The 144,179-nt window shown below is 41.3% G+C and overlaps 1 protein-coding gene across 1 annotated transcript; it reads right to left on the minus strand.

The window, feature by feature from the left end:
• Positions 1–38,194: 38,194 nt before the first annotated feature.
• On the minus strand, positions 38,195–81,684 carry LOC124621925 (molybdenum cofactor biosynthesis protein 1-like). The gene is made up of 4 exons (XM_047147431.1): positions 81,475–81,684; positions 72,130–72,275; positions 60,513–60,598; positions 38,195–38,250 (listed from the first exon to the last, which is right to left on the minus strand). Exons 1-4 carry the CDS (start codon positions 81,682–81,684, stop codon positions 38,195–38,197), a joined length of 498 nt encoding a protein of 165 aa, XP_047003387.1.
• Between the last annotated feature and the right edge of the window lie 62,495 nt (positions 81,685–144,179).

A 144,179-nucleotide genomic window follows, 5' to 3' on the forward strand; every position in this document is an offset into this window, starting at 1 on the left:
GAAATTGCATCGGGATTGAATACAAAAGGCACAATGCCGACTTAAGTACAAGAAGAGTGAATCTTCTAAGGGTTTGTGGTTTGAGCGACTCATGGGAGACCAGTATTAGATTCCGATGCACCAGTGCTGGTTTACTGTATCGGTTGGTCCTTCACATTAACCATGAAACACAGAAATTGCATCGGGATTGAATAGAAAAGGGACAGCCTACTTATGTACAAGAAGAGTTAATCATCTAAGAGTTTGTGTTTTGAACAGCTCCTAGGAGACCAGTATTAGTTTCCGATGCACCAGTGCAGGTTTACTGTATCCCTTGGACCTTCACATTGACCATGAAACACAGAAATTGCATCGGGATTGAATACAAAAGGACAATGGCGACTTAAGAACAAGAAGAGTGAATAATCTAAGGGATTGTGCTTTGAGCGTCTCCTGGCAGACCAGTATTAGATTCCGATGCACCAGTGCAGGTTTACTGTATCAATTGGACGTTCACATTGACCATGAAACACAGAAACAGCATCAGGATTGAATACAAGATACACAATATTAAACTATAGTACAAGAAGAGTGAATTTTCTAAGAGTTAGTGATTTGAGCGCCTCCTCGGAGACCAGTGTTCTAATCCAATGCACCAGTGCAGGTTTACTGTATCCCTTGGACCTTCACATTGACCATGAAACACAGAAATAGCATCGGGATTGAATACAAAAGGGTTATAACGACATAAGTACAAGAAGAGTGAATCCTCTAAGAGTTAGGGATTTGAGCGGTTCCTGAGTGTCCAGTATTAGATTACGATGCACCTGTGCAGTTTAACTGTATCCCTTGGACCTTCACATTGACCATGAAACAAAGAAATCGCATCGGGGATGAATACAATATGCACAATGCCGATTTAAGTACAAGGAGAGTGAATCTTCTAAGGGTTTGTGGTTTGAGCGGATTATAGGAGACCAGTAATAGATTCCGATGCATCAGTGCGGGTTTACTGTATCCCATGGACCTTCACATTGAACATGAAACAGAGAAATTTCATCGGGATTGAATACAAAAGGGTCAAGCTGACGAAAGTAGAAGAACAGTGTATCATCTAATTGTTTGAGCTTTGAGCGGCACTTGGTTGTCCAGTATTACATTAACTATATCCCTTGGACCCTTGGACCTCCACATTGCCCATGAAACGCAGAAATCGAATCAAGATTGAATTCTTGAGGGACACGCCGACTGAAGTACAAGAAGAGTGAATCTTCTAAGAGTTTGAGCTTTGAGCGGCTCCTGGGTGTCCAGTATTAGATTCCGATGCACCTGTGCAGGTTTACTGTATCCCTTGGAGCTTCACATTGACCATGAAACACAGAAATTGTATCGGGATTGATTACAAAATGGACTGCCGACTTAAGTGCAAGAAGAGTTAATCATCAAAGTGTTTGTGCTTTGAGCGGCTCCTGGGAGACCAGTATTAGATTCCGATGCACCTGCGCAGGTTTTTTGCATCCCTTCGACATCCACATTGCCCATGAAACGAAGAAATCGAATCGGGATTGAATTCTTAAGGGACACGACGACTGAAGTACAAGAAGAGTGAATCTTCTAAGAGTTTGAGCTTTGCGCGGCTCCTGGGTGTCCAGTATTTGATTCCGATGCACCTGTGCAGGTCTACTGTATCCCTACGACCTTCATATTGACCATGAAACACAGAAATTGCATCGGGATTGAATACAAAAGAGACAATAACCACATAAGTACAAGAAGAGTGAATCTTCTAAGGGTTTGTGCTTTGAGCGGCTCATGGGAGACCGGTTTTAGATTCCGATGCACCTGTGCAGGTTGCTGTATCCCTTGGACCTTCAATTTGACCATGAAACACAGAAATTGCATCGGGATTGAATATTGAACGCACAATGCCAACTTAAGTGCAAGATGACTGAATTTTCTAAGAGTTTGTGCTTTGAGCGGATCCTTGGAGACCAGTTTTAGATTCCGATGCACCAGTGCAGGTTTACCGTATCCCTTGGACCTTCACATTGGCCATGAATCACAGAAATTGCGTCAGGATGAAATACATAAGGGACAATGCCGACCGAAGTACAAGAAGAGTGAATTTTGTAAGAGTTTGTGCTTTGAGCGGCTCCAGGAAGACCAGTATTAGATTCCGATGCACCAGCGCAGTTTCACTCTATCCCTTCGACCTTCACATTCACCATGAAACACAGAAATTGCATCGGGATTGAATACAAAAGTGACAATAACCACATAAGTACCAGAAGAGCGAATCTTCTAAGTGTTTGTGTTTGAGCGGCTCCTGGGAGATCAGTATTAGTTTCCGATGCACCAGTGCAGGTTTACTGTATCCGTTGGACCTTCAATTTGACCATGAAACACAGAATTTTCATCGGAGTTGATTACAAAATTCACAATGCCAACTTAAGTACAAGAAGAGTGAATTTTCTAAGAATTTGTGCTTTGAGCGACTCATTGGAGACCACTGTTCGAATCCGATGCACCAGTGTAGGTTCACTGCATCTTTTGGACCTTCATATTGACCATGAAACACAGAAATTGCATCGGGATGGAATACATAAGGGACAATGCCGACTGAAGTACAAGAAGAGTGAATCTTTTAAGAGTTTGAGTTTTGAGCGGCTCCTGGGTGTCCAGTATTAGATTCCGATGCACCTGTGCAGGTTTACTGTATCCCTTCGACCTTCACATTGACCATGAAACACAGAAATTGCTCGGGATTGAATACAAGATGGACAATGCCGACTTAAGTACAAGAACAGTGATTCTTCGAAGGGCTTGTGCTTTGAAAGGCTCCTGCGAGACCAGTATTGGATTCCGATGCACCAGTGCAGGTTTACTGTATCTGTTGGACCTTCACTTTGACCATGAAACGTAGAAATTGCATCGGGATTGAATACAAAATGCACGATGCCGACTTAAGTGCATGAAGAGTGAATCTTCTAAGAGTTTGTGCTTTGAGCGGCTCCTGGGAGACCAGTATTAGATGCCGATGCACCAGTGCAGGTTTACTGTATCCCTTGGACCTCCACATTGACCATGAAACATAGAAATCGAATCGGGATTGAATACAAAGGGAACAATGCAGACTTAAGTACAAGAAGAGTGAATCTTCTTTGAGTTTGTGCTTTTAGCGGCTCCTGGGAGACCAGTATTAGATTCAGATGCACCTGTGCAAGTTTGCTGTATCCCTTGGACCTTCACATTGACCATGAAACACAGAAATTGCTCGGGATTGAATATAAGATGGACAATGCCGACTTAAGTACAAGAACAGTGAATCTTCGAAGGGCTTGTGCTTTGAGCGGCTCCTGGGTGACCAGTATTCGATTCCGATGCACCAGTGCAGGTTTACTGTATCCGTTGGACCTTCACATTAACCATGAAACACAGAAATTGCATCGATATTGGAAACAAACGGGAATATGCCGACTTCAGTACAAAGAGAGTGATATTTCTAAGAGGTTGTGGGTTGAGCAGCTCCAGGGAGACCAGTATTAGATTCCGATGATCCAGTGCTGGTGTACTGTATCCCTTGGACTTTCAAATTGCCCATGAAACTCAGAAATTGCACCGGGAATGAACACAAAAGGGACAATGCCGACTTAAGTACCATAAGAGCGAGTCTTCTAAGATTTTTTGTCTTTTCAGCGGCTCCTGGGAGACCAGTATTAGATTCCGATTACCAGTGCAGGTTTACTGTATCCCTTCGGCCTTCACATTGACCATGAAACACAGAAATTGCATCGGGATTGAATACAAAAGGGACATTGCCGGCTTAAGTACAAAAAGAGGTGATCTTCTAAGGGTTTGTGCTTTGAGCGGCTCCTGGGAGGCCAGTATTACATTTCGATGCACCAGTGCAGGTTTACTGTAGCCATTGGACCTTCCCATTGACCATGAAACACAGAAATTGCATCGGGATTGAATACAAAATACACAATGCCAACTTAAGTACAAGAAGTGTGTATTTTCTAAGAGTTTGTGCTTTGAGCGGCTCCTCGGAGACCAGTGTTCGATTTCGTTGCACCAGTGAAGGTTTACTGTATCCCTTGGACCATCACATTGACCTTGAAACACAGAAATTGCATCGGGATGGAATACATAAGGGACAATGCCGACTGAAGTACCAGAAGAGTGAATCTTCTAAGTGTTTGAGCTTTGAGCGGCTCCTGGGTGTCCAGTATTGGATTCCGATGCACCTGTGCAGATTTACTGTATATCTTGGACCCTCTCATTGACCATGAAACACAGAAATAGCTCGTTATTGAATACAATAGGGACAATGCCGACTTAAGTACAAGAAGAGTGAATCTTCGGAGGGTTTGTGCTTTGAGCGGGTTCTGGGAGACCAGTATTAGATTCCGATGCACCAGCGCAGGTTTACTGTATCCCTTCGACCTTCACATTGACCATGAAACACAGAAATTGCATCGAGATTAAATACAAACGGGTCAATGCCGACTTAAGTACCAGAAGAGCGATTCCTCTAAGAGTTTGCGTTTGAACTGCTCCTGGGAGATCAGTATTAGATTCCGATGCACCAGTGCAGGTTTACTGTATCCCTTGGACCTTCAATTTGACCATGAAACAAAGAATTTTCGTCGGGATTGATTACAAAACACACAATGCCAACTTAAGTACAAGAAGAGTGAATTTTCTACGAATTTGTGCTTTGAGCGACTCCTTGGAGACCACTGTTCGATTCGGATGCACCAGTGCAGGTTTACTGTATCCCTTGGACCTTCACAATGACCATGAAACATAGAAATTGCATCGGGATGGAATACATAAGGGACAATGCCGCCTGAAGTACATGAAGAGCGAATCTTCTAAGAGTTTGAGATTTGAGCAGCTCCTGGGAGTCCAGTATTAGATTCCGATGATCCTGTGCAGGTTTACTGTATCCCTTGGACCTTCACATTGACCATGAAACACAGAAATTGCATCGAGATTGACTACATACGGGACAATGCCGACTTAAGTACTAGAACAGCGAATCTTCTAGGAGTTTGTGTTTTAACGGCTCCTGGTGATCAGTATTACATTCCGATGCACCAGTGCAGGTTTACTGTATGCCTTGGACCTCCAATTTGACAATCAAACACAGAATTTTCATCGGGATTGATTACAAAATACACAATGCCAACTTAGGTACAAGAAGAGTGAATTTTCTAAGAATTTGTGCTTTGAGCGACTCCTTGGAGACCACTGTTCGATTCCGATGCATCAGTGCAGGTTTACTGTATCCCTTGCACCTTCACATTAATTATGAAACACAGAAATTGCATCGATATTGAAAACAAACGGGAATATGCCGACTTAAGTACAAGGAGTGTGATATTTCTAAGAGGTTGTTGGTTGAGCAGCTCCAGGAAGACCAGTATTAGATTCCGATGATCCAGTGCAGGTTTACTGTATCCCTTGGACTTTCACATTGCCAATGAAACTCAGAAATTGCACCGGGATTGAATACAAAAGGGACAATGCCGACTTAAGTACCAGAAGAGCGAGTCTACTAAGGGTTTGTGCTTTCAGCGGCTCCTGGGAGACCAGTATTATATTCCGATGCACCAGTGCAGGTTTACTGTATCCCTTGGACCTTTACATTGACCATGAAACACAGAAATTGCATCGGGATTGAATATAAAATGCACAATGCCAACTTAAGTGCAAAAAGAGTGAATTTTCTTAGGGTTTGTGCTCTCAGCGGCTCCTCGGAGACGAGTATTAGATTCCGATGCACCAGTGCAGGTTTACCGTATCCCTTGGACCTTCACACACAGAAACACAGAAATTGCATCAGGATGGAATACATAAGGGACAATGCCAACTCAAGTACAAGAAGAGTGAATTTTGTAAGAGTATGTGCTTTGAGCGGCTCCAGGGAGACCAGTATTAAAATCCGATTCACCAGTGCAGGATAACTGTATCCCTTTGACCTTCACATTGACCAAGACACACAGAAATCGCATTGGGATTGAATACAAAATGGAAAATGCCGACTTAATAACAAGAAGTGTGAGTCTCCTAAGAGTTTGTGCGTTGAGCGGCACATGGGAGACCAGTATAAGATTCCGATGCACCAGTGCAGGTTTACTGTATCCCTTGGACTTTCACATTGCCCATGAAACACAGAAATTGCATGGGGACCAATACAAAAGAACCAATGCCGACTTAAGTACAAGAAGAGTGAATCATCTACAAGTTTGTGTTTGAGCGGTTCCTGGGAAACCGGTATTAGATTCCGATGCACTAGTGCAAGTTTACTGTATCTTTTGGACCTTCACATTGACCATGAAACACAGAAATTGCTTCGGGAATGAATACAAAAGGGACAACGCCGACTTAAGTACCAGAAGACCGAGTCTACTAAGGGTTTGTGCTTTCAGCGGCTCCTGGGAGACCAGTATTATATTCCGATGCACCAGTGCAGGTTTACTGTATCCCTTGGACCTTCACATTCACCATAAAACACAGAAATTGCATCATGATTTAATACATAAGGGACAATACCGTCTGAAGTAGAAGAAGAGTGAATCTTTCAGGATGTTTGAGCTTTGCGCGGCTCCTGGGTGTCCAGTATTAGATTCTGATGCACCTGTGCAGGTTTACTGTATCCCCTGGACTTTCACGATGACCATGAAACACAGTAATTGCTCGGGATTGAATTCAAGAGGGACAATGCCGACGTAAGTACAAGAAGAGCGAATCTTCGACGGGGTTGTGCTTTGAACGGCTCCTGGGAGACCAGTATTAGATTCCGATGCCCCAGTGCAGGTTTGCTGTATCCCTTGGACCTTCACATTGACCATGAAACACTGAAATTGCATCGGGATAGAATAAAAAGGCACAATGCCAAACTAAGTACAAGAAGAGTGAATCTTATAGAGTTTCTGGTTTGAGCGGCTCCTGGGAGACCAGTATTACATTCCGATGCACCAGTGCAGGTTTACTGTATCCCTTGGACCTTCCCATTGACCATGAAACTCAGAAATTGCATCGGGATTGAATACAAGACGGACAATGCTGACTTAAGTACAAGAAGAGTGAATCTTTCAAGAGTTTGAGCATTGAGCGGCTCCTGGGAGTCCAGTATTAGATTACGATGCACCTGTGCAGGTTTACTGTATCCCTTGGACCTTCACATTGACCATGAAACACAGAAATTGCTCGGGATTGAATACAAGACGGACAATGCAGACTTAAGTACAAGAAGAGTAAATCTTCGACGGGTTTGTGCTTTGAGCGGTTCCTGGTAGACCACTTTAAGATTCCGATGCACCAGTGTAGGTTTACTGTATGACTTGGACCTTCCCATTGACCATGAAAATCAGAAATTGCATCGGGATTGAATACAAGACGGACTGCCGACTTTAGTACAAGAGGAGTGAATCTTCTAAGAGTTTGTGCTTTGAGCGGCTCCTGGGAGACCAGTATTAGATTCCGATGCACCAGTACAGGTTTAGTGTATCCCTTGGACCTTCTCACTGACAATGAAACACAGAAATTGCATGGGGACCAATACGAAAGATACAATGTCGACTTAAGTACAAGAAGAGTGAATCTTCCCTGAGTTAGTGTTTTGAGCGGCTCCTGGGAGACCAGTATTAAATTCTGATGCACCAGTGCAGGTTTACTGTAGCCATTGTATCTTCACATTGACCATGAAACACAGAAATTTCATCGGGATTGAATACAAAATGGAGAATGCCGACATAAGTACAAGATGAGAGAATTTTTTAAGTGTCTGTGCTTTGAGCTGCTCCTGGGAGACCAGTATTAGATTCCGATGAACCAGTGCCGGTTTATTGTATCTCTTGGACATTCACAATGACCATGAAACACAGAAATCGCATCGGGATTGAATACTAAAGGCACAATGCCGACTTGAGTGCAAGAAGAGTGAATCTTCTAAGGTTTTGTGCTTTGAGCGGCTCCAGGGAGACCAGTATTAGATTTCGATGCACCAGTGCAGGTTTACTGTATCCCTTGGACCATCACATTGACGATGAAACACGGAAAATTCATCGGGATTAAATACAAAATGGAGAATGCCGACATAAGTACAAGATGAGAGAATTTTCTAAGAGTATGTGCTTTGAGCGGCTCCAGGGTGACCAGTATTAAATTCCGCTTCACCAGTGCAGGATAACTGTATCCCTTTGACCTCCACATCGACCAAGACACACAGAAATCGCATCGGGATTGAATACAAAACGGAAAATGCCGACTTAATAACAGGAAGTGTGAGTCTCCTAAGAGTTTGTGCGCTGAGCGGCACATGGGAGACCAGTATAAGATTCCGATGCACCAGTGCAGGTTTACTGTATCCCTTGGACCTTCACATTGACCATGAAACACAGAAATTGCATGGGGACCAATACAAAAGATACAATGCCTACCTAAGTACAAGAAGAGTGAATCATCTACAAGTTTGTGTTTGACCAGTTCCTGGGAAACCGGTATTAGATTCCGATGCACTAGTGCAGGTTTACTGTATCTTTTGGACCTTCACATTGACAATGCAACACAGAAATTGCATCGGGATAGAATACAAGAGGGACAATGCCGATTTAAGTACCAGAAGAGCGAATCTACTAAGAGTTTGTGCTTTGAGCGGCTCCAGGAAGTCCAGTATTAGATTCCGATGCACCAGTGCAGGTTTACAGTATCCCTTCGACCTTCACATTGACCATGAATCACAGATATTTGCATCGAGATTGAATACAAACGGGACAATGCCGACTTAAGTTCAAGACGAGTGAATTCTCTTAGAGTTTATGGGTTGAGCAGCTCCTGGGAGACCAGTATTAGAATCCGATGCACTAGTGCAGGTTTACTGAATCCCTTGGACCTTCAATTTGACCATGAAACACAGAAATTGCATCGGAATTGAATACAAAATACACTATGCCAACTTAAGTACAAGAAGAGTGAATTTTCTAAGAGTTTGTGCTTTGAGCAGCTCCTCAGAGACCTGTGTTCGATTCCGATGCACCAGTGCAGGTTTACTGTATCCCTTGGACCTTCACATTCACCATGAAACACAGATATTGCATCATGATATAATACATAAGGGACAATACCGTCTGAAGTACAAGAAAAGTGAATCTTTCAGGATGTTTGAGACTTGAGCGGCTCCTGGGTGTCCAGTATTAGATTCCGATGCACCTGTGCAGGTTTACTGTATCCCTTGGACTTTCACGTTGACCATGAAACACAGTAATTGCTCGGGATTGAATTCAAGAGTGTCAATGCCGACGTAAGTACAAGAAGAGTGAATCTTCGACGGGGTTGTGCTTTGAGCGGCTCCTGGGAGACCAGTATTAGATTCCGATGCCCCAGTGGAGGTTTACTGTATCCCTTGGACCTTCACATTGACCATGAAACACAGAAATTGTATCGGGATTGAATATAAAAGGCACAATGCCAAACTAAGTACAAGAAGAGTGAATCTTCTAATAGTTTGTGATTTGAGCGCCTCCTCAGAGACCAGTATTAAATTCCAATGCACCAGTGCAGGTTTACTGTATCCCTTGGACCGCCACATTCACCATGAAATTCAGAAATCGAATTGGGATAGAACACAAAGGGAACAATGCCGTCTTAAGTACAAGAATAGTGAATCTTCTAAGAGTTTGTGCTTTGCGCGGCTCCTGGGAGACCAGTATTAGATTCCAATGCACCAGTGCAGGTTTACTGTATCCCTCGGACCTTCACATTAACCATGAAACACAGAAATTGCATCGGGATTGAATACAAACGGGCAATGCCGACTTAAGTACAAGACGAGTGAATTTTCTAAGAGTTTATGGGTTGAGCAGCTCCTGGGAGACCAGTATTAGATTCCGATGCACTAGTGCAGGTTTTCTGAATCCCTTGGACCTTCAATTTGACCATGAAACACAGAAAATGCATTGGAATTGAATACAAAATACAATATGCCAACTAAAGTACAAGAAGATTGAATTTTCTAACAGTTCGTGCTTTGAGCGGCTCCTCAGAGACCTGTGTTCGATTCCGATGCACCAGTGCAGGTTTACTTTATCCCTTGGACCTTCACATTGACCAGGAAACACAGTAATTGCATCGGTATGGAATACATAAGGGACAATGCCGACTGAAGTACAAGAAGAGTGAATCTTTCAAGAGTTTGAGCATTAAGCGGCTCCTGGGTGTCAGTATTAGATTCCGATGCACCTGTGCAGGTTTACTGTATCCCTTGGACCTTCACATTGACCATGAAACACAGAAATTGCTCGGGATTGAATACAAGACGGACAATGCTGACTTAAGTACAAGAAGAGTGAATCTTCGACGGGTTTGTGCTTTGAGCGGTTCCTGGGAGACCAGTTTAAGATTCCGATGCACCAGTGCAGGTTTACTGTATCCCTTGGACCTTCCCATTGACCATGAAGCTCAGAAATTGCATCGGGATTGAATACAAAAGGGACTGCCGACTTTAGTACAAGAAGAGTTAATCTTCTATGAGTTTGTGTTTTGAGCGGCTCCTGGGAGACCTGAATTACGTTCCGATGCACCAGTGCAGGTTTACTGTATCCCTTCGACCTTCAGATTGACCAGGAAACACAGAAATTGCATCGGGATGAAATACATAAGGGACAATGCCGACTGAAGCACAAGAAGAGTGAATCTTTCAAGAGTTTGAGCATTGAGCGGCTCCTGGGAGTCCAGTATTAGATTCCGATGCACCTGTGCAGGTTCACTGTATCCCTTGGACCTTCACATTGACCATGAAACACAGAAATTGCTCGGGATTGAATACAAGACGGACAATGCTGACTTAAGTACAAGAAGAGTGAATCTTCGACGGGTTTGTGCTTTGAGCGGCTCCTGGGAGACCAGTATTAGATTCCGATGCACCAGTACAGGTTTACTGTATCCCTTGGACCTTCACATTGACAATGAAACACAGAAATTGCATGGGGACCAATACGAAAGATACAATGTCGACTTAAGTACAAGAATAGTGAATCTTCCCTGAGTTAGTGTTTTGAGCTTCTCCTGGGAGACCAGTAATAGACTCCGATGCACCAGTGCGGGTTTACAGTATCCCTTGGACCTTCACATTGACCATGAAACACAGAAATTGCATCGGGATTGAATACAAAATGGACAATGCCGACATAAGTACAAGATGAGAGAATTTTTTAAAAGTTTGTGGATTGAGCTGCTCCTGCGAGACCAGTATCAGATTCCGATGAACCACTGCAGGTTTATTGTATCCCTTGGACTTTCTCATTGACCATGAAACACAGAAATCGCATCGTGATTGAATACTAAAGGCACAATGCCGACTTGAGTACAAGAGTAATGAATCTTCTAAGGGATTGTGTTTTGTGCGGCTCCTGGGGGACAAGTATTAGATTCCGATGCACCAGTGCAGGTTTACTGTATCCCTTGGACCTGCACATTGACCATGAAACACAGAAATTTCATCGGGATTGAATACAAAATGGAGAATGCTGACATTAGTACAAGATGAGGGAATTTTCGAAGGGTTTGTGGTTTGAGCTGCTCCTAAGAGACCAGTATTACATTCCGATGAACCAGTGCAGGTTTATTGAATCACTTGGACCTTCACATTGGCCATGAAACACTGAGATCGCATCGGGATTGAATAAAAACGCACAATGTATAAGAGGAGAGAATGTTCTAAAAGTTTGTGCTTTGAGCGGCACCTGGGAGACCAGTATTAGATTCCGATGCACCAGTACAAGTTCACTGTACCCCTTAGATCTTCTTATTGACCATGAAACACAGAAATTGCATGGGGACCAATACAAAAGATACAATGTCGACTTAAGTACAAGAAGAGTGAATCTTATAAGAGTTTGTGCTTTGAGCGGCTCCTGGGAGACCAGTATTAGATTCCGCTGCACCACCATAGATTTACTGTATCCGTTCGACGTTCACATTGACCGTGAAACACAGAAATTGCATCGAGATTGAATATAAACGGAACAATGCCGACTTTGGTACAAGAAGAGTGAATATTCTGAGAAGCTGTTTGTTGAGGAGCTCCAGGGAGACCAGTATTAGATTCCGATGCACCAGTGCTAGTTTACTATATCCCTTGGAGCTTCACATTGCCCATGAAACACAGAAATTGCATCGGGATTAAATACAAGAGGGACATTGCCGACTTAAGTACCAGAAGAGCGAATCTTCTAAGAGTTTGTGCTTTAAGCGGCTCTTCGGAGACCAGTGTTCGATTCCGATGCACCAGTGGGGGTTTACTGTATCCCTTGGACCTTCACATTGACCATGAAAAACAGAAATTGCATCGGGAGTGAATACAAAAGTGTCAATAACGACATACGTACAAGAAGAGTGAAATTTCTAAGCGTTTGTGCTTTGAGCGGCTCCTGGGAGACCAGTATTAGATTCCGATGTACCAGTGCAGGTTTACTGTATCCCCTGGACCTTCAATTTGACCATGAAACACAGAAATTGCATCAGGATTGAATACAAAATATACAATGCAACTTAAGTACAGGAAGAGTGAATTTTCTAAGAGTTTGTGCTTTGAGCGGCTCCTCCGAGACCAGTGTTCGATTCCGATGCACCAGTGCGAGTTTACTGTATCCCCTGGACTTTCAATTTGACCATGAAACACAGAAATTGCATCGGAATTGAATACAAAATACACTATGCCAACTTAAGTACAAGATGAGTGAATTTTTTAAGAGTTTGTGCTTTGAGCGGCTCCTCAGAGACCTGTGTTCGTTTCCGATGCACCAGTGCAGGTTTACTGTATCCCTTGGACCTTCACATTCACCATGAAACACAGAAATTGCATCATGATTTAATACATAAGGGACAATACCGTCTGAAGTACAAGAAGAGTGAATCTTTCAGGATGTTTGAGCTTTGAGCGGCTCCTGGGTGTCCAGTATTAGATTCTGATGCACCTGTGCAGGAGTTACTGTATCCCTTGGACTTTCACGTTGACCATGAAACACAGTAATTGCTCGCGATTGAATTCAAGAGGGACAATGCCGACGTAAGTACAAGAAGAGTGAATCTTCGACGGGGTTGTGCTTTGAGCAGCTCCTGGGAGACCAGTATTAGATTCCGGTGCACCAGTGCAGGTTTACTGAATCCCTTGGACCTTTAATTTGACCATGAGACACAGAAATTCCATCGGGATATAATACAAATTACACAATGCCCACTTAAGTACAAAAAAAGTGAATTTTTTAAGAGTTTGTACTTTGAGCGGCTCCTCGTAGACCTGTGTTCGATTCCGATGCACCAGTGCAGGTTTACTGTATCCCTTGGACCTTCACATGACCAGGAAACACAGTAATTGCAACGGGATGGAATACATGAGAGACAATGCCGACTGAAGTAGAAGAAGAGTGAATCTTTCAAGAGTTTGAGCATTAAGCGCCTCCTGGGTGTCAGTATTAGATTCCGATGCACCTGTGCAGGTTGACTGTATCCCTTGGACCTTCAATTTGACCATGAAACACAGAAATTGCATCGGGATGAATACAATAGGGACTGCCGACTTAAGTACAAGAAGAGTGAATTTTCTAAGGGTTTGTGGGTTGAGCAGCTCCTGGGAGACCAGTATTAGATTCCGGTGCACCAGTGCAGGTTTACTGAATCCCTTGGACCTTTAATTTGACCATGAGACACAGAATTTCCATCGGGATATAATACAAATTACACAATGCCCACTTAAGTACAAAAAAGTGAATTTTCTAAGAGTTTGTACTTTGAGCGGCTCCTCGTAGACCTGTGTTCGATTCCGATGCACCAGTGCAGGTTTACTGTATCCCTTCGACCTTCACATTGACAAGGAAACACAGAAATTGCATCGGGATGGAATACGTAAGGGACAATGCCGACTGAAGTACAAGAAGAGTGAATCTTTCAAGAGTTTGAGCATTGAGCGGCTCCTGGGAGTCCAGTATTAGATTCCGATGCACCTGTGCAGGTTTACTGTATCCCTTGGACCTTCACATTGACCATGAAACACAGAAATTGCTCGGGATTGAATACAAGACGGACAATGCTGACTTAAGTACAAAAAGAGTGAATCTTCGACGTGTTTGTGCTTTGAGCGGTTCCTGGTAGACCACTTTCAGATTCCGATGCACCAGTGCAGGTTTACTGTATCCCTTGGACCTTCCCATTGACCATGAAAATCAGAATTTGCATCGGGATTGAATACAAGAGGGACTGCCGACTTTAGTACAAGTGGAGTGAATTTTCTAAGAGTTTGTGCTTTGAGCGGCTCCTGGGAGACCAGTATTAGATTCCGATGCACCAGTACAGGTTTACTGTATCCCTTGGACCTTCACATTGACAATGAAACACAGAAATTGCCTGGGGACCAATACGAAAGATACAATGTCCACTTGAATACAAGAAGAGTGAATCTTCCCTGAGTTAGTGTTTTGAGCGGCTCCTGGGAGACCAGTATTAAATTCTGATGCACCAGTGCAGGTTTACTGTAGCCATTGTGTCTTCACATTGATCATGAAACACAGAAATTGCATTGGGATTGAATACGAAAAGGACAATGGCGACGTAAGCACAAGAAAAGTGAATCTTCTAAGAGTTTGTGCTTTGAGCGGCACCTGGGAGACCAGTATTAGATTCCGATGCACCAGTACAGGATCACTGTACCCCTTAGATCTTCTTATTGACCATGAAACACAGAAATTGCATGGGGACCAATACAAAAGATACAATGTCGACTTAAGTACAAGAAGACTGAATCTTAAAAGAGTTTGTGCTTTGAGCGGCACCTGGGAGACCAGTATTAGATTCCGATGCACCAGCGTAGGTTTACTGTATCCGTTCGACGTTCACATTGACCGTGAAACACAGAAATTGCATCGAGATTGAATACAAACGGGACAATGCCGACTTTAGTACAAGAAGAGTGAATTTTCTGAGAAGTTGTTTGTTGAGGAGCTCCAGGGAGACCAGTATTAGATTCCGATGCACCAGTGCTAGTTTACTATATCCCTTGGAGCTTCACATTGCCCATGAAACACAGAAATTGCATCGGGATTGAATACAAGAGAGACAATGCCGTCTTAAGTACCAGAAGAGCGAATCTTCTAAGAGTTTGTGCTTTGAGCGGCTCTTCGGAGACCAGTGTTCGATTCCGATGCACCAGTGCGGGTTTACTGTATCCCTTGGACCTTCACATTGACCATGAAACACGGAAACTGCATCGGTATTCAATACAAAAGGGACTGCCGTCTTAAGTACAAGAAGAGGTAATCATCTAAGAGATTGTGCTTTGAGCGCCTCCTCGCAGACCAGTATTAGATTCTGATGCACCAGTGCAGGTTTACTGTATCCCTTCGACCTTCACATTGACCATGAAACACATAATTTGCATCCGGATTAAATACAAAAGGGATAATGCCGACTTATGTACAAGAAGAGTGAATCTTCTAAGAGTTTAAGCTTTGAGCGGCTCCTGGGTGTCCAGTATTAGCTTCCGATGCACCTGTGCTGGTTTACTGTATCCCTTGGACCTTCACATTGACCATGAAACACAGAAATTGCATCGGGAGTGAATACAAAAGTGTCAATATCGACATACGTACAAGAAGAGTGAATTTTCAAAGGGTTTGTGCTTTGAGCGGCTCCTGGGAGACCAGTATTAGATTCCGATGTACCAGTGCAGGTTTACTGTATCCCCTGGACCTTCAATTTGACCATGAAACACAGAAATTGCATGGGGTTTGAATACAAAATATACAATGCCAACTTAAGTACAGGAAGAGTGAATTTTCTAAGAGTTTGTGCTTTGAGCGGCTCCTCAGAGACCAGTGTTCGATCCCGATGCACCAGTGCAGGTTTACTGTATCCCTTGGACCTTCACATTGACCATGAAACACAGAAATTGCATCGGGATGGAATACATAAGGGACAATGCTGACTGAAGTACAGGAAGAGTGTATCATTCAAGAGTTGGGGCTTTGAGCGGCTCCTGGGTGTCCAGTAACAGATTCCGATGCACCTGCGCAGGTTTACTGTATCCCTTGGACCTTAACATTGACCATGAAACACAGAAATTGCTCGGGATTGAATACAAGAGGGACAATGACGACTTAAGTAGAAGAAGGGTGAATCTTCGACGGGTTTGTGTTTGAGCGGCTCCTGGGAGACCAGTGTTAGATTTCGATGCACCAGTGCAGTTTTACCGTATCCCTTGGATCTTCACATTGACCATGAAACTCAGAAATTGCATTGGGATTGAAGACAAATGGGACTGCCGACTAAAGTACAAGAAGAGTTAATCTTTCAAGAGTTTGTGCTTTGAGCGGCTCCTGGGAGATTAGTATTAGATTCCGATGAACCACTACAGGTTTAATGTATCCCTTCGACCTTCGCATTGACCATGAAACACAGATATTGCATCGGGATTGAACACAAAAGGGAAAATGCCGACTAAAGTACAAGAAGAGTTAATCTTCTAGGGGTTTGTGCTTTGAGCGGCTCCTTGGAGACCAGTATTAGATTCTGATGCACCAGTGCAGGTTTACTGTAGCCATTGGACCTTCACATTGATAATGAAACACAGAAATTGCATCGGGATTCAATACAAAAAGCACAATGCCGACGTAACTACATGAAGAGTGAATCTTCTAAGAGTTTGTGCTTTTAGCGTCTCCTGGGAGACCAGTATTAGATTGCGATGCACCAGTGCATGTTTACTGTATCCCTTGGACCATCACATTGACGATGAAACACAGAAAATTCATCGGGATTAAATACAAAATGGAGAATGCCGACATAAGTACAAGATGAGAGAATTTTCTAAGAGTCTGTGGTTTGAGCTGCTCCTGGGAGACCAGTATTAGATTCCGACGAACCAGTGCAGGTTTATTGTATCTCTTGGACATTCACAATGACCATGAAACACAGAAATCGCATCGGGATTGAATACAAAAGGCACAATGCCGACTTGAGTACAAGAAGACCGAATCTTCTAAGGGTTTGTGCTTTGAGCGGCTCCTGGGAGACCAGTATTAGATTCCGCTGCACCAGTACAGGTTTACTGTATCCCTTGGCCCTTCAATTTGACCATGATAAAAAGAAATTGCATCGGGATTGGATACAAAACTCACAATGCCAACATAAGTACAAGGTGAGTGAATCTTCGAAGAGTTTGTGGTTTGAGCGTTTCGTGGAAGACCTGTATTAGATTCCGATGTACCAGTGCTGGTTGACTGTATCATTTGGAAGTTCACATTGACCATGAAACACAGAAATTGCATCGGGATTGAATACAAAATGGACAATGCTGACATAAGTACAAGAAGAATGATTCTTCTAGGAGTTTGTGCTTTCAGCGGATCCTTGGAGACCAGTATTAGATTCCGATGCACCAAAGGAGGTTTACTGTATCCCTTGACCTTCACATTGTCCATGAAGCACAGAAATTGCATAGGGATTGAATACCAAAGGCACAATGCCGACTTAAGTACAAGAAGAGTGATTCATCTAAGAGTTTGTGCTTTGAACGGCACCTGGGGGCAAATGTGCGATTCCGATGCACCAGTGCAGGCTTACTGTATCCCTTGCCCTTCACATTGACCATGAAACACAGAAATTGCATCGGGATTGAATACAAAAGGCACAATGCCAAATTAAGTACAAGATGAGTGAATCATATAGAGTTTCTGGTTTGAGCGGCTCCTGGGCGACCAGTATTACATTCCGATGCACCAGTGTAGGTTTACTGTATCCCTTGGACATTCACATTGACCATGAAACACAGAAATTGCATCGGGATTGAATACAAAAGGGACTGCCGACTTAAGTACAAGAAGAGTTAATCATCTAAGAGTTTGTGTTTTGAGTGGCCCCTGGGAGACCAGTATTAGATTCCGATGCACCAGTGCTGGTTTACTGTATCCCTTGGCACTTCACATTGACCATGAATCGCAGAAATTGCATTGGGACTAAATACAAAATGCACAATGCCGACTTAAGTACAAGAAGAGAGAATCTTTCAAGAGTTTGTGCTTTGAACTGCTCCTGGGAGACCAGTATTAGGTTCTGATGCACCAGTATAGGTTTACTGTATCCCGTGGTCCTTCACATTGGCCATGAAACACAGATATTGCGTCGAGATTGAATACAAAAGGGACAATGCCAACTTAAGTACAAGAAGAGTGAATCTCTTCAGAGTTTGTGTTTTGAGCGGCTATTGGGATATCAGTATCAGATTCCGATGCACCTGTGCTGGTTTACTGTATCCCTTGGACCTTGACAATGACCTTGAAACACATAAATTGCATCGGAATAAAATGCAAAAGGCACAATGCCGTCTTTAGTACAAGAAGAGTGAATCTTCTTAGATATTGTGCTTTGAGCGGCTCCTGGGAGACCTGTATTAGATTCCGATGCACCTGTGCTGGTTTAATGTATCCCTTGGACCTTCACATGGACCATCAAACACAGATATTGCATCGGGATTGAAAACAAAATGCACAATGCCCACTTAAGTATAAGAAGAGTGATTCTTGTAAGAGTTTGTGCTTTGAGCGGGTCCTGGGAGACCAGTATTAGATTCCGATGCACCAGTGCAGGTTTACTGTATCCCTTGGTCCTTCACATTGACCATGAAACACAGAAATTGCATCGGGATTGAATACAAATGGGGGTGCCGACTTAAGTACAAGAAGAGTTAATCTTCTAAGTGTTTGTGCTTTGAGCGGCTCCTGGGAAACCAGTATTAGATTCCGATGCTCCTGTGCAGGTGTACCGTATCCCTTGGACCCTCCCATTGACCATGAAACGCAGAATTTGCATCTGGATTGAATACAAAATGCACAATGCCGACGTACGTACAAGAAGAGTAAATCTGCTAAGAGTTTGTGCTTTGAGCGGCTCATGGGAGACCAGTATTACATTCCGATGCACCAGTGATGGTTTACTGTATCCCTTCGACCTTCACACTGATCATGAAACACAGAAATTGCATCGGGATTAAATACAAATGGGACAAAGCCAACTTAAGTACAAGAAGTGTGAATCTTACAAGTGTTTGAGCTTTAAGTGGCTCCTAGGTGTCCAGCATTAAATTTCGATGCACCTGTGCAGATTTACTGTATCCCTTGGACCTTCACATTGACCATGAAACACAGAAATTTCATTGGGATTGAATACAAAATGCACAATGCCGACTTACGTACAAGAAGAGTAAAACTTCTAAGAGTCTGAGCTTTGAGCGGCTCATGGGAGACCAGTATTAGATTCCGATGCACCAGTGCAGGTTCACTGTATCCCTTGGTCCTTCACATTGACCATGAAACACAGATATTGCATCGGGATTGAATTCAAAAAGAACAATGCCGACTTAAGTACAAGAATAGTGAATCACTTCAGAGTTTGTGCTGTGAGCGGCTCCTGGGATACCAGTATTAGATTCCGATGCACCTGTGCAGGTTTACTGTATCCCTTGGACCTTCACAATGACCATGAATCACAGAAATTGCATCGGGATTGAATACAAAAGGCGCAATGCCGTCTTAAGTACAAGAAGAGTGAATCTTCTTCGTGATTGTGCTTTGAGCGGTTCCTGGGAGACCAGCATTAGATACCGATGCACCAGTGCAGGTTTACTCTATACCTTGGAGCCTCAAATTGACCATGAGACACAGAAACCTCATCGGGATTGAATACAAAAGGACAATGCCGACTTAAGTAACAGAAGAGTGAATCTTCTAAGAGTTTGTGCTTTAAGCGTCTCCTGGGAGACCAGTATTAGATTCTGATGCACCAGTGCAAGTTTACTGTATCCGTTGGACCTTCTCATTGACCATGAAACACAGAAATTACATCGGGATTGACTACAGGGACTACCGACTTAAGTAGAAGAAGAGTTAATCATCTAAGAGTTTGTGCTTTGAGCGGCTCCTGAGAGACCAGTATTAGATTCCGATGCTCCAGTGCAGGTGTACTGTATATGTTGGACCTTCACATTGAAGATGAAACGCAGAAATTGCACCGGGATTGATTGCAAAAGGGACTTCCGACTTAAGTACAAGAAGAGTTAATCATCTAAGAGTTTGTGATTTGAGCGGCTCCTATGGGACCAGTATTAGATTCCAATGCAGCGGCGTGGGTTTACTGTATCCCTTGGACTTTATCATTGCCCATGAAACACAGAAATTGCATCGGGATTGAATACAAAAGGGACTGCCGACTTAAGTGTAAGAGGAGTTAATCATCTAAGAGTTTGTGCTTTGAGCGGCTCCTGGGAGACCAGTATTAGATTCCGATGCTCAAGTGCAGGTTTACTGTATCCCTTGGACCTTCACATTGACCATGAAACACAGAAATTGCAACGGGATTGAATTCAAAAGGGACTGCCGACTTAAGTACAAGAAGAGTTAATCATCTAAGAGGTTGTGTTTTGAGTGGCCCCTGGGAGACCAGTATTAGATTCCGATGCTCCAGTGCAGATTTACTGTATCCCTTGGGCCTTCACATTGACCATGAATCACAGAAATTTCATCGGGATTGAATACAAAATTGACAATGCCGACATAAGTACAAGTAGAGAGAGTTTTCTAAGAGTTTATGGTTTGAGCTGCTGCTGGGACACCAGTATTAGATTCCGATGAACCAGTGGAGGTTTATTGTATCCCTTGGACCTTCGCATTGACCATGAAACACAGAAATCGCATCGGGATTGAATACAAAAGGCACAATGCCGACGTAAGTACAAGAAGAGTGAATCTTCTAAGAGTTCGTGCTTTGAGCGGCTCCTGGGAGACCAGTATTAGATTCCGATGCACCACTGCATGTCTACTGTATCCCTTGGACATTCACATTGACCATGAAACACAGATATTGCATGGGGACCAATACAAAAGAAACAATGTCGACTTAAGTCTAGAAGAGTGAATCTTCTAATAGTTTGTGATTTGAGCGGCTCCTGGGAGACCAGTATTAAATTCCGATGCACCAGTGCAGGTTTACTGTATCCCTTGGATCTTCAATTTGACTATGACAAACAGAAATTGCATCGGGATTGGATACAAAACACACAATGCCAACTTAAGTACAAGATGAGTGAATCTTCGAAGAGTTTGTGCTTTGAGCATCTCGTGGGAGACCTGTATTAGATTCCGAAGTACCAGTGCACGAATACTGTATCCCTTTGACCTTCACATTGACAATGAAACACAGAAATTGCATCAGGATTGAATACAAAAGGGACAATGCCGACTTAAGTACAAGAAGTTGATTTTTCTAAGAGTTTGTGGTTTGCGCGGGTGCTGGGAGACCAGTATTAGATACCGATGCACCAATGCAGGTTTACTATATCCCTTGGACCATCACATTGACCATGAAACACAGAAATCGCATCGGGATTAAATACAAGAGGCACAATGCCGACTTAAGTACAAAAAGAGTGAATCTTCTAAGAGCTTGTGGTTTGAGCTGCTCAAGACAGGCCAGTATTCGATTCCGATGAACCAGTGCAGGTTTTCTGTATCCCTTGGACATTCTCATTGACCATGCAACATAGAGTTTGCTTCGGGATTGATTACAAAACGCACAATACCGACTTAAGTTCAAGAAGAGTGAATCTTCTAAGAATTTGTGCTTTGAGCGGCTCCTGGGACACCAGTATTAGATTCCGATGCACCAGGGCAGGTTTACTGTATCCCTTGGACCTTAACATTGACCATGAAACACAGATATTGCATGGGGACCAATACAAAAGATACAATGTCGACTTAAGTACAAGAAGAGTGAATCTTCTAATAGTTTGTGATTTGAGAGCTCCTGGGAGACCACTATTAAATTCCAATCCACCATTGCAGGTTTACTGTATCCCATGGACCGCCACATTCACCATGAAATTCAGAAATAGAATTGGGATTGAATACAAAGGGAACAATGCCGTCTTAAGTACAAGAATAGTGAATCTTCTAAGACTTTGTGCTTTGAGCGGCTCCTGGGAGACCAGTATTAGATTCTGATGCACCAGTGCAGGTTTACTGTAACCCTCAGACCTTCACATTGACCATGAAACACAGATATTGCAACGGGATTGAATACAAAAGGCACAATGCCGTCATAAGTACAAGAAGAGTTAATCTTCTAACAGTTTGTGCTTTGAGCGGCGCCTGGGAGACAAGTATTAGATTCCGATGCTCCAGTGCACGTTTACTGTATCCCTTGGACCTTCACATTGACCATGAAACACAGAAATCGCATCGGGATTGAATACAAAAGACACAATGCCGACTTGAGTACAAGAAGACCGAATCTTCTAAGGGTTTGTGCTTTGAGCGGCTCCTGGGAGACCAGTTTTAGATTCCGATGCACCAGTACAGGTTTACTGTATCCCTTGGACATTCACATTGACCATGAAACACAGATATTGCATGGGGACCAATACAAAAGAAACAATGTCGACTTAAGTCTAGAAGAGTGAATCTTCCAATAGTTTGTGATTTGAGCGGCTCCTGGGAGACCAGTATTAAATTCCGATGCACCAGTGCAGGTTTACTGTATCCCTTGGACCTTCAATTTGACTATGATATACAGAAATTGCATCGGGATTGGATACAAAACACACAATGCCAACTTAAGTACAAGATGAGTGAATCTTCGAAGAGTTTGTGCTTTGAACGCCTCGTGGGAGACCTGTATTAGATTCCGAAGCACCAGTGCACGATTACTGTATCCCTTTGACCTTCACATTGACAATGAAACACAGAAATTGCATCAGGATTGAATACAAAAGGGACAATGCCGACTTAAGTACAAGTAGTTGAATTTTCTAAGAGTTTGTGGTTTGCGCGGCTGCTGGGAGACCAGTATTGGATTCCGATGCACCAATGCAGGTTTTCTGTATCTCTTGGACCATCACATTGGCCATGAAACACAGAAATCGCATCGAGATTGAATACAAGAGGCACAATGCCGACTTAAGTACAAGAAGAGTGAATCTTCTAAGAGTTTGTGGTTTGAGCGGGACAAGGGAGGCCAGTATTCGATTCCGATGAACCAGTGCAGGTTTTCTGTATCCCTTGGACATTCTCATTGACCATATAAAATAGAGTTTGCTTCGGGATTGATTACAAAACGCACAATACCGACTTAAGTTCAAGAAGAGTGAATCTTCTAAGAATTTGTGCTTTGAGCGGCTCCTGGGAGCCCAGTATTAGATTCCGATGCACCAGTGCTGGTTGACTGTATCATTTGGACCTTCACATTGACCACGAAACACAGAAATTGCATCGGGATTGAATACAAAAGGGACAATGCTGACTTAAGTACAAGAAGAATGATTCTTCTAGGAGTTTGTGCTTTCAGCGGCTCCTGGGAGACCAGTTTTAGATTCCGATGCACCAGTGCAGGTTTACTGTATCCCTTGGACCTTAAATTGAGCATGAAACACAGATATTGCACTGGGACCAATACAAAAGATACAATGTCGACTTAAGTACAAGAAGAGTGAATCTTCTAATAAATTGTGATTCGAGCGGCTCCTGGGAGACCAGTATTGAATTCCAATGCACCATTGCAAGTTTACTGTATCCCTTGGACCGCCACATTCACCATGAAATTCAGAAATCGAATCGGGATTGAATACAAAGGGAACAAAGCCGTCTTAAGTACAAGAATAGTGAATCTTCTAAGACTTTGTGCTTTGAGCGGCTCCTGGAAGACCAGTATTAGATTCTGATGCACCAGTGCAGGTTTACTGTAACCCTCGGACCTTCACATTGACCATGAAACACAGATATTGCATCGGGATTGAATACAAAAGGCACAATGCCGTCATAAGTACAAGAAGAGTTAATCTTCTAACAGTTTGTGATTAGAGCGGCGCCTGGGAGACCAGTATTAGATTCCGATGCTCCAGCGCACGTTTACTGTATCCCTTGGAACTTCACATTGACCATGAAACACAGATATTGCATCGGGATTGAATACAAAAGGGACTGCCGACGTAAGTACAAGAACAGTTAATCATCTAAGAGTTTGTATTTTGAGTGGCCCCTGGGAGACCAGTATTGGATTCCGATGCACCAGTGCAGGTTTACTGCATACCTTGGCCCTTCACATTGACCATGAATCGCAGAAATTGCATCGGCATTAAATACAAAATGCACAAAGCCGACTTAAGTACAAGAAAAGTGAATCTTCTAAGAGTTTGTGCTTTGAGCTGCTCCTGGGAGACCAGTATTAGGGTCCGATGTACCAGTACAGGTTTACTGTATCCCGTGGTCCTTCACATTGGCCATGAAACACAGACATTGTGTCGAGATTGAATACAAAAGAGACAATGACAACTTAAGTACAAGAAGAGTGAATCTCTTCAGAGTTTGTGCTTTGAGCGGCTCCTGGGAGGCCAGTATTGGAATCCGATGCTCCAGTGCAGGTGTACTGTATCTTTTCGACCTTCACATTGACAATGAAACGCAGAAATTGCATCGGGATTGAATACAAAATGCACAATGCCGACTTACGTACAAGAAGAGTAAATCTTGTAAGAGTTTGTGCTTTGAGCGGCTCATGGGAGACCAGTATTTGATTCCGATACACCAGAGCAGGTTTACTGCATCCCCTCAACCTTCACATTGACCATAAAACACAGAAATTGCATCGGGATTGAATTCAAAAGGGACAATGCCAACTTAAGTACAACAAGAGTAAATCTTACAAGAGTTTGAGCTTTTAGCGGCTCCTGGGTGTCCAGTATTAGATTTCGATGCACCTGCGCAGGTTAACTGTATCCCTTGGACCTTCACATTGACCATGAAACACAGAAATTGCATCGGGATTGAATACAAAAGGGACAATAGCTACATACGTACAAGAAGAGTGAATCTTCTAAGGGTTTGTGCATTGAGCGGCTCCTGGGAGACCAGTATTACATTCCGATGTACCAGTGTATCGGTACTGTATCCCTTGGACCTTCACATTGACCATGAAACACAGAAATTGCATCGGGATTGAATACAAAATGCACAATGCCAACTTAAGTGCAAAATGAGTGAATTTTCTAAAAGTTTGTGATTTGAGAGGCTCTTCGGAGACCAGTAATAGATTCCGATGCACCAGTGCAGGTTTACCGTATCCCTTGGATCTTCACATTGACCATGAAACACCGAAATTGCTTCAGGAGGGAATACATAAGGGACAATGACGACTCAAGTAGAAGAAGGGTGAATTTTTAAGAGTTTGTGATTTGGGCGGCTCCTGGGAGACCAGTATTAAATTCCGATGCACCAGTGCAGGTGTACTGTATCCCTTGGACCTTCCCAATGACCATGAAACACAGGAATAGTATTGGCATTGAATGCAAAAGGGACTACCGACTTAAGTACAAGAAGAGTTAATCATCTAAGAGTTTGTGCTCTGAGCGGCTCCTGAGAGACCAGTACTTGATTCCGATGCAACAGTGCAGGTTTACTCTATCCCTTGGACCTTCACATTGACCATGAAACACAGAAACTTCGTCGGGATTGCATACAAATTGGACAATGCCGACATAAGTACAAGATGAGAGAATTTTCTAAGAGTTTGTGGTTTGAGCTGCTCCTGGGAGACCAGTATTAGATTCCGATGAACCAGTGCAGGTTTATTGTATCCCTTGGACCTTCACATTGACCAAGAATACACGGAAATCGCATCGGGATTGAATACAAAATGCACAATGCCGACTTGGGTACAAGAAGAGCGAATCTTCTAGGAGTTTGTGCTTTCAGCGACTCCTGGGAGACCAGTATTAGATTCCGATGCACCAGTACAGGTTTACTGTATCCCTTGGACCTTCACATTCACCATGAAACACACAAATTGCATTCGGACCAATACAAAAGATACAATGTCGACTTAAGTACAAGAAGACTGATTCTTCTAATAGTTTGTGCTTTGAGTGGCTCATGGGAGACCAGTATAAGATTCCGATGCACCAGTACTGGTAAACTGTATCCCTTGGCCCTTCACATTGACCATGAAACACAGAAATTGCATCGGGATTAGAACATAAGGCACAGTGCTGTTTTAAGTACAAGAAGAGTGAATCTTCTAAGAGTTTCTGCTCTGAGCGGCCCCTGGAAGACCAGTATTAGATTCCGTTGCACCAGTGCAGGTTTCCTCTATCCCTTGGACCTTCACATTGACCATGAAACACAGAAACTGCATTGGGGGATGAATCCAAAGAGGACAATGCCGACCTAAGTACAATAAGAGTTTTTTTCTAAGAGTTTGTGGTTTGAGCGGCTCGTGGTGGGCCAGTGATAGATACCATGGCACCAGTGCAGGTTTACTATATCCCTTGGACCTTCACATTGACCATGAAACACAGAGATTGCATCGGGATTGAATACAAAAGGGACAATGCCGACTTAAGTACAAGATGGGTGATTCTTATAAGAGATTGTGCTTTGAGCGGCTCCTGGGAGACGAGTATAAAATTCCGATGCACAAGTACTAGTTAACTGTAGTCCTTGGACCTCCACATTGACCATGAAACACAGAAATTGCATCAGGATTGAATACAAAAGAGACAATGCCGACTTAAGCACAAGAAGCCTGAATCTTCTAAGAGTTTGTGCTTTGAGCGGCTCCTGTGGGACCAGTATTAGGTTCCAAAGCACCGGTGAGGTTTTACCGTATCCCTTGGTCCTTCACATTGACGATGAAACACAGATATTGCATCGGGATTGAATACAAAAGGGACAATGCCGACGTAAGTTCAAGAAGAGTGAATCACTTCAGAGTTTGTGCTTTGAGCGGCCCCTGGGATACCAGTATTAGATTCCGATGCACAAGTGCAGGTTTACTGTATCCCTTGGAACTTCACATTGACCATGAAACACAGAAATTGCATCGGGATTTAATACAAAAGGGACTGCCGACTTAAGTACAAGAAGAGTTATTCATCTAAGAGTTTGTACTTTGAGCGGCTCTTGGGAGACCAGTATTAGATTCCGATGCACCAGTGCAGGTTTAGTGCATCCCTTGGCCCTCAACATTGACCATGTAACACAGAAATTGCATCGGGATTGAATACAAAATGCACAATGCCGATAAGTACAAGAAGAGTGAATCTTCTAATAGTTTGTGATTTGGGCGGCTCCTGGGAGACTAGTATTAAATTCCAATGCACCAGTGAAGGTATACTGTATTCCTTGGACCGCCACATTCACCATGAAATTCAGAATTCGAATCAGGAATGAATACAAGGGGAACAATGCCGTCTTAAGTACTAGAAGAGTGAATCTTCTAAGAGTTTGTGATTTGCGCGGCTCCTGGGAGACCAGTATTAGATTCCGATGCACCAGTGCAGGTTTACTGTATCCCTCGGACCTTCACAATGACCATCAAACTCAGATATTGCATCGGGATAGAATACAAAAGGCACAATTCCGCCTTAAGTACAAGAGGAGTTAATCTTCTAACAGTTTGTGCTTTCAGTGGCGCCTGGGAGACCAGTATCAGATTCCGATGCTCCAGTGTAGGTTTACTGTATCCCTTGGACCTTCACATAGACCATGAAACACAGAAATTGCAACGGGATTAAATACAATAGGCACAATGCCGTCTTTAGTACAAGAAGAGTGAATCTTCTAAGATATTGTGCTTTGAGCGGCTCCTAGGAGACCTGTATTAGATTCCGATGCACCTGTGTTGATTTGTTGTATCCCTTGGACCCTCACATGGACCATCAAACACAGATATTGCATCGGGATTGAAAACAAAATGCACAATGCCCACTTAAGTATAAGAAGAGTGAATCTTGTAAGAGTTTGTGCTTTGAGCGGGTCCTGGGGGACCAGTAGTAGATTCCGAAACACCAGTGCAGGGCTACTGTATCCCTTGAACCTTCACATTGACCATGAAACACAGAAATTGCATCGGGATTGAATACAAAAGGGACAATGCCGACTTAAGTACAAGAAAAGTTAATCATCTAAGAGTTTGTGCTTTGAGCGGCTCCTGGGAGACCAGTATTAGATTCCGATGCTCCAGTGCAGGTGTACCGTATCCCTTGGACCTTCACATTGACCATGAAACGCAGAAATCGCATCGGGATTGAATACAAAATGCACAATGCCGACTTACGTACAAGAAGAGTAAATCATCTAAGAGTTTGTGCTTTGAGCGGCTCATGGGAGACCAGTATTAGATTCCGATGCACCAGGGCAGGTTTACTGTATCCCTTCGACATTCACATTGACCATGAAACACAGAAATTGCATCGGGATTGAATTCAAATGGGACAATGCCGACTTAAGTACAAGAAGAGTGAATCTTACAAGAGTTTAAGATTTGAGTGGCTCCTGGGTGTCCAGTATTAGATTTTGATGCACCTGTGCAGATTTACTGTATCCCTTACACCTTCACATTGACCATGAAACACAGCAATTGCATTGGGATTGAATACAAAGGGAACAATAACTACATAAGTACAAGAAGAGTGAATCTTGTAAGGGTTTGTGCTTTGAGCGGCTCCTGGGAGACCAGTATTACATTCCGATGTACCAGTGCAGGTTTACTGTATCCCTTGGACCTTCACATTGACCATGAAACACAGAAATTGCATCGGGATTGAATACAAAAGAGACAATGCCGACTTAAGTACAAGAGGAGAGAATCTTATAAGAGTTTGTGGATTGAGCGGCCGCCGGGAGACCAGTACTAGATTCCGATGCACCAATGCAAGTTTACCGTGTCACGTGGACCTTCACATTGACCATGAAACACAGAAATTGCATCGGGATTGAATACAAAAGGCACAATGCCTACATAAGTACAAGGAGAGTGATTCTTCTAAGAGTTTGTGCTTTGAGCGGCTCATGGGAGACCAGTATTAGTTTCTGATGCACCAGTGCAGGTTTACTGTACCCCTTCGACATTCACATTGACAATGAAACACAGAAATTGCATCGGGATTGAATTCAAATGGGACAATGCCGACTTAAGTACAAGAAGAGTGAATTTTACAAGTATATAAGATTTGTGTGGCTCCTGGGCGTCCAGTATTAGATTTCGATGCACCTGTGCAGATTTACTGTATCCCTTAGACCTTCACATTGACCATGAAACACAGAAATTGCATTGGGATTGAATACAAAGGGAACAATAACTACATAAGTACAAGAAGAGTGAATCTTGTAAGGGTTTGTGCTTCGAGCGGCTCGTGGGAGACCAGTATTACATTCCAATGTACCAGTGCAGGTTTACTGTATCCCGTGGACCTTCACATTGACCATGAAACACAGAAATTGCATCGGGATTGATTACAAAATGCACAATGCCCATTACGTACAAGAAGAGTAAATCTTCTAAGAGTTTGTGCTTTAGCGACTCTTGGGAGACCTGTATTAGATTCCGATGCACTAGTGCTGGTTTACCGTATCCTTTGGACCTTCACATTGACCATGAAACACCGAAATTGCTTCGGGAGGGAATACATTAGGGACAATGCCAACTCAAGTAGAAGAAAAGTGAATTTTTAAGAGTTTGTGCTTTGAGCGGCTCCTAGGAGACCAGTATTAAATTTCGATGTACCAGTGCAGGTTTACTGTATCCCTTGGACCTTCACATTGACCAAGAAACACAGAAATTGCACCGGGATTGAATTCAAAACGGACAATGCCGACTTAAGTACAATAAGAGTGAATTTTCTAAGAGTTTGTGGTTTGAGCGGCACCTGCTAGACCAGTATTAGGTTCCGATGCACCAGTGCAGGTTTACTGTACCCCTTGGTCCTTCACATTGACCATGAAACACAGATATTGCATCGGGATTGAATACAAAAAGGACAATGCCGACTTAAGTACAAGAATAGTGAATCACTTCAGAGTTTGTGCTTTGAGCGGCTCCTGGGATACCAGTATTAGATTCCGATGCACCAGTGCAGGTTTACTGTATCCCTTGGAATTTCACATTGATCATGAAACACAGAAATTGCATCGGGATTGAATACAAAACGCACAATGCCTACGTAAATACAAGAAGAGTGAATCTTTTAAGAGTTTGTGATTTGAGCGTCTCCTGAAAGACCAGTATTAGATTCCGATGCACCAGCGCAGGTTTACTGTTTCCCTTGGACCTTCACATTGTCCATGAAACACAGAAATTTCATCGGGATTGAGTACAAAATGGTCAATGCCGACATAAGTACAGGATGAGAGAATTTTCCAAGCGTTTGTGGTTTGAGCTGCTCCTGGGAGACCAGTAGTAGATTCCGTTGAACCAGTGCAGGTTTATTGTATCCCTTGACCTTCACATTGACCATGAAACACAGAAATCACATCGGGATTGAATAAAAAACGCACAATGCCGACTTGAGTACAAGAAGAGTGAATCTTCTAAGAGTTGTGCTTTCAGCGGCTCCTGGGAGGCCAGTATTAGATTGGGATGCACCAGTACAGGTTTACTGTATCCCTTGGACCTTCACATTGACCATGAAACACACAAATTGCCTTCGGACCAATACGAAAGATACAATGTCGACTTAAGTACAAGAAGAGTTAATCTTCTAGTAATTTGTGAATCGAGCGGCTCCTGGGAGACCAGTATTGAAGTCCGATGCACCAGTGCAGGTTTACTGTATCCCTTGGACATCCACATTGACCATGAAACACAGAAATCGAATCGGGATTGAATACAAAGGGAACAATGCTGACTTAAGTACAAGAAGAGTGAATCTTCTAAGAATTTGTGCCTTGAGCGTTTCCTGGGAGACCTGTATGAGATTCCGATGCACCAGTGCACGTTTACTGTATCCCTTTGACCTTGACATTGACCATGAAACACAGAAATTGCATCAGGATTGAATACAAAAGGGACAATGCCGACTTAAGTACAAGAAGGTGAATTTTCTAAGAGTTTGTGGTTTGGGTGGCTGCTGAGAGACCAGTATCAGATTCCGATGCACCAGTGCAGGTTTACTGTATCCCTTGGACCATCACATTGACCATGAAACACAGAAATCGCATCGGCATTGAATACAAGGGGCACAATGCCGACTTAAGAACAAGAGGAGTGAATCTTCTAAGAGTTTGTACTTTGAACGGCTTCAGAAAGTCCTGAATTAGTTTCCGATTCACCAGCGATGGTTTACTGTAACCCTTAGACCTTCACATTGAGCATGAAACAGAGATATTGCTTCGGGATTGAATACAAAAGGGACAATGTCGACCTAAGTACAAGAAGAGTGATTCATCTAAGAGTTTGTGCTTTGAACGGCACCTGGGGGCCAGTGTGAGATTCCGATGCCCCAGTGTAGGTTTGCTGTATCCCTTGGACCTTCACATTGACCATGAAACATAGAAATTACATCGGGATTGAATACAAAGGGACAAACCGAACTTAAGTACAAGAAGAGATAATCTTCTAACAGTTTGTGCTTTGAGCGGCTCCTGGGAGTCTAGTGTTAGATTCTGATGCACTAGTGCAGGATTACTGTATACCCTTGGACTTCCACATTGACCATGAATGACAGATATCGCATCGGGATTGAATACAAAAGGCACAATGCCGACTTAAGTACCAGAAGAGCGAATCTTCTAAGATTTTGTGCTTTGAGCAACTCCTGGGGGAACAGTACTAGATTCCAATGCACCAGTGCAGGTTTACTATATCCCTTGGACCTTCACATTGACCCGGAAACACAGAAATTGCATCGACATTGTATACAAAAAGGACAATTCCGACTAATGTACAAGAACAGTGAGTTTTCTAAGAGATTGTGGTTTGAGCGGTACCTGCGAGACCAGTATTAGAATCCGATGCACCAGTGCAGGTTTACTGTATCCAATGGACATTCACATTGACCATGAAACGCAGAAATCGCATCGGGATTGGATACAAACGGTACAATTCCGACTTAAGTACCAGAAGTGCGAATCTTCTAAGAATTTAAGCGGCTCCTGGGAGATCAGTATTAGATTCCGATGCACCTGTGCAGGTTTACTGTATCCCTTTTGTCCTTCACATTGACCATGAAACACAGATATTGCATGGGGATTGAATACAAAAGGGACAATGCCGACTTAAGTATAAGAAGAGTGAGTTTTCTAAGAGATTGTGGTTTGAGCGGCTCCTGCGAGACCAGTATTAGATTCCGATGCACCAGTGCAGGTTTACTGTATCCCTTGGACCTTCGCATTGACCATGAAACACAGAAATAGCATCGGGATTGAATACTAAATGCACAATGCCGACTTAAGTACAAGAAGAGTGAATCTTCTAAGAGTTTGTGGTTTGAGCGGCTCATGGGAGACCAGTATTAGATTCCGATGAACCAGTGCAAGTTTACAGTATCCCTTGTAACTTCTCAATGACCATGAAACACAGAAATTGCATCGGCATTGAATACAAATGCACAATGCCTACTTAAGTACAAGAAGAGTGAGTCTTCTAAGAGTATGTGCTTTGAGCGGCTCCTGGGAGACCAGTATTAGATTCCAATTCACCAGTGCAGGTTTACTGTATCCCTTGGAGCTTCACATTGTTCATGAAACACAGAATTGGCATCGGGATTGAATTCAAAAGGCACAATGACGACTTAAGTACAAGAAGAGTGATCGTGTAAGAGTTTGTGTTTTGAACGGCACCTGGGGGCCAGTATGCGATTCTGATGCACCAGTGCAGGTACACTGTATCCCTTGGACCTTCACATTGACCATGAAACACAGAAATTTCATCGGGATTGAATACAAAAGGCACAAAGCCAAAGTAAGTACAAGAAGAGTGAATCTTAAAGAGTTTGTGGTATGAGCGGCTCCTGGGCGACCAGTATTATATCCCGATGACCCAATGCGGGTTTACTGTATCCATCGGGCCTTCACATGGACCATCAAACACAGAAATTGCATCGGGATTGAAAACAAAAACCACAATGCCGACTTAAGTACAAGAAGAGTGAATCTTCTAAGAGTTTGGGCTTTGAGCGATTCCTGGGAGACCAGTATTAGATTCCAATGCACCAGTGCAGGTTTACTGTATCCCTTGGACATTCACATTGACCATAAAACACAGAAATTGCATTGGGATTGCATAGAAAAGGGACTACCAACTTAAGTACAAGAAGAGTTAATCATCTAAGAAATTGATTTGAGCGGCTCCTTGGAGACCAGTATTGGATTCTGATGCTCCAGTGCAGGTGTACTGTATCCCTTGGACCTTCACATTGACCATGAAAGGCAGAAATTGGATTGGGATTGAATACCAAATGCACAATGCCGACTTACATACAAGAAGCGTAAATCTTCTAAGAGTTTGTTATTTGAGCGGCTCCTAGAAGACCAGTATTAGATTCCGATTCACCAGTGCAGGTTTACTGTATCTCTTGGACCTTCACATTGACTATGAAACACAGAAATCGCATCGGGATTGAATACTAAATGCACAATGCCGACTTAAGTACAAGAAGAGTGAATCTTCTAAGAGTTTGTGGTTTGAGCGGCTCATGGGAGACCAGTATTGGATTCCGATGAATCAGTGCAGGTTTACTGTATCCCTTGGAACTTCTCAATGACCATGAAACACAGAAATTGCATCGCGATTGAAATCAAATGCACAATGCCAACTTAAGTACAAGAAGAGTGAATCTTCTAAGAGTTTGTGCTTTGAGCGGCTCCTGGGAAACCAGTATTACATTCCCATTCACCAGTGCAGGTTGACTCTATCATTTGGACCTTCACATTGACCATGAAACACAGTAATTGCATCGGGATTAAATACAAAATGGACAATGCCTATTTAAGTACAAGAAGAATGAATCTTCTAGGAATTTGTGCTTTCAGCGGCTCCTGGGAGAATAGTATTAGATTCCGATGCACCAGTGTAAGTTTACTGTATCCCTTGGATCTCCACATTGACCATGAAACACAGAAATTGCATCGGGATTGTGTACAAAAGGCACAATGCTGACTTAAGTACAAGGAGAGTGAATCTTCTAAGAGTTTGTGGTTTGAGCGGCTCCTGGGAGACCAGTATTAGATTCTGATGCACCAGTGCACGTTAAATGTATCCCTTTGACCTTCACATTGACCATGAAACACAGAAATCGCATCGGGATTGAATACTTAATGCACAATGCTGACTTACGTACAAGAAGATTGAATCTTCTAAGAGTTTGTGCTTTGAGCGGCTCCTGGGAGACCAGTATTAGATTCCGATGTACCAGCGCAGGTTCACTGTATCCCTTCGACCTTCACATTGAAGATGAAACACAGAAATTGCATCGAGATTGAATAGAAACGGGACAAAGCCGACTTAAGTACAAGAAGAGTGAATTTTCTAAGCGGTTGTGGGTTGAGCAGCTCCATGGAGACCAGTATTATATTCTGATGCACCAGTACTGGTTTACTGTATCCCTTGGACCTTTACATTGCCCATGAAACACAGAAATTTCATCGGGATTGAATACAAAAGGGACAATGCCGACTTAAGTACAAGAAGAGTGAATCTTCTAACTGTTTGTGTTTTGAGCGGCTCCTGGGAGACCAGTATTAGATTCCGATTCACCAGTGCAGGTTTACTGTATCCCTTGGACCTTCACATTGACCATGAAACACAGAAATTGCATCAGGATTGAATACAAGAGGGACAATGCCGACTTAAGTACAAGAAGAGTGAATCTTCTAAGAGTTAGTGCTTTGAGCCGCGCTTGGGAGACCAGTATCAAATTCCAATGCAGCAGTGCGGGTTTACTGTATCCCTTGGATCTTCACATTACCATGAAACACAAAAATTGCACCGGGATTGAATACAAAAGGGACTGCCGACTTAAGTACAAGAAGAGTTAATCTTCTAAGAGTTTGTGCTTTGAGCGGCTCCTGGGAAACCAGTATTACATTCCCATTCAAAAGTGCAGGTTGACTCTATCATTTGGACCTTCACATTGACCATGAAATACAGATATTGCATCGGGATTGAATGCAAATAGGACAATGATGACTTAAGTACAAGAAGAGTGAATCCTACAGGAGTTTGTGCTTTCAGCGGCTCCTGGGAGACCAGTATTGGATTCGGATGCACCAGCGCAGGTTTACTGTATCCCTTGGACCTTCTCATTGACCATGAATCACAGAAATCGCAACGGGATTGAATACAAAAGGCACAATGACGACTTAAGTACAAGAAGAGTGATCGTCTAAGAGTTTGTGCTTTGAGCGGCTCCTGGGAGGCCGGTACTACATTCCGATGCACCAGTGCAAGTTTACTGTATCCCTTGGATCTTCACATTGACCATGAAACACAGATATTGCATCGGGATTGTGTACAAAAGGCACAATGCCAACTTAAGTGCAAGGAGAGTGAATCTTCTAAGAGTTTGTGGTTTGAGCGGCTCCTGGGAGACCAGTATTAGATTCTGATGCACCAGTGCACGTTAAATGTATCCCTTTGACCTTCACATTGACCATGAAACACAGAAATTGCATCGGGATTGAATACAAAAGGAACAATGCCGACTTAAGTACAAGAAGAGTGAATTTTCTAAGAGTTTGTGGTTTGAGCGGCTCCTGGGAGACCAGTATTAGTTTCCGATGCACCAGTGCAGGTTTACTGTATCCCTTGGTCCTTCACATTGACCATGAATCATAGAAATTGCATCGGGATTGAATACAAAAGGCACAATGCCAATTAAGTAAAAGAAGAGTGAATCTTCTAAGCGTTTGTGGTTTGAGCGGCTCCTGGGAGACCTGTATTAGATTCCGATGCACCAGTGAACGTTAAATGTATCCCTTTGAACTTCACATTGACCATGAAACACAGAAATCGCATCGGGATTGAATACTTAATGCACAATGCTGACTTACGTACAAGAAGATTGAATCTTCTAAGAGTTTGTGCTTTCAGCGGCTCCTATGAGACCAGTATTAGATTCCGATGCACCAGTGCTGGTTTACTGTATTACTTGGACCTTCACATTGACCATGAAACACAGTAATTGCATCGGGATTGAATACAAATGAGACAATGTAGCCTTAAGTACAAGAAGAGTGAATCTTCTTATAGTTTGTGCTTTCAGTGGCTCCTGGGAGACCAGTATTGGATTCTGATGCACCAGTGCAGGTTTTCTGTATCCCTTGGACCTTCACATTGACTATGAAACACAGAAATTGCATTGGGATTGAATACAAAAGTGACAATGCTGACTTAAGTACAAGAAGAGTGAATCTTCTAAGAGTTTGTGGTTTGAGAGGTTCCTGGGAGCTAACTCGTTACAATACACCCAGGAAGTGGAGAGGAACCCGCACTGGACACCTCAAAAGGCTGAACATTGGGAATAATTGTAGATGTAGCTAAATGGAATATCTGAAGGGAAGTAACAAAATAATGTGTACTAGGATATGACAAACCTGCCCAAGTCCTCTACAAAGGATACCAAGGGTCTAAATAATTTTTTGATAACATTTTGTATTTAAAAATATTTGTGTGTATAAATTGTTCATGTTGATGTAAATTTGACAAATTTAAGAAATGGTCATGCTTAGGAACAATATAAGAAATAGGCGTTATGTAAAAGCCAGTGTGCTTTTGTTTGAAACGAAAATGGCTATGGAGATTGGAAAAGGTTCGGAAGGCGAATTGGCGTGCTACCTTGAGCAAGTGCGGGAAGTAAGTCACACAGTCTGTAGGCAGCAGTGATTGAGGTAACTCCTTTGTGGAGCAGAAGCTTTGCCTGCAAATTTTCATAAAAATGCCTCGGTTGAAGACTGCAAACAGCTTGCAGCATAGCTGCGAGTTGTTGAGCTACTGTATGTAGAACTGAATGAAGCCAAGTAGAGAAATTGAGCCCATACAGCAAGAAACTTGCAGGCTGTTATGTGGGTAGTTTAGCCGTCATAACTGTTCGCCACACCCAAGCCTACAGCCCACAGATAAGATTTTTTTCTATTTTTACCTTTGTAGGGCATGAACCATTAATTTAAACTGTGTTTTAATAATCATTCTTGAACTTTACGGAAACTGGTTCACCCTGTTATTTCATCCTAATCATACATCTGTATAGGGTTCCTTCCTGGTGTTTGATTAATCCGAGTGTCCTGTTTTACAGACTTATGAAGTTCCAAGTTAATATAAAGAGGCACCATTTAAATAGCTTTAGTGTAAATAATAAAAATGTTTTCTTAACTATTGCAAAGTGTTGTAGTTTGGTTACATAAAATTCAATCACAGTGAAGCCAAGTTACTAAAACCTGTTAGATGGCTATACAGAATTAGTTCAAAGAATAATAGCTTTTGAAAGTTAATTCCACCATGAAAGAGGTTTTCTTTAAGTGAAATGTTCAGTTAAAAAGTGTGTGCTTTAGTGTCTAAGTATTTAAGTTTCTTGATTATGGAAAGTGCTTTTCTAAAGGTTGTCCCCCCCACCCCGGCTAATTTTTTTTACCTTCCTCGAAGTTATCTACTGGGCTTTTTCTTTTTTAAAAACATAATGCATAAAGATGTAGCCCAAAATTGTTTAAGTGGGGTAATTTATTTGAAGAGCCAAACTAAACAGTAGCAAGAAAGTAGGCAAAATTCACATTTCTGCTTCTCCAATACTTCACTATTTCATTGCCAGGATAGGTTGGTGACCATTAAGTACATGTTTCATACCACTAAATGAACTTGGAAATGAGTTGTCCTAGCTTCAGTATATTATTATTCATACTGTGTTTCTATCTAGCCACTGGGTAAGATCTTAGGAAAAGAAGTGAATAGTCAAATTTTCTTATCCATTAGATGCAACACATGGTAAATCCTGTAAGAAGGATAACTCTATTGATTATCTTTTCCTATAAACAGGACTATCCTTCCATAGTGTATTTTATTTGGAAACTAAATTAAATTTTAGTAAGAGGGTTATACGTGGCAACATAGAGACAGGGTTTCTGTTATTTACGTAAAAGCATGCTAATATCATAATGGTAGTGTTATAAGGTCCTATTAATGTGTGGTCATGACATTTGTTAAATGTCTCACCACATTCCTATTGAAACTATTTACTCTTCTTGTAAATAACACCTATGACAATTTTATACAAAAGACCACTAAGACTTTGCTCGTCAACTTTCATTTAGGTAACAGCGATCTTTAGATGTATTTAAATCAGTACTGTTAAGAAATACTGACTAGCTTTATTTTCAAGAATCTCAAGTTTAAGTTATACATACTGTTATCCTCCAATAAGAATCATTGGCCGATTCTTCATCTTTGACAGGTTTAGCATGCCTGCAATGCAAAACATTATCTTTTGTATTAACAGATGAAATCCAACTTTTTAAATTTAATAAATGCTTATACAAACATAAAGTTTCTTCAAAAAATGTATTTCTGACAACTTCCTGTCACAGATAATTTTCACTGAATGTTGCAACCCAGTTATATTGCTGATGAGAAGCAAATGTTGATCTTTTCCCTCTCTTCCTTCACCATCTCCTGTTTTCAGAATGAGATTTTCACTCTGCAGCGGAAACGAGGTACTGGCAGAAGTAAAGCTGTGAGTACCGGACGTGAGTCGTGCTTTGGTAGAGCACTTGCCTGCGAAAGGCAAAGGTCCCGAGTTCGAGTCTCGGTCGGGCAAACAGTTTTAATCTGCCAGGAAGTTTCATCTCCTGTTTTGTTCACCTTGACATATTTCTACCAAAAAGACTACCCCAATGGATCCACTGCTTATATTTAACACACAGTAAATTCAGTTCAAATATTTCCTTAACACAGGATGTGCATTGACGAGCTTGAATTAATCAGAAAAATATAAACAGATACTAACCATTCCACAGCTCTTACAAAATACTTGCATTAAGTAATCATCAAAGCTACTTTTTGTACAGCAAGAGGACTAACAGTCAAAATGGTGCTACATGCTACAGGCAGTGCAATACAATTTATTTTACTCATTGCTACAGCAATAAATGTACTTATAAAAATATTCAGACTTAGACTATAATCAAATACAGAGAGAGAAAATATTCTAACTAAAGAGATATAGCAGCCATAGGCAGAAACAAATAAAAAAACTGATACTAATCTTAGCTTTGAGGACCAAAAGTTTCTTCATCTGGAAAATGTAAAAAGAGAAATGAGACTGTTCAAGAATTAAGGATGAAAATTCAGGATCTTGAGTCAAGGAAGATGGATGGTTAAATGAATGAAAAAACTAGACTGGACATGATGAAATTGAGTTGCGAAAGAGCAGCAGATGATGTAATTTTAAATGCTGAGAAATAAGATCTCTTCAAGAGGAGCCACCAAAAGGTCAAATAAGTGAAAAACAAGCTGAAAATACCGGTAAATGGGCTAAAATGGCGGCAAATAGATAAACGAAACAGAAAGATAGTGCTGAAGAACAGGCAACCAAACAACCACAACAACAACAACAATAATAATAACAGCACATTGTAGCAATATATAATAGCAGTCCCACAACATCTGGAGGAAGATTTTCCACTAACAGAACAATAAATTCATGAAGCCATCAAATCATTCCAACACTTCAAAGCAAAAAATGAAGACTCCACTACAGAAAAATTATTGAAATAGTCAGAAGACACAAATGATCTACGACTGCTGTTTGAGAACATTTGGAAAGCTGAAGAGATTATGGAAAGCATTAATCCACAGCTATGAAAAAAAGGGGACACACAAAATGTCAACAATTGCAGAGATGCCTCACTTCTGCCAGTGGTATACAAAATATTATCAAAAATTCTCTGGACAGAGTTGTAGAAACTTTAGACAAATAACTGGGAGAATCTCAAGGAGCTCTAGAAAGGGAAGACCCTGCACAGAGCAGATGTTTATTAGAAAATTGATAATTCTCCACATACTGTTAATCACCAAACCTATAATAGTATCATGTATTGGTTTCAAGAAAACATTTGATTTGGTAGGCAGAGAAATTATAGGTAAAATCATCAAAGAATTTTGTGTTAAAGCAAACATAATCCTCAAAACACTAGCAAATAGGATGGCAGAAGCTAAATTTATGGGAGAAGTATCTCAACCATTTGAAATAAAAACTGATGTTAGACAAGGGGACAGTTTATCACCTTTACTGTACACTGCATTCTAGAAAAAATAGAAAGTATCTGGAATTTGGAGAAAAAAAAATCACAAAATTGAACCAATAATTTTAGGATGAAAAACAAATGGAATTAAGGTAAACTGCCTGGCTTCTGCAGATGATTCTGATATACTTTCAAAAAATCTGGCAGACAGTTATTGAAAGAAATCTTTTGGAAGAAATAGCAAAGGGAGCTGGTCCCAAAATTTCAGCCGAAAAAACAACATTGATGACAATTTCAAACAATGCATCAACACTCTTAGAAAAACAAAAATGTAAAATAGCATTAGGAAGTAAATTTAAATATATTGGACAAACTGTACAACAAAATGGACTAGAAGAATTAACAGTAGATGCAAGAGTCAGAAAACTGGAGAGAGCAAATTGTTTGACAAAGGATATTTACAACAAGAAATGTACAACTAAAAAAACAAAACTAAGACACTATCCCACAGTGGTATGACCAGGATGTTTATATGGTTGAGGATGCCTAATGATGAACTATAAGCTGGACAGAACAGAGGTTCCTCAAAGGAGCATTATTAGAAAATAATGGTTGCAATACAAGCTACAGATGGCTGGAAAATGAGAAGTAATGAGGAGATCTACACAAATTTTGAGAAAATATCAGAAGTAATGGCTAAAAGAAGATTAATCTTTTTTAGAGACCTCTACTGAATGAGTAGTTCTGGAAGAAGGAATCAATGATAGCATGGATTACAGAAATAAGAAAGAAACAACATCAAACAATCAGAAATAATAGAAAGAAACCTTTTTACAGATAAAATACTGAATTTAAAAGGATCATCACCTCTCCAAGATCAAAATTAATTTCATCCCTCTCAATAAGACCATGAAAACCGGAAATAAAATTCATAAATATGATATTGCGAAGCTCAAAATCAATCAAAACATATTGGAACAATGCCACCAGTAACTGACAGTTGAATCCCATAAATGGGCAGACATTGACTCCATGATCCAACAAGCAGCTAATACTAAAATCCTGACAGCTAAAAAGAGGAATCATACATGGTGGAATGAGGTTTGTGGTGAGGTGGTGGGCCAAACAGCAAGTGCATGGAAAAAGTGGAACTCTACCAGGAGACCTGATGATTTTGATGTATTCCATGAAGTTCGAAAATATGCAGCCAGAACTCTACGAAGGGCTAAGCAGTTGCATGAGAAACAGCAGTTATAACAGATCGATCAGCGTTTCCAGATAAACAATGTCAGAGACTTCTATCAGACGTTCAAATCGAATTTGAAAGGATAGCAAGCCCCTAGTTTTTGTTTTAGAGACGAAAATGGAAAGCTCAGTGTTGTGTACATAGTTCCACATATTCAGCGCGTACACAAATTTCCCACTAGAGTGAGCCCCGCTAAGCACAACAGCGCAGGCGCAGCACTCGTCCATCTCCGCACTACGAGATGGCGCTGCCACAGAGACGGACCAAATTCTGCTTCCGCCGATCCACGTATTAATATGTAACACAGCCAATGAGATTGCTGCTAAGATAGAACACTTTCTCCTCGCGCATCACACTCGCGCAGTGATACATGAACGTGCGAGGTATTATAACGAGTGTAAAGACCTTCGACCAGTCAGTCTGCATTTGTCTGCACCAGTCTGCATTAGTCTGTACCAGTCTGCATAGTCTGTACCAGTCTGTACGAGTTCTACAATTGTCTGTACCAGTCCATAGTCAAGATTCAGTCTGCGCCTAATAAGATTACCATATTCCTGTACATTGCCATGAAGATAAATGTATAGACACTTTCGTCAAGTACCCGAGATATATGTGAGAATAAGATTAATGTATCAATACCAAAGGAACTTCAGATTGTCAATTGTAAATAGCATCCAGAACCAAGTTAAGTAATTTTTATATTTGTTATTATTTTAATAAATGTATGTGAAAATTAATCAAGTTCTGTTTAAAGTTGGTCACCGTCAATCTGCTACTCTCAGCGTGCAAGTGGCATTTCTATCGTCTGACCTAATGGCAGAAGATAAATACGCCATGATAAGACCACGAGACATATTGCTGACACTCGCTTACTTTGTTAGAGCAACAAGTCAAATAATCTGATGGTGTGTGCACTGAAGGTCTTACAGTACACACACCACACTCGGCCTGACCAACAAAAAAACTGCAAGATAATGTCTCGTTACTTTGAAAACCTACTTAATTGTGATGAACCGAAAGAAAGATTCCCTGTATGTGCCCCAATCCACAAACTACCCCTCATCTCCATCTAGTAAAGAGGAGACCAAAGAGATCATCAACAACTTTAAGAATAATAAGGCAGCTGGAGAGGATTCAATAGTCGTGGAACTACTAAAGCTGGCAAATAATGAAACTCTAGATATACTAGTCCAACTTTTTGAGGAGATCTGGAGAGCTAGGATGATACCAACTGAATGGCAGTCAGCTTTAATCCATCGTCTACACAAAAAAGGTGATAAATAGAATGTCAATAACTATAGGGGTACCTCTTTAGTATCTGTTCCATATAAGATTCTCTCGAAAGTGATACAGAATAGAATAGAAGATCATTGTAACCAACTGATTGGGGACTATCAAGCTGGTTTCCAAAAGGGTGATTCTTGCGCAGAACAGATCTTTAACCTGAAGAACATCATGAGGTACAAAAAAAATTGGAAGAAATAACTATGTGGTCATGTTTGTTGATTTTCAGAAAGTATATGACTCCATCGACTGACATGCATTAATGAATATTTTGGAAAAGTTTGGGGTGGATAATACATCAAGAAAGCTGATCAAACAAACTCTTGCTAACACAGTGTCGAAAATTAAACTTATGGGTGAGGTATCTGAACCCTTTACAATCAGAACGGACATAAGACGAGGAGATGGACTATCCCTCTCCTTTTCAATTGTGTCTTGGAAAAGGTCATTCGAGAGTGGAGAAAGTTATTAGCCCAAGAAGAAACAAATGAAGAGTGGTTCAGACTTGGTCCTAAGAACAAAGGGGTGTGCATTGACTGCTTAGATTTTGCGGCTGACCTGGCCATTTTTGCTAACAACATAGAGTCAGCAATCAACAAGATAAATAGGCTGTCAGAAATTGATGAAAAAAGTTAGACTCCAGATCTCTATTCAAAAGACAAAATATATGACGAACATCTGTGACGGACCTGAATGGAAGATAACCAACCTGGGAAAAAATCGGATGAGTTAAGAATTTCAGGTATCTCGGTGAAGTCATCCACCAGGAGAATGGATTAAAAGAAGAAGCAATTGTCGGGATGAGGAAGTTAGACCAAGCATACCAACTGACAAAGAATACTTATAACAAAAAGTCTATGAGTATATGGGCCAAGTTCCAACATTATAATACAGTTGTACAACCTGAGGGCTTATAAGCATCCAAAACTTTGACCACGAATAGACAAGGTCAAGCTGAGTGGCTGGAAAAGCGTGAGTGTAGGATATTAAGGAAAATCCTAAGGTAATAGATGGGTCGATGGACAATGACGAATGAGAGCAAATGAGGACACGTGCAGTGAGACAGAACCTATCACAGCATCCATTACAAAGAAATGATTGTTATTTTATGGTCATCTCATGAAAATGGACGGTGATTGACTAACAAAAAGAATACGGAGTTTCATCCTATCTAAGAAAACGAGGCCGAGATGGTTCAAAGAATGTGAAAAAGATCTTAAGCAGATTGGTATCTCAGAGAGAAATTCCTGAAAGGAACAAATTTAGAAGATTGGTGACCAACTACCAAGGTTTTAACATGGCATCAACATCCGAAAGACAGTGAGGACCATTATCTGAAGAGCATAAAAAGGCACTTCTTGCAGGGGCTCAGAAGATACTGGCAGGAAGTCAAAGCTGGAGCAAGAACAAGACCTGGACACTAGAGTGAAGTCGGTTGTTACCACGCAGTCCGTAGAGACTCACCTCAATAAAAAAAATAAGTAAATAAAAATAAAAGGCTTTCAATGCAGAAGAAATAGGGGATTGAGAACAACACGAATAGAATAAAGGGGGAAAAACATGAGGAGGAGATGGACGAGTACTGGAAAAACAGGAGACGACAAGGGAAGAAGAAGAAGTGAAGTTATTACATGACGAGAGATGGTGATTGGATTTGATTTGATTCAGTTTTCATTACATACACTGAAAAAATGAGATGATTCTCGAGGGTGTGGAACATGTCAGAATGTATAACACAAAACATTTTAATATAATGAATACTTCCCTGATCATTTGTCACGAGATTGTCAAAATAGGTGAATACAATACAGTAAACTGGAAAAGCTAATATTTACAGAATTAATACACTGTCAGAATGAAACATTGTTATGCACTATTAATAAATTTATCATACACAAAATACTTAATATTGACTGTTGCAACCAAGTGCTGTCAAATCTTAAATCTAACATATTTTTACTTAAGCTGGCCTTTCAGTCTCTGTTAGGATATTCATCTATAGAGTAGAAGGCATTGCCTATCAAAAAGTCATTCAAACTCTGTTTAAACTGTGCTTTATCTGAAACCAAGTTTTTAATGGGTGCTGGTAATTTATTGAAAATGTGTGTTCCTGAATATTGGACCCCCTTTTGGACCAACATAAGTGATTTTAGGTCTTTATGTAGATTGTTCTTATTCCTAGTATTGATAATATGTATTGAGCTATTTGTTGGAAATATAGATATGTAACTTGCAACAAATTTCATTAAGGAGTAAGTATACTGAGAAGCAATGGTCGGAATTCAAAGTTCCTTGAATAGGTTCTACACAATGTTCTTCAAAGACTGGTCCCAGATACTCCATTGCACCATTCACCGAACCTGATAACCCCGAGCCGTCAGTAATAAAAATTAAGTCTTGCTTAAGAGATTTACAACACTACATGCACTTGTTACCAAAGCCTCATCTACTTTTAGAGCTATCTGTTCCACTTCCTTTTTGGCCCCACTTCTATCTGTCTTCACTATATCCCATACAGTTCTTATTTTGTTGATACAATTATCTTTTTCTCTTAATAAAGCTACTTCAATTTCTGGATTACTTGATTCAATATTTTGCAGTATTCTTTGTAATGCATTACAATGCTAATATCAGAAATGTTCCTAGATAGTAGATACAGTCTCCTTTTTCCCCACATGATATCTTTATTCCTTGTGTAATCCATGGTTTATCTTTTGACTTCTGTGTGATTTGAGTTACGTTTAGGGGAAAACAATTTTCAAAAGAGGAGGTAACTTTATTAATAAATGCTTTGTATTTTCCATTTGAGTCAGGTAAACATCTCTCCAGTTCATGTCTTTGAGCAATTTCCTGAATTCCTCAATTTCTGGCTTATTTATTATCCTCCTGTACTCAGATTTAATATTTTTTTTATCCTGACAAGTTTCAACATTTAACACAGGATGCTGCACGTTGTGATCAGATAGTCCATTTACTATTGGTTTTGTGATATGACTTTTTTCCCCTAGATTTGTTCATAAAGATATTATCAATAGCAGTCTCAGAGCATTTACATATCCTAGCTGCAAAGTTCACAATAGGAACTAAGTTGAATGATAGTGTTAAAAACACCAGCAACCACTATTTCCTCTTTTTTTTTTTTTTTTTTTTTTTTTTTTTTTTTTTTTTTTTTTTTTTTTACACACACAAGCCATTCCTTTCGCTTTGTGAAATGAAGCACTGCCTAGTTCCAAAACACAGGACTACTATGAAAAGGTGAAATGTTCTCAGAGTGCTACATGTATGATAGTAAATGTAATCAGCACTATAGTTGTTTTCTGAGTAGTTATGCTGTGTGTGTTTCATTCAATCAGATGAAATGGAATAAAATCATCTATTTATTTATTTGGGCTCTTTATCACCAAGATACATTCAATGTTGGTTGAGGTTTATCTTTTGAATTCACTCCAGTGTAGATTGTCAAAATTTTATCAGTTGTCAAAGTACTTGTAACACAGTTTTCGAATTTACTGCCATCCAGGAAAGTCTCGCACTCAAATTATTCTCAGAGACTGAGAGCTGGCTGAAACCCAGAGTTGAAAGCTCTGACATATTTAGTGATTAATGGAATATATATCGGAAAGGCAGGTTAGACACTGTAGGAGAGGGAGTGTCCATTGTCTCTATTGAGGTCAAAGCTGATTGTGACAGTGAAGTTATCTGGTTGCATATAACAAGTCTACGTGAAATCAAGTTAATTAATGAATGTTTTAATCAGCCACCCGGTTCTGCTATGACAGTTTTGGAGCCATTCACAGAAAGTCTACAGACAGTAGCACGTCAATACCTAGATCATGCAATACTAGTTGGAGGTTAATTTAGCCTACTGAGTATAGATGGTAGCCTATGGCTTCATTGCAGGGGGTGCAGTCAATCTTGTGAAGCACTTTTGAATGTGGTTTTCAAAAATTGTCTTGAGCACCTAGTTTGGCATGCCACATGCAATGGAAATATCTTAGACCTTGTAGTTACAAACAGGCCAGATATCATCAATGACTTCAGCATAGAAATGGGGATTAATAATCATGATAACATCATAATAACTAAGGTTACAAAAATTAATAAATCAGTCAAAAAGGCTAGGAAAACGTTCATGCCAGAAAGAGCAGATAAGCAGATGTTAGCATCTCACTTAGACAGAACTGACATCACTTAGTTCCATTAAGATGGACGTAGAGAGATTATGGTCAAAGCTTAAACAGATCGTGAATTGCACTCTCAACAAGTCTGTACCTAGTAAACGAATTAAGGATGCAAAAGAGCCACTGTGGTTTAACAATGAAATTCGGAAAATACTGAGGAAGGAAAAGCTACTGCACTCTTGGTTCAAAAGAGAATGCCAAATGGCAACAAGGAAAGGTTACTACCACTGTCATACCTCAGCAAAAGATCTGGCTGAGAAGCAGGGGAAATTATTGTCCTATGTAAAATCACTAAGTGAGTCAAAGGTTTCCATCATGTCACTTGACCAGTCTGGTGTGGCAGTAGGAGATAAATGTTTTAAATTTTACATTTAAGAAATAATTCATGCAAGAGAATCATATAAACATACCGTCATTTGACAATAGCACAAAGACACCTAACAACAATCACCTGTAAACATGTGCCATGTCAGTGCTCTTGGAAGAGAGCTGTGGCAGTGACACGGCTCTGTTGTTGTTCCTGTGTAGTGATCTGCAAAGACGGGGGGGGGGGACGGGTAGAGATTCAAGCAGTGATGAAGTACTTCATAAAGATAGGTATAAAAGCGAAGGACATTCATGCCGATTTCCAGAATACACCAGGGGCTCTGCTCCTTTGTCTTCAACTGTTGCCAAGTGGATAAATGAATTTAAATTTGGTCAGGAGAGCTTAGATGATGATCATCCATGAATAGGTCAGCCAAGATGTGTCACTACTCTAGAAATCATCGCAAAAGTGCGCATAATGATCAAGGAGGATAACCAATTTAGAGTGCATGAAATTGCTCACGCTTGCCAGATGTCATCTGAAAGGTATTCACAAGATGGGTGCCGCGACTCTTGATGCTGGGTCAAAAACACATGAGAATGGACATATCACAACAATGTTTGGCCTGTTTTAGGAGAAACAAACAAGAACTTTTGTGCTGGTTTGTGACCACGAGGAAACTTTGGTTTACTACTATACCCCAGAGACAAAGCAACAATCAAAGCATTGGAAACATGCTGAATCTCCGCCGCCAAACTCCTTCAGCGGGGAAGGACATGGCGTCAGTGTTCTGGGATGCGCCACCAAATTCCTTCAGCGGGGAAGATCATGGCATCAGTGTTCTGGGATGAGAAGGGGATTCTGTTTGTACTTTATCTCCCCACTGGGCAAACAATTACTGGAGAATACTATGCTAACCTTCTGGACAAATTGCAACAAAAGATATGAGAAAAAGGCCAGGTTTAATAAGGAAGAAAGTCATCTAGCATCAAGCCAATGCACGCTCGCACGCATGTGCCATCGCCATGGTAAAATTACACAAACTAAGGTATGAATTGTTGCCACACGTGCCTCTTCCCTAAACTGAAAATTTTTCTTTGTGGATGAAGATTCACTTAAATTAAGAATTGATAGCCTGAGTTGACAACTATTTTGTAGGCCTGGAGGAAAATCATTGTCGAGATGGGATCAAGGTATTGGAACACTGTTGGACCAAGTGAATTAATCTACAAGCAGGGTACATTGAAAAACAAAAAAGTTTCAGTGACATAAGTACTTTTTTTCTATTCTGTTTCAAGAACTTTTCAAACCACCCTCGTAAGCATCCCTGACACCTGAAATAATTAAAAACAAATAAGTCACCAGTTGCAGATGGAATCTCAATTTGGTTTTACAAACAGTGCTATATGGCACTAGACCCTTACTTAGCTTGTATTTATTGTGAATCTCTCACCCAGCAGAAAGACCTAAGCAACTGGGGAAAAAATACAGAGGCGTCTCCTGTATGTACGAAGGGCGAAAGAACAGACCCGCGAAATTACAGACCAATACCCGTAACATCAGTTTGCTGCAGAATTCTTGAACATATTCTGGGTTTGAATCTAATCAGTTTCACAGAGACCAATAAGTTTATGTCCACAAATCAGTACAAAGCATCACTCATGGGCAACTCAGCATGCCCTTTTGTCATACAATGTCTGTTCAAAAAATTCCAGAACTTTGTCCACAAAATTTTCTATGCTTATCTTTTAGTTACTATGGATTGTCTCCTTCAAAATACTCTACTCCAAAATTGATACACTGCTCCCAATATCATTTCCACTTCCAGGAGCAGTCTTGACACACATCTTGCTGGGTCGCATAAAGTGCCGTCTGCGAATTTTCTTTTATCTCATCTACCATTGCAAAACTTCATCCTTTTCACCTTTGGAAATAAAAAGAAGTCTGCAGGGGTCATACTATTCTCACAAGGAACATCTCAGTCTCATTTGTAAGATCCAAAAAGTTTTTTTGGTCTTGACTCATGAGTGTGGAATGAACTTGACGGCAACACAATGCATTCCAAGATGCTGTGTCATTTCATAACATGATCCAATTGAAATGTTACATTCTTCTACAATCTCTCGGACAGTGAATCTTCGACTGGCACACACAATTTCGTTGACGTTCCTGACACAAGCATCATCAGTGGACATCTAAGAGCGTCCTGAACAAGGATCATGTTTGACTTTTGTAAAGCCATTTTTAAAACGTGTGAATAATATGTAACACCGAGTATGGCTTAAGTACTCATCGCTATAGGCTCCCAGCATCATTTGGTGTGTCTCTGTAAAGGTTTTCTTGAGTTTCACACAAAATTTAATGCAGATGCATTGCTCCTCTAACTTTGCCATCACAAAATTCACAAACCCAGATTCCATATTTCTTGATTTCCGAGAAGCATTTGACATAATGACTCAATGCAGACTTTTAACAAAGGTACAAGCACATGGAATACATTCCCAGACATGTGAGTGGCTCAAAGACTTCTGAAGTAATAGGACCCACTACATTATCCCGACGGTGAGTGTCCATCAGTGACTGGGGTATCATTAGGATCGTTCCAGGGATGTGTGATAGGAGCACTATTACTCATATTTTCTATGTGCATAACTGATTTGATGGACAAAGTGGACAGTAATCTATGGTTGTTTGCTGATGATGTTGTGGTGTATGGAAGGTGTCATCGTTGAGTGATTTAGGAGGATAAAAGATGACCTGGACAAAGTTCCCAGTTGGTGTGATAAATGACAGCTAACCCTAAATGTAGAAAAATATAAGTTACTGCAGAGGAGTTGGAAAAACAAATCCATAATGCCAGAATCCAGCATTAGTAGTGTCATGAATGAAGAAGTCACATTGTTTCAATATCTGGACGTAACATTGCAATGCGATATGAAATGGAACAAACGTGTGAGGGTCATGGTAGGGAAGGCGAATAATCATCTTTTGTTTGTTGGGTGGATTTTACTACAGTGTGGCTCAGCTGTGATGGACATCACATATAGGATGCTAGTGTGATCTCTTCTTGAGTACAGTTTGAGTGTCTGGTATCCGCAAGGGGTCGAATTAAAGCAGACATTGAGGTAATTCAGAGGCAGGATACTAGATTTGTTAACAGTAGGTTGAAACAACAACATACAAGTATTATGGAGATGTTTCTGGAACTCAAATGGGAATCCCTGGAGGGATTTTGAGGAACACTGTGCTGACTGCAGAACAATTCTGCTTGCACCAACATACATTATGCGTAAGGACCACAAAGATAAGAGACAACAAATTAGGACTCCTAGAGAGGCATATAGACATTCACTTTTTCCTCACTCAATTGGCAGATGGAACGGGAAAGGAACTGACTACAGTTGAAATAAAATTACTTGATAGTTGGCACTTCAAACGCCAATAAGAGTAGTCAGCGTCACGCTTGAACTGTCTGCTGTTGCCAAACTCCACCAAAATTGGCCAGTCACTTCCAATTCCTGGTTCAGCATTCTTTCTTGATGTATTTGTATCCCGAATTACGAGCCCGACACTTTTATTATGTATTTCATGACACGCGATAGCTACACCAAAAACAACACACATTAACAATGCTAATGAAAGACACACATTTCATTCATAGCACTAACCAAACACTACTGAATAACTCAGCACAAGGTGTGATTCAGTATCATACATATAGTTATCATATTCACAGAGATCATCTTACATTAGATAAGCTTTTCACTACACTGCGTGAAACTGAAATTTTTAAGGTTGCAATTCATAGTTGCAACTGGGTCACTACATTCACATATATAAATACTTCATGCAGTGCTGTGGCATAGCACAATGGTTGGCAGATTAATCTAATATGTAGCATGTTGTAGGTTTGAATCTCATCAATGTAGCAAAATTTTTATTTTTAAATCTAACCAAAAGAGTGTGATTATTATTTTCATTCAATTAATTGGTTTAAATATATTTTTTTCTATTTTTAATAATTTGCTGCATCATTTTTCATCATTGTTTTGACTGTTCTATTTGGTCTTATTTTTCTTCCTGTCATTATTTCTTCATTTGGAATCTGCCTCAGTCATCTATAATCCACGACCAAGTGCCCACATGGACTGTTCACTGGTTTCTAACATGGCAGCATGTGCAGCTAGTGTAAGGATAGTTACAGGTAACAAATGACATGGAGAAATTTCAATTTGCTTTCAGCCCTGAAATTGAGTTTTTGTTGTCGTGAGTTTACCCTTAAGGGTTAGCTTTAATTGCCATGAACAAAGCGATCATGATATTAGTACTGCTGCAGACTGTTGACCACAATTTTCTCGGCTGGGTTAGGACACAAGTTTACAGTCAGGGATACAAAACGGGTCGTCTGCCCCAGTTCAGTCACTGGTCACTTTAAATCAATAATCGACAGAGTATCCAACATTTCTGACATACCTTGCACCAGCCACTAGAAAAATTGCTCTGTGTTAAACATTTAACATAATTTGTGAAGTGAGCTGCTTGTTTGTTGTCACCTGTAACCAAACGGTAGCTGGTAGCCAATGTGGCAACATTGTTGCAGCAAGTGATTGATGTCAACTATCAAGTAATTTTATTTAGACTATTGTAGTGAGACAGGGTACCTTCTGCCATGCACCATATGGTGGCTAGTGGAGTATGTATGTAGATGTGGAATCACATCCCATCTGGAAAGTCAGCCCTTGATCTGCAGTTCTGGGTAACTTTCTCAAAATCTACCCTTTTTCCTAGACCTATCCTTCACCCCTCTTCCTTCCACTTCAACCCTTCTGCCTGAAGAATGAGCTACTGGCTCTGAAGCTCGCCTAATTATAATCTTCTTTTATGTGTGTGTTCTGCCGCCACTTAGCAAGTAGGTTGTTTATCTATCCAATTCAATTATCATGTAAACAAAAGCTGCATTTAACACACCAAGTCTCTTTTACCAATCACTTTTAATATGTCCTACAGAATGTACTGTCTATCCTGTCCTTTTTTGAGATTACTGTTTTGTTGTACTTTTCTACAGGCATCATCTTACTTATTAGGAGTCAGTTCCTTCATGTTGTTGTTGTTGTTGTGGTCTTCAGTCCTGAGACTGGTTTGATGCAGCTCTCCATGCTACTCTATCCTGTGCAAGCTTCTTCATCTCCCAGTACCTACTGCAACCTACATCCTTCTGAATCTGCTTAGTGTATTCATCTCTTGGTCTCCCTCTACGATTTTTACCCTCCACGCTGCCCTCCAATGCTAAATTTGTGATCCCTTGATGCCTCAAAACATGTCCTACCAACCGATCTCTTCTTCTAGTCAAGTTGAAGAGCTGCATGTCCTCGGGAAAAATTATGGCTGTAGTTTCCCCTTGCTTTCAGCCGTTCGCAGTACCAGCACAGCAAGGTGTTTTGGTTAATGTTACATGGCCAGATCAGTCAATCATCCAGACTGTTGCCCCTGCAACTACTGAAAAGGCTGCTGCCCCTCTTCAGGAACCACATGTTTATCTGGCCTCTCAACAGAAACCCCTCCGTTGTGGTTGCACCTACGGTACGGCCATCTGTATCGCTGAGGCACGCAAGCCTCCCCACCAACGGTAAGGTCCATGGTTCATGGGGGGAGTTCCTTCATAGTCAACAGTTAAGTAATGGGTGGCTGAATTCATATGTGGCATATGTCTCTGTAAGATGACTCATGAACTACTTCCTAGAATTACAATCAAATATGAAAATGGTGAGAAAGAACACAGTGTGATATTGCAAGATCAGTAATTAAAAAGATGTGCAAAACAGTTGATGCCGTGGCCATACCAGAAAGTGAGTGGCATGTCTGTTGAAGCCTGACTACAACCTAATGTGAAAAACAATTTGGGACAATCTGACACACAACTGATTCTATGCACCAATCTGTTCCCGTGGATGAAATGAAACAGCAGTTGCACAAAAATAGCCAAGGTGACTTAATCGGAGAGAAAGAGTGGTCATTGTTTTCTAGGATGCAAAAGGGATTGTATTTTAGATTAGCTTGCAAGACTGAAACAATACCTCACAAATACTATGCAAGTATTCTGACTCAACCGGATGAAAAAATATGGAGCCAAGACCCAGGGGGAAAAAAAAGTTTATCATCAGTGAAATGCATATGGTCACAAAGGCACTTTCACAATAGGAAAACTGGGAGTTTCAAGTGTGAAGTCTTCAAATATCTATTCCATTCTCCAATTTTTTCACATTCTGACTTTAGCTTCCTCTTCTTTTCTTTTTGTATGAATGATTCACTTAAGACTACATGCGTCACAGCTCAAAACCGCTTTGTGAGTCAACAACTGGATATGTTTTCACTGCTCTGTCTCTTGTAACTCCGTTGGACATGGAGGTAGCAAATGAGGATGCTGTGCTGTCAGAGTGACCTGAAGTCATATCCGATGCTGCCCCAAACGCCCTCTCCCTATGTCGTTGTCATACTCACTGACAACTGTCATCGCGGGTCTTGTAGAATGTGACTCACTGCTGATCACATGACAGGTGCAGGTGTGAAAGGGTTACAATGTGCTCGGCGTACTTGCAGCAATTCTCCCATGGGCTCGTCAGACACGGTCAACCGGAAGCTTGCTGACAAGCAAACCGCCCTTACGTACCCAAGCAGTCCAACATGGGGACACTACCACATCTGAATGTCTCACAAATCTGCATACTGCATAATTCAATCAGCCTGGCAAATGGAGACACACAATTAGGCCCCTTCAAATTTTGGTACGTGCTGATAATGCTGACTCACAGAAGTACAGGGCATCTGTGTCCTTAACAGGGATCACTCGACATCTTACGCTCTTCACATCTCTTATAGCTCCTACCAGTCACGGTAACAATCCGAGACACAAACAAAGCTAATGCAATCTGGTGACCTTTTTATCCATTTCAGAGAGTTGCGACTCTCATAATTTACCACTGGTATGCACACTCGTGAAACTACGTTGCTTCAGGGAGCTTCCCTTTTTTTTCTTCAAGCAGTTTAGTTCTTTGAATCCATTTTTCTTGTAGCTCAGAATAATTATTTTATTGTGTAGCAAACTTACAGGCTAGCATTCTGGCCTGAGCTGTCTGAGTTGGTGGTCATGTGTGTGTGTGGTGTGCTTGCTTGTGTGAATGAATGGTGTGTATTTCTATTTCTTTTTCTGATGAAGGTTGTGGCCAAAAGCTTATGTGTAAGTGTCTTAACTGTGCCTGTCTGCATTTTAACGTGCCATCTTTATGGTAATTAGCACTCTATCTTTTCCTACACTGCTGATATTCCAACCTGTAGTTTCCATTGTTTGAACTTACGGTCTACTGTTTTATGTTGCAGTGCACTTCTACAAGTGTAATACACAAATGTTGCCTTAGGAAAGTGTCACAATAACATCCATGTCTACCGTTTGCTATTTTTTACGAAATAGCATGTCACACTCGAAATTTAACTTAGCCAATGAAATAAGTTTGAAGATTTATTGTGTGTAAGAGACACGAGGGCCCACTGTGTGGGAAATGTGGTAAGTTCTGTGCAGAGACGGAGTTATCCACAGACGCAGTAAGTCTTGGGAGCTATACAGGTGTTTAAACATCGCCACCTGCTGGGATGAGGGGCCACTTACTCTGAGGTGGCGCTGTGCCAGCAACGAGCTCGACCCATTGATTAGCACCACAGATGACAATGAGCAACCAGCTGCTTCTCTGTGCAGAGATATAAAATTTATCGATTTTGGACATCGGGTGACAATCTGTCACATGGAGAACAATGTTTACTCTGGCAATTTTAACACTAATCTAGTGTTCTGCAACATATTAATGTGAAATGTTGTCTATGATGTTGAAGAGTTTAAGTTAAACTGATATCTGAGAATTTGTTGTTTTTGTGGCACTATCCGGAAAATGGCCTCTCTTGCAGCTCCAAGCATAAATGTATAGTGAAGAAGAATAATTAGCACAGCACACTGGAACCGAGTAGGGATCCGGTTTACTGCTCGGCCATAAATTAGCATATTGTGAGTACACCAGAAGAGACGCTGTACACACTTGCATATACTACATGCACAAGTACAAGCATCGATCAAGCTACTGTGAAACTGCACTCTGTGTGACTCATCACTACATCAGAATACTGTAAATGTGGTGATTCCAATTTCGTAAGGTCTCTTCCTGTTTGTTTTCATCAGTTGGATCTTATTTTTCAAGTATGTGGGAATCCAATGAGCTGCCTGTTTGGATACATTCTTTCTGTATGTCCCACAAGTTGGATTCTTTGGAGACACATTGTAACAAGAGTTTTTAGGAATTTGCCTGGAGATTTCACACTGGGTTCTGTGTGATGTATTCCATCTTTTATTCTTGGACCTAAGATTTTTACTACAATTTTACATTCTTCTAATTCAGTTTGCTGTTTTCATGTCTTGTGTTGGACAAAGAGTCTCTCTCATGCATAAAGAAATTCTAATTTGATCACTGTTGTGCAATGTTAGATTTTAGAGTTCCAGGAAAAATACTTTTAGTTAACTGAGAGACAGTTTGTATTTTCTGAAGTCTGGATTCTATGCCTTCTTTTCATTATGATGTTCAGTGGTCTTTTTCACCTAATTATTTAAACTCTTTATCACCGAATACTATGTTGTTGCCTATATAAGTTCACCCAGTGCCATTTTGGTATCGTCCATTAATTTTTTATCCAGGTGAAATTATTAGTCCAATTTTCCTAGATTGCTCCCTTAATATTTCAATTTGCTTTAGCACATCAGTGATGTTTTTGTCAATTAGTATTACATCATCGGTATAGGTTACACAATATAATTCTATCTTTAAGTTTACGTTCTAGTCAGTGTAATAGTGCACCTGCTCTTCTCCATTATCTTACAATTTTCTTAGGGGCATAGTTGAATAGCAATGTGTTATGCCATCCCATTTTCATATACTTATGTCTGTCTTAAATTACACTGCTTGAAAAAAAGTGAGACACTCAGAAGGTGGGGAGAAAACAAATTGAAACATAGCTAATTTAGAGGGTATGTGATGTTATTTCAGTGATAAGAAAACAGAGTCAAATTTACACAGAACTTATCAGTTTGAGCCCACTTATCAACACAGCAATGCACCCTGTCTGGCCTGGACAGTGCGGGAGGATGTCGTAAAGCTGCTGCATACCCTCCTGAGAAAGGTGATCCACAACTGTTGTAACTGGACATTGCAATCATGGATACAGGCAGTGGGATGGAGTTGACGTCCATGTTGGTCCCATAATGTTCTATCGGGGACAGATATGGGGATTTTTCTGGCCACAGGAGTATATCAACATCACGCAGACAACTTAAAGAGACACACACTACATGTGGACAAGCACTGGCCTGTTGAAAAATAGCACCACAATACTATTACACACTGCTGTACCATCAGAGTTCCCTCGGCCATTACAAGCCGTGACCTGAAGTCATACCCAATGGCTCCCCACACCATGGGACTGCTTTGTGACCCCCCCCCCCCCCAAAATGTGGAAGAATGGGACCTCTCCCCATCTCCCCGGGTCACTGTCGAACTTCTCCACGATAGTCATTTGGAGCAGTGCAGGACTGGGACTCATTAGTGAACATAATGTGACACCATTCATTAGCAGTCCGTACTTCTCGATCATGGCACCACTTCACATGCAGTCATTTGCTTGGGTGTTAATGGCAGCCTATGTGCAGGACGGCAATTCCATAGTCTGGCTGCTCCTAGCTGTATGACACAGCATGTTGCAAGGAGTCTATTACAGTGAACTCCTGTTTATCCTAAATGATCGGGACGGTGGCCGGTTCCGATAACAAAAATTTCAGATAAATCAAAGTCCCCCTGTTTTCACATGTGAACACTCCAAATTGCATCAATATTGCGAAATACGATCGTAAAACGTGCGTAGGGTATGTAAAACGTTACTGATATGGTTGCAAATAACCCTGCACTTTTTTACTGAAAAAATTGTGTTGACATGTTAAAAAGGCACCAAACTATGATTGAAAACTCAAAGTTTTTAAGTGCTGTATAACAAAGCTCGTTTATTTTGCATTCTTACAGAAAAAATCTCCCTTATTTGGCAGCAGGAAATAACAGGAGTTTTAATTTTATTACCTACTCTTTTGAGTAAAAAATAAACTACTGAACAAAATTATGAAACAAATCTAAAGATTACTCAAAGGAACAAAAAGTCTGTCTAGAGGAACTTTCAAGAAAATTAAAAAAAAAAAAAAACTTTTTAAGTTATGGACATAGAAGTTCTAGGATGCTTCATTAGAGTTTATTTTTTGGTAACGAAGTCACAAACGTCTTTTTTTTTGTTTTTTTGCTTGAGAAACTATTGCTGCAACAATACATCTCCAACGTTGAAATCAAACTATTTCAAGATAAATCGTCTCCGCCTGTTGGCTGATGTACTCCAGGGCAGTTTGGATCACTTCGTAACAGAATGTGTGAGGAATATTTTTCTCTGATTCATCATCAGAAACATAGTCTTCTGACACTTTATGATCGGTCACAATTTGGACGATTTCATCCTCAGTCACATGAAAAAATGCCATTTTCTATCCACTCTTCAATGTCTTCGAAGTGTGTGTCTTTACAACCAGCTTCTCCAGTAAATTCACCAAAATTATGTCAGCTTGAGTTTCGGTGTTGCCTCCTCCTTCCCACCACTTAGGTTGCCTTACGATCTAAGAGTTTTTTCCAAGACCTAACAAGAGGAACTGGAGGAATTAGATTCCAAGCTTCAGCAATCAATGAATGACACTTAAAACATCGATTTTTTTAAGAGCTTCCACAAAATCATCTGCAGCATCAATCACACCTATTAATTATTCCAGCATCTTGCGTCTGTAATGTTTTTCCATCGCCTCAAGAATACCTTGGTCCATTGGTTGACATAGAGATGTGACATTTTGTGGGAGAAATACAACTTTGATATCCCCATCTTGCAGATCACCTGGGTGAGAAGGAGCATTGTCCACAAGAAGTAGCACTTTTCAAGGAAGTCCTTTTCCTTCCATGTAATTTACTACAGTTGGAACAAACTCTGCCTGGAACCACTCTCTGAAGATGGCACTGTTCATACATGCCTTAAGACTGACTCGTGTACCTCAGTGGCAAACTGGTTGGTTGGTGTCTAAATGCTCTTGGTGTTTTGGATTTGCCAATTAAAGTAAGACACAGTTTATGATTGCCAGTGGCATTACTGCAAGCGAGGACAGTAAATCTTTCTTTGATTTTTTTGTATCTGGAAGCCATTTCTTCTTCTTTAGAGGCAAGGGTTTTCGTTGGCAGCACTTTGTAATTCAACCCAGTTTCATCACATTTGTAAAGTTGATTGTCAGTATAACCTCCTTTGTCAATGATTGTGTGCAGTTTCTTCTTAAAATCAGCATAGCAGCTTCATCCCCAGATAATGATTTGGCACTGATGGCAATTTCATGGATGCCATGCTGCTTCTTGAAATGATCCTGCCAGCCATTACTTCCGAGGAATTCTTGCTTCTTTCCTTCTATCAGCTCATTAGCTCATTTTGACAAATTAGAGGACCTGAAACTGACACACCTTTGGCTCTTATTTATTCGTGCCACAAAAATAATGCCTCTTCTAACTGAGGATGTGCACCTTTTCTCATTGCTTTTCAAGATTTCACTGCGCTGCCCAATGCTTGGATGGAACAAAATTTTTAAATTCCTGATCAATTTGTCTTCCAATCAGTAATTGTACTCCTACTCTGCAGCAACTTTTGTGGGTGGCTCACCAGCATCAATTCTCTGCAAAGTGTGAAGCTCTTTTTCCAACAAGATCGCATTCATTTTATGTTTCGTGCCTGTAGTCACGTTCAGTGTTCTTTCTACAGACACTCGACTGAGTCCTTTATGGTTTTTGGCCCCTTTTATCTCTGGACACTTTAAGGCACATAGTGGGAGCACGAAACCTCAAATCAGAAACACACAGATGCACAACTTGACAACACTCGAGATGCACTAGACAAACTTTTGACTTTTGAAACCAGGCTGTGGCAGCCATCAAATGAAAGCATTCGATACATCTATGCCATTTCCTCTGTTCTACCCAAGCCCACGTGGCAACACAACAGGGTGTTGTACATTCACTGTTAAACACTCAGCTTTGATGTACCGACAACAAGTGGAAAGTGTTAGGGGGCGCACTCTAATTGTCGGTTTTGACAGGGCTACGTTGCGCTGCATAGAACAATACTGTATGTACTGTACTACCAAGGAGTTCCAATAGATGGCAGTGGCATGAAACCATGCAATATGAATAAGAAACACACTAGAGCTTCAACCAACACACGCACGAATTGACGATACTTGGACTTTTGACACGCACCAGTGCACTGATTAGCAGTAGATTGCCAAAAAACACCAGCAAATGCTTGGCTCCAGGTGCACGCAAACTGAAACTTGTCAAGTGTCAATCTAGCTAGCCAAAAGTGTAGCTGCACGAGAGTTTACTGTACTTGTTCTCAGATGGCAGTCACAGATGTGAACAGGTTACAATGTACTCAGTACACTACACAGTGATGCTCCCTTGTAGTGGTCTCATGTAGTCAACTGGAACATTGATGATGAGTATGCCCTTACTTTCCAACATCAGGCCACTGTCAGATCCAAATACTCCAAAAATACAGATGTTGCAAGGTTTAACCAGGCGACCAAATGGACATCCACAATGAGGTTTCTTTCAAACTCTCATCAGATAATGCTGTCTCACACCAATATGCAGCACCTTCATATCCTCCAGAGTGATGATTCATCTGACGCTATTTGCATCCCTTATATACCACATGATGCTTGCTAAACAGCAATAAAAACAAAGAACACTAATGAATAATGAAGGAAAAGACAGACTGTTACTTACCATAAAGAAGATACCTTAGGCTGCAGATGGGCAGAATTAAAAGACACTTACATAAAGCTTTCAGCCACAGCCTTCACCAGTAAGTAGTAATCTGCCTTTTCCAATATTGTTGATATTCCTACTGGAGTTTCCATTGTTTCAAGGACACTGATGCTTTTCTGTGAGTGTTTGCTTTATGATGTTTTCTGCATTTTAGCTTTTTTTTAAAAAAAGAAAAAAAAAGAAAGAAAGAAAGAAAAAAAAAGGATTTGTTGCTGGAAAACTTCTGAAGTCCAATAAAGGAGTTACAACAGCCATATATGGTTATCTGGTGGACCTTGCAGAACCAAATTCTAGGGCTGAAATATCTTGTTGACCAATGGGCATTAATCAGAATGAATACTAAATAAAAATTAAATCCAAGTTTACACAAAAAACACAGGTTCTATCACTGTTGTTTTTCGTTCTATTTTGCTCTTATGTTTGCTATGACTTGTTAAACAGAAATTTTCTTTCTATCTATAGAGTTACATTTGCTGTAATGTATCTTACCTCGATGTTGTTTCTTCCTTCTTCTCACTGCTGCCCCAATCATGGCAAGCAAGTCATCCTCACTGCATTTGCTTCGTATTGCATCTCTGAAACAACTGTTAAAACACCCGTTAAACAGTACCAGGCAATTACCACACAGTGAAATGTTGGTACACTAAAAAGGAAGAAAAACTTTGCAGAAATCTTCAACAGTAATCTTGTAGTCTGCAGTAGGCAACAGCAGGATAACAAACCCACTGGACAAGAATGGGAAAGTCATGATAGAAGTTACTTTTATTTTTATAAATAAACAGGTATCTTACACAAATGCTCAAGAGTGTACATAGGATCTTGGGCTGAAGAGGTGGAGCAGAAACTGACATTAGTTTTGTTGAAGAGGGAGTACTGGAACACAGCACAATTTCTTGCAAAATGAAGCCAAATTTATTGATAAACTCTTAATTAATTGCCAAGCTCACTAATGTGATCATTTTACAACAGGTACTTACTGCTTGGAGTATATGTGACTTTTCAGGCTTGCCTGATAGATCTGTTGCAAAAACACTTTGGGTTCCCCACCAGATAACATTATGCAAGTCCCTCCCTCAATATTTCAGTGACACAACGTTTTGGCATCTTCAGGTGATGGTGATTTCCACCATCACTGCTGCAAGATGGAACTGGCAATTTCCACATGACAGCTTTGAAATTTATCATGTGGATGACTATGACCATCATACACTCCGGGAAATGGAAAAAAGAACACATTGACACCGGTGTGTCAGACCCACCATACTTGCTCCGGACACTGCGAGAGGGCTGTACAAGCAATGATCACACGCACGGCACAGCGGACACACCAGGAACCGCGGTGTTGGCCGTCGAATGGCGCTAGCTGCGCAGCATTTGTGCACCGCCGCCGTCAGTGTCAGCCAGTTTGCCGTGGCATACGGAGCTCCATCGCAGCCTTTAACACTGGTAGCATGCCGCGACAGCGTGGACGTGAACCGTATGTGCAGTTGACGGACTTTGAGCGAGGGCGTATAGTGGGCATGTGGGAGGCCGGGTGGACGTACCGCCGAATTGCTCAACACGTGGGGCGTGAGGTCTCCACAGTACATCGATGTTGTCACCAGTGGTCGGCGGAATGTGCACGTGCCCGTCGACCTGGGACTGGACCGCAGCGACGCACGGATGCACGCCAAGACCGTAGGATCCTACGCAGTGCCGTAGGTAACCGCACCGCCACTTCCCAGCAAATTAGGGACACTGTTGCTCCTGGGGTATCGGCGAGGACCATTCGCAACCGTCTCCATGAAGCTGGGCTACGGTCCTGCACACCGTTAGGCCGTCTTCCGCTCACGCCCCAACATCGTGCAGCCCGCCTCCAGTGGTGTCGCGACAGGCGTGAATGGAGGGACGAATGGAGACGTGTCGTCTTCAGCGATGAGAGTCGCTTCTGCCTTGGTGCCAATGATGGTCGTATGCGTGTTTGGCGCCGTGCAGGTGAGCACCACAATCAGGACTGCATACGACCGAGGCACACAGGGCCAACACCCGGCATCATGGTGTGGGGAGCGATCTCCTACACTGGCCGTACACCACTGGTGACCGTCGAGGGGACACTGAATAGTGCACGGTACATCCAAACCGTCATCGAACCCATCGTTCTACCATTCCTAGACCGGCAAGGTAACTTGCTGTTCCAACAGGACAATGCACGTCCGCATGTATCTCGTGCCACCCAACGTGCTCTAGAAGGTGTAAGTCAACTACCCTGGCCAGCAAGATCTCCGGATCTGTCCCCCATTGAGCATGTTTGGGACTGGATGAAGTGCCGTCTCACGCGGTCTGCACGTCCAGCACGAACGCTGGTCCAACTGAGGCGCCAGGTGGAAATGGCATGGCAAGCCGTTCCACAGGACTACATCCAGCATCTCTACGATCGTCTCCATGGGAGAATAGCAGCCTGCATTGCTGCGAAAGGTGGATATACACTGTACTAGTGCCGACATTGTGCATGCTCTGTTGCTTGTGTCTATGTGCCTGTGGTTCTGTCAGTGTGATCATGTGATGTATCTGACCCCAGGAATGTGTCCATAAAGTTTCCCCTTCCTGGGACAATGAATTCACGGTGTTCTTATTTCAATTTCCAGGAGTGTATTTAGAATTCAGAGGATTTCATAGAATACCTGAAGATGCTTAAACTAGAACTTTCAGATCTTTTAGTTAGCTCAAATGTTATATCATTACTTACAAAAGTGCCCCTGCAGCCCTCATTAGAGGTTATTAACAGCAAGTTTGAGAAAGAAATTGTGGTGCTGTTTAAACATGTGCATACCTCATCCTATTTCTTATGTAACACCAACTACTTTAATCAAGTGGACAGTGTTCCCATGGGAGATCCTCTATTTCCCTTAGTAAATATCCAACATTCCTCCTTCTGGCAGAATGCTGAAGAGACATTTGTGGTGTGGCCCACATAATACAGACACTACCTATGTCCCTGCAGCATTTGCACTCGCTCCATCTGAATATTCAGTTCACTGTGGAAGTACAAAAAGATAGCAGCTTACCATTCCTGGATGTCACAGTTAGAAGAAAAGCTGACAGAACACTGGGGCATAGTCTCTACTGCAAACTGATACACGCAGAGTTATATTTGCGGTCCAAAAGTTGCCATCACCCTGCACAATGTGGTAGTGTCTTACACTCCCTGGCACATAGAGCACACGTGATCTCAGATACCAACAGTCTGCCTGGTGAACTGTAAAACCTAATAACAGTGTTGCAGCAGAACGTTTATTCTTGTAAATAGATTTGCAATGTGTTCTGAGCAAAGCAAGTTCAGTGTAGGGATGTAAATGAAGATACTTAGACAAGCATTGCAAATGGCTTTCTTACCATATTTCAGTGGCATGTTTTCAAAAATAGAAAGAATCGCTAGGAGAAACAGAATCAAGTGTGTTTTTCGTCTACCAGCGAAACTAAGGAAGTGTTTGTGTTAAGTTAAAGACAATCTTGACCCTAGAAAACATAGATCATATATAAGATCTGATGCCATTATGGGAAATCTTATATAGGGCAGACACCTCACATTGTGCAAGAACACTGTGTTCAACAGCACTGACAAAAATGCCACCCAGTAAATTAGTGGTAGCAGAGCACTGCCTGAATACAGGGCACCACACGTTTCCCAAGAGGCCATACGGTGGGCAATCTTACCAACAGGAATATGGAATTTTGACTAAGCACTGCCCAGAATCCAGCACTGACTGCCATGAAATTAAAACAGTAGAAACCAGATCCTCCGATGTATGACCTGATGCAGCACCTTGCAGAGAGTTAATTCAGCTTTTAACCACACGAGTGTCCAGAAGTGCAGTCATTGCCCACAACACATAAGCAGAAGGCTACTATGAATGGCATTTCCATCCAACTGGGAGTGCCTGTCCACACATTCGTACTCCTGCTTCTAGCCTGACAAATTTCAATTCTGCTGTGCGAATATCACCAGTCACATCTTGCAGCAGTGATGACAGGACCCACCACTACCTGAAGATGACGAACAGTTGTGTTGGTGAAATATTGCGAGGCTTGCACAAAGTTATTCAGTGGCCAATCTGAGAAGATTTGTATACATTATTTTTCTGTGACACAGGTATTGTGCAGCAAAATGTGATAACTTTCTGCATTTGCCTTTTTGTAAATTTCAAAATACCCCAAAAATTGGTGAGAAACACTGAACATATGACGTAACCAGATGACATACCCCACAGCATGTGCAGCAGTCGGGGTTGAGTGTAAAGGAATGATTGAGCAGTGCAATACTTTCATTTGAGAAAACAGAGCAAATTTCAAAACATTTTGTAAATATGATCTGTTGTAAATGTAGATGTTACAAAATTACTGTCCTTGCTGTAATCAAGCAAAAGCAGTTCTGATTTTGTGTTTTTTGCTTCTGTCACTTCTCTTTTTGTTTACAGACATTAGTTAGTAAAGAAAACAAAGGTCATTTAATGGCGATGATGCTATTCTGAAGTTTACACTCATCTACTTATGGTAGGTTTTCATTGTACTGTACTTTGCAAGAAATCAAGGAAACTGCAAGACCGGTAAATAAAATAATAAACTTCAATATAAATACATAATTGTTTAACACAATGAAAAAATACTGCCTGCCAGATGCAAGACGCAAATCCTGAACGCCATCACTAAAGTCGCACACATGTATCCGTAGCCACAACGATATGAATACTTGACTTGGGTTGGGATGATCAAGTGTGACAGACCAAGAGGCTCAACCACTGCAAGCATGGCAAGGTACATCATCTGGTGACATTTGTCATTCGCTTTTGACACATTTCCCAACATTTGTATCGTATCCAACATTTGTGATCCACTGTGTCTTGTATTAAATTACTTGTCTCAGGGTCATCTACAGTGCTTTGGAGGTTTTTAAATGTTAATACGCATCACCCTGTGTGTGTGTGTGTGTGTGTGTGTGTGTGTGTGTGTGTGTGAGTATGTGTGTGTATGTGTGTGTTTATATATATGAAACAAATACTAACAAAGAGATAGAGGGCCTGGTGAGTACTTACCTCAGCTCAGTACAGCCGATAGATACACAAAACAGAACAGAAAATTGACGTATCCTAGCTTTCGGAACTTCGTTCCTTCATCAGGGAGGACAGAGGGGAAAAAAGGGGAAGAAGGGAAAGTGGATTCAGTTATTCACAACCCAGGTTATGAAGCAACAGGGGAAAGGTAAACAGGGAGGGTAGCAAAGATGGAGGCATGGATGTCAGAGGGAAGCCAAAGATATTCTACTGTAATTACTGTGCCAGCTTCAAACCAAGGAGGATGAATACAGAAGTAAAGAGGTACATAGTATAAAGATAAACACAACTATGTAGGATAAAAAGATGTGTGAATGGCTAAAGTGGAAAGGGAAAGAGGAGAAGACTAAAGAGTAAATGGGAGTGAGGTTGGTTAACATAGGTTCAGTCCAGGGGGATGGCGGGATGAAAGGATGTGTTGGAGTGCAAGTTCCCATCTCCGCAGTTCCGAGGTACTGGTGTTGGGTGGGAGAAGCCAAATGGCACATATGGTGTAGCAGGTTCCTAGGTCCCTAGAATTATGCTGGAGGGCATGCTCCGCAACTGGGTATTGGACATCTCCTAGGTGGACAGTTCGTCTGTGCCCATTCATGCGCTCAGCCAGTTTAGTTGTCGTCATACCAATGTAAAAGGCTGTGCAGTGCAGGCATGTCAGCTGATAAATGACGTGCTGTCTCACATGTGGCCCTGCCTTGAGTTGTGTATGTTATACCAGTAGCGGGGCTGGAGTAGTTGGTTGTGGGGGGATGCATGGGGCAGGTTTTGCATCGGGGTCGGTTACAGGGGTAGGAACCGCTGGGTAGAGAAGGTGGTCTGGGAATATTGTAGGGTTTGACAAGGATGTTACGGAGGTTAGGGGGTCGGCAAAAGGCAACTCTGGGTGGTGTGGGGAGAATATTGTCAAGGGATGATCTCACTTCAGGGCTTGACTTGAGAAATTCATATCCGTGGCGGAGTAATTAGTTGATGTATTCGAGGCCAGGATAATATTTTGTGACAAGGGGGATGCTTCTGTGTGGTCTGGGGGTAGTAACATTGTTGTTGGGTGGGGAGGAATGTATTGTTTGGGAGATCTGTTTGTGGACAAGGTCTGCAGGATAGTTGTGGGAGAGGAAAGCACTGATATATAATATAATACAGGGAAACATTCCAAATGGGAAAAATATATCTAAAAACAAAGATGATGTAACTTACCAAACGAAAGCGTTGGTATGTTGATAGACACACAAACAAACACACACACAAAATTCAAGCTTTCGCAACCCACAGTTGCTTCATCAGGAAAGAGGGAAGGAGAGGGAAAGACGAAAGGATGTGGGTTTTAAGGGAGAGGGTAAGGAGTCATTCCAACCCTGGGAGTGGAAAGACTTACCTTAGGGGGGAAAAAGGACAGGTATACACTCGCACACACACACACACACACACACACACACACATGTATCCATCCGCACATATACAGACACAAGCAGGGTATATGTGCGGATGGATATGTGTGTGTGTGTGTGTGTGTGTGTGTGTGTGTGTGTGTGTGTGCGAGTGTGTGTGTGTGTGTGTGTGTGTGTGTGGCATACTGGTCTGAACTATGCAGTCTTCAAATGGAAGTTTTTTGATCACTCCTTATTTTGCACCCTGCCACCTTGGCAATATGTACCGCAAATCATCAGACAGACGACCTTCCTGCATGCTTCGAGCATCCCCCGGTGCTGTTCCGAACCAATGCTAATCTTTGTAACTGTGACGAGCAGTGTGCAGATTGCATCTTTGTATCCCACAAAGAGGTGACAGTTCCCAGTGGCATGAATGGTTACTGTTTATTGACTGTCACTGAGTTGGTGAGTCATTTGCTACATTGTGGCCCACCTGTTCGCTGCTAAAGCCATGCTAGTCAGTGGTAACCCCTGTCAATGATATCCTGTTGCCCATAGCAGTTCACTCTGCTGATTGTGGTAGTATTTTCCTTGAATAAATCTGCTCACAGTACACCTTTGACACTGTGGTACAAGAAAGCCCAATGACTACACACCCATATAGAATAAGTGTCTCGAGCCATGGTTACCCACGATATGGCAGTGATAAAATCACCCTGTGATCAACCGTCACACTGCAGCTGTAAGCTGCACCTTCTTTTTCAGAATACTCAGGTTTATTAATTTGAAGTAAATCAGATCTTTTGCAGAAAGGTTTAACAAAAAGAGCACATCCACGAAAGGATGAAACCATGTCTAATTAACTGGAACACAAAATTAATAATTAGTGGTGACAAAGATCCTCTGCAATAAAAAATAATGTCCACTTACTTCATGTATTAGTCTTCAAGTGACAGAATATATGTAACTGTGTCCTTCTTATTTACACTGATTAAACAATGGAAATTCCAGGTAGGAATATCAACAGTGCAGAGAAAGATAGATCACTATTTACCATAAAGAAAACAAAGTTGCACACAGGCACAACACACAAGCAAGCACTCCACGCGCGCACGCACGCACACACACACAAAGAAAAAAAAACTGCCAAGTCCAGCAGCTAGGGGCAAGCTACTGGAGTTGTCAGTCATATGTGTGTGACACGTGCTTGCCTGTGTGTATGAATGTGTGTGTTTCTCTGTATCTCTTTTGCTGATGAAGGCTGTGACCGAAAGCTTTGTGTAAGTGCCTTTTTAATTGTGCCTGTCTACAATGTAACATGTCTCCTTTACAGTAAGCAGCAATCTATGTTTTCCTATATTTTTCATTTACACAGATGTAATTAACAAATCAGAGTCTATTTATTCCAGAGAAGTGACAGTTTGTTCATGACAGTTCAGCACAAATCTGATTTTTTATATACAGCAAGGCTACCTATAAATTATTCTGTGTGCCAGTGTTCATGCTGACTATAGGGATTCACACGGATCATGTGTAATTTGACATCTGGTCCTGTAAACTTACTTCTGCTCAACGTGAAAAATTCTCCAATCCACATTTTATAATTAACCTTAGCATATCAAATAATGCACCCTTCGATATAACTGCTTATTGTTCACTTCCCATCACTCTATTCCCAATGTCAACCCAGTTGACCTCTTCTTCTAATCCAAAAACCATGGTTGACTCAATGTTTGCTATTGCAAGCTATTGCTATTGCAGCACAAAAGTGCCAGAGGCACCAGTAATGATATATAATTAAAAATACTAGAAAGTAAGGCTCACTGGTCCGTACATGCTAAGACAAACACTACAAGTGTGTAAGACACCGCGCTCTCACACAACAAGTACAAGGTCTGAATACATTCCATTTACGATACACTAAACTGTTTCATTCACGGTGCAATATACATACTCTCTCCCCAATAAACAGAATAGTTATAACTCAATTGTTCACAAGTGTATATTACGACTCTTGCCACCGCTATGCAGTCAGTATGCCACAGGGGTGCCATAGAAAGGGATCAGGTTCAATTCCTTGTAGAGCCGGGAAATTCTGCTCGGTGGACGGACTGGAATAGGGTACACTCTGCTTGTAGTTCCAGCTGAGGAGCTACTCAAGTGAGAAGCAGTGTCTTCAACTTCTGGAAGTTGATAACAGCCTGGAGAGTTGTATACTGACCCCCTAACTCTCCATAGATACGAGGGTCGGTCAAAAAGTAATGCCTCCCATTTTTTTTCTACTTAAAGAAATTAAGTTAAGTGAAAAATTTGAATTTGGCGCCATTCCTCAAACCTTCTTCTGCAATCCACTGCAGTAGTAACTTTCTGTGTCAACAGGTGGCAGCACAGCAGAAGTTTGTAAGATGGGTGACATCGATGTTCGTTTGAGACAGCGTTGTGTGATTGAATTCTTGAATGCAGAAGGTGAAACGCCCATACGCATTCATGAAAGACTGAAGAAGGTGTATGGTGTTGTGACAGTGGATGTCAGCACTGTTAGACGATGGGTTCGTCGTAAGGAAGCTGAAGGGCAAACACCGTTGACTGACGAAAAGCGGAGCGGCAGGCCGGTGAGTGCAGTGACTCCAAACAATATTCAGCAAGTTGATGACATCATTCGTGGTGACCGTCGGGTGACTGCAGATGAAGTGTGTCGCATTATTTCTCTTAGTAAAGGCAGTGTGATCACGATTATTAAACAATTGGGGTACTCAAAAGTTTGTGCACTGTGGGTTCCAAGAATGTTAACCGATCAGAATAAAGAGGCAAGGAAAACAATAGCCTCCCAACACTTGCAGCGCTTCCATTTGGAGGGAGATGAGTTTCTGAAAAAAATTGTGACCGGGGACGAAACATGGGTGCATTTTTTTGAGCCCGAATCAAAGAGGCAGTCAATGGAGTGGCGTCACACAAGCTCGCCGAGGAAGAAAAAATTCACAACTGTGCGATCGGCAGGGAAAGTTATGGCAACAGTTTTCTGGGATACAGAGGGTGTGATTCTGGTTGATTTTTTGGAGCAGGGATGCACAATAAATTCTGTTCAATACGTCACAACCCTCAACAAACTTAAAGCACGTCTTCAGCGAGTTCGCCCAACAAAATCAATGGCAGATGTTCTTCTTTTGCATGACAATGCAAGACCACACACCAGTCGTCACACCTCTGACGAGACTGTCAAAATTGGATGGGAAGTTTTGCCTCATCCCCCATACAGCCCTGACCTGGCACCATCAGACTTCCATCTGTTCGGGCCACTAAAAGAAGCTCATCATGGGATTCATTTTGAAGATGAGGAGGCCATCAAAACATCCGTGCGTCAATGGCTTAGGAAGCAGAGCTGTGATTTTTACCGTGCTGGGATACATGCCCTTGTTCAAAGATGGACCAAAACTGTAGAGATGGGTGGAGATTACATTGAAAAATGACAAAATGATCCTCAATGTTGTGGTTTTCAACCCATGTAATTGCATTTAAATTTCCTGACAATTAAACGTAGAAAAAAAAATAGGAGGCATTACTTTTTGACTGACCCTCGTATATAGTAGAGGACATCTCTCGAAGGGCATTGCGTGGTCTTCTGGGCCCAATGCAGAGTTCCTTTATCAATGTATATTGTATATCACCACTTGTACACACTCATCAGCACAGTACTATATTGTCTCTTCGCGTGGCAAATTTTTATTCCCTTGTTTCCAGATCAAGATTTTTCTTCTTCTTCTTCTTCTTCTTCTTCTTCTTCTTCTTCTTCTTCTTCTTTTTTTTTTTTTTTTTTTTTTTTTTTTTTTTTTTTTTTTTTTTTTTTTTTTTTTTTTTTTTACTTGTACCACACATATTCCACACGGTTTATGCTCACTCCTTCAATGATACTTCCTATCCTCCTCTAGTGTCCGAGTTGTCCCTGCTTTCCTGCGTGTTTGTTGGTTTAAACACCCTTGTTTCAAAAGAGTCTTGTCAACATTTTGTATTTTTATTTAGCAATTATTGTTTGAGCCTTATAGGCGAATGTCACAAGATATTGTCAACCACTGCATTCACTAGATTGGAATGGGGTTCATGGTAACTTATCAATTCATTTTTTAAGTTGCTGTTATCTTTTTCGTCTTATCTTGGACTAGCTTTTCCATACTCCCACTCTATTTTACGTAGTCAAACAGTTATCTGCCCTTGCAAACTTGCTCCTTTACTACCAAGTTAACTAATACTGGGCAGCCTAACAGAAGTTCCAATATCCAGTCTTTCACCACAATTCACCTACACACACTTTTCACTCACTGATTTTCTTTTTTCAATGTCATAAATATTTTGCTTTCACAGACTGCTGTGCTATGAACATAAAATTGTAGGAACATCTGCCTCACAGGTCATTTTTTTTTTTTATTAAAGAATATGTTCCTTGCTTATTCCTATTTGCTTCTGATACATTTCCATTCTCACTTTTATTTTGTTTTGATCCATTTCTTTTTTCTTTGATAGACAAGTCAAACAACAATGGCAATATGTTGCAGCCCCTTGTGTTTCACCCTACTTACTACGAACTTACTTTTCTTAGCTTCCAATTTTATTAGTCATTTGGTTTTTAAGATACTTAAATTAATTGTTTGTCCCTGTATTTTTATATCTTATTTTACCTTCGGTTGATAAAGGATTTCTGGTATGCTCACAAAGAGAGAGCTGATTCTTCCCACCCCTCACCCCCCTTACCTTGTCCTGAAGCAAACTTATCGCCAAGTATCTTGCAGTTTTTTTCCTATTATTAATCTCTTAGTCTAGTCATCAATTTAAAAGTGTCAGTTGTTGGTCCCATTGTCTAATAATTTGTACATTTATACACATGAAGTTCCAATTTTTATTTGGAACATATAGACTCTGATAATCATGAATCACAGTTCAAATGGCTCTGGGCACTATAGGACTTAACATCTGAGCCAAGGCAGGATTCAAACCTGCGACCGTAGCAGTCACGCAGTTCTGGACTGAAGCGCCTAGAACCGCTCGGCAACAGTGGCTGACGAATCATAGTTACCATCACATGGACAGAAATATTGTGTTAACTTTATTACAACATAGGGACATAACTAAAAATGTCTTTACATAATTTCCAGTTCTGATTACTTTCCTTTAATTTAATCTCACAAATAGGTTAGTGTAACATGATGTTGACAGAGGCAAATTATATATACTCACAAATTATTTAGCTAGAGGTATCTGGTTTGTATGTCTGGGAGGGAGGAGGGTGCAAGCTGAAAACTTCAAGAAAAGATTACTCATTTCATACCTGCTGGATTTAACTGCAGTTTATCTCTTCCATATACCAACCACATACCTAATGTGCATGGCAAACAGTTTGAAAGTATTATTCTATACTCAGCATTTGGAACTATCAGTTCCTTAATGAGAGAGGAAAGAGGGATAAGTTTCTGAAGGTCTCAAAGGTCACTCGGACTCCATGACTAATGTGAGGACAAGAGGAACAAATGTGTCTATAAGAAGTTTTGGAATTTCACCTCCTGGAGGTAAAATACTGATCAGTCTGTCAGTCTTCTAGTAATTTTATGGTTTCCTCACATGAATTTTCACTTGGACACGATTATTCTATGTTTCATCACTCACCTGAGAGATATCTCTGAATTCCCAAAGAGACACACCTTCAAATTGCCATCAGCTGTTATCCGTAAACGGTTGCACGTGCCACAGAAGTGTTCACTCATTGAGGTAATAAATCCGACATGTCCCTTGAAGCCCGGCACATGGTATGCCTGCAAAAAGAAATTGTAAGAAAATAGCTACTGCTGTTGTGAAAATACTATAAATGTGTTGCTCACCAAGTGGAGGAAGGAGAAAATGTGCATTAAGGGGAGTTTGAACGCCATATCCTGACAATGTTAAATTTAGTGACTTAACTTCCCCGTATTTCAGGAACAACTGTAGCCATTGACAAGAAACTTTTACAGGACATTAAACTATATGTTCTGAGTCTTACAATAATTGCATTTCAGCCACTGCTTTTGGAAATACAATTTTTTAATTACACAGTTAAAATTTTGTGTACTTTTTTGTATGTTATTCTAAATAATTTTATTTATACATAACATTATGTTCTTCTTTTAGTTCAGAAGGCTCAGGATACATACTTAAAATTTGAATTCGCTATTCGAATTAGTTACTGAGATTTAGGGAAAAATGCAAGACAAAATGTAAATTTTCAGGAAGAGTTTTTAAAGTTTTAATAGACTGTAACTCAATATATGCTTAACATTTTATTTTTAGTCACTCAGAAGCACCCTGCACCATACTGTATATCATCCTCTTGATCTTTTTTAAGTTTTTTCTTGTTTTCTTCTTTCTGGACTCTGTAGTGGCCAACTGTGCTGCATACTCTGCTATACCAGTGCAAACCTTGTCCATCCATTCAAATTCTCTGATGCAGTTTGCTCCAGAATTAATTCCCATATGTTGTAGCACTTTCACGCTACCAATGTTGCCATCAGTAAAAGCAATAACAGCATGACTGACCCCCACTTTAGTGTCTTCATTACAAGAAAAACATTTTTTGGTCTACATCTACATCCATACTCCTCAAGCCACCTGATGGTGTAGGGTACCTTGAGTACCTCTATTGGTTCTCCCTTCTATTCCAGTCTCGTATTGTTCGTGGAAAGAAGCATTGTCGGTATGCCTATGTGCGGGCTCTAATCTCTCTCATTTTATCCTCATGGTCTCTTTGCGAGATATACGTAGGAGGGAGCAATATACTGCTTGACTCCTCGGTGAAAGTATGTTCTTGAAACTTCAACAAAAGCCCGTACCGAGCTACTGAGCGTCCCCCCTGCAGAGTCTTCCACTGGAGTTTATCTAACACCTCTGTAACTCTTTCCCGATTACTAAATGATCCTATAACGAAGCATGCTGCTCTCTGTTGGATCTTCTCTATCTCTTCTATCAACCCTATCTGGTACGGATCCCACACTGCTGAGCAGTATTCAAACAGTGGGCGAACAAGTGTACTGTAACCTAATTCCTTTGTTTTCGGATTGCATTTCCTTAGGATTCTTCCAATGAATCTCAGTCTGGCATCTGATTTACCCACGATCAACTTTATATGATCATTCCATTTTAAATCACTCCTAATGCATACTCCCAGATAATTTATGGAATTAACTGCTTCCAATTGCTGACCTGCTATATTGTAGCTAAATGATATGGGATCTTTCTTTCTATGTATTCGCAGCACATTACACTTGTCTACATTGAGATTCAATTGCCATTCCCTAAACCATGCATCAATTCGCTGCAGATCATCCTGCATTTCAGTACCATTTTCCATTGTTGCAACCTCTCGATATACCACAGCATCATCCGCAAAAAGCCTCAGTGAACTTCCGATGTCATTCACAAGGTCATTTATGTATATTGTGAATAGCAACGGTCCTACGACACTCCCCTGCAGCACACCTGAAATCACTCTTACTTCGGAAGACTTCTCTCCATTGAGAATGACATGCTACGTTCTGTTATCTAGCAACTCTTCAATCCAATCACATAATTGGTCTGATAGTCCATATGCTTTTATTTTGTTCATTAAACGATTGCGGAGAACTGTATCGAACGCCTTGTGGAAGTCAAGAAACACAGCATCTACCTGGGAACCCGTGTCCATGGCCCTCTGATTCTCGTGGACGAATAGCGCGAGCTGGGTTTCACACGATCGTCTTTTTCGAAACCCATGCTGATTCCTACAGAGTAGATTTCCAGTTTACAGAAAAGTCATAATATTCAAACATAATACATGTTCTAAAATTCTACAACTGATCGATGTTAGAGATATAGGTCTACAGTTCTGCACATCTGTTCGACGTCCCTTCTTGAAAATGGGGATGACCTGTGCCCTTTTCCAATTCTTTGGAACGCTACACTCTTGTAGAGACCTACAGCACATTACTGCAAGAAGGGGGGCAAGTTCCTTCACATACTCTGTGTAAAACTGAACTGGTATCCCATCAGGTCCAGCGGCCTTTCCTCTTTTGAGTGATTTTAATTGTTTCTCTATCCCTCAATTTCAATATCTACCATTTTGTCATCTGTGCGACAATCTAGAGAAGGAACTACAGTGCAGTCTTCCTCTGTGAAACAGCTTTGGAAAAAGACATTTAGTATTTCGGCTTTAGTCCACCATCCTCTGTTTCAGTACCTTTTTGGTCACAGAGTGTCTGGACATTTTGTTTTGATCCACCTACCGCTTTGACATAAGAGCAAAATTTCTTAGGATTTTCTGCCAAGTCAGTACATAGAACTTTACTTTCGAATTCATTTAACGCCTCTCGCATGGCCCTCCTCACATTACATTTCGCTTTGCGTAATTTTTGTTTGTCTGCAAGGTGTTGGCTATGTTTATGTTTGCTGTGAAGTTCCCTTTGCTTCCTCAGCAGTTTTCTAACTCGGTTGTTGTACCACGCTGGCTCTTTTCCATCTCTTATGAGCTTGATTGGCACATACTCATCTAACGCATATTGTACGATGGTTTTGAACTTTGTCCACTGATCCTCAACACTATCTGTACTTAAAACAAAACTTTTGTGTTGAGCCATCAGGTACTCTGAAATCAGATTTTTGTCACTTTTGCTAACCAGAAAGATTTTCGTACCTTTTTTAATATTTCTATTTATGGCTGAAATCATCGATGCAGTAACCGCTTTATGATCACTGATTCCCTGTTCTGCGTTAACCGTTTCAAATAGTTCGGGTCTGTTTGTCACTAATATGTTATCGCCATGCATCAGTTCTCTGTTTAACTGCTCAAGGTAGTTTTCAGATAAAGCTCTTAAAAAATTTCACTGGATTCTTTGTCCCTGCCACCCATTATGAAAGTTTGAGTCTGCCAGTCCATATCGGGCAAATTAAAATCTCCACCCAGAACTATAACATGTTGGGCAAATCTAATCGAAATATTTTCCAAATTATCCTTCAGGTGCTCAGCTACAACAGCTGCTGAGCCAGGGGGCCTATAGAGACATCCAATTACTATGTCTGAGCCTGGTTTAACCGTGACCTTCACCTAAATTATTTCACATTTCGGATCTCCGTCAACTTCCTTCGATACTATTGCACTTCTTATCACTTTAAACATGCCTCCCCCTTCACTTTCCAGCCTGTCTCTGCGGTATACATTCCAATCTGAGTTTAGAATTTATTATTGTTTACATAGGGTTTCAGCCAACTTTCTGTCCCTAGTACTATGTGGGCATTGTGACCGTTTATTAATGAGAGCAGTTCTGGGACCTTTCTATAGACGCTCCTGCAGTTTACTATTAGCACATTAATATTGTTATTCCCTGTTGCATTTTGTCTACTCCTACCTTGCCGCATCTCAGGAGGTGTCTTGTCGGGCCTAGGGAGGGAATTCTCTAACCTAAAAAACCCACATGTGCACTCCACACATACTCCGCTACACTTGTAGCCACTTCCTGCATGTAGTGCACGCGTGACCTATTCAGGGGGACCCTACATTTCTCCACCCGATAGCGGATGTCGAGAAATTTGCACCCCAGATCTCCGCAGAATCGTCTGAGCCCCTGGTTTAAGCCTTCCACTCGGCTCCAAACCAGAGGACCACTATCGGTTCTCGGAACGATACTACAAATAGCTAGCTCAGATTCCACCCCGCGAGGCTTTCCGCCTTCACCAACTCCACTAACCGCCTGTATGAACTGAGGATGACCTCTGAACCCAGACGGCAGGAGTCATTGGTGCCGACATGAGCAACAATTTGCAGTCGGGTGCACCCAGTGCTCTCTATCACTGCCGGCACGGCCTCCTCCACATCTCGGATGAGACCCCCGGCAAGCAGACAGAGTGAACACTGTCCTTCTTCCCCGACCTTTCCGCTATTTCCCTAAGGTGCTCCATCACCCGCCTAACGTTGGAGCTCCCAATAACTAATAAACCCCTCCCCCCATGTGCCTGCTCAGACCTTGCTGAAGGAGTGGCCACATGTCCACTCACAGGCAGAACAGGCGATGCCACACAGCCAGCCTCCACACTGACCCTCCGCCTCGTGCGCCGCGAATGCTGCTGAACCCGCCACTCCCCTTGGGAAGAGGGTGGCCCAACCGCGCCCGGTACCCGCAAAGATGTGTCGACAGAAGGGTCAGTGGGTGAAGCATGTATCACCTGGGGTGTACCATGCAAAGCACCAGACTCCCCACTGCCGCTACACTCCAAGGCAGCAGCCTGAAGATGGGTAACCGCGGCCATCAACACGTTCAGCTGTTCGCGAACAGTGGCCAGCTCCACCTGTGTCCATACACAGCAGTCACACATCCTATCCATCCTAAGAAATCAATTTACTGTAGAGAGTTAATCAACTTATAACTAGACTGCTAATTCACTAAAGGTGGCTGATAGTTGACTAAACTGTGGTTACTAGACACTTCCTGTAGAAAACAATGAAAATAGCCCTACCTGTCTCTGGACTGTATTGAAAACAAACACTAGCACTACTGGCACTATGGCTTACTAAACGGACTCTCTCTGACTGTATTCAAAACAAACACAAAATCTATGGAACACTATTACTAGCACTCGACAATAAAAAGCTTCCTAAAAGCAAAAACACATGGAAGAAGAAGTGACAAGTAAGAAAAATAGAGTTAATACTTAAATTAGCGTAGCTCGCTGCACAGCAGACATGACGCAGACGGCAGTTACGACAACACTGACACTATAAGATTATTGAACGACTCATTGGGATTTTGAGTCTGACAATGCAGACACTTCTTCAATAATTCCAGATTGCCAGGTCTCTGTAAACAGGTTTTATGATATCCACAACTGCTGCTGGGATAGAATGTTTATGGCTGTATGACCTGTTTAAGTACTGGGCATTGGGGTAATTGCACCATGAACCAGATCCAGGAGGGCAAAGATGGTGTACTGGTTTATCATCAGCTGACAGTCTCTGGAAGAAGGTAGCCCGTACTGCCTGCTTCAATTTCAACAAATCCTCAGTATTATTTCTAATGGCAATCTCATAATACTGTTGTAATTGATCAATCATTTTGTCTGTCAGCCTGCTTCTTATGGTCTTACCACCTGAAAGTTTCTTGTCTCTCAAACTTTGTTTCAACTTCCTCAATCTGGTACCCATCCTCTTCTGGACATGACCAACACATTCCAGTTCTGTGATAGGCTTCTCACCATAAGGCTGAGTGGCTACTACACTGTTATATGCATTTGAGTCTGCATAACCTAAGAACTTAGTGTAACACACTCGCCTTTAGTTTACAGATCGATTATAAATTTCAACAGCTGCACAGGCCTCCGTACGACTAGTTGTCCTTCATAATTTCTGTCACAGATATGCCCTTCTTCATGCCCTGATTTATACTTATAACAATGTTTGGTTAAAATCTGGAAATCTATTAGCTTTCCAGTATCCACACTGGTCACTGTAGCAACAGAATTCTTAGAAATGCAGCTGCGCTTCTACCAAGTGCCCCAAAAGCTACGGATATGTCAATCATACCATCGTTTATTTCAGCAGCTTCATTTGCAGCACACTTAATTGACTCACATGCAGCAGATTTCACAGCAGCTCCAATAAATCCTGCATACTTGTCCATTTTACAAAGTGGGCGTGGCATATACATCATGACACACATTGTTTCTGCTGCAGTGTAACCTTTGCCAATAGCTCTCAATCCATAAAACCACCTAACATTTATTTCAAAATAATTATCTTTACACTTATCAGAATTCCAAAATGAATGAGTATATTTACAACTGGCAGAATTAATGATACGTTTCCTGGCTAGTCCATTTGATACCTCAATGTCTTCATGTAAACTAACTGGCCCTCCACATACATACAGCACGCACATTCACATAACACCCCTGTTAGGTTGTGTAAATGTATCAGAATATAACCTAACCTACCGTTTACATGAGTTTTGTTTTGAGATAACTGTGTTATCACTATGTTTCATTTTAATCTTCGAAGCACTAATGGGTGTTTCGCTAGATACTCATGAGTTTGCCAGTATTTCGTTGTCTGTAACTTCACACACCACATGCTGAACGCAAAGTTTCTCTTTATACAAAAATTTATTACCATGAAACCCACATTTCTTAAAAACACTTCATTTTGGAGTCATACTTTTTGAGAGATTTACCAGTCTATTCGTCACTTTTCCTCGGAAGAACGTTAGCACTTCGATATACAAAGCATGTTTATACTATGAAAAGATACGATACTATTTTTGACAGTGCTACCAATACAAACACATAATTTAACATTTGTAACACAGTAATCCACAGCATTCTACAGGGTGGTCCATTGATAGTGACCGGGCCAAATATCTCACGAAATAAGCATCAAATGAAAAAACTACAAAGAATGAAATTCGTCTAGCTTGAAGGGAGAAACCAGATGGCGCTATGGTTGGCCTGCTAGATGGCACTGCCATAGGTCAAACTCATATCAACTGCATTTTTTTAAAATAGGAACCCCCATTTTTTATTACATACTCATGTAGTACGTAAAGAAATATGAATGTTTTAGCTGGACCACTTTTTTCGCTTTGTGATAGATGGGGCTGTAATAGTCAAAAATGGTTCAAATGGCTCTGAGCACTATGGGACTTAACTTCTGAGGTCATCAGTCCCCTAGAACTTAGAACTACTTAAACCTAACTAACCTAAGGACATCACACACATCCATGCCCGAGGCAGGATTCGAACCTGCGAACGTAGCGGTCGCACGTTTCCAGACTGTAGCGCCTAGCACCGCTTGGCAACTCCGGCCAGCTGCTGTAATAGTCACAAACATATAAGTATGTGGTATCACATAACATTCCGCCAGTGCGGACGGTATTTGCTTCATGATACATTACCCGTTTTAAAATGGACCGTTTACCAATTGCGGAAAAGGTCGATATCATGTTGATGTATGGCTATTGTGATCAAAATGCCCAAGGGGCGTGTGCTATGTTTGCTGCTCGGTATCCTGGACGACATCATCGAAGTGTCCGAACTATTCGCCGGATAGTTACATTATTTAAGGAAACAGGAAGTGTCCAGCCACATGTGGAACACCAACCACAACCTGCAACAAATGATGATGCCCTAGTAGATGTCTTAGCTGCTGGGGCAGCTAATCCTCACATCAGTAGCAGACAAATTGCGCGAGAATTGGGAATCTCAAAAACGTCGGTGTTGAGAATGCTACATCAACATCGATTGCACCCGTACCATATTTCTATGCACTATGAATTGCATGATGATGACTTTGAACGTCATGTACAGTTCTGCCACAGGGCACAAGAGAAATTACGGGACGATGAAAGATTTTTTGCATGCGTTCTATTTAGCGATGAAGCATCATTCACCAACAGCGGTAACCTAAACCGCCATAATATGCACTATTGGGCAACGGAAAATCTACGATGGCAGCGACAAGTGGAACAGCAGCGACCTTGGCAGGTTAATGTATGGTGTGGCATTAAGAGAGGAAGGATAATTGGCCCCCATTTTATCGATGGCAATCTAAATGGTGCAATGTATGCTGATTTTCTGCGTAATGTTCTACCAATGTTACTACAAGATGTTTCACTGCATGACAGAATGGCGATGTACTTCCAACATGATGGATGTCCGGCACATAGTTTGCGTGCGGTTGAAGCAGTATTGAATAGCATATTTCATGAAAGGTGGATTGGTCGTCAAAGCACCATACCATGGCCCGCACGTTCACTGGATCTGACATCCCCGGATTTCTTTCTGTGGGGAAAGTTGAAGGATATTTGATATCGTGATCCACCGACAATGCCTGACAACATGCGTCAGTGCATTGTCAATGCATGTGCGAACATTACGGAAGGCGAGCTACTCACTGTTGAGAGGAATGTCATTACACGTATTGCCAAAGGCATTGAGGTTGACAGAAATCATTTTGAGCATTTATTGCATTAATGTGGTATTCACAGGTAATCACGCCATAACAGCATGCGTTCTCAGAAATGATAAGTTCACAAAGGTACATGTATCACATTGGAACAACCGAAATAAAATGTTCAAATGTACCTACATTCTGTATTTTAATTTAAAAAACCTACCTGTTACCAACTGTTCGTCTAAAATTATGAAACATATGTTTGTGACTATTACAGCGACATCTATCACAAAGCGAAGAAAGTGGTCCAACTAAAACATTCATATTTCTTTACGTATTACACGAATATGTAATAAAAAATGGGGTTCCTATTTAAAAAAAAACACAGATGATATCAGTTTGAGCTATGGCAGCGCCTTATAGCAGGCCAACCATTGCGCCAGCTGGTTTCCCCCTTCGAGCTAGACAAATTTCTTTCTTTGTAGTTTTTTCGTTTGACACTTATTTCGTGAGATATTTGGCCCGGTCACAATCAATGGACTACCCTGTATATAAAAAATTACCGATTTTATTAGGTCTTGACGTAATGCATGTAAAAATTTTAACATTTTCAACTGGTGTAGATTATATTTTAGAAAATAAAATAAAATACTTCCCACACAAGTTTATAAGTAATATACATATCATTTTAGTTGGAGAATTGCAAATTTTATAATCAGATAAAAACCCAAAAAAGTGAAAAAGAATGTTTTCCCCTTCTAACTCCCCTTAAAGTTATGGAAATGTGCAAGCTTTTGGAGTCAGTGGCTTCTTCTTCTGGCAGAAACAATGAAGGGGAAGGAAAAGGGAAGAAATAAAAGGATTGTCAAGGTTTAGGAAATGGGGAGAGTTGCAAAGAAGCTGCAGAGAAACCCAGGCCAGGACAGACTTACTGAATGGGATGAGAAATATGTAACTAAACCAGTCCATCTCTCATACCACCAGCAGATGTGAAGTATTCTTGTGATCGGTAGTAAGTCATAAACATTAAATTATTTTCAATGTATGTTCATATGTAATACTGCACGTACCTTTGAGGTATCATTGGGCCCATTGGGAAGAGGATCAAAATCAGGCCACTGCTTTCTAATTATTTGGAGCATTTCACTAAAGGAGACCATCTTCCCATCATTCCATTTGTTGCCGCTGAAAGGCATGTACTCGATAAATCTTACATCAACATTTTTCTCTTTTGTTAACTCCACAAAACTGCACACTTCATCTTCATTAAAACCTTGCATTACAACACAAATTATCTGTGGAAGAAAGACACCATTAAAAACTTGGTATCAGATAAAGCATGGTTTAAACAGAGTTTGAAAGACTTTTTGATAGGCAACTCATCCTACTCTATACATGAATATCTTAACAGTGGCTGTTAGGCCAGCTTAAATAAGAATGTCTGTTAGATTTCAGTTCTGAGAGCACTTTGTCATAACAGTCAAGATTATGTACTTTTTGTTTGATAAATTTATGAATAGTGCATAACAATGTTTCGGTCTGACAGCGTATCAATTCTGAAAATATTAGCTGTTACAGTTTGTATTGTATTCACCTAGTTTGACAATCTCCTGACAAATGATCAGGGTATTCAAATGTTTTATATTTTTTATGTTATACTTTCTGGCATGTTACTCACCCATGAGAATCATCTCATGTTTTGGGTCTTGGAACAAAAGCTGAATCTAATCTAATCTAACCTACAAAATAATGGTTCTACAAGTCTGTTGTTATATTTGTATACCTCACTGATTCTGTTAAATTAATCTTTTTCTCTCTTTTTAGAGAATGTGGGAATTTATCTTAGCATGCCAAACTGTTAACCTTCTTAACAATTTAAGAAAATTAAACTACATACGTCTCCAATCCTTTTTCCCACTCCAACGCACACATCTTTTGCTGAAGGTATTATTTTAACTATTACATTAAATTATGAAGCTTTCTTGAAACTGTGCTGTCATTTGTGAAACAAAGTTAAAAGTGTTCTCAAGATAAAAGGTCTTCACAAAAGGAGCATTTAGTATCTGTGCAGGTAGTAACACTGACAACCTTCATATAAACAAGCCCATATGGTAGAACATCCTGCTTTACACATACACGCAATGGCAGAAAAAAGGAAAAGAGCACACCTTTCATTCAAGCATTGAATATATAAACTGATGAGACAAAACACTATGACATCCTGTTTGATAATGTGTTTGTCCACTGTTGGAACACAATACAGCAGTGATTTTGTGTGGGACAAGTTCAATAAATTTCAGGTATGTTCCCAACATTATGTGAGGTATGTTCCCAGCATTATGCAGCACCGCATGTCTAAGCACAGGTCATGTAATTCCCATAAATTGGAGATCAGTGGTTTCTGGGTGCAGAACTGGTATCTGATATCATCGCAGATGTATTCCATCAGATTCAGAAGGGGTGAATTTGATTCTGGCCTCGTGACACTGAAAGTCATATTGTTGAAACATGTCACCTTCATTAGGGACAGAGTGCGGACAGTGCACAATAATGTTCACACAGAACAAAGCTGTTATGGAGCCTTCAGTTCCTACCACAGGACCCATAGAAGACCAGGTGAATGTCCTCCATAGCATAATATTGCTCCCACTGGCCTAAGTCTGTAGCAAAGTGCACCTTTCAAGCACCAATTCACTCTGTTGACAGTGTATGTGCACAAAACCGTCAAGCAGGTGTAATGCGAAACACGAATGATTCAACCAGATGACACATTTCTATTGATTCACTGCCCAATCTCAATGCTCCTGAGCCACAGAAATTGTAATTCAACAGTGTTGTCAACATGGGAACATACAGGGGTTGTCTACAGCAGAGCCCTATGTTTAACAATGTGCAATGATTGGTGTGCTCTGAAATACTCGTGCTTCCACCAGCACTGTGTCATCAGACCTGCCACAGAAATTAGCTTCCTCAACCGAATGTCATCTTTTTCAAAGGAACCATCCCAGCATTTGCCTTAAATCAATTAGGGAAATCAAGGGAAACCCAAATTTTGGTGGCCCGATGGGTCTCGGGTCCGTTGTTCTCTCGAAGGCAAGTCCACTGTCTGACCACTGTGGTGGCATGACCTAGTCTTAATTAAGCCAGAAAATCCTGGGAAATGCTGACATACTTATTGATTTAAGATATAACAATTTAAAACAATCCTTTCATGAATTTCACTACAATTTTCTGCTCTTTTGAAAAAAAATTTCTTTTGACTGTTTTGATGTTGTTTAGTATGTTTAAATAATGATGGCAGTCTCTATAAAAGGACAGTTTGACTTTTAAGTTTAGTTATACTGTTTTAAACTACATCCTTCATCTATTTGTCCACCCAGAAGTGCTATAGGATATAACTTGAAGACTATGGTGAGATGGTGGGGGACAGTCATGTGTTGAGAAGGAGGTGCTGCCAGAAACGAAGTGTGTGAGGTGACGTTATTGACACTGCATACAGGGAGAATAAAAATACTCTATTCCATATTCATTTACAATCTACGTCTGGCCCCCATATGGTTTTACTTTTCTCCAATAAGAAAAAAAGAAATTGTCAGTAACTGTCTTTATAAGGTCTTAAAAGGAAACAAACAATAGAAAATCTAGGCTGGAATAATGACCATATTATAAAAAAGATACATTGCTATTCACTGTATACAGGAAATGTTAGGTCACAGACAAGCACAACAAAAAGACTACTAAACAAGTAAGCTTTCGATCAGAAAGTCTTCTTCCAAAGTGGACAACACACACACACACACACACACACACACACACACACACACACACACCATGACCGTTGTTTCTCCCATTATGCGCAGTTGCTCCCAGTCTGGCCCTAGCAGCCAGAGACAGTGGTCATGTATGTGTGATCTGCATTTGCGCGTGTGTGTGTGTGTGTGTGTGTGTGTGTGTGTGTGTGTGTGTGTGTGTGGGAATGGGGGGGGGGGGGGGGGGGGCGTTTGCACCAAAAGCTTACGTGTTTAATAGGTGGTGTTTCTCCCCCCCCCCCCCCCCCCCCCCTGCCAGCAACACAACATCTACACTATACAGTGAGTGCCAATCTATCCTTTTCATAATACTGTCGTTACCACCTTGCCAAGAGGCATATTGTGGAGTAATCCGAAGGGCTCTACTAATTTGTACAAGAGGAAGGAGAGCACAATCTCAATGTAAGTTTTTAGAAAACTGGTATGTGCGTTACTTCTCCAAACCTTTCAGAAAAGACACGGTATGCTCTTCATTCAGCAAGATGCGTAATAAACAATATTAGCAATACTGCATCAAACTTGTTCACTTTCATCTTTGGATTAAACATTCGATTTCAGAGAGTACAGAATTTGGCAGAATCAAATTTTGGGGATATGTGGAACTGGGACAATGGCAAATTTTTTACCCATTCAACAAACTAAGCACTGCTGATTGCTACTTTTATTGTGTCTGCTGCTGCAATGCATATATGAAACTGTAAGTGCAGCATCTATGATGGAATAAAATGTTATACAAATGAAACAAACAGGCACAGTGAAATAGAGTAGTATGGCTCATCATTTCGGTCTCACAGATTAGCAGGTGTTGACTTGAAAGATAATACTTAAGAAGTATTTACTCAAATCCAAGCCGCACTTTTTTTCCGGTTTTTGTAATCCAAAAAACCGCCTGCGGCTTAGAATCGAGTGCAAAGCAAGTGGAAGTTCTGAAAAATGTCAGTAGGTGCTGAAACAACTAACTTCTGCCGTCGAATATATGTAGCGCTACACAGGCATGCTTCATAGGCACAAAGATAAATACTGGCGCCAAAACCTCTGCGTCAGTAAATAAATTAAAAAAAAAAGGTGGAAGACAATTTTCATACATTATCCAAAGAAGTAAATACAAATTCCGTATTGTTCATCTTCGAATGTAGCAGAACTTCAATGTATTACGAAAATCCGACTGGCAAGACTGTTTGGGATGTTTGTCAATATGGCCAACTCTACGTTCTGAATGTTTTCCTACCTGTGAGAAGAGATGGTTGCTAATAGGAACCTGATGAAATGTGAATCACATGCAGTATTCTCTTCATCATAAGAGTAATACGAATATAAACATTTTGCCACATATTCTTTCGTGTTTGCTGCTATCTTATTTAAATCCTGTCTGCCTAATAAACTACGAAACTAGAGTGAGACAACAGCAAATGCGGAAGAATATACGTATCGTGTCATGTTTATATTCGTATTATTCTTATGCCTAATAGTGATACAGTCAGAAATGAAGCATGGCAACTGACTAGATTTTTATATCTAAGATGACTCTAATTTCTGTTCAGAATTTGATGTACTAAAGAAGCGGCCGCAAAGATTTTCAAATGGAGAAAAATTTTCGCCTAACTCTCGTTCAGAACATGTTCTATCATACGCAGTCTATTATTTGGTTCTTGTTGATCATTATCAAAGAAAGCAGCAGTGTAAGTAACAAGAAATAGTAGTCTCTTGCCATTGTTCTGCTAATGAGACAATTTCTCTCTCTCATTGTTTTTTAAAAAAATTGTAAGCGGCGGTAGCGTGCACAAAAGCAAGCCATGCCGCGAGCGACGAAAGGCTGCAAACACGCACTATCAGAATGCGACAAACAATGCATGACACAGTACAGTAATGCATTTTCAGCTTAGAGTGACATAAACGCCTATAACAAGGAAAATGGCACTTATCAGATCAAAGCAAAATAAGCAATCGATTCAAACCAGATGAAGCACGTGAAAAAGGAAGGGTACCAGTATAAATACGGACGGAGCGCCTGACGCATAGCAATGGCTACCTGGTAAAGCTTAAGTGCTACGCTTACGACTCGAACCAAACTACTGTAGCTGTATCGTCATTCACTCGAACTAAATTGTGTCTCATATTACAATGGACTGACTTTGTTTCGATTTGGAGGTGCGGCCTAAAACTTTTCTCTCCCCTTCAACTTCGAGTCTCAAATTTCAGGTGCGGCTTAGATTCGGGAAATTTTTTTTTTCCTTCCTTTATTTCGAGTCTCATTTTTCAGGTTTGAGTGCGGCTTAGATTTGAGTAAATACGATAGGTGGTATTTCAACTAATTCTGACTATGAAATAAAACAAAGTACAGCAGGGAGCTCTGACGAATTAAAGAGCAGCGATGAAGATTCTGATGAATAGTAAAGTATGAGTTAAGAAATAAGATGCTACTGAGATCATAAATTTTTCTTGTGTTGATGAATCTGTTAACAAACATATTCAAAAATGCACTGAAACATTGGCACATGTAGTGTTGGGAGGTGATAAACTGTCATTACTGTTAGAGGAGCTACGTATTTCTTGCTGTTCTACTCCTACATGACACTGTATCTGAAGGTATAGAATGAATCTTCACTGGCTAGAGAAATGGGTAACACAATTTTACAAGTCTCTGCTGTCATGTAATCTCTTCAGGGAAATCATGACTGTACTACGATTCGGTTTGTGGTTGACAAGGTCAGAGTCATTAAGAAATGCAAGGCAGGTACCATATCAGTCCTAGAAGAAAGAGACGTAGCAAACTGTCAAAGCATGTACATCCCTGGTCCTTATGTTTGTGGTGATGTACTAACCAAGTAATACTGAAGTGTGATCCAAGTCGCACAAATATGGCTTTAATAATAACCTCCGAACAATATGCCTCTAAGGACTCAACAAGACACAGAACGCTGATGTGCACATTACAAACTAGAATCACACAGAGAGTCAGTCAGCACTGTTCCACACTTACATATGTGCAAGTCGCCAGCAGATGGCATGGCAGGGACCACACGGCACGCTTGGCTCCCAGAGACGGCCTCCAGCAGCCAGCCTGCAATGATCAGTCGGTGACCAATTTAAAGACGCAAGTACGGCAACACCACTCTCGGTGCACTCACACAGACACGTACTAGTAGCACGATACAGCAGTGATGAGCAGTAGTACCCCTCCTGTCTTGCGCGCCTTTTATCTGGCCCTACAATTTACTTTCCTAGACCCACACAAATGCCTGATCCTCCTAATTCAATTTGCTCTGCAGACTATTTAAAATTCATAAAGAAAAAGGAGCCACAATTGCACTTTGTGTGCCAGTTACTTTCCAATACATTGGCACCAGCTGATCTTATTTAAGAATACTCAACTTTCGTAGCCATACTTACAGCACATCCTTTGCTTCCTGGTCTAAATCCAAGTTAACTCCCAGCCCCCTCCCCCCCCCCCACACACACACACGCCCCTCCCCCCCCTCTCCCCCCCCCCTCACAATCAGCTAGTTGTGTGCTGTTATCTCACGTCACACCCTAGTCTATGAGTACCCAGCTGTCTGTCACCTGACCCCTCTACCTGCACCCCTAGCTAGCCCACAGATGGCTCCCCACTCTCCCACGAGCCACTAAATGCTTCCCTCCAAACCCCTCCCATCTCTCTCCATCCCTCACATTGCCTCAACCCACCCCATCCTACCCCACTCTAAAGCCCCACCTCACTCCAGAACACTCACTGTGGGCCAGTAAAGAGCTGGCAGTTGAGCGACCACAAAATAAGGAGACGTGCATGCGCATGTGAGTGTGTGTGTGTGAGTGTGTGTGTGTGTGTGTGTGTGTGTGTGTGTGTGTGAAAGTGTGCTCGTGCTCATGTTTTCCCTACAGCTAGAAAAAGAAAGTGCATTCTGGAAGCTCGCCAAGCAACGTACCTTTTAGTTTGGAAGGTAGAAGACGAGGTACTGGTGGAAGTAAAGCTGTGAGTACGGGTTGTGAGTCGTGCATGGATAGCTCAGATGGTAGAGCACTTGCGCATGAAAGGCAAAGGTCCCAAGTTCGACTCTTGGTCCGGCACACAGTTTTAATCTGCCAGGAAATTTTCATATCAGTGCACACTCCACCGCACAGTGAAAATCTCATTCTACATACCTTTTGTTCATGTGCCTATCGATGAGACAGTGCTTCTGCCTTTTGGTGAGCCATCTCCTTTATTCCTAAATAATTCGTAATTTTCAACAGAAACTTTCCGTACGTTATTATTGTATCCTACATTACAATATGCAATTTCCACAATATGTGGTCCTCTGTGAATATAATGGGGGTAACAACTGTAGGAGACCAAAAACTGACTGCAGTAAGCAAGTTCAAGTTATTGTACGCTGCAGTAGTTATGCAGAGGTGAAGAGGGTCACACAGGATAGGCTAGCATGGTCAACTCCATGAAACCAATCTTCAGATGGAAGATCACAACAATAAAAACATTTGATTCAGCATACACCAGACTCCAAACAGCGTACACAACCTGTATGCTCAGAAACACAGAAAATCATATTGGTTCCATCAGCAGGAAACTTCAGCCCGTAATTGTTATGGAACACTGTGGCGATTTTGTTCATTAATAAAACCCAAAACTGGGGAGTAATAAGAGAGGATTGTTGTAACTTCTTATCAACCTGGTTACCAAAATACATATTAAGAACACTGGTAAAGTGTTATTTTAAAGGGGTCACTCCAAAGCGCCACGAAAGTATTTGAGCAATGTATAAAATTAGAGAATCAGTGCACAATATTGAAAGCCTATCTACATAATCTATATCTGCATGACTAGTCTGTAATTCACAATTAAATGCTGGCAGAGGGTTCAGAGAACCACCCTCAACCTATTTATCTACCATTCCACTCCCCTACAGCATTTGAGGAAAAACAAACACTTCAATATTTCCGTACAAGCTCTGATTTCTCTATTTTATTACAATGATCATTTCTCCCTATGTAAGAGGGCTCTAACAAAATATTTTCACATTCGGAGGAGAAAGTTGATGATTGAAATTTTAAGAACCTGCTCCAGCAAATTGCTTTTGCTTTAATGACTGCTACCCCAATTCACATGTGATATCTGTGGCATGCACTTTCCTGTTTGCCAATAATACAAAATGAGCTGCCCTTCTTTGAACTTTTAAATGATGTCCTCTGTCAGTCCTATCTGGTAAGGATCCCACACCATGCAGAATACTCCAAAAGAGGACAGACAAGTATAGTTGTAGATAGTCTCTTTAGTAATCCTAATCTTCTAAATGTTTTACTATTAAATCACAGTCTTTTGTTTGCTTTCCCACCGCATTATCTATGTGAGCATTCCAATTTAAGTTATTTGTAAATGTAATTCCTAAGTATTCAGTAGACTTCACAGCCTTTAGATCTGCGTGAATTATCACGTAACCAAAATTTAGTAGATGCCTTTTACTACTCATGCGGATGACATAACAATTTTTATTATTTAAGGTCAGTTACCACTTTTTGCATCATATGGATACGTAGCCTAAATCATTTTGCAGTTCATTTTGATCATCTGATCACTTTACAAGACAGTAAATGATTTGCAAGACTGTAAATGATAGCATCATCTAAGAGGACTGCTCAGATTCTCTCTTAAATTGTTAATGTAGATCGGCAACAGCAGGTGGTCTATAACACTTCCTTGAGGAATTTCAGATATCACTTCTGTTTTACTTGATGATTTTCCTTCAACTACTATGAACTGTGACCTTTCTGACAGGAAACCACACATCCAGTTGCACAACTGAGACAATACGCCATAGGCACACAATATGATTAGAAAATGCTTGTGAGGAACTGTTTCAAAAAGTCTTCTGGAAATCTACAAATATGGAATAAATTTGAGATCCCCAGACGACAGCACTTATTACTTTGTGTGACTAAAGAGCTAGCTGTGTTTTAAAAGGTCGATATTTCTGAATCTATCTTGGCTATTTATCAATGAATCATTATCTTTGAGATAATTCATAATATTCAAACACAATATATGTTCCAAAATCCTAATGCAAATCAACATTAGTGATATGAGTCTGTTATTTAATAGATTACTCCTCTTTTCTTTCTTGAGCATTGGTGTGACCTGTGCAACTTTTCAGTCTCTAGGTATGGATCTTTATCAAATGAGCAGCTATATATGATTTCTAAAGGAGCTATTGTATCAGCATTCTCTGAAAGAAACATAACCGCTTTATTACACTGAGGAGAGCTACTACTAAGTTACTCACAGTTGCAGTTGTTCTTGATTTGAATACTGCAATATTTACTTTGTTGTCTTTGGTGAAGAAATTTCAGAAATCCGTGTTTAGTAACCCTGCTTTAGTAGCACTGTCATCAGTAACATTACCACAGCTATTGAGCAGTGAAGGTATTGGTTGTGTCTTGCCATTGGTGTACTACACATGCAACCAGAACCTCTTTGGATTTTCTTCCAGATTTCAAAATGAAGTTTCACTATGGGAACTATTAAACACATCTTGCACTGAAACCCACCCTAAGTTTCGAGCTTCAGTAAAACATCGCTAATCTCGGAGATTTTGCATTCTTTTAAATTTTGACATGCTTTTTTTCATTGCTTCTGCAGCTGAGTTTTGACATATTTTGTGCACCACCCTTTTAATTTATTTGGTATCCTTTCAATTGCACAAACAGAATGTGCAAAGTAAGTGGAAATTACTCGTCTCTTCCCTGATTACAGTGCAATAGAAGATACTACAAGATGTTGACAGATTGCCATATCTCGGTAGCTTTATATGTAATAATGAGGTCACAGATGCAGAAATCACCAGCAGAACTGGAAAATCAGTCCATATGGTAATTAGGTCTGTAATATGTCAACAAAGCTGTGACTGTACTCCTTTATCATTTATATGTGTGAGACTTGGAAAATATCAGTAAAATCAGCACACAGTCTCCATATTTTTCACCAACAATGCTAGAGACGAATTCTGAAGATGTTAACCCAACCAAGTTACAAACGATGAAGTGCTGAGAATACGAGGTCTACACAGCCTGCACGTAATTATTGTTGAAAGAAGACTGAAGATTGCAGGTTATGTTCTACGCATGTAAGGTGGAAGAATCCCAAAATCAACACTGTTGTGGAAATCAATGGACAGATACAGATGTACAGGAAGACCTTTTAACACCTGGAACTTTTGCAATGAATCTTCAATGCATGGACACAAACTTGGAGGAAGGTGAGAACTTGGCAGCTGATCGAGTGAACTCTGTGAAACCAGTTCCTTGTATGGTACACAGCAAATCTGAGTAAGTTAGTAAGTAAGTAAGTAAGTAAGTAAAGTAAGTACAACTGGGGATTTTGCAAAACTGCTGGATGATCGATATTATTGTCTAGATTTGTCACTGTTGGACTTCTACCTTTTCCTTGATGTGTATTCTTCAAATTGTGAGTTTTATGAGAAAGCTGATAGGTACTTACCAATCAACCTTCCCTCACATGAACTGACATTGTCTCTTTATAAATTCTACTGTGCTAACAATTATCTACTGAGAATCCTCAACTAGGTCTCCGCAGCTCAAATGAGCCAGTTTCTTTTAAATTTCTGTCTTTGGCTATAATTGTCTTCCAAGTATGGTGACACAACATCCTGTCATGAAACTTTTGCCTTTACACTTGTTTTTTTTTTCTGGACACTGCCTTTTTCTGCACTGTGCACTAAATACACTATGTGAGTAACGCCCAATCTCCAACAACCAATCGTGAACTGTAATCAGTTGTGAACTCTACCAGGGCACATAACAAACAATTAACATTTGCGTTTTAGTGTTCTAAGCTGTGAAGTCATCAGCGGACAAATAATTTAGTACCTATTCCTGGACAGCCGGAGTGGCCGTGTGGTTCTAGGCGCTACAGTCTGGAACTGAGTGACCGCTACGTTCGCAGGTTCGAATCCTGCCTCGGGCATGGATGTGTGTGATGTCCTTAGGTTAGTTAGGTTTAATTAGTTCTAAGTTCTAGGTGACTGATGACCTCAGAAGTTAAGTCGCATAGTGCTCAGAGCCATTTCAACCTATTTCTGACATGCTGTTGTTTGGAACAACAACTGACATGATCCAAAATATTACTTTTTTTTATTATAGCTTCACTTTTATTTTGTCTAATGATTACTAATTTCAGTATCAAATTCCATCATCAAGCCACTATATGATTGGAAAGCAAAGTGTATCGTTAAAATATTGTTTATTAAACAGATTACCATTATATCATCATTCCTTAAAGTAATGTCCAAAGTGGAAGGACAGATGATTGATTTTGAGTACATACAAAAGTCAGAGTACTGAACCGGATATGAAAGAAGGAAAACCAGAAGGGCAGTGAGAGACGGGTGCCTTCTATCACCTTACTTCCTTAATATTTTCATCAAGGAAGTAATAACAACAACAAAGAAAAGATGACAAGAATCAAAAGGTAATTTCTGGAATACTCCAAGGAAATGTGATAGGACCGTTACATTTACAATGAATATAAATGATCCAGTAGAAAGTGTCAGAGGCTCCTTAATATTGTTCACAGGTACTCTCACTTGTCCATCAGAAAGTAGCAACAACAGAAGGCAGTATCAATTTGCACAATGACCTGCAGAGGATTGGTGAATGATGCAGGCTCTGGCAGTTGACCCTGCACATAAATAAATGTAACATATCACTCACACACACACACACACACACACACACACACACACACACACACAGGAAAAGAAATCCAATACTGTACAACTACACTATTAATGACAAATTGCTGGAAACAGAATCTACCATAAAATATCTAGAAGTAACTATCCAGAGCAACCTTAAAGTGGAATGGCCACATACAACTGCAATAGAAAAGCAGATGCCAGACTAACATCCACAGGAAGAATCTTAAGTGAATGTAAATTACCCCTGTGTCCTTACCCAGTAGGACTGACAGAAGAGAGAAAGAAGATCCAACGAAGTGCGGAGTGTTTTGTCGCAGGATCATTTAGTCACTGTGAGATCATTACAGAGATGCTCAGCAACTCCAGTGGTAGATGCCATAAGAGAGCAGTTGTGCATCACGGAAAGATTTACTACCCAAATTTCGAGAGAGTAGTTTCCGAGAAGAGTCTGACAACATAATAGTTTCTCTCATATACAATTCACGAAATGATCACGTGAAGAAAATTTGAGAAGTTAGAGATAATACAGAAGTGTACTGACAGTCACTCTTCTCAGGCACTGTTCACAAGTGGAACAAGGCAGAGGGGATCAGTTGGTGGCATGAGACGTACCCCCTGCCACACACAGTTAGGTGGATTTTGGAGCATGATGTCGATATGGAAACTTAATTGCATGCATATACACTGCAGATTGATGACATCACAATAGTAAATCAAAGTAGGAACTAAATAAAATGTTTCAGGCCTTAAATCTAGAAATGGTAAAACTAAAGCTAAAAATGAATACAAAGAAGACAAAAGTTATGGCTACAGACAAGAAAGGAGGTGGAGGTAGGACTGACACAAGAACAGGCAATGAGCAACTCAAGAAAGCAACTGAAATTCAATATCTCAGTAGCTTTTTGAAAGAAAACAATCAATATTTCAAGACATTCAAGAAAAGAATAGCACAGGTGAAGAATTCCTTCCAAAATAAGAAGAAGCTGCAACTGAATAACCATATCAGCTTCCACATTAACAAAATATTTGTAAAGACCTTTGTGTGGAGTGTTCTGACACACAGATGCAAAATCTGTACATTAGAAAAGCCAAAGGAAGCTCGCCTCAAACCTGCTGAAATGTGGTTCTGGAGGAGAAGTACAAGAACTAGCTGCATTGACAGAAAAATTAAAGGAAATAGGAGAGAAGAAAAAACCACTGAAAGTTATAGGCCAGGGCAAAGCAAAATACACTGGACACTTAACTGGAGACGATAATCTTTTAAAAAACATTTCTGAAGGCAAGATCGTAGGTAAGAAAACAAGGGGATGACTGAGAACATCCTACTTAAACAATGTGATCAATGAATGGGATTTTCTTCACACATGGAGATGAAGACAACTGCTGAAGAGAGGAAGCTGTGGCTGCAGAGACAAGGTTTAACCTTTTGGAAGAGTAAGGACAAACAAATACGAAAAAAGTGAGTCTACATGGTAGCTACATACGGAATAAATGACAACTTCTTGTGTGCAGTCATCAAGTCACTTACCCCAGTAGGTGTCTTATCTACTAAAAGTAAAGGTCACTGTTGTGCTTTCAATAGATGTGAACTGCACCCTGAAAATGGTATGTCTAGTTTGTAGTTGTACAGAAGCTTTTTATTTTGCAAAATGGTTCAAATGGCTCTAAGCACTATGGGACTTAACATCTGAGGTCATCAGTCCCCCAAATTTAGAACTACTTAAACCTAACTAACCTAAGGACATCCCTGCCTGAGGCAGGATTCGAACCTGCGACCGTAGCAGCAGCACGGTTCCGGACTGAAGTGCCTAGAACCGCTTGGCCACAGTGGTCAGCTTTTATTTTGCAAAGAAATTTTTGATAATAAGATGAACTGATGCTGGTACTTGCTACTGAAACCAGTAGTACTTAGATACAACAAAAGTGTGACTATAGAATTAAGAATAATTTTTCCAAACAATCGAGTATTTTTTTCAAAATGGCACCACAATAGAGGATACTTATTTTAAACTAAAGACACAAAAGAAAAAAAGAGAAACTGTAAAGATCTTGAGTTTCATAATGCTCCCTTGGGAGGAAAATATAAGATACCAATTACAAATTATTTGTTTCAGTTGCTTTAGAATAATTTCCTGTTTCACAGGTGCCTTGAAGAAAATAAAGATCTCAAAAGTGTCTTAATGACAACCGATGGCCTCATGTTGACAATAATTGGTAAACTTGCAAGCCATACTTTTTTATGTTGTATAAACTACGAAACTGTTAGCATCGTCAGCTAAAATTTACTTCTTCTGTCTTAATATACCTTCCTTCACTTACAGCTGCAGTGTGGAGACAGCGGTGAGGGTGGGAGCGGGGATGGGGGTGAGGGTGAGGGCGTACTGCTTTAAAATGGTGATTCTTGTATTGATATTCTTAACAACAGATTTATATCTTTTGTTTATGAAAGTCTGCATGCGATGACAGCTGCACTAGTAATACCTTCACAGGTTCGTATTCAAGTTGCAAGGCTAGATCTATGCCAGCCATGACACGCTCCCAGCCTTTCCTCCTCATGATCTGGTTGTAGCGTTGGGACTGCAGGGTGTCTAAGCTGATGTTCAGACCGTCAAGCCCTGCCCTCTGCAAGGCAACCAGCTGTCTTGTCAACATGAGGCCATCGGGTGTCATTAAGACACTTTCGAGATCTTTTATTTTCTTCAAGGCACCTGTGAAACAGCAAATTATTCTAAAGAAACTGAAACAAATAATTTGTAACATTGTTGCTGCATATGAAACAAAACTCCAGTTGATAAATTGAAAATACAAATTCCTTAAAAGTTAACTGTACATTTGCCCTAATACAAAGAGATAAGAAGGGTTAATAAACTGAATTGGAGAATGCAAGTTAAGATAGCAATGAAAAAATAATTAGAGGCATAAGATCACCTACTGCAACAGGGAAATGGGAATCAATATGAACCATTACCCAGCTACTGTCAACTGATTCCATGTCTCCATGCACACTGTATAAACCACTGTGGGTTTGTCCGACAAAGTACATTGTTGTACCACACATTATGGCTTATCCTCATTCAATGCTCATGTGGAGTGTGGGAAGAATGATTCTTTAAATGGTTCTGTGCATGCTGTAATTAATCTTGCCTTCATGGTCCCTATAGGAGTGATACATATGTAGTTATTGTATAATCCCTAAATACCTCGCTTAATACAGGTTCCTGAAATTTCATAAGTTGGGTTTTGTCATATATTTGGCGTCTATCTTCACTTGTCTGGCATTTCCAATTTTTAGTAGCTTCTTGATGCTCTCCCATGCATCAAATAAATCTATGATCAATCATGCTACACTATTTTGTATACATTCAATGTCTGCCATTAGCCTTATTTGTTATGGGTCGTACTTAAGCAATATTCTAGAATGGGCCACACAAGTATTTTGTAAGCAATGTCCTCTATAGACTGATTGCATTTTCCAGTATCTTACCAATGAATTGAAGTCTGCATTCTGCTTTGCCTACAAGTGAGTCTATGTCACCATTTCATTTCATCCAGATATTTGTATGAGTTGACCAATTAAAACTGTGATTATTTGATAATGTAGTCATACAATACTGTCTTTTATTTGTTTTGTGATGTGCTCCAATGTACATTTCTGAAAACTTAAACTCAGTTGCCTATCTTTGGAGCAATTTGAAATGTTATGATCTGACTCAAATTTGTGCAGATTTTTTTCAGGCAATAATTCATTATAGACAACTCTATCATCCAGGAAAAGTATGACGTTCCTTATAATATCATCTTCCAGAACATTAAGGTACAACATTAATGTAATAGTATAAATTACTATAACTGTATAAATAAGTTTATAAGTGTGTAAAATACATTGAACTATTTGTTACAACAAAACATTGTACTGGTATACTCAGCAAGATGTTAAATCAGCAGATAGCTACATTTTATGTTCAACATTTTGTGTACAGCATATATGCTGGAAAGGATTTATACCCAAATTAAATAAATCTGAAGAAATGGTAGTGTGTCTCTGGAAAAATAATCCATAAAAACTCGTACAGTCCAATTTGCTATTATGTCACTGTTGCTGAAATATAATACAAAGTAACTGAATTCGATGAACATTCTCAGAGTGCAATATGCCTCAGAGTGAAATGCACAGTAATGTCAACATTATTTTTCAAGGCTATGTTTGTGAAAATGGATGAAAGCAAACCACACATTTTGTTCTCAATCTGCGGAAGCATTATGCACTGTGAAACACTGTACTGCTGTTATACATAAAAGCTGTCTCATTGTCAACATCTTTCCCCTGCTGGCTGTTCTACACTTCTCATCATTGATTCAACACATTGTAAGATATTTTATGCTGTATGACACCACAGTCCAGTCTGGTTAGGACAGCATAAAAATAATATATGAATTTCAGTATTGAAACTGGAACAGCAGAACAGCTCTCATCACACTGGATATTAAATCGAGGTTGGATTACAGCCGTGGGTACATCATTTCATGCTACTCAACTGTATGTCATATGTCAGAGTTCTTCAACTGTAGTAGCTGGTGACTGGTGGCTGGCGACTGGTGGCATACCCATCTCTTGGCATCCTGTGAACAGACGTTCTCCACAGGTGACAGATTTGAAGGAAATGCTGGATACGGCAACAGTGGAACACTCTCTGTATCGAGGTAGCTCAGTACAGATCAGGTGATGTAAAGTCTTGCATTATCCTGTTAAAAGATAACATCACGGAGCCCTTGAAAATAGGGTACAGCGATAGGCCTTAACAAAACACAAATGCAATGGCTGCTGTCCAAATTACTGGCTATGTGAACCAGAGGTTGTGACATGTATCCAGTTGCACCCCAAACCATCACATCACATGCTGGACCTGCATGTGAATGACAGGTACAATCTGGCCAGGTCTGTTGGCATCAGAGCCTCCACACACAAGTACATCAATTGTGATGATGTTGCAGAACCGAGACTCATCTGATACAATGACACAGTGAAATTCCTGTGTCTGGCATTGTTGTCAGTTGCACCGCTGTCAGTTCAACTCTCTCTAGAGCTGCATTAATGGCTTGACAGTCTGTGCTGCTCCAGATGCCATCACATTGTATGTGTGGATACTTGTCTCACTGTATACAAGCCCACTTCCTGACTAAATGTACACATCTTCACTGCAGGATCATGTACGCATGAGCGAACACTTGTCTGCCCTCTCAGGTGCTAGTTGGATGGCACTACGGAGGCCCTGCAAGGCATTTAGCATGGCCCTCCTGAACCTACCAATTCTATGTTCACACAAAATGAGATTCTGAGCAATGCAAGCAGCAATATAGTGAAACAATAAACCAGAGTCTCACCAGACCATGAGCCTGCCACTGCCAAATCTGGAATGCTGATAAACATTTCTCCTTCTTCCATTATGCTTAACACGGTCTTTGTGTACACAACCAACACTGAAATAGAATTTCTGAATGAGAAACCTGCTTTCTTGCATACAGAATATGCATGGGAGTGCTGAAAAGTAATGCCTCTGAATTTTTTATTCTGTTCTCAATATCGGTCGAGGTATGACACGTCACGCATATTACTTGGTCAACTTTCCCACTTCACTGACTCGTGGCACACCCCCCTCCCGCTAACAGATGGAGTCGCAATAGGCAGCCCACTCTGACCAGAGATTGTGAATATGTTTACGGTGCACTTCAAGGAAGAGGCCCTGATGTCATCCAAATGGAAATCCATCTTCTTCTTCTTCTTCTGTTATGTGGATAACACACTTGTCATCTGGCCTCATGGAAAAGACAAACTTCTTGACTTCTTTGTACATCTGAACTCCACACGCCACAAAATCAAATTCACTATGGAGACCAAAGAAGAAGGAAGACTACCATTCCTGGACATCATAGTCAGGAGAATAACGGACAGCACCCTGTGCCACAGTGTGTATCTGACTCTATAAAACACATAAACTCAGTTCTCCCTATGGCACTGTGAATAATTTCAATAACAAAAACTGAGATGAATGTTGCAGCGTACATTTAATTTCCACTTTGGCTTTGCATTCAAGATCAGTCTTACCTGAGAGTGCAACATTACATCTTTGGTTAATTTAATTATATGTTCATTAGATTTTGGTTATAAGGCACGTTTTGCTTCCTAATGTTTCATCTCCAAATGCTGGAAACAATCCATGGAGGAAGAGGAGTATGTAAGACATTGGTGGACCAGGTTGGAAGTATCTGTGAATTTCAATACTCTGTAGAAGAGCTCAATCATTTGAAAATAACTTTCAGACCTTGTGGCTATTCTAACAGATATACATTGGGCACTACATTCTAAAATATTTGCATCTTTCAGTGACAAAACAAGCAACAAGATTAAAAGTTCTCTTGCCACTTGTAAAAACAGTCGCAGATCGCGACCTCTGAGTGCTATAAAGAGAAGGTATTGATGCAGTGCTTAAACCAAACAGAAGACCACAACTGCAGCCATACTCAAGCAAATTGCTATGCAGTAGTTTCAGTGAATTTGACAGTGATGTGGCTGCTTTCATAGTGGCCCAGTCATATTGTGGGGTACGGAATGCCAGTGACAGGGCTGGAATTGTAGGTGACAGATGGGTTTTTGGCAAAGCCTTGTATCAATACCTCCTTAATTATTGAGCTGAAAAACTGTAAAAAACATCATACAGTAAAATCACACAAAAAAAATTCCTATTTCTGCAGGTATTGTGCCTTCTGTTTCTTTTTCATTACAAAAACATATTGATTCAAGTTTATAAAGTCACAACTATGTCACTGTGATTTGTGTAACACACATTCTGGAACATGTTCCAGGAATGCCATGAAACAGACAGCTTTAAATACTTACTCTAGCTCATCTTTCAAGAGTTGCATGCCAACAACAACACCATCTATCCAATCTGTTTTTATTTCACTTTCATGTAAAGCTTTCTCCACAAAGGATATCATCTGCCATGTAGGCAGTGCAAGAGGAAATTCCACACTCACATTTGGGTAACCAAGTGGATTCTGTGTCTTGTCAGAACCAAGTACAATCAACCCAATTTCATCTTTACCACTGGTAAATATCTGGAAACATATTAAATGGTAAAAATAAGTTTTGTTTATAACAAGTTGTATACCAATAAAAACATCACACACAGGTACTCTTTATAAAATCATTTAATTCGATAGATAAAAAATCTACTCACCAAGCAATGGCAGAACACACACATAAAACACTGTTGTGATAGGCAAGCGTTTGGAGCCAGTGACTCCTTCTTCAGGCTGAAGGGTTGCAGGGGAAGCAAGAAGGGTGAAGGAAAAGGACTGGAGAGGTCTAAAAAAAGGGGTAGATTTTGGTAAAGTTACCCAGAAACATGGGTCATGGGTGACTTACCGTACAGGATGAGAAGGAGAGACTAATTGTTGGGGAGTGCATCGGGCAAGATTCGGAAACCTGAGAGCTTAAAGGTGGAAGACAGGGTAATATGCAAGACAGAGATTACTACTAAAACTGTACATGAGTTAATAAGAGTGAGAAGCTAAGTGTATTGTATGCAACAGCTGTGGGAGGGGGCAGTGAAAACAGACGGGAAAGACAATGAAAGATGTAGAAAGCTAAAACGGAGTGAAGCAAAGAGTAATTACAGTGAAGAATAGCTGAGACAGGAGAAATTAACGTAAATTAAGGCGAGGTGGGTGGTGAGAACCAAGGACATGTTTTAGTGCTAGTTCCCACCTGCGGAGTTCTGAGAAACTGGTGTCTGGCGGAAGAATACAGGTGGCATGTGTGGTGAAACAAGTGCTGAGGTCACGTATGCCATGTTGAAGAGCATGCTCTGCAACAGGATATTGCGAGTTCCCAGTATATACACTACGCCTATGCCCATTTATCCTAACTGATAATTTGGTGGTAGTCATGCAGATGTAGGAAGCTGAACAGTGTTTACATAATAGCTGGTATATGACATGTGTCGTTTCTATTTCTCGCCTGATCCGCAGTTCTGTGTGACTTTCCCAAAATCTACACCTTTTCATGGAACTCTCCAGGCCTTTTCCTTTACCCTTCTTCCTTCCCCTTCAACGCTTCTGTCTGGAAGAGCCACTGTCTTTTATGTGTATGTTCTGCTGCCGCTTGGTGAGTAGATTTTTTATCTATTCAATTAAATAAATGTATCAATAATTTATTGTTTTTGTTGTTATAGTTACTCTTTATAACCTACTTAAAATACATCACGTACCCTCCTCTCCACAATTCTTCGAACACATAGTTTTGCCTTTTGTAAAAAATCACTGCGTTTCTGTATAACATACTTGGAGTCAAAGTGTCCAACATCTATTACAATTATAAACAGATGAAAGAAAGTCATTGTATTTATTGGCAGTATTACGCAATCAAATATTTTGAAAGAGTTCCAGTGGTATAAATTTACAATATCCTACAAATAAATATATACGTTTATTCTTTAAATCAATTCTTAGCAATAACATAATAGTATAAATTGCAGAATCAATATAGCCAATTTTAATGTAATGACTGCAATACTAATACAAAATAACAGCGGTAAGTTATTACAAATGAGAGGAGAGAGAGAGAGAGAGAGAGAGAGAGAGAGAGAGAGAGAGAGAGGCATTTAGACAATGAGAGAGAGAGAGAGGCATTTAGACAATGTTTCATTACAGTGTGAAACTTATTAGAATTAAAATGAAGCCATAGTGAATTATTACATTCCAAAAATAATAATTATTGTGTTCTTTCACATCAAAATAATACATTCATTAGGCAATGTATACTTTTAATTTCAGAAATTTTTATAACAGCTCTGAACTTCACTGTTTCGATGAATTTATTACATGTGTCAATGAATGAGGGTTGATAACATTGCTTTAGTCATTCATTGCTTTGTTCATCATGTGATATGCACAATGTTCTTAATAACTTCTTATGTAAAGTTCTATCATCAAAAAGATAATCTACGTAAGTTTTAAAAGTCGCGAATCTTTAAACAACAACTTGAAAATGGGTATATCAGTATTTTGTATACATTCTAGCATTGCTAGATTTACTTTTAAATTTTAAAGTATATGAGCAGATTGAGCGACTTTCCATCCAGAAAATTTGCTGTTGGCAAGACCTCACTACAAAGAAAAATGGTCTTTCCGGAGTGAAATGCTAAAAAATTCATAAATACCAGCATTGTAAGTTATACAAACAGGTATTAAGCAATGGGCATAAATATCGTTCTGCTTGAATTGAGAACAGCCCCCCCCCCCCCCTTTCCCTTTCTTTTACAGGCATGCTTTCACTTTTCAGATGAGACCATGTCCCCCATATGTGAAGAAAATAGCCAATACGTAAAGAGAATTACAGATAAAGCTTTTTCTAGAATGAGATTTTCACTCTGCAGCATAGTGTGCACTGATATGAAACTTCCTGGCAGATTAAAACTGTGTGCTGGACCAAGACTCTAACTTGGTGATCTTAACCCCAGATCTGTGTTGCCGATTTGGGAGGTAGATCTCGTATCTGGAAAGAGGAGATGACAGTTAGGGTACTATGGGTGAGCAGCTGCCATCAATTTTTGATGGTGCAGAACCCACAATAGTGGAACTGCTCCCTAGTCCAAAGGCACCTGTTACCAGTCTTACCCCACAATAGTGTATCGAATCCAGACGTAATGTCGAAGCTGATGAAAAGTCATATGAGAGATTCCTGTAATCTAGGTGTGACTTCACCAATGCTGCATACAGCCATATCAAAGTAGAGTGGACCACACCGTGGTCAGTGTCGCTGAGGCATAGAAGAGCATTCAGGTGCGACCTACATGTCTGCTTTAGTTGACAAAGACGGGGAACCCATGTCAACTAGGCATCTAAGACCGGTCCTAAAAAACACAATGACAGAAATGCATAACATAGGTCATGGCAGGCAAAAAATGGATGCTATGAGTGAAAGCCCAGGATTGTGCTTGGTGTATTGCTCCCTGCATTCTGCCTCCAGCAATAGCCGTCGTGGATGAACAGGAAAGATGGGGACACCATATGCCATGCAGCTGCCACCAGATCATTGATAGCCACAAAAAGGAGAGTGGCACTCAAAACAGAACCTTGTGCAAGCCCCTTCTCCTGCAGGGGGGGATGCTACAGGAGGCACCAACCTGTACCCAAAAAGTGTGACATGGAAGAAAGTTCTGGATAAAAATCAGGAGTGGGCCATGGAGGCCCCACTCCTTTAAGGTGGCAAGGACGTTATGGCACCATGTGGTATCATAAGATATACACGCAGATCAATGAAAACTGCAACAAGGAACTGATGCTGAGCAAAAGCTGTTCAGATAGCACACTTCAAGTGGACTAAATTATCTTCAGTAGAGCACCCTTGGCGAAAAGCACCCTGGATCGAAGCCAAAAGATCCGGGGATTCAAGGACACAATACAGCCTTCGACTAACCATATGTTCAAGTAACTTGCAGGACACTGAGTAAACAATCTGGACGACAGCTGTCCGTTTGAAGAGGCAATTTATCTGATTTAAAAACTGGAAAAACGGCATTTTCTCGCTACTGGGAAGAGAATTCTGCATTGCACCAGGGATGGTTAAAGAAAGGCCAGGTACACTGACGGAAAAATTTGCAACACCCAAAAATAATTAATGTAGAGTAATGAAATACCAGGAATATATTTGTTGAGACAATGTATGTAAAGTGATTAACGTTGCAGGATCAGAGATCAATGTGAGTGTGAGATAAGCCACTGCAAATGTAAATGTAAATGCTGATACGCTGTTGTACATGTGTCATGTGTGTGTGTTTGTGGGATGTAGTTCCATGCCTGTTGCACTTGGTTGGCCAATATAAGGACAGTTAATGATGTTTGTGGATGGGTTGAAGCTGTCATCAGATGATGTCCAATATGTGCTCGATTGGAGGTAGAGCTGGTTATCGAGCAAGCCAAGGCAATATGTTGACACACTATAGCATGTTGGCTTACAACAGCAGTATGTGAGCAAGTGTTATCCTGTACGAAAACACCTCCTGGAATGCTGTTTGTGAATGGCAGCACAACAGGTCAAATAACCAGACGGACATACAAATTTGCAGTCAGCGTTCGTGGGATTCATACAGACAGTTTTGTCAGTGGAAAAGCGAAAGCCATTGTTGATGCTCCAGGAGTAAAGACAATCAAGACATTGCTGAAGATGCCACTAAGTGAGACAGGTTCATAGAGAACTGCAATAGAAGGCAAAATCGTCAAAAAAAAGGGAGCCGGAGATGCCCAGTGGGAGACAGGCCATTATAGGGTTAATGGTGATAGCAAAGAGAATGACACTCAGAATGGAACCCTGAGACACACCATTTTCCTGGATAAAGGTGTCCGACAAGGCAGACCTTTCATGAACCTCGAAAACTCGGTCTTTTAAAAATGTCTGAAGGAAACAGGGTAGGTGGCCATGGAAGCCCCACATGTGAAGAGTATGGAGGGTACTAGCTCTCTAGCAGGTGTCATAGGTCTTCTCACAAATCAAAAAACACAGCGACAATCTGGGATTTCTGCAGAAAACCATTCATGACATGGATGGGCAAAATAATGAGACGGTCCACTGCAGAATGCCGTGTTGAAAGCCACACTGTGCATTCATCAAAAATTGTGAGACTCGAGCCACCATATCATCCGGGCATGAATCATATGTCCCATCACCTTGCGAACACACTGGTAAGAGAGATGGAGTGGTAGCTAGTAGGAAGAGTGTGTGTGTGTGTGTGTGTGTGTTTTTGTGTGTGTGTGTGTGTGTGTGTGTGTGTGTGTGTGTGTGTGTGTCAGAGAGAGAGAGAGAGAGAGAGAGAGAGAGAGTGAGAGAGAGAGAGACAGAGACCTAATTTCGGCAAGAGCTGGATTTCAATCAATAAACTGAGTTGAAGTCTGCTGTTGTGGTCTTCATCCAGCTACTCGTTTGGCGCATCTCACCAGCCTATTCCAGCCTTTGTAAGCCTCTTCATCTGCATAGTATTTCAACCTAAATCCACTTAGAATGGAGAACCACCATTCAGAGAATAACTTTTTAACAACACAGTTCGACTTCTCTAAAGGCTTCTATACTGAGAATCCAACATAATATCTCACAAATTCAATTCCAGTAGAATTAAATAGTGGAAATTAACCCCTCTGTCATCTTTCCAAAGCCTTTGACTGTTTAGATTAAAAAATTCTGTGAGGGGAAGCTAAAATAGTATGGCATTAAAAGTCTTCCCCTTGCATGGATTGAGTTGTACTTTAACTACAGAAAATGGAAGGTCACATTAACAAATGATAAGACAGGAAGTGGGCGCCATGTGTAGAGAGTACAAACGATACTAGTCCCCAACAAATGTCGTAGGCTTTCTCCAAATTGAAAAACACAGCCAGTCTGGGATTTCCACAGAAAACCATTCATGACATGGGTAAACAAAGTGGGTGATAGCCAGAAGGAAGTTGTTTGTCCTTACCGGGCTTAGGTGTGGGTATAACAGTGGCTTCACAACAGTGGCTTAATAACATGCCCTCTGCCCAGGTCCGGTTGTACGTATTAAGCAAAAAGTGCTTGCCCACAAGAGAAAGGTGCTGCAACATTTGAAAATTAACAGTGTCTGGTCCAGGGCAGAGGATTGAGATAAAGTGAGAACGTGAGCTAGCTTCCTCATAGTAAAGGCAGCACAGTAACACACACGATTCTGAGAAGAGAAGGGTATTGCCTGAGTCTTCTCTGCCCATTTCCAATAGAGGTAGGCAGGATGATAGTGGGAGGAGCTCAAAATTTCTGCAAAATGGCGACCCAAGGTGTTGGAGATAGCAATATGGTACACGATGATACTGTCTGCTACTGTCAGGATGAAAATTGGGGAATGGATCTTGCTCCCAGTGAACCATCGGAAGTTGGTGCACACGATGGAAGAGGGGGGTGAAACTGTTAAAAGAACTAGTGAACGAAGTTCAGCTACCTTTTTGGTTATCCTGAAGAATGCGAATTCCATCGCAGCAGGCTTCAGTCCACCAAAGGATTGGGACACAGCATGGTAAAGAGGAAGTGTGAGGAATGGAATGTTCTGCGACGGTAAGGATAATGTTTGTAAGAAATTCCACCTGTGACAACTGTGGAAATCATGTTCGTTGAAGGTCGCCAGGGCGGGGTAAAGTCTCCAGTCAGCCTTAGTGTGCTGCCATTTCGATGTGCACGGAGGTGGGGTAGGAGTCAGCAAATGGATAGCACACAGGAAATGGTCGCTCGAGTAGGTGTCAGAAAGAACGGACCGTTCAAGATGATGTGCAGGACGGGCAGTGAAGAAGGAAAGGTCCAAATGGGAATGGGAGTGCGACGAGTCTGAAAGCAACATGGGTGCTTCTGTGTTAAAGATGAAAAGGTTAAGTTGATTAAGAATGGCAGCGAAGAGGGCACCTCTCGGATAGGTTCTGGAAGAGCCCCAAATGGGATGGTGTGCATTAAAGTCCCCAAGCAGCAGAAATCGCCGAGGAAGCTGTCCAATAAGCTGGAGGAAGTCGAACCTGGTGACATCAAATGATTGAGGGATGTAAATGGTAGAAAGGGAAAAGTTCAAGTGAGGAAGGAAAAGACAGACTGCAACAGCTTGATGACAGGTAGTCAGGGAGATGGATGGGTTGACTATGAATGTCATCCCATATGAGCAGCATGACTCCTTCATGAGACAGAATGCCAACCTCGAGCGGAAGGTCAAAACAGACCAGGAAGAAATACAAAAGCTCAAAGCAGTCGTGAGGATGCAATTTTGTTTCCTGAAGGCAGAGTACAAGTAGAAGCTGCGATTCTAAAAGCAGTCATAAATCCTCTTTGTTGGATCAAAGTCTGCAAAAGTTCCATTGGAGGACAGTCACGATGAGGACAATAGGAAGGGGTGTCACCTCGGCAGCTGCCAAGTGTCAGTCTGCGAAAACTCACTGCTACAGGGCACAGAGGCAAGAGGATCCTGCTCCATGAGGTCCTACAGAAGTGTCGGCTTTCTTCTGCTGTCGACATGAGGAATTCAGGGCATGTTGTCTGTAGTTCAACAATGCCTAGATGATCCTTACTGCAGTTTGATTGCATCTGCATTATTACACTTTGCCAAGAAGGGCTCTCAGCAAGGGTAGTGTCCAGACATCGTGGAGTGAACCGTGGCAATGTTGTTCGGACATGGAAGAGATAGAGAGGGACAGGAACTATCAGTGACATACCTTGCTCAGGCCACCCGAGGGCTACTACTGCAGTGGGTGCCTGCTACCAACAGATTATGGCTCTGAGGAAGCCTGACAGCAATGCCAATGTGTCGAATAATGCTTTTCGTGCAGCCACCGGACGTCTTAGGCTTGTTGCTCTTCCATTCATTGAAACTACAAAATTCCTGAAGCTCCTGCTTTATACAAAACTATCTTGGTCCTTCGACTTCATGCTCCCTGCAGCTTTTTCGATGGGTGTGAACCCTTCACCATCTTGGCTTCATGCGGCAGCCCATCTTCACCTTGACCTTCAGGCTCGCCTTCAGTTTCACGACCTATGCATGGATTTTTGCAACAGTATCTTTGTGTACACTGATGGCTCTTGGACTGACCATGGTGTCAGGTGTGCCTTCAACGTCAACCAACATTTTTTGGTACTGACTTCCGGCACATTCTCAGTATTTACAGCAGAGCTCTTCACCCTGTATCAGATCATGGAGTACATCTGGTGACATACTCTTTTCAACTGTGTCACTGCTCAGACTCTCTCAGCACCCTTCAAAGCCTCTGTGCACTGTAGACTGTCCATCCCTTAGTGCACCGGTTCCAGGAAAGCTTCCACTTGCTCACTTTTTATGGAGCCACTGTGATGTTTACGTCGGTTCCAGGTCATATCGGTCCAAGAGGTTGCTGACACTGCTGCCAAAGCTGCATTCCTCGTACTTCAGCCCAATAATTCTTGCATTCCCTCTGATGACCTCTTGTTGCTTTCTGTCAGGAGGTGGTGTCACTTTGGCATCGCCACTGGTCCTCCATTCATAGGAATAAGCTCTGGGTTATTAAGCCTCTTCCAGTGGCTTGGACAACCTCCTCTCAGTCGTCCTGCGGCGAGGAGGTCATTTTAACTAGGTTGCATATTGGGCACTGCCTTTTTAGCCATCACCATTTGTTAAGTGGTGCTCCCCCACTACTTTGTGTACATTGCACCCAACTTTTAACTGTCTGCTGTTTCCTCAGAGGGTGCCCTTTTTTTTTACCGTTTACGTTCCCGTTTGGGTTTGCCATCTGAGTTATTGGCCGTTTTAGTGAACAATGCGTGGGCTGTCGACCGTGTTTTACTTCTTATCAGTTGTAGCAATATGGTGAAGGCCATTTAACTTTTAGTTCTGGGCCTCCATTTACCTATTGCGTACTTCATAGACCTTTCTCCACATCCCTGATTGTAGCTGTCCTCTCTCCTGTCATTAAACGTTGACATGTAATCATTTTTAACTCCTCTCCTCACCTTTGTGTTTCACAGTTTTGGCATGGACACATATGACCCTAGTTGTTTTTGCGCCCTAAAACAAAATGGGGGAGAAATACAAAGCCCTTACATTCTTTTGTCGACTTATGTCTTTACCTCCCCTTGAGACCTCAAAATTTGTCGGGGAAAAATTCTAAAATGTGTCTGTGGAATCAGAGATATCAGGGAATTTCACTTGGAGAAACTTGTGGCAGCCCTGATTTTAGGTTTTTATATATGGAAATTATTTTTGCTTCTAGTATTGCAGTTCTGAATTGCTGAGTTCATCCTAAACTCACACGTGAGTGGTATCTGCATACCCAGGAACTTAGAACACGGGAGCCTAATTGCCCATTTATCCCTACTTTTGATATTCGTATCTGTAAGTCACTTTCATTTCTTTAGAACTGCACAATACAAGTTTTTAGGCATTAAGCTGGTACCTGTGGATCAGTACACGCCTGTTCTGTTATTCTCCTGGATGTTTCTGGTATGGATGAGTTTAGATCTTGCATCAATAAGTTTGTGGCACTGCAAAACATTAGAGTTTTTCCTAAGCCCTCCAGTGCCGGAAGTAAATCATTTTTGTGAACTTGGCAGCAAACACTGTGTGCCACACCATATTTTATGTTCTCCCTTTTTGAGTTTAATCTTATTCCTGTCTTATCATTTGTTAATGTGACCTTCCATTTTCTGTAGTTAAAGTACAACTCAATCCATGCAAGGGGAAGACTTTTAATGCCATACTATTTTAGCTTCCCCTCACAGAATTTTTTAATCTAAACAGTCAAAGGCTTTGGCAAGATTACAGAGGGGATAATTTCCACTATTTAATTCTACTGGAATTGAATTTGTGAGATATTATGTTTGATTCTCAGTATAGAAACCTTTACAGAAGTCAAACTGTGTTGTTAAAAAGTTATCCTCTGAATGGTGGTTCACCATTCTAAGTGGATTTAGGTTGAAATACTATGCAGAGATGAAGAGGCTTACAAAGGCTGGAATAGGCTGGTGAGATGCACCAAACCAGTAGTTGGATGAAGACCACAACAGCAGACTTCAACTCAATTTATTGATGGAAATCCAGCTCTTGCCGAAATTAGCTTCTAGCTACCACTCCATCTCTCTTACCAGTGTGTTCGCAAGGTGATGGGACATATGATTCATGCCCGGATGATATGGTGGCTCGAGTCTCACAATTTTTGATGAATGCACAGTGTGGCTTTCAACACGGCATTCTGCAGTGGACCGTCTCATTATTTTGCCCACCCAAGTCATGAATGGATTTCTGCAGAAATCCCAGATTGTCGCCGTGTTTTTCGATTTGGAGAAGGCCTATGACACCTGCTAGAGAGCTAGTACCCTCCATACTCTTCACATGTGGGGCTTCCATGGCCACCTACCCTGTTTCCTTCAGACATTTTTAAAAGACTGAGTTTTCGAGGTGCATGAAGGGTCTGCCTTGTCGGACACCTTTATCCAGGAAAATGGTGTGTCTCAGGGTTCCATTCTGAGTGTCATTCTCTTTGCTATCGCCATTAACCCTATAATGGCCTGTCTCCCACTGGGCATCTCCGGCTCCCTTTTTTTTTGACGATTTTGCCTTCTATTGCAGTTCTCTATGAACCTGTCTCACTTAGTGGCACCTTCAGCAATGTCTTGATTGTCTTTACTCCTGGAGCATCAACAATGGCTTTTGCTTTTCCACTGACAAAACTGTCTGTATGAATCCCACGAATGCTGACAGCATTCCAGGAGGTGTTTTCCTATAGGATAACACTTGCTCACATACTGCTGTTGTAAGCCAACATGCTATAGTGTGTCAACATATTGCCTTTGCTTGCTTGATAACCAGCTCTACCTCCAATCGAGCACATATTGGACATCATCTGATGACAGCTTCAACCCATCCACAAACATCATTAACTGTCCTTATATTGGCCAACCAAGTGCAACAGGCATGGAACTCCATCCCACAAACTGACACATGACAAGTGTACAACGGCGTACCAGCATTTGCATTTACATTTGCAGTGGCTTATCTCACACTCACATTGATCTCTGATCCTGCAACGTTAATCACTTTACATACGTTGACTCAACAAATATATTCTGTTGTGTGTAGACAAGACAGCCTAGACACAATAAGAGGAAGCCGAAAGGCATGCGCTACGCTCACGCAGATGGGCGTGAGGTCTGAAACAGGATACGTAATGAATGCTATACAGAAAAGTACGTAGCTTCTGTAATACTTAACTTTAATCCATCCTTTTGGTACATCTGGGGAATGTGGTGATACAAGTGAGACTCTTTAGATACATGCAATGTTACTAATGGCGCCTTGCTAGGTCGTAGCCATTGACTTAGCTGAAGGCTATTCTAACTATCGGCTCGACAAAGGAGCGAGGCTTCGTCAGTATAGTCGCTAGCTATGTCGTCCGTACAACTGGGGCGAGTGCTAGTCCGTATCTCGATACCTGCCTTGTGGTGGTGCTCGGTCTGCAATCCCTGACAGTGGCGACACGCGGGTCCGACATGTACTAATGGACCGCGGCCGATTTAAAGCTACCACCTAGCAAGTGTGGTGTCTGGCGGTGACACCACATTCCTCCCCCGCAAATCGGCGAACGGTCGTGTTATAAGGCTTCCGCCCGCCGTGGGGAGGACCCCATGTTGACATATGCGATGAGGTGGGGAAACTAACAACAGGCGAGGCTGTGCCACCCGCACCCAGCCATTCGGTGCGAGGGGATCTAGGAAACGCCTGAAAACCTAGTCCAGGGTGCACGTCAACATGCGGTGTATGTGCCCGTAAAGAGACAGGAGGGGCCGAAGGGTCAACCGCGAAGACGCCATGTGGTCCGGAGCGGGCAAGAGCTCCATGGTGGAGGACAGCTGGTCACGGGAAGCGATCGGTGGCGCGTGACCCAGGGAGGCGCTTGGCGGCTGCAGCGAAGCGTCCACTGTGGGCGGCGCCGGCTGGAGGACAGGCGGCGGCGGCGGAGGCGGCAGCGGCGCGTCGCCATGGGGCAAAATGGAATTCATCGTCGGTAACACCTGGGGATGAGGCGAGCCAGTAGATGGGTCCCCAGGGCGCTGACCGGACGGCACCGTCGCTGAAAGCAGACGGGGAGCGGCAGAACCCGTGCGACGACAGAGGCGCAGCTGATTGAGATGCCGACGCACCTCACCAGAGGCCCCCAAAACCAAATACATCACGCGGCCGAGGCAGCGAAGAATGCGCCCTGCGAGCCAACGCCGTGAACCTCGATAGTTGCGATAAAATACAACGTCGCCTGGAGCAAAAGCAGAAGTCTGCCGCTGCACAGGAACCTGATGCGGCGGGTGCAGCAAAGACATCAAGGTTCAATGAGGACGACCGTGGAGCAACTCAGCCGGCGAGCGACCATCTCGGGGCTGAGAGCAATACGAAGACAAAAAGAGCAACAACGCGTCCTCCCGAGAATGCGACTCTTTCAACTTCAACATCTGTGACTTGAAAGTCCGGACCAATCGTTCAGCGTCACCGTTTGACTGAGGCGAAAACGGCGCGGATGTCAGATGTTGAATACCATTGGCCTGGCAGAATGACTGAAATTCTGCGGACATGAATTGTGGGCCATTGTCAGAAACAATAGTCTGCGGAAGACCTTCAATGCAAAAGATAGCAGACAACGCTTGGATGGTGGCAGTTGACGTCGTGGAAGACATCCGGACAACAAAAGGAAAATTACTGAAGGCATCTACCAGAACAAACCACCGAGCATTCCAGAATGGACCAGCAAAATCGATGTGCAAGCGTTGCCAAGGGGAAGTGGCTTTTGGCCATGCAAATATTTTCCGCGGCGGTGCTGATTGTTGTTCGGCACACGCCATGCAAGAAGAACACATATTCGTAATCGCAGCATCGATGCCGAACCAAGTACAGTGCTGACGAGCAAGTTGTTTCGTTCGCACTATACCCCAATGTCCTTGGTGAAGAAGCCGTAAAACAGAGGACTGTAACGAACGTGGGACCACGACTCTGGACTGATCATTATCAGAACGCAACAACAAAACACCACGTCGAACAAAAAGTCTCTCCTTGTGAGCAAAAAATCGGCGAACCAACGGATCCTCGATCCGAGACTTTGACAAAGGCCATTGCGTAGCAACAAAACGCAAAACGGTAGCAAGGACCGGGTCAGCAGCTGTGGCTGTAGCTACACGACGAAAATCAATCGGAAACGATTTGACCACGTCATCGGTTTCCGAATCAATGAGCATACAAGCAAGTTCGGAAGAGTCGAATGCTCTATCCTCAGCAACAGGCAAACGGGACAACGCATCGGCGTTTCCGTGCTTAGCAGTGGACCGATAAAAGATATCGTAGCGGTAATGCGAGAGGAAAATAGACCAGCGAATGAATTTCTGCGCTGTACACGGAGGTACAGGCTGGTTCACTGATAGGTCCTGATTTACTATAGACATGTTAAACAACTGAAATAAATCTAAACCAAACAAGTTCACTGCAGTAGAAGAACGAAGAACGTAAAATGACACAAGTTTTGTTTGTCCCTTGTATGTTGCAAGAAGGGTGCACTGTCCTAACACAGGGATATTCTGACCTGAATAACTATTTAACTTAACATTTGCGGCACGCAACAGAGGTTTGCCCAGTTGTTTGTACGTGTCATGATTGAGCAATGAAACTGCAGCTCCGGTATCAAGCTGGAATGGTATGACCTTGCCATTTAAGTCCAAATCTACAAAAAGTTTATTGTCCTGGTGACGACAAGAGCGACTGTCTCATGCAATTTGAACTGACACTGGTACAGAAGCACTTGCGACTTGACGCGAGTTCCGGCAACGTCGACGCACAGCATTTGTGGAACGAACACAGTCACTGTTAGAGACAGTGGCACTGGACGAAGTGGAATTAACTACATGAATGTCCATGGGCGAAGGTGCACGAGCCTGAGTATTCTTGGTTCGATTCCGGCGCGAAGCAAAGGGCTTGGAATGATTAAGAGTGTCTGATCTGAGCTTTTTCTGGCAAACACTTTGAACATGTCCTTTCTTATTACAGTAAAAACAAATAGCTTGGCGTGACGGGCAATTTTCACGCAAATGTCTAGTAGCACACCGCGGGCATGATTTCACTGCAGTTGTATGCTGTCACGGCACACCTGGTTTAGAGCGAGGCGGCAGCTGCGCGGACGCGTGCGAGGGCAGTTTACTGGGCCGTGCAGTGCGCCCGGCGGACGGGGTAAATACTTTTCGAAGTTGGACCTAGCAGATGCGTACTTGCAAATCCCAGTGGACGCCGAATCCCAGCGCGTCTTGGTGGTTAACACGCATCTTGGCTTGTACCGATTCAAAAGACTGCCATTCGGGTGTGCATCCACCCCTGCATTGTTTCAGCAATATTTACAAACTGTTTGTGCGTCGGTGATGATGGTAAAGTGACGACCATACAAGAAATCATGGAACTTAGTAACACCAAACACGAGAGCCAAAGCTTCTTAATGTGGTATCACCGCCAGACACCACACTTGTTAGTCCCTAGCTACGTCGTCCGTACAACTGGGGCGAGTGCTAGTCCGCATCTCGAGACCTGCCTTGTGGTGGCGCTCGGTCTGCGATCCCTGACAGTGGCAACATGCGGGTCCGACATGTACTAATGGACCACGGCCGATTTAAAGCTACCACCTAGCAAGTGTGGTGTCTGGCGGTGACACCACATATTCCTGGTATTTCATTACTCTACATAAATTATTATTTGGTGTTGCAAATTTTTTCATCAGTGTACCTGGCCTTTCTTTAACCATCCCTGGTGCAATGCAGAACTCTCTTCCCAGTAGCGAGAAAATGCCGATATTCCAATTTTGAAATCAGATAAATTGCCTCTTCAAACGGACAGCTATCGTCCAGATTGTTTACTCAGTGTCCTGCAAGTTACTTGAACATATGGTTAGTCGAAGGCTGTATTGTGTCCTTGAATCCCCGGATCTTTTGGCTTCGATCCAGGGTGCTTTTCGCCAAGGGCGAAGATAATTTAGTCCACTTGAAGTGTGCTATCTGAACAGCTTTTGCTCAGCATCAGTTCCTTGTTGCAGTTTTCATTGATCTGCATATATATCTTATGATACAACATGGTGCCATAACATCCTTGACACCTTAAAGGAGTGGGGCCTCCATGGCCCACTACTGATTTTTATCCAGAACTTTCTTCCATGTCACACTTTTTGGGTACAGGTTGGTGCCTCCTGTAGCATCCCCCCCCCCCCCCCCCCCTGCAGGAGAAGGGGCTTTCACAAGGTTCTGTTTTGAGTGTCACTCTCCTTTTTGTGGCTATCAATGATCTGGCGGCAGCTGCATGACATATGGTGTCCCCATCTTTTCTGTTCGTCCGCGACGGCTATTGCTGGAGGCAGAATGCAGCTAGCAATACACCAAGCACAATCCTGGGCTTTCACTCATAGCATCCATTTCTTGGCTGCCATGACCTACGTTATGCATTTCTGTCATTGTGTTTTTTAGGACCGGTCTTTGATGCCTAGTTGACATGGCTTCCCCGTCTATGTCAACTAAAGCAGACATGTATGTCACACCTGAATGCTCTTCTATGCCTCAGCAACACCGACCACGGTGTGGTCCACTCTACTTTGATATGGCTGTATGCAGCACTGGTGCAGTCACACCTAGATTACAGGAATCTCTCATATGACTTTTTATCAGCTTCGACATTACATCTGGATTCGATACACTATTGTGGGGTAAGACTGGTAACAGGTGCCTTTGGACTAGGCAGCAGTTCCACTATTGTGGGTTCTGCACCATCAAAAATTGATGGCAGCTTGTCACCCATAGTACCCTAACTGTCATCTCCTCTTTCCAGATATGAGATCTACCTCCCAAAATGGCAACACAGGTCTGTGTTTACGATCACCATGTTTGACTCTTGGTCCAGCACACAGTTTCAATCTGCCAGGAAGTTTCAAATCAGTGCACACTATGCTGCAGAGTGAAAATCTCATTCTAGAAAACGCTTTATCTGTAATTCTCTTTACATATTGGCTATTTTCTTCACATATGGGGGACATGGTCTCATCTGAAAAGTGAAAGCAAGCCAGTAAAAGAAAAGGGGGGGGGGGGGGGCAGTTCTCAATTCTTGAGCAGTGACCCCCTTGTTTTTTTTTTTTTTTTTTTTTTAACCTTTGCAATTTGGGTGAGTTTATGTTCAATCCTTGCACCCAATTTACTCTTTCATCTACCTACTTTTTTTCTCGCCAAGCAGAACGATATTTATGCACAGTGCTTAATACCTGTTTGTATCACTTACAATGCTGGTATTTACGAATTTTTTAGCATTTGACTCCGGAAAGACCATTCTTCTTTGTAGTGAGGTCTTGCCAACAGCAAATTTTCTGGATGGAAAGTCGCTCAATCTGCTCATATACTTTAAAATTTAAAAGTAAATCAAGCAATGCTAGAATGTATACAAAATTCTGATATACCCATTTTCAAGTTGTTGTTTAAAGATTCGCGACTTTTAAAACTTACGTAGATTATCTTTTTGATGATAGAACTTTACATAAGACGTTATTAAGAACATTGCGAATATCACATGATGAACAATTGAATGACTAAAGCAATGTTATCAACCCTCATTCATTGACACATGTAATAAATTCATCGAAACAGTGAAGTTCAGAGCTGTTGTAAAAATTTCTGAAATTAAAAGTATACATTGCCTAATGAATGTATTATTTTGGGGTGAAAGAACACAATAATTATTATTTTTGGAATGTAATAATTCACTATGGCTTCATTTTAATTCTAATAAGTTTCACACTGTAATGAAACATTGTCTAAATGCCTCATTCTCTCTCTCTCTCTCTCTCTCTCTCTCTCTCACTTGTTATAACTTACCGCTGTTATTTTGTATTTGTATTGCAGTCATTACATTAAAATTGGCTATATTGATTCTGCAATTTATACTATTATATTATTGCTAAGAATTGATATAAAGAATAAACGTATATATTTAATTGTAAGATATTGTAAATTTATACCACTGGAACTCTTTCAAAATATTTGATTGCGTAATACTGCCAATAAATACAATGACTTTCTTTCATCTGTTTGTAATTGTAATCGATGTTGGACACTTTGACTCCAAGTATGTTATACAGAAACGCAGTGATTTTTTACAAAAGGCAAAACTATGTGTTCGAAGAATTGTGGAGAGGAGGGTATGTGATGTATTTTAAGTAGGTTATAAAGAGTAACTATAACAACAAAAACAATAAATTATTGATACATTTATTTAATTGAATAGATAAAAAATCTACTCACCAAGCGGCAGCAGAACATACACATAAAAGACAGTGGCTCTTCCAGACAGAAGCGTTGAAGGGGAAGGAAGAAGGGTAAAGGAAAAGGCCTGGAGAGTTCCATGAAAAGGTGTAGATTTTGGGAAAGTCACACAGAACTGCGGATCAGGCGAGAAATAGAAACGACACATGTCATATACCAGCTATTATGTAAACACTGTTCAGCTTTCTACATCTGCATGACTACCACCAAATTATCAGTTAGGATAAATTGGCGTAGTCATAGTGTATATACTGGGAACTCGCAATATCCTGTTGCAGAGCATGCTCTACAACATGGCATACATGACTTTGGCACTTGTTTCACCACACATGCCACCTGTATTCTTCCGCCAGACACCAGTTTCTCAGAACTCCGCAGGTGGGAACTAGCACTACAATGTGTCCTTGGTTCTCACCACCCACCTCGCCTCAATTTACGTTAATTTCTCCTGTCTCAGCTTTTCTTCACTGTAATTACTCTTTGCTTCACTCCGTTTTAGCTTTCTACATCTTTCATTGTCTTTCCCGTCTATTTTCACTGCCCCCTCCCACAACTGTTGCATACAATACACTTACCTTCTCACTCTTATTAACCATATACAGTTTTAGTAGTAATCTCTGTCTTGCATATTACCCTGTCTTCCACCTTTAAGCTCTCAGGTTTCTGAATCTTGCCTGATGCAGTCTCCAACAATTAGTCTTTCCTTCTCATCCTGTACGGTAAGTCACCCATGAGCCATGGTTCTGGGTAACTTTCCCAAAATCTAACCCTTTTCTTAGACCTCTCCAGTCCTTTTCCTTCACCCTTCTTGCTTCCCCTGCAACCATTCAGCCTGAAGAAGGAGTCACTGGTTCCAAACGCTTGCCTATCACAACAGTCTTTTATGTGTGTGTTCTGCCACTGCTTGGTGAGTAGATTTTTTATCTATCCAATTAAATAATTTTATAAAGAGTATCTGTGTGTGATGTTTCTATTGGTATACAACTTGTTATAAACAAAACTTATTTTTACCATTTAATATGTTTCCAGATATTTACCAGTGGTAAAGATGAAATTGGGTTGATTGTACTTGGTTCTGACAAGACACAGAATCCACTTGATTACCCAAATGTGAGTGTGGAATTTCCTCTTGCACTGCCTACATGGCAGATGACATCCTTTGTGGAGAAATCTTAACATGAAAGTGAAATAAAAACAGATTGGATAGATGGTGTTGTTGTTGGCATGCAAGTCTTGAAAGATGAGCTAGAGTAAGTATTTAAAGCTGTCTGTTTCATGACATTCCTGGAACATGTTCCAGAATGTGTGTTACACAAATCACAGTGACATAGTTGTGACTCTATAAACTTGAATCAATATGTTTTTGTAATGAAAAAGAAACAGAAGGCACAATACCTGCGGAAATAGGAAATTTTTTTGTGCGATTTTACTGTATGAATGTTTTTTACAGTTTTTCAGCTCAATAATTAAGGAGGTATTGATACAAGGCTTTGCCAAAAATCCATCTGTCACCTACAAATCCAGCCCAGTCACTGGCATTCCCTACCCCACAATATGACTGGGCCACAATGAAAGCAGCCACATCATTGTCAAATTCACTGAAACTACTGCATAGCAATTTGCTTGAGTATGGCTGCTGTTGTGGTCTTCAGTTTGGTTTAAGCACTGTGTCAATACCTTCTCTTCATAGCACACGGAGGTCGTTAACTGCGACAGTTTTTACAAATGGCAACAGAACTTTTCCTCTAGTTGCTTGTTTCTCACTGAAAGATGCAAATATTTTAGAATGTAGTGCCCTATGTATATCTGTTAGAATAGCCACAAGGTCTGAAAGTTATTTTCAAATGATTGAGCTCTTCTACAGAGTATTGAAATTCACAGATTCTTCCAACCTGGTCCACCAATGTCTTACATACTCCTCTTTCTCCATGGATTGTTTCCAGTATTTGGAGATGAAACATTAGGCAGCAAAACGTGCCTTATAACCAAAATCTAATGAACATATAATTAAATTAACCAAAGATGTAATGTTGCACTCTCAGGTAAGACTGATCTTGAATGCAAAGCCAAAGTGGAAATTAAATGTACACTGCAACATTCATCTCACTTTTTGTTATTGAAATTATTCACAGTGACATAGGGAGAACTGCGTTTATGTGTTTTATAGAGTCAGATACAAGCTGTGGCACAAGGTGCTATCCGTTATTCTCCTGACTATGATGTCCAGGAATGGTAGTCTTCCCTCTTCTTTGGTCTCCATTGTGAATTTGATTTTGTGGCGTGTGGAGTTCAGATGTACAAAGAAGTCAAGAAGTTTGTCTCTTCCATGAGGCCAGATGACAAGTGTGTTATCCACATAACAGAAGAAGAAGAAGAAGATGGATTTCCATTTGGATGACATCAGGGCCTCTTCTTCGAAGCGCACCATAAACATATTCACAATCTCTGGTCAGAGTGGGCTGCCTATTGCGACACCATCTGTTTGCGGAAGGGAGGTGTGCCACAAGTCAGTGAAGTGGGAAAGTTGACCAAGTAATATGCGTGATGTGTCATACCTCGACCGATATTGAGAACAGAATAAAAAATTCAGAGGCATTACTTTTCAGCACTCCCATGCATATTCTGTATGCAAGAAAAGCTTATAGAGCAGGTTTCTCATTCAGAAATTCTATTTCAGTGTTGGTTGTTTACACGATGACCGTGTTAAGCATAATGGAAGAAGGAGAAATGTTTATCAGCATTCCAGATTTGGCAGTTGCACGCTCATGGTCTGCTGAGACTCTGGTTTATTGTTTCACTATATTGCTGCTTGCATTGCTCAGAATCTCAATTTGTGTGAACATAGAATTGGTAGGTTCAGGAGGGCCATGCTAAATGCCTTGCAGGGCCTCCGTAGTGCCATCCAACTAGCACCTGAGAGGGCAGACAGGTGTTCGCTCATGCGTACATGATCCTGCAGTGAAGTTGTGTACATTTAGTCAGGAAGTGGGCTTGTATACAGTGAGACAAGTATCCACACATACAATGTGATGGCATCTGGAGCAGCACAGATTGTCAAGCCATTAATGCAGCTCTAGAGAGAGTTGAACTGACAGCAGTGCAACTGACAACAATGCCAGACACAGGAATGGCACTGTGTCATCGTATCAGATGAGTCTCGGTTCTGCAACATCGTCACAATTGATGTACTTGTGTGTGGAGGCTCTGATGCTAACAGACCTGGCCAGATTGTACCTGTCATTCTCATGCGGGTCCAGCATGTGATGTGATGGTATGGGGTGCAACTGGATACATGTCACAACCTCTGGTTCACATAGCCAGTAATTTGGACAGCAGCCATTGCATTTGTGTTTTGTTAAGGCCTATCGCTGTGCCCTATTTTCAAGGGCTCCGTGATGTTATCTTTTAACAAGATAATGCAAGACTACACATCACCTGAGCTGTACTGAGCTACCTCGATACAGAGAGTGTTCCACTGTTGCCGCATCCAGCATTTTCTTCAATCTGTCACCTGTGGAGAACGTCTGTTCACAGGATGCCAAGAGATGGGTATGCCACCAGTCGCCAGCCACCAGCCGCCAGCCACTACAGTTGAAGAACTCTGACATATGACATACAGTTGAGTAGCATGAAATGATGTACCCATGGCTGTAATCCAACCTCGATTTGATATCCAGTGTGATGAGAACTGTTCTGCTGTTCCAGTTTCAATACTGAAATTCATATATTATTTTTATGCTGTCCTAACCAGACTGGACTGTGGTGTCATACAGCATAAAATATCTTACAACGTGTTGAATCAATGATGAGAAGTGTAGAACAGCCAGCAGGGGAAAGATGTTGGCAATGAGACAGCTTTTATGTAGAACAGCAGTACAGTGTTTCACAGTGCATAATGCTTCCGCAGATTGAGAACAAAATGTGTGGTTTGCTTTCATCCATTTTCACAAACATAGCCTTGAAAAATAATGTTGACATTACTGTGCATTTCACTCTGAGGCATATTGCACTCTGAGAATGTTCATCAAATTCAGTTACTTTGTATTATATTTCAGTAACAGTGACATAATAGCAAATTGGACTGTATGAGTTTTTACGGATTTTTTTTCCAGACACACACTACCATTTCTTCAGATTTATTTAATTTGGGTATAAATCCTTTCCAGCATATATGCTGTACACAAAATGTTGAACATAAAATGTAGCTATCTGCTGATTTAACATCTTGCTGAGTATACCGGTACAATATTTTGTTGTAACAAATAGTTCAATGTATTTTACACACTTATAAACTTATTTATACAATTATAGTAATTTATACCATTACATTTATGTTGTACCTTAATGTTCTGGAAGACGATATTATAAGGAACCTCATACTTTTCCTGGATGATAGAGTTGTCTATAATGAATTATTGCCTGAAAAAAATCTGCACAAATTTGAGTCAGATCATAACATTTCAATTTGGTCCAAAGATAGGCAACTGAGTTTAAGTTTTCAGAAATGTAATTTGGAGCACATCACAAAACAAAAAAAAGACAGTATTGTATGACTACATTATTAAAATAATCACAGTTTTAATTGGTCAACTAATACAAATATCTGGATGAAATGAAATGGTGACGTAGACTCACTTGTAGGCAAAGCAGAATGCAGACTTCAATTCATTGGTAAGATACTGGAAAATGCAATCAGTCTATAGAGGACATTGCTTACAAAATACTTGTGTGGCCCATTCTAGAATATTGTTTAAGTACGACCCATAACAAATAAGGCTAATGGCAGACATTGAATGTATACAAAATAGTGTAGCATGATTGATCATAGATTTATTTGATGCATGGGAGAGCATCAAGAAGCTACTAAAAATTGGAAATGCCAGACAAGTGAAGATAGATGCCAAATATATGACAAAACCTAACTTATGAAATTTCAGGAACCTGTATTAAGTGAGGTATTTAGGGATTATACAATAACCGCATATGTATCACTCCTATAGGGACCATGAAGGCAAGATTAATTACAGCATGCACAGAACCATTTAAAGAATCATTCTTCCCACACTCCACATGAGCATTGAATGGGGAAAAACCGTAATGTGTGGTACAACAATGTACTTTGTCGTACAACCCACAGTGGTTTATACAGTGTGCATGGAGACATGGAATGAGTTGACAGTAGATGGGTAATGGTTCATATTGATTCCCATTTCCCTGTTGCAGTAGGTGATCTTATGCCTCTAATTATTTTTTCGTTGCTATCTTAACTTGCATTCTTCACTTCAGTTTATTTACCCTTCATATCTCTTGGTATTAGGGCAAATGTACAGTTAACTTTTAAGGAATTTGTATTTTCAATTTATCAACTGGAGTTTTGTTTCATATGCAGCAGCAATGTTACAAATTATTTGTTTCAGTTTCTTTAGAATAATTTGCTGTTTCACAGGTGCCTTGAAGGAAATGAAAGATCTCAAAAGTGTCTTAATGACAAACGATGGCCTCATGTTGACAAGACAGCTGGTTGCCTTGCAGAGGGCAGGGCTTGACGGTCTGAACATCAGCTTAGACACCCTGCAGACCCGACGCTACAACCAGATCATGAGGAGGAAAGGCTGGGAGCGTGTCATGGCTGGCATAGATCTAGCCTTGCAACTTGAATACAACCCTGTGAAGGTATTACTAGTGCAGCTGTCATCGCATGCAGACTTTCATAAGCAAAAGATATAAATCTGTTGTTAAGAATATCAATACAATAATCACCATTTTAAAGCAGTACGCCCTCACCCTCACCCCCATCCCTGCTCCCACCCTCACCCCTGTCTCCACACTGCAGCTGTAAGTGAAGGAAGGTATATTAAGACAGAAGAAGTAAATTTTAGCTGACGATGCTAACAGTTTCATAGTTTATACAACATAAAAAAGTATGCCTTGCAAGTTTACCAATTAAATATCTTATATTTTCCTCCCAGGAGAGTCTTATGAGACTCAAGATCTTTACAGTTTCTCTTTTTTTCTTTTGTGTATTTAGTTTAAAATAAGTTTCCTCTATTGTGGTGTTGATTTGAAAAAAATACTCCATAGTTTGGAAAAATTATTCTTAATTCTGTAGTCACATTTTTGTTGTGTCTAAGTACTACTGGTTTCAGTAGCGAGTACCAGCATCAGTTCATCTTATTATCAAAAATTTCTTTGCAAAATAAAAGCTGACCACTGTGGCCAAGCGGTTCTAGGCACTTCAGTCCGGAACCGTGCTGCTGCTACGGTCGCGGGTTCGAATCCTAACTCAGGCAGGGATGTCCTTAGGTTAGTTAGGTTTAAGTAGTTCTACGTCTGGGGGACTGATGACCTCAGATGTTAAGTCCCATAGTGCTTAGAGCCATTTGAACCATTTTGCAAAATAAAAAGCTTCTGTACAACTGCAAACTAGACATACCATTTTCAGGGTGCAGTTCACATCTATTGAAAGCACAACAGTGACCTTTACTTTTAGTAGATAAGACACCTACTGGGGTAAGAGACTAGATGACTGCACACAAGAAGTTGTCATTTATTCCATATGTAGCTACCATGCAGACTCATATTTTGTATTAGTTTGTCCTTACTCTTCCAAAAGGTTAAACCTTGTCTCTGCAGCCACAGCTTCCTCTCTCCAGCAGTTGTCTTCATCTCCATGCGTGATGAAAATACCATTCATTGATCATATTGTTTAAGTAGGATGTTCTCAGTCATCCCCTTGTTTTCTTACCTACAATTTTGCCTTCAGAAATGTTTGTTAAAAGATTATCATCTCCAGTTAAGTGTCCAGTGTATTTTGCTTTGCCCTGGATTATAACTTTCTTCTCTCCTATTTCCTTTGATTTTTCTGTCAATGCAGCTAGTTCTTGTATTTCTCCTCCAGAACCACATTTCAGCAGGTTTGAGGCGAGCTTCCTTTGGCTTTTCTATTGTACAGATTTTGCATCTGTGTGTCAGAACACTCCACACAAAGGTCTTTACAAATATTTTCTTAATGTGGAAGCTGATATGTTTATTCAGTTGCAGCTTCTTCTTATTTTGGAAGGAACTCTTCACCTGTGCTATTCTTTTCTTGAATGCTTTGAAATATTGATTGTTTTCTTGCAAAATGCTACTGAGATACTGAATTTCAGTTCCTTTCTTGAGTTGCTCATTGCCTGTTCTTGTGTCAGTTCTACCTCCACCTCCTTTCTTGTCCGTAGCCATAACTTTTGTCTTCTTTGTATTCATTTTTAGCTTTAGTTTTACCACTTCTTGATTTAAGGCCTGAAACATTTTATTTAGTTCCTACTTTGATTTACTATTGTGATGTCATCAATCTGCAGTGTATATGCATGCAATTAAATTTCCATATCGACATCATGCTCCAAAAACCACCTAACTGTGTGTGGCAGGGGGTACGTCTCATGCCACCAACTGATCCCCTCTGCCTTGTTCCACTTGTGAACAGTGCTTGGGAAGAATGACTGTCAGTACGCTTCTGTATTATCTCTAACTTCTCAAATTTTCTTCTCGTGATCATTTCGTGAATTGTATATGAGAGAAACTATTATGTTGTCAGACTCTTCTCAGAAACTACTCTCTCAAAATTTGGGTAGTAAATCTTTCCGTGATGCACAACTGCTCTCTTATGGCATCTACCACTGGAGTTTGCTGAGCATCTCTGTAATGATCTCACAGTGACTAAATGATCCTGTGACAAAACACTCCGCACTTCATTGGATCTTCTTTCTCTCTTCTGTCAGTCCTACTGGGTAAGGACATGGGGGTAATTTACATTCACTTAAGATTCTTCCTGAGAATCTTAGTCTGGCATCTGCTTTTCTATTGCTGTTTTATGTCGTCATTCCACTTTAAGGTTGCTCTGGATAGTTACTTCTAGATATTTTATGGTAGATTCTGTTTCCAGCAATTTGTCATTAATAGTGTAGTTGTACAGTATTGGATTTCTTTTCCTGTGTGTGTGTGTGTGTGTGTGTGTGTGTGATATGTTACATTTATTTATGTGCAGGGTCAACTGCCAGAGCCTGCATCATTCACCAATCCTCTGCAGGTCATTGTGCTAATTGATACTGCCATCTGTTGTTGCTACTTTCTGATGGACAAGTGTAGTACCTGTGAACAATATTAAGGAGCCTCTGACACTTTCTACTGGATCATTTATATACATTGTAAATGTAATGATCCTATCACATTTCCTTGGCGTATTCCAGAAATTACCTTTTGATTCTGGTCATCTTTTCTTTGTTGTTGTTATTACTTCCTTGATGAACATATTAAGGAAGTAAGGTGATAGAAGGCACCCGTCTCTCACTGCCCTTCTGGTTTTCCTTCTTTCATATCCGGTTCAGTACTCTGACTTTTGTATATACTCAAAATTAATCATCTGTCCTTCCACTTTGGACATTATTTTAAGGAATGATGATATAATGGTAATCTGTTTATTAAACAATATTTTAACGATACACTATGCTTTCTGATCATATAGTGGCTTGATGATGGAATTTGATACTGAAATTAGTAATCATTAGACAAAATAAAAGTGAAGCTATAATAAAAGAAAGTAATATTTTGGATCATGTCAGTTGTTGTTCCAAACAACAGCACGTCAGGAATAGGTTCGAATGCCTCTGAGCACTATGCGACTTCTGAGGTAATCAGTCGCCTAGAACTTAGAACTAATTAAACCTAACTAACCTAAGGACATCACACACATCCATGCCCGAGGCAGGATTCAAACCTGCGAACGTAGTGGTCACTCGGTTCCAGACTGTAGCGCCTAGAACCGCACGGCCACTATGGCTGTCCAGGAATAAGTACTAAATTATTTGTCCACTGATGACCTCACAGCTTAGAACACTAAAACACAAATGTTAATTGTTTGTTATGTGCCTTGGTAGAGTTTACAACTGTTTACAGTTCACGATTGGTTGTTGGAGATTGGGCGTTACTCACATAGTGTATTTAGTGCACAGTGCAGAAAAAGGCAGTGTCCAGAAAAGTAAAAAAGTGTAAAGCCAAATGTTTCATGACAGGATGTTGTGTCACCATACTTGGAAGACAATTATAGCCAAAGACAGATATTTAAAAGAAACTGGCTCATTTGAGCTGCGGAGACCTAGTCGAGGATTCTCAGTGGATGATTGTTAGCACAGTAGAATTTATAAAGAGACAATGTCAGTTCATGTGAGGGAAGGTTGGTTGGTAAGTACCTATCAGCTTTCTGATAAAACTCACAATTTGAAGAATACACATCAAGGAAAAGGTAGAAGTCCAACAGTGTCAAATCTAGACAATAATATCTATCATCCAACAGTTTTGCAAAATCCCCAGTTGTACTTACTTTACTTACTTACTTACTTACTTACTAACTTACTCAGATTTACTGTGTACCATACAAGGAACTGGTTTCACAGAGTTCACTCGATCAGCTGCCAAGTTCTCACCTTCCTCCAAGTTTGTGTCCATGCATTGAAGATTCATTGCAAAAGTTCCAGGTGTTAACAGGTCTTCCTGTACATCTGTATCTGTCCATTGATTTCCACAACAGTGTTGATTTTGGGATTCTTCCACCTTACATGCATAGAACATAACCTGCAATCTTCAGTCTTCTTTCAACATTAAGTTTGTGCAGGCTGTGTAGACCTCGTATTCTCAGCACTTCATCGTTTGTAACTTGGTTGGGTTAACATCTTCAGAATTCATCTATAGCATTGTTGGTGAAAAATATGGAGACTGTGTGCTGATTTTACTGACATTTTCCAAGTCTCACACATATAAACGATAAAGGAGTACAGTCAAAGCTTTGTTGACATATTACAGACCTAATTGCCATATGGACCGATTTTCCAGTTCTGCTGGTGATTTCTGCATCTGTGACCTCATTATTACATATAAAGCTACCGAGATATGGCAATCTGTCAACATCTTGTAATATCTTCTATTGCACTGTAATCGGGGAAGAGACGAGTAATTTCCACTTACTTTGCACATTCTGTTTGCCTTATCTCTATTAATTTCCAGCCCTACACAATAAGGCATTTAATGAGAAAGCAGATAAAAATTAACTTGATGCCTTCCAAGAAGACGGTCTCTACTAAGTCTCTACTCCTTCAAGTCTGACTATGTAAGTGTAGACCAGAGATGGTTTAAATTCAGAGAAATAGTATCGACATCAATTAAGAGATATATACCAAATAAATTGAAAGGATACCAAATAAATTAAAAGGGTGGTGCACAAAATATGTCAAAACTCAGCTGCAGAAGCAATGAAAAACAGCATGTCAAAATTTAAAAGAATGCAAAATCTCCAAGATTAGCAATGTTTTACTGAAGCTCGAAACTTAGGGTGGGTTTCAGTGCAAGATGTGTTTAATAGTTCCCATAGTGAAACTTCGTTTTGAAATCTGGAAGAAAATCCAAAGAGGTTCACGTTGAATGTGTAGTACACCAATGTCAAGACACAACCAATACCATCACTGTGCAATAGCTGTGGTAATGTTACTGATGGCAGTGCTACTAAAGCAGGGTTACTAAACACGGATTTCTGAAATTTCTTCACCAAAGACAACAAAGTAAATATTGCAGTATTCAAATCAAGAACAACTGCAACTGTGAGTAACTTAGTAGTAGCTCTCCTCAGTGTCATAAAGCAATTATGTTTCTTTCAGAGAATGCTGATACAATAGCTCCATTAGAAATCATATATAGCCGCTCATTTGATAAAGATCCATACCTAGAGACTGAAAAGTTGCTCAGGTCACACCAATGCTCAAGAAAGAAAAGAGGAGTAATCTACTAAATAACAGACTCATATCACTAATGTTGATTTGCATTAGGATTTTGGAACATATATTGTGTTTGAATATTTTGAATTATCTGAAAGATAATGATTCATTGATAAATAGCCAAGATAGATTCAGAAATATCGACCTTTTAAAGCACAGCTAGCTCTTTAGTCACACAAAGTAATAAGTGCTGTCGACTGGGGATCTCAAATTGATTCCATATTTGTAGATTTCCAGAAGACTTTTTGAAACAGTTCCTCACAAGCATTTTCTAATCATATTGTGTGCCTATGGTGTATTGTCTCAGTTGTGCAACTGGATGTGTGGTTTCCTGTCAGAAAGGTCACAGTTCATATTAATTGATGGAAAATCGTCAAGTAAAACAGAAGTGATATCTGACATTCCTCAAGGAAGTGTTATAGACCACCTGCTGTTGCTGATATTCATTAACAATTTAAGAGAGAATCTGAGCAGTCCTCTTAGATGATGCTATCATTTACAGTCTTGCAAATCATTTACTGTCTTGTAAAGCGATCAGATGATCAAAATGAACTGCAAAATGATTTAGGCTACCTATCCATATGATGCAAAAAGTGGTAACTGACCTTAAATAATAAAAATTGTTATGTCATCCGCATGAGTAGTAAAAGGCATCTACTAAATTTTGGTTACACGATAATTCACGCAGATCTAAAGGCTGTGAAGTCTACTGAATACTTAGGAATTACATTTACAAATAACTTAAATTGGAATGCTCACATAGATAATGCGGTGGGAAAGCAAACAAAAGACTGTGATTTAATAGTAAAACATTTAGAAGATTAGGATTACTAAAGAGACTATCTACAACTATACTTGTCAGTCCTCTTTTGGAGTATTCTGCATGGTGTGGGATCCTTACCAGATAGGACTGACAGAGGACATCATTTAAAAGTTCAAAGAAGGGCAGCTCATTTTGTATTATTAGCAAACAGGAAAGTGCATGCCACAGATATCGCATGTGAATTAGGGTGGCAGTCAATAAAGCAAAAGCATTTTGCTGGAGCAGGTTCTTAAAATTTCAATCATCAACTTTCTTTGTTTGGCACGGCACTTGGAGGGCGACGGTTCAGTCTTCACCCATCTGTCTCTTTTGTCCCATGTCCTGATTATTTTCTCCTCATGCCTCACTCCTGTCTTTACTTTGAACAGTTCATAGATCTCTCCCATGAACTTCACTTTCGATATTGCATTTTTCATGTTTCTTGTCATATTAACATCAAAGATAATGATAATGTGCAAGAATAATGTAAGGCTAGCATCTTTTTAGTCACATATTTCTGCTGATACAGCTTATATTGTACACCTGGAAATACAATGTCAATTTTGTTCCGATGACAACGTATGTCACCTGGGAGTAGTAGATGTACTGGCAATGGTTTCAGTGTCATCCGCCAACAGATAGTGTAATGGCATAGCTATCAGAGTGCTATATGTGTCTACCCTTTAATAGGAAATGCTCACAGCCAGTGTGATGCAGACATGTGAAGCAAGCAGGCAACCATGCCAGGAAGGCACACTCGTGATTCTTATAGCCAACGAGTCAGTTTAAAAAGGGGTAAAATTGTGGGCTTCCGAGTGGCAGGATGGTCCTTTCGGGGGAATTTCCACACAAGTTGGATGTGCTGCATCAGTTATGCAACGCTGCTAGTATCAGTAGTCACGTAAACATTCTCACACACGTAATCGAGGTTCTGGACATCCACACAGCACAGATGCTCACTAGGATTGTTGTACTGAAAGGGCAGCAGTTGCAGATCGTACGGCTACCACAGCACAGATAAAAGGTCTTGTGAGCCCCAGATGTGTCAACACAAACTGTTGCGAAGCAGTTATTGCCAGTTGCGTTACGGACGTGCACACATCTATCCTGTCTTCCAATCGTGCCTCAGCACTGACATGCATGGTTCGAGTGGTGCCATTAGAGGATCTCTTTGAGGATGGCATGGCACGCCATGGTTGTAAGTGATGAAAGCAGATTCCGCTCACACACAAGTGATGGTCATATCAGCAAATGACATAAATCTGGTGAGCACTCTCTTGTAGAGTGCATTTGCCCAAGATACAGTGGCCCCACCCCAGGCCTTATGGTCTGTGGTGCGATAAACTACAACTCTCATTCATCTGTGGTGTTTCTGCACTTGGTACATGCAGAATGATGTTACACCTGTTATTTTTGCATTCTTGTAACTGGAAGGTAATGTACTGTTCCAACAGTATAGTGAGGACCCACACGCTGCCCATGAAACTCAGTGTTCTCAGAAAGATGAGCAGTGACTTCCCGGGCCAGCATGTTCTACGAGTTTGTCTCCAACTGAGCACATGTGGGAACATGGGATGAGAAGTGACTCATGCAACTTGTCAACCAACAACTCTTACATAACTATCTGAACAGAGTGAGCATGTGTGACATAATTTATCTCAGGACAGTTTTTGCCATCTGTACTATCGACTGAATGCCGTAGTCAGTGCCTGCATTGTCACCAGTGAGGGCTACACCACGTACTAATGTGTGTGTTTTGGCACGGGTCGATACATGCTAGCTGAGAAGCATTTGCAGTATTGATCTGTAAATGTGATCATTTCATGTACTCCATATGCACTGTTGCAACATTAAATCTAGAGTGAATTTTCTTCTGGCAGTGGGCACAGACTTTTACCTCACAACTTTGATACATTTTACTTTTTCTTTTTCTTAGTCTTTATCCCCTGCTATCACAGTCTCAGCATGTTAATGTGGATTTGGCAGTATTAGTGGTAAATTGTGGCCAGATGCCCTTTCCATGCCACCTCCCCCCCCCCCCTCCCCCCCCTTCCAACCCACACCAGAGTGAAAGTTATGTACCCTGTATCTGTATGTATCTAATATTATCGTGTGTGAAAGTGTGAGAATGTTTTCAAAATGTTTGAGGATCATGTAACTGATGTGGGGTGTGCATACCAGTCTGCTATTCATCTAGTCGGATGTGGACAACAGCCTAAAAACCATGTCCACACTGGCTCTAGCTGCATGCTAACGTTGGCATCTACCCAGGAGTATTACAATTTCGATAGAGTACAGTAGAGTTTTAATGATTTATACAATACTTTTATGTCATGAATTTTAGAGAATTGATTGAAGATGTCTTTCTGCTGTTGTTTAATTTATGATATAGCCGCAACAGAAAATCCAACAGAATATGTTAATTATTCTGGTCTTGTTCATTTCTGTATTTGTTCTGTGTTAAAGTAATTGTTCAGATGCATACAACATAAAAGTAAAAGTAAGGTCTATGATGACAGGCAGTGACTGGGCTGTTGTCCTGACAGCAGGTAGGGTGCAGCCTTTGTTCACTGTGGCACTAGGAGGGAGAGGGTTAATGGCCTATCACCCCAGCTTCCTTTTACCCCTGGGAAATATCCCCAGGAGTCACCTGATAGCAGGTTGGCGTCACCTGGGGGCCATCCTGCAGTCACTGGAACAAGGAAAATTCCCCACCTTTTATGTTTTATGGGGAATCGAGCCCAGGACCTCCTGATTGGAGTCTAGTGCGCTACCCACTAGACCTCCACAACCACCGTGCTTATGGGATATGAAATGTCTGCATCTATATGACTACTCTGCATTTCACAGCTCAGTGCCTGACAGAGGATTTATCAAACCACTTCCATACTGTTTCTCTACCGTTCCACTCTTGAACAATGTGTGGGGAAAAGTAACACTTAAATCGCTCTGTGTGATCTCTGATTTCTTGTGTTTTATTATAACGATCATTTTTCCCTATGAAGGTGAGTGCTATGAAAATTAAAATGTTTTTGCATTTGGAGGATGAAGTTGGAGACTGGAATTTTGTGAAAAGATCTTGCCACAGCAAAAAAGTATTTCTTTTTGTGATTACCATCTCAACTCGCATATCATGTCTGTGACTCTCTCTCTCCTAATATTTTACAATAATACAGACTGAGCTGCCCTCATTTTGACTTTGATTTCCTCCATCATTCGTATCCCATGGTGTACTTGTGCATTGTCATCTTGAAACACAACCAATGATCATCCAAATGTCGACTATATGACAGGACAGTAGGTTCGAGGATCCTATCATCATATTGCACAGCCCTCAAATAGCCTTATTAGAAATGAGATGTGTCAGACATCTGTATACCATACTGGCCCAAAACATGACCGATCCATCTGCCTGCTAAACTTAAAAGACTGGACTGCAGGTCTGAAACACATTTTTCACTGGAGCGGACACAAATGAACAAGAATTATCTATGGCTCTGAACAGTAGCTGAGCACAAGCAGACACCATTCTGTTGCATTTGGTTAGCATTCACAGGTGTTCACTCATGTTCTGCCCATTATCAGTCCTTTGATGAACTGTCAAACGAAGTCTCCATCATCTCTGCATTGGTGAGAGCAGGAGAGAAAGAGCTAAATTCTGGTGTTTCATCAGTGAACTTTTGTCTTCAACTCAAGATCTTTGAGCAGCAGAATGGTCTGAAGAGAATGTAATGTTTCTGATAACAGAATAGATGCTCGTGAATTCCAAGATGTCCACGCCATAAATGCCAAATAAAAAGAAATACAATTGACAGAGAGTTTCCGAGGTACTGGGAACATGAGAAAGATGATAATTACATTAGATACTTTCATCAGCCAGGAATGGAGTGAATAAGCACGAGCTTTGTATTTGTTTTTATTAAAAAAAGAACAGCACAACAAAGTTCCTTGAAAGTAAACATGTACAAAAATGTATCTATCATGCTGATTAAAATTATGTACATACCCCACACGAGCTTTGTATTTGTTTTTATTAAAAAAGAACAGCACAACAAAGTTCCTTGAAAGTAAACATGTACAAAAATGTATCTATCATGCTGATTAAAATTACGTACATACCCCACAAGCCACCTTAGTAATTTCTTGTCCTGTTCCACTGACAAATAGTGCTAGGAAAAGCAATAGTCTATATGCCTCTGTACAAGCCCTAATTTCTCTTGTCCTTGTGGCCTTTACATTAATTGTAAATTGGTGGCTGTAGGATCATCCTGCAGTCAACCTCAAGTACGAGGTACCTAAATAGTTAAATAGTGTTTTGTGAAATGAATATCATCTTCCCTCCAGGGGTTCCTATTTGAGTTCATGAAGCATCTCTATAATACTTATGTGCTGATCAAACTTACTGGTGATAAATCTCTGAATTGGTTCAATGTCTTCCTTTAATCCAATGTCATGCAGATCCCAAACACTCAAGCGATGCTAAAGAATGGGTCACACTAGTGTTGTGTCCTTTACAGATAAGCTACACTTTCCTAAAATTCTTGCAATAAACCTATTTGGCCATTTGCCTTCCCTACAACCAATTTTGCTTGTTTCATGTCTTACTGCTTTGCAACATTATGCCTAGGTATTTAATTGACGTGACTGTCAAGCAGCATACTACTGATGCTGTATTCAAACATCATGGGATATTTTTTCCTTCTCATCTGCATTAACCTACATTTTTTTTATATTTACAGTAAGCTTCCATTCATCTCACCAATCACAAATTTTGTCTAAGTCATCTTATATCCTCCTATAGTCACTCAATGGCGACATTTGCTCATACACAATAGCGTCATCAGCAAACAGCCTCATAGTGCTGGCCACATTGGCTGTCAGATCCTTAATGTACACTTATTAGCCAAAACATTATGACCACTGCCCACTGCAAGTTGGATGCTGCCTGGTGGCATTGCGGGCATGTGATGCGGTAACAAAAATATGTAAATAGAGCAGAGGGGGGTGGGGGCTCACTTAGGTAAGATATGGGCTGCAAATGGGGAAATCAGTTGAGATAAGTGATTTTGATATATGGCAGATTATTATTATGCTAAGCCTGTGACACACATCTCAAAAGCGGCAATGCTGGTCAAATGTTCATGTGCTATCTATCACTAGGTGCTAAATGGTTAGACATCCATGACTCTTCACAGTACTTGGGGTTTGGCGGCATGTCTGGCTGCAATGTAGGATAGACGGTGATTTGTAGCAACTCTGCTGAAAGAGCACAATGCTAGTGCACGCACAAGTGTTCCATAGCACACTGTTCATTGTAAATTCTGGAACACGGATCTCCGCAGCAGACCACTCCTACATGTTCACATGTCTACCCAACAACATCATCAGTTGTGATTGCAGTGGGCACAGGACCATTCGGATTAAACCATCAATCAATGGAAATGTTGGCTCTTTGGGTGAATCCCATTTTTGCTACACTAGGTTGATAGGTGTCTCCACAAAAACCATCATTGAGGTGAATGGCAGCTCCAAATGTGCAGCACACCACGGATGCTGGCTGGTGGGAGCAGCATTGTGCTTGGGAGACATTCTCCTGCACTTGCATGTAGTAATCAAAGACATGCCGACAGCTGTGAATCACCTGTGTCCCTTCATGCTTGATGTCTTCCCCGACAGCGATGTCATCTTTCAGCAGTGTAATACTGCCTGCACCAGTCGAGCCAGGAAGACGAAAGTTTGAAGGTCAGGTTGACAAAACAGATTTTTAATACTCTTGGTAACAACCTTTAAGTTTCTGACGTAGTTCAGGGGAATGACAAAGGGATCTTTGACAGGCTGGATTAAATCTAGGCGGCGTCTCAGACCGACCAGAGTAACAACTTTAAAGGCTTCTACACTGAGCAAATACAACGGGCTGTTGGAGGAAGAATGCAAAGGCAGCTTCTAGTAATGTGCAATTGCTATTCTGCATGGTCTTTAATGGCCATTATCAAATTTTAAAAAATTAAGAATAACAATAACACAGTACACAACAGGAAGGGTACAGCAGACTTTCCCTGATGGTTCCTTACATTATCTTTCCTTGATTTTTTTTTTTTAATGATAATGTTTCTAAGTCTTTCCTGGTTTCCATTGAAAGGTTTGGATTGTTTCAAAGATTAATTTACACATTTTTTAATATTTTAATGTATTCTAGGACAGGAACTCAAAGAGCACAAGTATAAAAAAACTGCATGTAGGACATTCATGTAAAGCTTCCCATTTTTAACTGCAAGGTAATGGCAATCTATTTTGTTACAAGAAAATGAATTGGGACTTAGTTCTCCAGAGCTGATACTATTATAAGGAGTTGTGATGGAAGAACATGAGTTCCAAACAATGGATGCCTTGGATCTGTTTGCTGCTGCTTCTTTTTAATCTCTGCTGCTAATCCCATGAGTGAAAGATCTCTACCAATGAAAAAGTAGATTTGAATGACATTAAGTTTCTTCTCTTGTCAATAGTTGTTTCTACTGAAGAGAAATGAGTCTGGTCATCTTTGTCCATTTGCAGTAATTCAAAGGTGTCGTAGCACCTGACATGTATGCTTGAAAATAACAAACGATCAAAAATGTAATTAACAGAAGTATTGACAGCAGTAAGCTGTATTTATCACATTCAAAAAGTTTGTAATAGCTGTGGACCCTTGTTTTATCATGTCAATCCATTTGTGCCAATGGCTAACAGAGTACCATTCACCATCATGTCAAGTGGCAATAACAGTTTGCTTGCATCATAAATATTGAGTGTCAAAAGATAATTCTAACAATATGAAATAGGACAGATTGCTACTCACCAGTTAGAGCAGGCAATGGGCAGCAGACAAGCATACTGAAAAAAAAAGAAACTGTCAGGTACTATATACTCAAAAAAACACTTAGGTACTGAAGGAATTATCGAAATACCAAATAGGGCTGAAATCAGTAAATGTGACATACATGTGAAGACAGAAAAATAATTACAGTTTCAGAAAAAAACTGGATGATTTATTCAAGAGAAAGAACATCACAAATTGGATGAGATGGTCCACCTCTGGCCCTTATACAAGCTTGGCTCTGGCTGATAGAGTTGTTGGCTGTCCAACAGAGGGACATCATGAAAAATTCTATTCAAATGTCACTGTAGATAGTCAAAATCCCGAGGTGGTCTAACGGCCCTGCCCATAATGCTCCTTACATTCTCAATTGGGGAGAGATCCAGCAACTTTGCTGGCCAAGGTAGGGTTTGGCAAGCATGAGGACAAGCTGTGTGCAGACAGGCATTATCTTGCTGAAATGTAAGCAATGTATGGCTTGCCAAGAAGGGAAACAAAATAGGATGTACAGTATTGTCAACAGACAACTATGCTGTAGGGGTGACATCCATGTCACCCTTACAGCATAGTTGTCTGTTGACCAAAAGTGATCTGTTACGAAAAGAAATCGCACCCCAGATCATCAGTCCTGGTAGTTGGACCATATGGGATGTGGCATTCACGGTGGTATCCCTCCGTCTGGGGCGTCTTCAGACGCATCTGTGATGATCATTGAGGCTCAGTTCATAGTGGGACTCATCACTGAAGCCAATTATATTCCAGTCAATGCAATTCCAGACCAGGGACGTGCCTGGGGACACACCAGATAGCAGTGCGATACCAACCCGGCTGCTGGCTGCCATACAGCCAAACGAGGACTGATGGTCTACTGTGCCATTTCTTTTCATAACAGGACCTCTTTGGTTGTCATCTGTGTCACCATTACAACACAGACATCTGTTGACGATATTATAAACCCCATTTTGTTTCTCGTCATAACAAGCCATCATTTGCTTACATTTCAGCAAGATAATGCCTGCCCACACACAATTTGTCTTCATACTTGCCACACCTTATCTTCGCCAGCTAGGTCACGGGATCTCTCCCCAACTGAGTATGTCTGCGGCATTATGGGCAGGGCCACCCAACCAGCTCATGATTTAGACAATACAATGTGCCACTTGGATAGAATTTGGCTTGATGTCCCTCAGTAGGACATCCAACAAATCTATCAATGACAAACTTGCTCAAGAGTCAGAGGTGGACCAACTTGCTCAATTTGTGAAGCTCTTTCTCTTGAATAAATCATTCAATTTTTCTGACATTGTAATTTTTATTTTATTTATTTATTTATTTATTTATTTTTTTTTTTTTTGTCTGTGCACGTACATCACATCTACATATTTCCATCCCACACAGATAATTCTTTCATGCTGCATAATGTTTATTTTCATCTTACGAGTGTAATCTAATGGACAGAGCCCACCTCAGCATAGGGAGTCTCTGCTGGTTGGGAGTGTGGAGGTGGACAGACAGAGAGAAGTGTACTAGGGGGACGTAATAGTGTGTGAGGTTGGAATGGGAGCAGGGGAGGGCATTGAGGTGTGGGGCCACAGGAACGAAGCCTAGAAACTCTAGCTGCGACATATTCTTCACTCCTGTAAACCCCGTTACCTAAACCTTTGCTAGTCTCTCTGTCTCACATATCTAGGCCTTTACCTGCTCCCACCCCGGCCTCACACCACCACACCTGCTAGATGAGGACTGTCCCATACTTTCTAATATCTAAAAATCTTCCTTCAATGTGCCAGTCTGCCACTCAGTGTCTCCTCTAGGTGGGGAGCAGAAAGCTATCCTATTCCATATTATTGTTATTCCATCCCAGATATCCCAATGCTTAAAAATTAATTTTAGGCTTGCCGTAAAGTATTACACAAACACTAATTGGTTATTTTTTCTGATATTCAAATTATATTTTGCTCTCATTTTTGTCCCTTTATCTAATCAACTTTGCATTGTGACATTTCTGACGAAAGTATGAGTTATTCAGAAATTAGGTAAAAAGTAGTGAATTCTTCCTTTGAATCACTCTCACTTTGTCTCAGGCACGAGCAAATGTGTGTACCTGTATATGCATTTAGCTGTATCAAATTATCTTCCCCAACACACAAAATGGGGGTCATTATTCAATTTATCTTGAAAGTATGTGTGAAATGCACTTTCCACAAAAATGCTCAGATGCATAATTCTCAAAATATGTGTTTGAACAATAGGTCTGGAATTTTTAAAGACAAGGTGAAGAAACCATTGGATTGTATAATTTTTTTATTAATCACAAAGAAACAACATGATTCAAAGACATCAACAATAGCAATGGAAGTTCAAGTGAATTGTCTGCCTCCAATTCTGATCACAGAGAAACACTCCAATAGGAAAGAGGGCACAACATCCTGCTCCATTTTCAAAAGCTGCAATGTCAAATATTACAACCTGTAACAGAAAAAGGTCACGTGATAAATATTGTTTACATATCGATTACAGTAACAGAGGCATATATGGTCTAATAGGAAGGGTGAACACAAGGGCAGGACATGGGGAACAATGAACAGATGAGATGTGAAACCACGGTAAGTTAATAGTGGTGATAATGCCAGTTAATTACATGGGTGGGAAAAGCAACCACTCTTGCAACTCAGAGCTACTCTTGTTTCTGCAACTGATCTTCCGTTCCTTCATTGTTCCTATTTTTCTCATATTAATAATTCTAGTTATAGAAGGTTTTCTAACTAAAAGCTTATTAGCATTTTGTAATGAAACCGATAAACAATACAGTCTCATTCTCTAATGGAAGAACACAGTACATCGCGTTCGTAAATAACTTGATCCAACAAAACAGTGGACATTCATTACATGACATTTAATTTTAAGTATCAATACAAACACTTACATAAAACATTATTTACACTCAAAACCCATTATTCAAAACTGATGTCCATATGTGTAACTGTTTACAGTAGCAATTATTAATATAGTTACTATTGCTAGCTTTAATATGGATTGTTAAAAAGTTTAGAAATGTTAACTTAAAAATGAACTGTAAGCAAAATCTTTTCTGTTAAAAAGTTAATGTTGAAACCACTGGAGAAACATTATAATGTATTATTGTAGTCATCATGTACACTGAAAAAAAAAAAAAAAAAAATTTGCAACACCAAAAAGTAATTAACGTAGAGTAATGAAATTTCAGGAACATATATGTCTAAGTAACTTATTTAAGTGATTAACATTGCAAGATCACAGGATAATATAAGTGCGAGATACACCATTGCAAATGTGATACACTAATGCATTGAAATCCAGTGTAACTGCCCGAATGTAAGCATGCAAACGTGCATGCATTGTGCTGGTTATGAGTTTGTGGGATGAAGTTCCATGCCTGTTTCACATTGTCATCAAAACAGGGATGGTTAATGCTGTTTTTGGGAGACACTGGAGTTGTTCGATGATGTCCCGTGTGCACTAAATTGGAGCCAGACCTGGTTATCAAACAGGTCAAGGCAACATGTTGACATACTGTAGAGTATACACCCATGCCTCCATCTTTGCTACCCTCCCTGTTTACCTCTACCCTGTTGCTTCATAACCTGGGTTGTGAGTAACTGAATCCACTTTCTCTTCTTCCCCTTCTTTCCCCTCTCTCCTCCCTGACGAAGGAACAAAGTTCCAAAAGCTAGGATACGTAAATTTTCTGTTATGTTTTGTGTATCTATTGGCTGTACTTGGCCAGCCCCTCTATCTCTTTGTTAGTATTTGTTTCACGTCTTTATATGAGATTTTCCATCATCACAGTAATGTTAGTTTATAATTTACGGACAGCCTAATCCATTATTTCCTGTCAAGGTTTGAAACTTTAGAAAATCATAAATTTTGTCTTGGTAAAATAAAGGTGATTAGATGTTTCCCTTATGCACATGTAAAAGACTGTCAGTTCACATCTACGTTTATAATCTGCAATCCACCAGGAGGTGCATGGTACAGGGTAAGTCCCATTGTACCAGTTATCAGGGTTTCTTGCTGTTTCATTCATGTATGGAGCATGGAAGAATGATTGTCTGAATTTGTCTGAATGCCTCCGTGTGAGCAGTAATCATTCTAATCTTATCTTCACGACCCCTGTGAGAGCAATATGTGGTGGCGGGGGGGGGGGGGGGGGGGGGGGGGGGGGGTTGTGGTATATCCCTAGAGTAATCATTTAAAGACAGTTCTTGAAACTTTGCTAATACACTTTCTTGGGATAGTTTACACCTGTCTTCAACAGTCTGCATTTCAGTTCCTTCAGTATCTCTGTGACACTCTCCCATGGATTAAGCAAACCTGTGACCATGCTGCCTTTCTTTGTATACATTCAATGTCTCCTGCTAGTCTCATCTGGTACAAGTCCCACACACTTTAGCAATAGTCTAGGGGGGGTGGGAGGGGGGGGGGGGTCACACGAATGACTTGTAAGCATCTCTTTAGTAGACTGATTGCACTTCCCCATTATTATACCAATACACCAAGGTCTACAACCTGCTTTACCCACAACTGAACCTATGTGATCATGCCATTTCATATTCCTACAAAGTGTTACACACAGGTATTTGTACGAGTTGGCAGATTCCGACAGTGACTCACCAATATTATAGTCACAGGATACTAAGTTTATACATTTCTAAACATTCAGAGCAAGTTGCCAATCACTGCACCATGTTGCAATCTCATCAAGATCTGACTGAATATTTATGCAGCTTCTCTGAAATAGCACTTCATTACAGATAGCTGCATCATCTGCAAAAATCCTGATTTACAGCAAGGTCATTAATGGACAAGAACTGCAAGGTCCCCAACACACTTCCCTGGGGCACACCTGAAGTTACTTCTACATCTGATGATGACTCTCCATCCAAGGTAACATGCTGTGTCCTTCTTATCAAAAAGTCCTCAATCCAGTCACGTATTTCACTTGATACCCCATATGATCGTACTTTTCACAGTAAGTGTAGGTGTGGAACAGAATCAAATACTGTTAGGAAATCAAGAAACACAATCTACCTGTTGCCTTGATCCAACGCTTTCAGCAAGTTATGTGAGAAAAGTGAGAGTTGGATTACATATCATCTATATTTTTGAAAACCATGCTGGTTGATTCGAGAAGGTAGTTCCGTTCGAGATACCTCATTATGTTTGAGCTCAAAATATTTTCTAAGAATCTACAACAAATTGATGTCATGGCTACTGGATGGTAGTTTTGTCACTCCTACAACCCTTCTGGTAGACGGGTGTGATCTGTAACTTTTTCCAAAAACTAGGTAAGGTTTTCTGGATAGATTACAGTGAGAAGAGAGGATAACTCAGCCACAAATTCAATATAGAATCTGACTGTGATTCCATCGGGGTCTGGAGCTTTGTTTAATGATTTCAACTGTTTCTCAACACAACTGACACTAATACCTATTTCGTTCATTTTTTCAGTGTACGAGGATTGAATTGGGGCAGTTCTCCTGGGTTTTTATTTGCAAAGGAACATTTGAAAATCGAGTTCAGAATTTCAGCTTTTACTTTGCTACCCTCAATTTCAGTTCCTGTCTCACTTGCTAGGGACTGGACACTAACTTTTTTGCCACTAACAGCCCTTACATACGACCAGAATTTATTTGGATTTTGTGAAATGTCATTTGACAATATTCTGCTACAGTAGTCATTGAAGGCTTCATGCATTGCTCTCTTGACAGCCAAACATGTTTCATCCAGCGTCTCTCAATCTATAATCCTACACTTTGTTTTACACCTATTATGCAGTAATCTCTGTTCCTTTAGAAGTTTTCTTTACAGTGACTGTATACCACGGAGGTTCCATCCCATTATGAACTGTTCTACTAGGAACCTATCTACTCAGTGCGTGGTCAACTGTTCTTTTCAAGTAGAGGAAGAGCACCTCTACATGCTCCTGACCTGTGCTGAAAGTTTCAAGTTCCTCACTGAGATAAGATATTACTGATTTCTACTTAGTTAACTGAACGCATAATAAGAGGGAAACATTCCATGCAGGAAAATATATCTAAAAACAAAAATGATGTGACTTACCATACGAAAGCACTGGCAGGTCGATAGACACACAAACAAACACAATCATACACACAAAATTCTAGCTTTCGCAACCAACGGTTGCTTCATCAGGAAAGAGGGAAAGACGAAAGGATGTGGGTTTTAAGGGAGAGGGTAAGGAGTCATTCCAATCCCGGGAGCGGAAAGACTTACCTTAGGGGGAAAAAAGAACAGGTATACACTTGCACACACACCCATATCCAACCACACATACACAGACACAAGCAGACATTTGTAAAGGCAAAGAGATTCGGCAGAGACGTCAGTCGAGGCAGAAGTACAGAGGCAAAGATGTTGTTGAAAGACAGGTGAGCTATGAGCAGCGGCAACTTGAAATTAGCAGAGGTTGAGGCCTGGCGGATAACGAGAAGAGAGGATATACTGAAGGGCAAGTTCCCATCTCCGGAGTTCTGCCAACGCAGAAAATCTTTTTGGTTTCAATGCCTTTCGCGTTTTTGGGTTCTCCATAGTTGACTCTGTCAATATTGTCTCTGACGCTATTCCTTATGCTCAACTGGATTCCTTGTCGACTACATTTTCGTCCCTTTTTTCTCCCCGTTTAGGCTGTGCGAACGACTTTGAAGCTCATATCATGCTCAAACCCACGGCTCGGCCTAAGTTTTTTCAGGCTCTGCCCATTCCTGTGGCCCTTCGAGATCGGGTAAAACGGGAGTTGGATCGTCTCACTGCGTCAGGGGTCTTACTTCCTGTCACTTCCAGTGAGTGGTCCTCCCCTGTTGTTGTAGTTGCTAAGGCCAATGGTGATATTTGTCTCTGTGGCGATTTCAAAGCCACTGTAAATGCTCAATGCCTCATTGACACTTACCCTATGCCCCGTCCTGAAGAACTGTTCACTAAACTCGCTGGAGGACAGTATTTTTCTAAAATTGACCTGTCAGAAGCTTATCATCAACTTCCTCTCGATGCTGCTTCCTGGCAGTTTCTGGTCCTTAACATGCCTTTCGGCCTCTATCAATACCAATGCTTGCCATTCGGGGTTGCTAGTGCCCCTGCTCTCTTTCAGCGATTCTTGGAACAATTATTGCTCCCTGTCCCTGGGTGTATCAATTACATGGACGACATTGTTGTCACTGCCTCCACCACTGACGAACATCTTCAAAATCTCCGCACACTTTTTAATGTCTTACAGACTGCCAGTCTTAAATGTAATCTTCAGAAATCACAATTTTTTCAGGCATCTATAACGTACTTTGGGTTCCAACTCTCTCGCGATGGTATTCAACTGTTTCAACACACTGTCACTGTGATCGATGCCCTTCCTCGCCCTACATCTGTTAAGGAACTGCAGGCCTTCTTGGGGAAAGTAGCATACTATCACAAGTTTTTACCATCTGCGGCGTCGGTGGCTCAGCCGTTGCATCCCCTGTTGCATAAAAACGTGCCTTTTCACTGGTCCGCGTCATGTGACGCGGCTTTCCAGAAATTAAAGACTATGCCTGGCTACTTATTGACCTGGCCAACATCTTGTTCTTGCCACAGATGCCTCTCAATACGGGGTTGGTGCAGTCCTTGCACACCATTTTTCTGACGGTTCAGAACAACCCATCGCTTATGCCTCCAAAACGCTCACGGATGCCCAACAAAGGTATTCCCAAATTGAGAAAGAAGCTTTGGCCATTATTTATGCTCTTCATAAGTTTGGTGTTTTTCTCTATGGCTCAAAATTTCATCTTGTTACGGATCACAAACCACTTGTTTCCTTGTTCCATCCATCAACGTCACTTCCCGACAAGGCTGCACACCGCCTCCAGCGTTGGGCTCTTTACTTGTCCCGTTTCAATTATGAGATTCATTTCTGGCCAATGGCTCAACATGCGAATGCTGATGCTTTGTCTCGCCTTCCCATGGGTCCTGATCAGGCATTCAATAGGGACGAACTTTTGTGTTTCCACCTGGATGTTGCCGAGCAGCGGGTTGTGGACGGGTTCCCCATCACTGGGGACAGGCTGGCAGCTGCTACGGGTTCTGACCCTACCCTCTCCCGGGTTTTACGCCGTATTCAGGAGGGTTGGCCAGATCGCCCGTCCGCTAAGACTTCTGATCCGTTGCGGAACTACTACACTTTGCGCTACCGCCTTACGGCTAGGGATGGTATTATCCTCCTCTCCACTGACAATGCTTCACCGCGTGTAGTGGTACCTGCATCTATGCGTGTTGCGGTCTTGCGCCTCCTTCACCAGGGGCACTGGGGTGTGTCTCGCACAAAATCTCTGGCGCACCGTCATGTGTACTGGCCTGGCGCTGACTCTGAAATTGCACACATGGTGGCTGCCTGCGGCCCTTGTGCGTCACAGGCCGCTGCCCCGAAGTCATCTTTGTCACTGTGGCCTTCACCTGAGAAGCCCTGGGAGTGCATTCATGCTGACTTTGTGGGACCTTTTTTAGGTACTTATTGGCTCCTTGTAATTGACGCCTACCCTAACTTTCCTTTCATTGTCCGTTGCACGTCACCTACCACCGCGGCAATCACTAGTGCTCTCACCCGCATTTTTCTTTGGAAGGCCTCCCCTCTACTCTTGTTACTGATAATGGTCCGCAATTTGCCTCTTCCGACTTTGCAGATTTTTGTGCTCGTCACGGCGTTACTCATGTCACGGCCCCGCCGTTCCATCCACAATCCAACGGTGAGGCTGAACGGCTGGTCCGCACATTTAAGGCTCAGATGCGGAAACTTCTGACTTCTTCTGCTGATGATGATGCGCTTCTCCAGTTCCTGGCGTCTTACCGTTTCACCCCCATGGGCGATCACAGCCTGGCTGAGCTCTTACATGGTGACAGC

Source organism: Schistocerca americana, chromosome 7, assembly GCF_021461395.2.
Source record: "Schistocerca americana isolate TAMUIC-IGC-003095 chromosome 7, iqSchAmer2.1, whole genome shotgun sequence".
Lineage (NCBI taxonomy): Eukaryota > Metazoa > Arthropoda > Insecta > Orthoptera > Acrididae > Schistocerca > Schistocerca americana.

Excerpts from the sequence above, each read along its gene's own strand:
- LOC124621925 (XM_047147431.1), bottom strand. The coding sequence starts at position 81,684 with ATGCAAGGTTTTAATGAAGATGAAGTGTGCAGTTTTGTGGAGTTAACA. Across the intron at positions 60,599-72,129 it reads AATTCAGAGATATCTCTCAG|AGATGCAATACGAAGCAAAT; the intron begins GTGAGTGATGAA and ends CAGTTGTTTCAG. Across the intron at positions 38,251-60,512 it reads AAGGAAGAAACAACATCGAG|GCATGCTAAACCTGTCAAAG; the intron begins GTAAGATACATT and ends TTTGCATTGCAG.